Raw genomic sequence first — 104,050 nt, 5'->3', positions numbered from 1 at the left:
TTGGATAAAGACCCTTATCACTCCAGAATTTGTTTAACTTTGTCACATGACCGGGAGTTCAGATGTTAACAGCTTGCAGGTGTTTTGTCGATGTCTGTTACCCAGTCGAACAGTGTTTCCCTCTTGTTAAAATCAATGATACACCGGCAGTGATGTGAGAGCTTGCCTGCTCTATTTCTGTCCTGTCAGGCATCTATTCCAGTAAGAGGGGGAGAGAGTTGCCAGCATAGTTAGTGTGTGTGAATAGTTAGTGTGGGGGGGGGGCATGTCAGCATTGTGGACTACAGGAGGAAAAAAAAAGTGGCGTGATATGAAGCACCATGGTTTCAGAAATGATTTCCAACTGGATCTTATTTACATTTTGATTTTCTTTCTGCCACTGTTCAGAGTGAGAGGGGACCATATGAGGTCAACACAGATGGGGGTGGAAGGCACCAGTGAGGAAATGTAATTGTTATATACTGACCTCTTCTGCTTTTAAAATGCATTGCATGAGAAGCTGATCGTATCTCAGACAATGTTGGGAACAACTGGAAAATTCCAGCCCAAATGGGATCTACAGACAAACAACAATTGGGCTCAGTAACATCCCCAAAGGCACAAAATAAATGTGTGTAATATGTATTTAAAACCATATATCTGTGTCCTTAAACTAACCAGTGACTTCAATGTTTCACAATAACAGAGACATATCTGAAAAAGCTATTTTTATAACACCACAAATTTATGCATTTAAAAAGAAATGAAAACAAAACAGCAAATGAAGTGAGCACAAAAGCATTTTTGACATTCTGAATGGGATTTGCTGTTCACAATTCTCACCCCGTGCCTTCCATGCAATAATGAGCACATTATGAACAGAACTTGTTGGGAGTGAGAAAGGCTACTTTGTAAGTAATTCCATTGAGTGGGAGGGTCACACAGGGCAGTCTTGTATATATCACAGTCAAAACCATGTTTCCTTCGTCCAAGTCAACAGCGCGGATATTTTTGCTTCATTTTGCTGTTTTCACCACACAGTCACCAGTCACTCCTCGTGGGACTGAAGACAAGGTAAACAACTTGTGTATCTGAATAAAATGTCCAGAAGCCGGTCAGATTTAAATACCCTGACCTCTGCTTTAACTTTATCTGTCTGAATGCTGGACTGCAATATTTCTCTGTAACACTGATGCTTCTGTAATTGCACAGTAGACACCCATAAATAACACATTAATGATCATTAACTGAGCTTCATCTGTCATGCGGATCAACCCTCCGATCATAAAGCTGCACATCACGTGCGTGGTAGCTGTTGTTCAGATAAGCATTACCCCATTGTCCCCCTTTGGAAACGGTATCTCATCCAGTAAGATCTGCAGATAGGAAGCCTGAGCTTCAAGTTTGGCCAAAGGTACTTTGACCGTCCACACCGCTGCTTTCCCACCCGCCTCCTGCCTGCTGCGTTAGATGCCAGGAGGGATTAGGTGAGCTGAAATCCCGTGATGGTGGAGATGAGATGGCGAAAGCTACCTTTCACAGAGCAAGTGTGCAGCCCGCTGTGTGCATAAGCCATGTGAAAGCTGCTTTGTCCCCCTCTGTTTCCTTTACTCTAACCATTGGTCTGGCAGGCTCACACCTCCAGGTAGATATGGGGATACGGCAGGCAAGCAGGAAAAACTCCACCGTAGCCGCAGTGATAAGGTCACAGACTTGTTCCGTGTACACTTGCATGTAAACAGACTTTGAGAACACAGTGTAGTTTTTTTTGGTATGACGTACTGAACAGCAACAACTCTGCATATCTCTACAGTACAAGCACCTTGTAAACACAGTATGGAAAGAGGTGCTATAAAGATAAAGTGTATCCTTCTTATGAACAGTCATGTTTTATTGATGGGTGACAGACACTGAGGATGTTGTCAGAGTGTTTCTCAGTGTCTACTGCTGCCACATTCTGAACCTTTCTGTTTTATTGGGTTTGTGAAGGACAAAATCCAAAGTCATAGACGGATGTGTACAGTGTGCAGTCTTGGATTATCTTGAAGGCATAATCATGAGAAGACTCTCAAAGCCACTGCTCTGGCTTACATTACAAGCATGAGTTACACACACACACCAAGAGTCACATTTTTTTTGAATATGAATTAAAGAAAACAAGTGTAATTTGTGTAGTTTTGTTAATTTCCTTGTCTTCATTTCTTTTCTCCCTGCCGTGTCAGATATTGTAAATGTGGGATAAAAGGACAAATTACTTCTCAGAAGTAAAAAAAACAATAAAAACAAACAGTCATTTAAAACAGGAAAAGAAAAGTAAAAATGCCTTTTCATTAAAAAAAACAAGCACGTCAACACAGGTAATGTAAACACTGCATCAGTGCGAGAGGAGGGATCCTCTCTCACATGCTACTGCTCCCGTGATGTGAAAACACACTTTGCGAATTAAAAAAATTATTCATTTGTATTGCCCCGCAGGGAACACAAATTATAAATGGTTCTTCTGCATTGTCAGGAATATTCAAGGAAGTAATTGTGTAAGTAATTGAAGGTTGAGTAAAGTGCAGTTCACGAGCAGGGCGTTACTTTTGAGCTGTGGGCGGCGATGAAAACTCCAGGCATCAGCACTATGATATCAGGGGGGTGATAAAATAGGGCATGTATAAAAGAATAATGTGATTTACGGGAATGACAGAGCCTATTAATTGTCTCTTCTAAGTGTCCCTGTGAGGCAAAGGATTATACAGGAGAGGTGAGTGAATTCAGTCTTCTTCTGTCCTTAATGTAAATCTAGTGAAATGTTAGTGGAGCATTTGTTTTACATTTTATCATCTAATCATGATTAAGCTTTAACAAAATGGAATTTGTCAAAGTCTCCATGGTTTATTGATCTCTCTTGATGCCTTAATAACTAGCTCCTTTTGCCACTGTTACATGTTTCTTTGAAGAGTAAATGTTCTACAGTGCACCTGACAATTATTCACTGACAGGTTCACTGTTCTGCCCTTTCTTCCCCTCACTCTTTCTTCCATTGACTCCCTCTTTCTCCACAGCATCAAACTACACTCCCACCTGTCTCTTCTTTTCCCATCCCCGATCCAAAACGCATAGGAGCATGACGTGCGGCTGGGTGAAGTCCCTTCTGGTGAGCGTTTCTCAAAGGAAGCCCCTTGAGCCAGAGGGGGAGCAGTCCACGTTTAACCGATGCCTGACCACCCTGGACCTGGTGGCCCTCGGTGTGGGCAGCACCCTGGGGGCCGGGGTCTACGTCCTGTCTGGAGAGGTGGCCAGAGACACTGCTGGACCCAGCATCATCATCTCCTTCTTCATCGCCGCCCTGGCCTCCATATTCGCTGGGCTGTGCTATGCAGAGTTTGGGGCGCGGGTTCCCAAAACAGGCTCAGCATACCTTTACAGCTATGTGACTGTCGGAGAGCTGCTGGCTTTTATCACTGGGTGGAATCTGTTACTCTCCTACGTCATAGGCAAGTGTGCTCCACAGGATTTGTTTCATACAATATGTCAATTACAATAGATTATCGTGTCTATTATTCAGCGAGGTAGGTTTTGTCCCCTTTAAAAAGTTGCCTCCAGCTAAAAATGTATTGGAAAAAATATATGTATTTTCAATATAATCTCTGTCGTAATATTTATTTCTGGCTCAATTTTTTTGATTTCCATCCTCTGAAAAACTAATTTTCCTCTCATGGAACATGTTTGGCTCACTGAGAACACTGAAGCCTATAAATGATCAACCATCAACATGAGACGAGTGAACACTTTGACCTTTCACTTGCTCAACAAGCAGATTCTTAATGGCTCTTTTAACAGCGAAGTTTTTCGTGTTAAGAGTGTTTTTCACAAAAACTAGTTAAAGTCATTGCTCGCATGTCATTAACCCTCGTGGTTTGAAATAACAGAGCCATAAAGTGTGAAAGACGAAGGAAGAAGGAGCTATCACCACGAGTATTTTTCTGTTTATGACTTCAGTTAAATGGTGACTCTGGTAATTAATCTATTGCATCTTTTTCTCAGGGACATCTAGTGTTGCGCTGGCATGGAGTGGGACATTTGATGACCTCATAGGCGGGGTCATATCGAAATTCTTTGAAGCAAATGCGGCCATGGGCCTTCCTGGCCTTGCACCTTACCCAGATGTCTTTGCTGCTGCTCTCGTCATGCTACTGTCAGGTACAATTATGAAACCGGTGTTGTTATGGTGGCAGCAGTAATATATAATATTATAAATAACACTCACCATGTTTCCGATGAAGGTGTGCTGGCATTTGGAGTGAAAGAATCAACAACAATCAACAAGATCTTCACCGCGATCAACGTCCTGGTGCTGGTGTTTGTGGCCATCTCTGGATTCATCAAAGGGAACATCTCCAACTGGCAAATCAGTGAGGAGGCTCTTATAAACGCCACAGCAGAATTCAAGTAATGTCAAAGAGCAATGGAAGCATTTCTGTGTTTGTGTGTGTGCGGGATCGTTTCTTACATGAATACCGTAGTATTGCTCCCTCACTTTAAATAAACACAAAATAATGTTCCCTGTCCACTGCAGAAATTTGAGCTCTACTGCCAATCTGACAAGTTTGTATGGAGAGGGCGGATTTTTCCCCTACGGCATTAGTGGAACGGTGGCCGGCGCTGCAACATGTTTCTACGCTTTTGTTGGATTTGACTGCATCGCTACAACAGGTAAGATGACAACGTCTCCCTTTATCAGTGTGATTATATGTGGTTCATTTTTTACCAGTAGATGAGATCCTTTGCTAAATAAACAAGATCAAACACACATAATACTGCGTGTACGATGACAAAGCAGAAATGTGTGCCAGACTTTGAAGTGTAGCAACAGATTTCAGTATGTTTGGTGTGTTATTGCTGAAACTTTGAAGGATGTTATATGGTATGATTCCTGATTAGATTTGACAAAAGAAAAGTGGCACTGAAAACATTCCAGAGCTTTTTTTATCTGTGTCTTGTGGCCTTTATCAGTGGAAAGAGGTTGCTAACCTATTTCGGAGATGGTACAGTGGTTATCAGCAATTCTGGTTGCTTGATAACAGCTGAAGTGTCTCTGTTACAACTGAGCAAACTCCCTCTGATGAAGGTCACGAGTGCACCCTAGAATTGTGTTCATCAAACGGCCTTGAAAATGATAGTCCCTTGATTTTTTGAATAATTACAATTATTATTTTGTCATATTTGTGGGACATTACCTTTTTAATTCCATGTTACCCAAACAAGGCGGAAAATGTCACCGACTTCTTTGCTTTTCTTTATAGGTGAAGAAGTGAAGAACCCCCAGAAGTCCATCCCTCTGGGCATTGTGGCCTCGCTACTCATCTGTTTCGTGGCCTACTTTGCTGTGTCTGCTGCTCTCACCCTCATGATGCCCTACTACCTGCTCAGTGAAAAAAGCCCCCTGCCAGTGGCTTTTGACTACATCGGCTGGGGTCCTGCCAAATACGTTGTGGCTGTGGGATCGCTGTGTGCTCTATCCACCAGGTAGGAAGCCACTGGTAGTACAGGCGGGGTCATGTGATGTGACTGTCGTTGGAGGAAACAATTGATCGGCTTAAAGCGTTTAACTTTTCTTAGCCATGCCTGCAGCAAGGTAATTCTGCTACTTGACTGAAATATCGCAAACAAAACAATATTGCCATACAACTTGCAATCATGTTCCCCAGAGAATCACAATGACTTTGATGATGCCCGGACTTTTTCTTTGATAGATTGCCATGAAATGTGATACAGACATTCATGTTCCTCTCAGGATGAATTGTAGTAATTTTCCTTGAACCAAGGAGTTTGGCGATTTGTTTCCCGGCTCCCACTGTCCAGGTTTCTGCCTCGGCGCTTTACAGCAAACCATTTGTCCTAAATGCGTAGGATGCGATATATGCAGGGGTCAAATTGAATGTGCTTATCTGTACGTATACAACGATTCTAAAGAACCTTTAACACTAAACCAAGACGGTGAGCATGGTTATCATCAGCATGATTTCATTGTGAGCATGTTCAACGCACTACTGTGTCTAAGTACAACCTCACAGAGCCATAGCACTCTACTGTAATGCCCTGTATTGAAATAAAAGTGTGCTCTACAGCAAAATTAATCAGAAAATCCCCCAGCCAACCATCATCTTATGCTTATCCGGGGATGGGTCACAGGGTCAGCAGGCTTTGGGGGGTATTCATTCCAGACGTCCTTCTCCACAACACTTTCCAGCTCTTCCTGGGGAACCCTCGAGTCATTTCCAGGCCAGACGAGATATCTCACCAGCATGTTCTGGGTCTACCCCGGGGCCTCTTACCAGTTGGACGTACCCGGAAAACCTCTAAAGGGAGGCGTCCAGGAGGCATCCTGATCAGATGACGGAACAACCTCAGCTGACATATTTTCTATAGAACTGCCATCTGTGAAAGAGGAAGGGCTTCAAATGACATCTAGAAACAATGCAAAGGAACCATCACAAAGCTCAGTTTGGCATCTAGGTCCAACAAGCTTTTCTTTAAATGCAATGTCAATTAGGATGACTTTAATTAATCAGGAAAGGGCCTAAATCAACATATGATGACAAACAATTTTTCACTAAATTGGAGCAAAGCCATGCTGGCCTGTTACTAGACTAAAAGTATTTAAATGTTTGTTGACCGACACTGTTTGCGTTTGTCTCTCCAGCCTGCTGGGTTCGATGTTCCCAATGCCCCGGGTACTATTCGCCATGGCAAGAGACGGCCTGCTTTTCCAACCCCTGACCAAAGTCACCCCCAAGGGCAGTCCTGCCATAGCTACCATAGCATCTGGAACTGTGGCAGGTACAGATGTTCCAGCTGTTCATCAGCTTCTATGTACATGTGGTGAGGTTTACGGACTGAAGTAACACTGCATGCCTCTTTGTCATCTTTAGCCATCATGGCTCTGCTGTTTGACCTGGAAGCCTTGGTGGAAATGATGTCCATCGGCACTTTGTTTGCTTACACACTGGTGGCCATATGCATCTTAATACTGAGGTATATTTATTCTATCCATTTCTTCTCCCACAGTGCTTTACCTACTGAGAAAAACTATTTGTGATACAAATGTATTTTCTTTCCCAATCAAGGTACCAAGTGGGTCCATCTGAAGACACAGACCTACAGATTATAGAATCAAACACCAAGTTTGGCCTCCTGAAGCCTCCCTCAACTCCCAATGCATCCACTTCAAGAAGAGTCACAATCTTGACTATAATCTCTGGTAAGCAAGGCAAACATTACATTTTTTTTAAGCACCTTTTCTTGACCACCAATTTCTTTGCTTTGGAAAATTCCTTTTTCCCTCTGGTCCACGAACTGATGTCTCTTTTTCATCTTTTCTTTTTCTGCAGTTGCGTGTTTGGTTGCACTGTGTGTCTTCCTGACGCAAGCCTTAGATGCTCTGTCCCGTTTGGAAGCATGGAGTCTGGTGGTTGTCTGCGTCCTCGCCTTCATTGTGCTGCTAAACACTTTCCTCATCTGGAGGCACCCACAAAATACTGCCAAGGCATCTTTCATGGTGAGAGTAGTTGTGCACCTGAGCCTTCTGAGCAAGTTCTAATAGACATCAAAATCCTTTCACATCTTCTATTCTCTGTTCACAGGTGCCATTTCTCCCTGCTCTGCCGTTAGTGAGTACATTCATCAACGTCTACCTGATGGTCCAGTTAGGTGGAGAAACATGGATGCGATATGCTATTTGGATGTTAGTGGGTAAGAACATATTTCTGCTTGAAAGCTTTAGATCTTTTATTGAGTTAGCTGCTGAACTGTAATGATCCCCCTCTTCTCTCGCCAGGGTTAGTCATTTATTTTGGCTACGGTGTTCGTAACAGTGTTCAGAGGAAGCGCCTCAGGGCCAACCAGAAGAGGATCGAAACCGTCAGCGGCAAAACAGACAAGCACATCATTAAGGAAGAAAAATTCTGAGCTCAGCTGGAGAGAAATAGATTGAGATGTTACAGTCAGTAACTGCTTTAAGTTTGTAGCTACGGAGTGCAACAGGTGGTCGGTGATGAGATGCAGCAGGCAAATAGACAGATGGGCCAACTTGTTAACTTTTATTCCACCGTATGATGGAGTCTGAATTTATCTAAATATTATCTGTGCCAACATTGAACCAATGCCGGACGTATTTTTGGACCTGTATATGTTTTCTGTATCAATGTCAGAGTGTCCTGGAGCCTTTAAATCTGCTATCAAAGTAGTTTACACCTCTGTTTAAAAAGAAAAAAGGGCTAGAACTATTTTCTGTTGATGATTACTGTTTTGTTAACAAGTTTACACTTTCCATATCAATTGTAAAATATAGAAATGTATTGTAATTTTTTTACAATTCTAATTACGATTATGAATAACAAAAGAAATAGTTTTTTACGTATAGATATGTAGAAGTAGACTGTACAAAAGTACGATGTAGATACAGAAAATCTTGTGGAATGTCTTTTGCTGTTAGTGTGTTTAAAGATCTACTTTATTAATTGTTGTTTCAAAGTGTAAATATGCAAACTGTACATGTTTTCTAATTATATATTGTAAATGTATTCCTTAATTAAAAAGAAAGACATTTTCAAGAGGACTACAAACCTGAAGGTCATTTTCTGCAGGGCATGTTGATGTTCAGTTCCACTGGTAATCTTGGATAAAGAGCCAGAGGAGGCTCACTACCCAGAGTTCACTGAGAACAAAGGGACCTTTCACAGCAGCTTACCTGTGTCATGTTCAAGATTGTGGCTTAGCGAGTCCCTCAAAAGGAAAGGTTTACATTCTTCTCACTGGGCACAGCATGCTATGGATTTAATCAAATATGCAAAGCCTTGATTTCTTTTCCTGTTTAGAAACATGTCATTTTCACCAAGGATAGTTGGTAGTATAGATATATTGTAAAGTGTATTTGTATACTGTACTGTACTGTGATTTGTTTTAATCATTTAAAGACAATCAGTAAATGTTGGACAAAGGGTTTACTGGGCACCAAATGCCTGCCACAGTACTCCCTGTCTGGGCTGTGTTGATGGGCCGGACTCATGCAGCTAGCACACTTCCAGTCCAGCAGCTAAGCAAACAGGCTGTGTGATTTCACATGGAGGGGCCTCTGTCTCTGGACCGCCATTGGTCCGGACAGGCTTGAAAGCCTCCATTGAGCCAGTGAGGAGGAATTTGGGGTACTAATGCCACTCTCAGGAGGAGGACTTTCCGTGAGTCTGGTAAACAGCTGACAGCTCACTTTGCGAGCTCCGCCCTCCTCCTCTTCTCTCTGGTCTCTGCAGCACGGTGTCTGTGTTGAACTACACTAAGTAACAAGCCGCAGACCACTTTGATAGTATTCCACTGACCAATCATGCCTTTGGTGAACTTGTTTGGATCAAAGGCGAGGTGGGTGCTGAGCGCTCTCCTTATTTGTGCCGTAATCTTCGAGTTAGGTAAGTGACTTTATTCACTTGCTGAGAAAAGTCTGTGAACATGTGTTCCTCGAATCGCCAAGGAGGGCCTAATGCATGACATGACTTAGTCTAGAAGTTGGCCTGTGATAAAAAAATAATAATAATAATATGAATCCGCCATGATGCCATTACCACATTATTCTTTTTACCAAGATTCGAACTACCTATCAATCCATTCATATCATTAAACATTTACCTGCATCTATGTTTATAAACTATTGGTGCGTCGTGTGCTCTGCATATGGTGTAGCTTATTGTCAGAAAGACACCCAAGAACAGAGGACCACTCCAGGAAGGAAGCCCAAGCCCAGCAAACCCAAACTTGGGAAATCAACAAATAAAGTACCCAGAGCTGTACCAGCCAAACCCAAGCTGAAAGCCACACCCGCAGCCCCGGCACAGACTGTCCTCACACAGGTATTTAATATATATATATATGACACAATGACTTTTGATTTGTTCATGGGACCTTCATTAAACACACAGAAATGATCTGCGTGACATCATATCTGACACATATAGGTGCTAAACAGAGGGAAGTTTAAGAAGGTGGGAGAAACTTTAAGTGTGCAGACAGGAGACACCTTGGAGCTGAGGTGCAGGGGCAAACCTGTGCAGTGGAGCGTCCCAAAGTACCTGGAGGAGGATGATGATGGAAGGCTCAGGTGAGCTGAGCAGTCGATACATTTTGTGCATTATGCACCATTTAGTGTTCTAATGCTAGAATGACGTCAATATGTTTTCTGACTTCCCTGTTTCGGCTCTGCAGGATTGTCCAACACGAGCGATATGGCGTTCTGACATTAGTCAACACTACTGGTGTAGACACAGGGGAGTACACCTGTTATCCAATGTACTGTGAAGACACAGACTGCAGGAAGGAGTATGACAAAGCCACCAAAGTCTTTGTATTCTTTCCCGGTACAGTGAATACACTTTGTTGATGCTTCCATGTGCACTTCTCAGAACTGCAGGTCTCCGCTTAATTTCCTTGCCAGGTTAATCGGAAGCTTTTTTTACATTCACGTGTTATCTTACCGTCAATTTGTCATATCTTCTCACCGTAACAATCAGATCCACAAGAATTATTCGTTCCGTCGTCTGACTACTACGAGGCGATTCAGCTGAGAACCAACTGGCCGACGCTCCTCCCCTGCCAGGTGTCGTCACCTGAGGCCAAAGTGACTCTGCACCGCGAGTTTCCACCAGTGGAGGTGGCTGTGGACGGGAAGGAGATCTCGTTTAACGTCAAGAGGGGCTTCACCATTCATCGACCCCGGCCTCATCATGCCGGAGCCCTGTTCTGTGTCGCCAGTCTGGGCAACCTGAGGCAGAGCTCCACCAAGTACATGCTCATCTATGTTAACTGTGAGTTGTACTTTTTGTTCTTGACTGTTGGTCAGAAACAAACAAAACTGAAATTTCAACTGCTTTCAAGTTTTACACATCGACACTTCAACCACTTACAGAGCTTCACATTTTGAACAACCACAAAATGTCTTTTCATCAACTTCTGACAACAATTGCTTTAAGTTGTTACACTTCAGACAACATTTCCACTAAAATAATTGTTCAGTTTAAACTGTTGAACTCGCGCTAATGTCTCTCAGGTCCTTCACTTCAAACTGCTACTTCAACTCCTTTCAGTGCTTGAACGGAGTCAACTCTTTTCTGCGTTTTCATTTCAACTGGTAGTTGAACGTCACTCAGCGCTTACCTTTAAATTGTCTTTTCAACTGAATTCAGCGCTTCCATCTTAACGGCTAATTCAACTCCTTTCAGTGTTTGTATTTTGACTTCTTCAGCTATAACTTTGCCGTTTCAACATTTCAACTGCACAATTTCAGCAGCAAATTTTCTTCAGAGATACTCATTGACTGCAGTACAATAAGTAACCATGTGTATTGACACTTGTTACAGTCATTCTTATTGTTATACACATTTGTACATAAAGTAGTTATTTTAGTACTCCATATACCTATGGATTTGTTTCTAAGATTACAGGACAAAACAGGAAGAACATGCAAACTCTTACAAAGACAACTGCTGCCTACGGACACAGTTTCATTGTGCTGACTAACGCAAGTCGTTGTTAAATTATTGTTTGGTTGTCACATTACCATTAGACCCCATGGCTCCTCCTGCTCCAGTGATCCAGGCCTCATCAAGCTCGATGTCTGTGGGGGAGAATCTGCGTGTCAGCTGCTCCGTGGTGGGGGAACAGGACGTGGTCGTGGAGTTCACCTGGGAATACCCAGGACAGCAGGTCAGACACTCAGGGAGAGAGATCTATTAATGATTTAATAACATTTAAGCTGCAGACTTAATGGCATATTATGAAGGGGTCACATTTCTCCCATGCTGTACAGTATTAGTTTTTATCCAGACTAAAAGGCCCACTTGTTCTGGTTGCAGATTGGGAGGCCTCTGTACACACAGGAGAGCATCAGTCCCATCGGTGGAGGAGCGGCTCGACAGCAGTCTCAGTCTGTCCTCCAGGTGGACGAGGTGAGGGACGTGGACCAGGGAGCATACACCTGCACCGCCCAGAACCTGCAAGGAGCCAAATCAGTGTCCACCACCGTTAAAGTGGTCCCCAAAGCCAAACCGAAGAAACCGTAAACCATCAGAGAAGGTGGAGATCAGGGGAAGCATTGTGCTCTGCCACAGTATTAAACAGTATTCTAATCAGTCACATGTGAATATATAAGTACAACTAAATATCATCTCCTCCTGTCGTGACTAGTGAAAACACACTGCAGCATCACAATTATAAGAGATGTGGTTGTTTAGATGAATGTATGTAAAGTGCTGTGCATTAAGCTTGTGTGGTCAAAGTTCTCGACACATATCGCTGTCTGTCTTTTTTTCTACTTTTGTTATTGTGCATGACCTCGCCAAACATGAGGGCATAGAAAAGAAAAGGAACAGTTGTGATGATATTAGTATCATAAGATGGTTTATTTTTCATTGAGTGAGGTATTGTTTCAAGTTTGATGTTTCATTTCTGAATTTTGTGATATTAAGTGACATTTATTTCGTGATAATTATGATAATTGTTGACATTAGATTTCGATGATCATTGTAAGAGCCAGTTTGTATTCTTAACAGTTTTTTGTATTTTATGTTTGTTGCAAAAGTATGTGTGTTATGCCCTTTAGAATGTTTACCATATATTAGAGTTAATTAGTAAATTAGTAATTGCTCATGTTGTAGAATGTGCTTCAAATGTGTGTTTTTGCCCTATTAAGATAAAGGCTCCTCTATTCTGTCCTGCTATTGGATAATATTTGGTTGACTCCTTTAAGTAGGTTTTCAGTGCTAGTTAGGTTTTGATGAAGCAGGATGTGGAGCAACAATTTTTCTGACCGCAAATTAGAGATCGCAGATTATAGACTTTTTAGTTATAGCCAGCAGAAGGGCAATGATTTAGTACTCCAGTTATTGCACAAGGACTTTGTTTATTTTTTGTTTACATGGAATAAATCTACTTTTAACTACGAGCGACGAGCCTCATCCTTGGACAGCTAATAAGCTAAGTTTAGCCTGCAATAGGACATGGTGGTCTACGCGAGTCAGAACCCTTTACATCCTGCAAGAAGTGGCCAAGAAGGACGGTAAAATAAGCTGCCACTACAATCATAATTGTTTTTCATGAATTTTGACGATTACATTGACAGAGAAATGTACAGAAAAATGTAGACCTAAATAATTAATCAGCAATAATTCTTTACTCCATTTACAGTACAGCTTTTTGTAAATTGAATATCTTTGTTGCACACTGTTGGACAAAATAAATGTGATGACCCTTTTACAAAATGGCGGCCTCAAACTACTGATGATAATAACTTCATCTTTTTATGTATAAAGTCGTTCATATCACAAATGTATATCAACCAGCTCCCACCTGGGACACACAGTGGTATCGTGTATTGAAGAGTAGCCATGAGTACAACTCTGAAGTACTTGAATTTCCTCCCAGCAGATATGGGACATTATATTTTCTTATAATTTTGTAGCCTGTAGCCACCTGGTTTGTTCATCAACAAGGCAACAAACTCCACGTGTTGACACGGCTAATAGGCCTACATGCTCATGAAGAGTAACGTCTTTTTTTAGAGGAAAGTTGAACTTTTGCAGGGAATTGTGGAATGACATTTATATCAATTAGTGCCGTTTGCTGCATTTACTGTACTCATGGAGCCTCATTCTAACACGTGAGTATCGTAGCAGCGTGACTCCAGCCGGCCACAGAGAGCAAGGAGGTCTGCAGCCTGCAGACAGTGTCCATGCTGCAGGGACGACCAGGTCACACATTTCACTCTCATATTTTGGATATGTCCTAAATTGTTCACAATGATGTAATCCTCAAGAACTGCAATAACTTTCCTGTTAACTTCCCATCAAAGTTAAACCAATTTATATACATTTGAATTCTTCCTGCAGCCAGATGTAAAATCTGATGAAATTTGATTTGATAAAGTAGTCCTCTGCACTGTATCCGGTGTATTTTTCTCTTTTGAGATGATAAAAGTACAACCCAGAGTCAGAACAATTTGGAACGGTATTTTACATTCAAATTAAAACTGATAACAGGGATTTGAAAATGATCTTTGACCTGTGTTACATTGAAAACAATACTACAGCCCATTATTTCATGTTCATTGTTCAAAATAAACAACTCTTTCAATTTTGACTCTTGCAACATGAAATTCAAAAAGTATTTACCACTTTGTAATGTTGCCATTCCTTTTTGCAACTTTTCAAAGAAGTTTAGGGACTGAAGACACTCGGTGATAAAGCGTTTAAGTTAAATGTTTCTCGGATGAGTCACAAAAATCTCCATTTTCTAAAAGAAAGTTTCTTTCACTAACGGTAATGTACGATGGTAAGATGAGAACAAACTGACTCAATTTGTAAATGGTTTACAAAGAATGTGTGGAAAATGGAAATTGATCGAAATAGAAAGTCAATTTAATCACAGATTATATCCAAAAATATCAGTCTATAGTAGAGAGGTCAACAGAAGGTCAACACCAACCTGTCAAAGCACATATATTTTCACATTAATACACATGTTAACATATAACATTTGTTTGGAACATAAGTTTCTTTTTGTCTTTTATTCACATTTGGATGTGTCTCTGTGTCTTATTTGCTTCTCAGGAATGTCAGACAGACAGACACACAGACAGACAGACAGACAGACAGAGAGAGAGACAGAGAGAGAGAGAGAGAGAGACAGACAGAAGAGCGCCCTGGGTCCTCAGTGGCTGAGAGTTGAGTGTGATGCTGAACTGTGACAGTATTAAATATTGAAAGACAATTATTTACGGCAACAGCACAATCTTCTCAAGAGCCGGCGGAAGAATTCTTTCTTTCTCTTCTTTTTCTTTGTGTCGTCTTCTGACAGAGGAGGTGAAGCTGGAACAGCGGCAGAGGCTGGTTCTCTGGTGGGTTTGGGCCCATCCTTAAGGATTGGCTTTTCATTTACATCCTCCCTGTCCTGGACATCGGTACTGCAAGGAGTTTCAGAAGGGGATGTCGGAGGAGATGGTGGAGGGGACGCCTCAGCAGGGTTTGTCTCTGGACTTGAGACTGTTTGATCCAGGCTGGAGGTCAAGTTGTCCAGCACTGCAGCAATGATCGCAGGTTCCGCAGGAGGGGTCAGGGGAGCTAGAGTCACAGCAGAGCCTGGTTCTGCTGGTTCTGCTGTGTGGAAAGTATTGAGACTAAAACATAGTTGGTTTTGGTCTTTTCATTATGCTGGTTGACAGTAAGAAAAATATAATAATGTTTTTTTTTGCTGTAAACACAATTGTTTTCCCTGAAATCCCGTTTGCGTTTTCCCTAACGTTGTTTTTTCTGATTGATTTTGCTCTGATTTGTTCCAGTTGTTGTGCTTTGCACCTCAAGGCCATGTGTGTCTCCCATATTTAAATAGACAAAAGCACAAATAAACACTCGGCCATCAAAATAACATTCTTTATGTTTGTGTCATATCTACCAGAGATACAACAACGTACATTTAGAAAACATATACAACAGGCACAGTGAACTGCAACAACCACAGAATGTATTGTACAAAAAGGCACATGCTTTAGAGTCACTAATCCTCTGAGAACTTAATTTATTGACGTCATCTTTCCTACAATAAGTGCCATGTGGCTGGAACGTTGGAGTCAATGTGCTGGTCAAGAAACATGTGACCAGACGAAGGAAATGTCAGTGAAGAACATAACGTGCCACTCAGAGACTGTGTGTAGACGTCATCGAAGCCCGCCTGTTCCCCGTGTGTGTCACTGGTTTCACATTTCTCTCCGTCCACACTTACAGCTTCATCAGTGTCTATGCACACAGTCTCTGTTCGGTCAGTAACAGACCGATTGTCCTCAAGACTGAACATCTTTGTCATTGGATCTGCATGCACATCCGTTTCTTTAGGGGGTGTTTTGTTCATCCTGAATATCAGAATCTGTGTGTTTTGCGATGTCACTTTTGTGATTATCAGGTAACTGACTGGGCGTGTGGTAGTCAGTGTCAAAGTCTTTCCCATCTGTTTGATTGCGGTGAGTTTGTAAAGTGTCAGTGGAGCTGCTGGAGTCTGAGATCTGCTCCTTGGCTGTATCAAAGGACTCGGTTAAAATACTGTCACTGTAAGACTGACTGGCGATGGTTTCTGTCTCAGACCCAAAGGCATCCACAAGAGGAACATCTGCATCAAGATTATTGTGATTATCTCCAATATTAGTGTCTGTACATTCATCCTCCGTGTCTCTGTGAGTTATACCAGTTCTTGGAAGCAAGTTATCTTCATATTTTTCATTTTCAGGTGAAGTGAAAATGTTTGTCTTCAGCAAACTTTCCGTACGCTCCATATCAGCACCAGAGTCCTCGTCCCTCTCTTGGCCCGGCTCCGTGCCTGCATCCTTCATGTTCTCCTCTCCAACAGCAGCGCCTTCCTCTCCAGCCAGAACTCTCTTCAGACTCTGGGCTCTGTCTCTGTATTCTCGGCACAGCTGAGCATCGGGCATGTGGTTGCCGTGGATCTCGGCCAGCTTCATGTACACCACATACAGAGCCTCGGGGTTAGCTTGGTCCTCCAGGGCCGCTGCCAGAGCCAAATGGAAGTAGCCCACTGAGTCAAAAGAATCCTGGGGAGAGTGGACAGAGCAGAGGTCTCCTTTGAATTAAATATATATATCATCTTTTGATCTTATTTGTTGGCTGGATGTTGATTGGCGACATATTCTGTGAAAAGGATACCAGATAAAGCTAAAGGCTACTGTTGCACTGCCAGAATCTGAAGCCTCTTCTATTAAGACACTGGCTGGCTACACTTTCACTTGTAGGAACTCTAGGTTCTAAAATATTGTGTCAGCGCGTTATTATTGTGATTAAATAACTGCCTAACTTTCAGGAATGACATCAGTTTTTGACAGGTAATTTCACGATTTCCTCAAATCGTAAAAAAAAACATGTATATGTTCGCATGTCATTTTACACCAAGTCATTATAGTAAATCGGCCGCAGTTAGGTTTAGGCAATAAAACCAATTATGGTCAGGAAAATCTTCACCATTGGGCTGAAAATAAGGATGTAAAATAAGTATAAACATAAAGAAGTTAACATAAGTACGGAAAACACGTCACAAACATATCCTACGAAGCTCAAAATTACTCCGAATGATGTTTATTTATAATAATTCATATAATAGGTATTAATTATATTTATTTCAGAAACATAATGTATATATCCTGTTTGCTCATGCAAATGCAAACACAGAAATATAGTCGGCTCGTGTACCTTCAGTTTGTGTAGCGTGAGATTGCCCAGTCTGCAGTACACCTTGGTGTAGTAGCGCGCCTCCATGGGGTCCTGCAGGGCGGGCGGACAGAGGGACAGAGACTTGAGGTAGTAGTTTTCTGCCAACTCGTACTGCTGCAGGTTGTAGTAGACTGTAGCCAGCCGGTGGTAGGCTGTCCTCTCATTCACATGCACACCTGAGGAAAAACAACAACGGTCCGTGTTAACAAAGTAGTTCTACTTTAAAGGTGATCATGAGGCACAGGTTCTTGGCCACGCTTGACCTCTGTCTACCTGCTTTGCCGGCGATCTGAACAGCCAGTGTTGCGTACTGCAGAGCCTCCTCCTGCTCTCCCTGGTTCATCAACAGCTCTGTCAGTTTACTCAACAAACGGAACTCTGAATGGATGTCCTGGATGCTCCGTGCAAACGGCAGACTGCCATCCTGCAAAACAAAACACGGAGAATTTTTCGTAAAAATGAGATCAGCGGTTCTACTGATTTAAAAGAAAAACATTTAATGGAATCAAAATAAAACGTGTCAGAGTGTATCATGGGAAATGCTGCACCATGACATTGCAGCTTTGTTTTGCATCCTCTTACCCTGTAGAAAGGCAATGAAGCCATTCGGTTCCTGCAGCCTTTAAAGTAGACGTCTCCTGCCTCCTCGTAGATGCTCAACGCAAAGTGATGATCATTCATCCGCAGGGCCGTCTTCACTGCTGCCTATTTATCAAATCATATTGTCGATCAATATTGATGAAACATTAGCGTGTCAAACTAAACTATGATTGTCAGGGACGTGTTGCGTTTACATGCAACAGTGACTGAAAAATGCTCACCTGCAGGTACATGTCAGCTAGTTCGTCCTCCTGGATGAGGTAATAGATGCGTCCCACCTGCAGCCAGGTCTCTGACTCTTCCTCTCTCTTGCCCAAATCAATAGAAATCCTCAGGCTCTGCTTGGTGTAGTCCAGAGATTTACGAGATGATCTGCAATCCAGAATTGAGACTGTTTTGGTCTGAAACCCCAAAGACGTTGTGGAAGAGATGGATAGAGAATAAGAGCAAGTGGGAGGGAGAGGCAGAAACTCACCTTTCGGTGTTGAGCGAGAGGTAGAGGCTGCTGAGGATTTCCAGATACTCTCCCTCCAGTCTCTTGTCCTTCAGCTCTCTGCATACCGACACACAGTGCTCATAGTAGACGATACTCTGGCCGTACAGCAGCATGTCAGAATACACACGACTCAGCACCTTGGCCACCACCATCCGACCTTTAAGTACAGCAGGTATGTTAGCTGTTGCTGCTGACACGAAATACACTGTGATACGTATGTGACACTGAATAAGAACTATGTATAGTTTGACCTTTATTGTACACTTGGCACAGATGATATTATGAGCAAACTTTAGATAATCACAGATACATTTCTATGTTTTGAAACAGTTACACAATGTGTCCACTAGGGGCACTGAAAAGTTTAGTTTTCAACAGTAACATGTCTCTTTCGCACCGCATGTAAAGGCATCCACCAATCAAGTTGTGTGGAACATACATCTCCAAGTGTACACTAAAGTGTACGACAACATCTCTCCTCAGACTGAACCAAGGCGGCAAACTTTTATTACACCTTTAAACCTAAACAAAGGAAACGTACACCAGATTCACTAATTCTGTTCTTACCTTTCACAATAAAACGCCCAACGTTTGGCAAGAAAATAGGGCCAACTATTCCTTTTATATGTTAACTTGTACTCACTGTGTAAGTTTCTGGCATGTAGTGCAATTAGTAGCCCCATTTCATAACAGGCCCTGCTGTCCTGACTCTTCCTCCTGTCTTTGTAGCTCCGCCCCAGCCAAAGGTAGGTCTGAACATGCTCCTCGTCGACAGGGCTTTCCCAAAGCTCCAGAAAAAGATGCAGGGATCTGGGAACGCAATCAGCAGCACGATAAATAACTCTTAGTAAACTCTTTCTACATTCGCTGAGTTCCCTGTGGGGAAACGACAACACTGATGTCTGACCTGACCAAGAAGCGTTCTGCCACCAAAGGCGCCCCCACATCCAGTGCCAGGCAGCCCAAGTTGGCCAGTGCCAGGGCCTGGTTCCTCTGGTTTCCACTTTCCCTTGAGATCACCAAGGCGGAGTGGAGATGCCAGCCTGCCTCTGGGATGCGACCCTGCCGCCTCAGACAGAGAGCCAAGAGGTTGTGGATCACCCCTCGCTGCGTGGGACTGTCTGTGCCCTGGAGAGATTACACGTGATATTCATACAGAGCAGGAGGTAAACTGACATTTCAAACCAAGCGCTTCTACAACATCTATCCGGGTGAATGGTGTTGTTTGCTGTACCTGGAGTGATGTGAGCAGAGGCTGCAGGACACTCTGGGCCCTCTCAGCCTGGCCCGTCAACACCAGCAGCCACCCGAGCAGCACAGAGGCCTCGAAGCCCTCCTCCTCACTGATGTGGCCTCCTGTCTCCACAGCTTGTTGAGCACAGAGCACCGCCTTATCTAGAGCGTTGTACTGCAGGTAGACAGTGGCCAAGCCCTGACACAGGTCCCTCTGGGTCTTCATGTCCTCCCCTTGCTCTGCTGTAATCAGGGCCTGCTGAAGGTAAATCACAATCTGGGCAGGGAGCAGAGAGGTTCCTTCCTTCCAGCATGTGTTCAGGCGAACAGAGTTCCTGATAAACAACTCAATCTTCTGGAAAGAGTCGGGGAGGGAGTGGTCCTGTCTTGAGTCCAGGCTCAGAGAGGCCAGCGCTAAGTAAGGCATGTATTTACGATGATAGAGCCAGCTCAAGAGCCAGTTGAGGTCCAAAGGAACTATGGGACGCCCCTCGGAGGCAGAGAGCGTCACAGAGAGGAACTGGAGTCGCTCAACAAAGGGGAGGGCGTCATCGGGCTTCCTGCGAAGCAGGAAAAGGCTGGAGACGAGGTAGCAGACGCGAGCCTCCAGATGTTTGTCCCCCATCACCACTGATCTCCTCAGGAGCAGCTGCAGCAGCTCAACCTCGTCCTTGGAGGTGAAGGTGTGGCAGGGGAGACAGAGGAGCAGGGCGCAGGCCTTCTCCAGAGTCTGGGGCAGCTTGTCCGTCATACGCTGCTTCAGGTAGACGGCGGTGAGGTTTGTGTAGAGAGCGACAAGGAGCGGCGTGTCAGAGAAACTGTCCACACGCACACTGAGAGCCTCCTCAAAGTACACACGAGCCTGAGGAAATATATATGAACATACAGATGATGATGTTCTGTATACTGTGGGTCTCTTTAAAGAAGAACAAAGCATATTGATATGTCCACAACACACATATCAGTGCTAGAAAAGAAGCGCAAACCTGGGAGAACTTTATCTTCCGGGCACAGAGTCTTCCCAGGAGGAAGCACGCCCGTCGCCGTGCCCAGTCCAAGCCCATCCTCTTGGCGCTCTCCCTGACACTCTCTAGGTGCCCCAATAGCTCGTCCTCGGTCTTACCACTGAAGGTCACCCACAGGAAGGAATACTGCAGGTCGTACAGCGGCAGGAAGTCCTCCTATACAAATAAACAAGAGAATTAAGAGGAGCTGGCCGTTGATTGTCTGTATGTGTTTGGTAAAAAGAGGTAACAGGACAGCCAAGTGGAAATAATGAAAACGCTGTCAAATGAATTCACATATGACTGTGCACACAGGTACATTGTTGATATATTTACTTCGGACTAATCGACCTCATCATGCAATAATGCATTTTCTTTTGCATTTTTCAAGTTGCGACTGTTTTATAGACCTGAAAATGTGAACCTACATTTCTTGGCATTTGCTTTTATTAGCTGCCACAGACATAACATAGAAAACAAGACAGAAACAAGAACGCCTGCTATCTGTTACTTTGCTTCTGTGCTTGGCCCTGTAATAAATGAATCAGTGAATAAACTGGGACTCTGCAGACCTGGAAGTGTTCATGGTTGAGCAGGGTCAGTGTGGGGTCACTGAACTCGGAGTCCTCCCCCTCCCAGCTGTTCTCCTCCAGGAAGAGAGGTGGGTCTTCCTGGAACTCGTCCATCTCCCTGAATGTGTCGTCCAGAGGGAAGGACAGGCGCTCTCCCTCGCGTGGCAGAGCATTGTGGGACTGATAGAAAGACAGGCGAGGGGAGGACTGGTAGGGGGGAGTCCCTGCACTTTTCTCTGACATGACGCTCTGACGGGTGCTTGCAGGAACCTTGTGATCTGGGAAGAGGACAAGTACTGATATAAGTTATATAATATATGAGTTGTGTTAATGCATTGAGCGTATGAACAGCTGATTTCCACTATAAACTGTAAAGCGTTACCATGTTTTGGCCGGTTTCTGATATACAGGAAGTCTGTCTCATCCAGTCTGTCTGAAACAAGGTAAATCAATACAAGCGTCAATTTTCCAGATGGGGATAGAGATGGAAACATCTTAACAAGACCTATATTTCAGTTATGGCACCACCCCTTGAATTTCCCCCACCCAACAAAAAGGACACTGGATCAGCCCAGTGGTTCCTTTACCTAGCCTGTACACAGAGCTGATGTCAGACGAGAAGAGTCTCTCCAGCAGGCCGCTGTCACTTGGCTCAGAGCTACAGGGGTTGACCTGAGCGAGGCTGGCCCTCTCCTCCGCAGTCAGAAAGACTAACCGTCTGTCTCTGTGCGTGGGGAACAAAGGCAGCATTATCACTTCTGCTGTCCGCGTGGCCTCCTCACCCCATCCCAACCCCACCAGACTGCAGATACACTAAACAGGATTTCAAAGAAAGATTAGCTCAAGACTATAAACAAGAGATAAAGTGCTTGAAATGATGCACAACATCATCCGACCAGTAAGTTCAAGCCAAGCCAAGCATTATACAACTAGAAAGAATGGATCTTCTTACAGGGGTATGGTGTCCAGAGGCTTGATATGGGCCTTGTGCACGAAACCAGTGTGACCCGTGGAAGAGTGCGTTGCTATGAACACATCCAGGCCTCGGACTAGTAGACCCTGGATCTCCACGATGTCACCTTGACTCAGCTGAAGCTCCTCCGGGCCCACTGGACTGTAGTCGACCACTGCTACACAGGAACCGGTCACTGAGGTATTTGATCAGGAGAACAGGGTAAGGACGAGCAGCAGACTTCAGAGGTTTTGAGGTCAATATGTAAGAACAGTGTCTGACCATGAGTATGATGATACTGTACATCTTTATACTCATATTTATTTTTTATATTGTGCCAAAGAATTGACAGGATATAAAACAATAAAGTTTGAATGCTTTTCTCAAGTGCGTATAGGTTGGAGCTACTATATGCATAAACATATTAGTATTGATCCACTGTGGCTGTGCACTGCTGTGTATTCTGGTAAACAGGAAGTGGGTTTGATATTATCCTCTGTCTTCATAAACAGTAAAATTGTTGACTTCACAAACACAATATAAAACTGAAACGTATGTATACTGAACAAATATATATTGCAACTCTGTTATTTTTGCTCCCGTTTCTCCCAAAATACTTTTTCTATGCACACAAAAGTTTTATTTCTCTCAAACTTGTTTAAATCGGTGTTATTGACCACTATTAATCCCTCCACCTGACAGGTGTGGGACACCAAGATGCTGATTAAGGTGTAACCTGCCATGCCAAATGGCACACTCCTTCAAAACTGTGACATCTTGTGGCATTTCGCTGAGTGTTAAAACTGCAACGTTGTGTGAGTGGTCTTTTAATGTGACACGCCCATTGCACACCTGTGTGATAATCATGCTGTTTAATCAGCATCTTGATGTCCCACACCTGTCAGGTGAAGGGAGTAGAAGTGCTCACTAATACAGATTTTACCACATTTGTGAACAAAATTTTAGCTAAAATAAGTCTGTTGTGAGCACAGAACAAAGTCTAACATCTTTTGTTTCAACTCCTGAAAAATAGGAGCAAAAACAAAAATGTTTTTTAAATGACACTACACATTCAGACTGGCCACAATGTATTTCCTGACCGCTACTTGATTTCATACAATAGAAATCCAGGAATTAAACTACTTAAGCTGACCTCAGCATTCAACAAAATACATATGTGTCATCAGACTGTGTGCAGACACACAAAAAGCGTCCATGAGTGGGCCTGACTTTGGATAAGTAGTGAAATTTCTGAAAAAAAAAAACAATCCCTGCTACAAATACCACTGGCCACTTGGGGGTGTCTCTCTATAAAGTGCTTTATGACCAACGTGTTCCCAAACCGTTGCCTGTTTACACAGCAGACATTAAGCAACGTTTGCATTCATTTGGTGTCACGTTTGTGTCCACCTGATACATTTAAGTCCAATATTGACTCCCCGTTTAGCACTGATTTGGTCTCCAGAAACTCCTGAGGGAAATATCTGACTCCAAATGCTCCACTATGTCCACCAGCTGGTCTCTAACTTTGTCTGTCTGCTGTTTGGTGCTGGAGTACAGGAGAGGTTTCAAGAGCTTTTTCATTGCAGTATCTTCACCTGAGTTCAGTATACTGTATGTGAGTGTAACACTGTGTGTCGTATGTTTTATGTGTGAACTTGTGTAATCTTTTTACCGATAGCATGTTCAAATGGTTCCTTTTCTGCTGGCAAGCATCCAGCATTGCCCGGGTAGTTCCTCAGAAACCACCTGACCAAACAGGAAGTATAGTTTAACTCATGTCCAACATCTGCGTAGCTGCTTTGCTCATTCAGCCAAAAGCTGATTACACTTTCGCTGACACTGTAAATGTAGGCATTTGTAACAGCCCTCGCTCAGTTTGAGGAACAGGGGCTGACTCACTGATAGAAGGGGTACGGCAGCGGTTGCATGGCGTTGACTGGCACCAGGCCGTGGTTTCCTGTGGAGAGCATGGTTCCCTCCCACATGCTGTCCTGCCCCGTGTCCTTCACCATCAGCAAATCATTCTTTTTGAACGACAGCTGGTCTTCGTCGTCCTCGTGCTGATCACTTCTTGTGAACAGCGCCTTGGCGAAGAAGGAGCCTGCGAAAGAGAAAGAGAACAAAAGCGTTTTTGAATCCAGACACGTGACTCTTCGTGTTGATCAAAGTTACCACACATAAGTTAAGAAATCAGCAAAAGTGCTACAGCTTATACAGGGCGCCCTCATTCAGTCACTGGCAAATGATGGATGTTTTATATCCTCCCCCTATTAAGTTAATGTAATTCTCACCACTATTTGCCAGCACTGCAGTTTTATTGTACATTTCCGTGAAGCTTTTTGCCTGGGGGGAAATGTTCAAGAGAAAGTTTGTGTCGACCAGACCGCAGGAAATCAATATACATTCTTGTAGGGGAGCAGTATAATGGTGATGCTGTAGCACAACACTGACTCAGTTTATAATGCGTAAAAGATATTTAGCAAATTGCAAAATTTCACTGACATTAGCTCTACAAAGTGAGGCACATAAAGAGGCCGTCGCTGTAATTTGTCCAAAGTCATGTGTGGCAGTGTACTGTATTTCTGAGGCTTTCATTGTGTTAATTGGGGTCAGTGAAAATGGATTTAAAGTAATGGGATCAAATAAAGTTGGTTATTAAATAAGTAGAGTGACAAGATTCAAGAGGCTTCTGACAAAAAACACTTCAAATACTCTGAGAGTTTTCACAGAGAGAATTTAGATGCGGTTCAGTTTAGAGTCTGGAGGAAAGCACAAGTTAAACTACCGAAGTGTACGTTTTAGCAAACACATTCATGAACCACATTTTATTCCCCACTTTTCACTCTCTTAACAGTTGCTTTAATAATAAAACTGTTCATAAAACGCTGACTGAGCTTCCATAAAGTGCTAAAGCACCTCATTACTCACCCTCCTGGAGTAACAGTCCCAGGTAGAGAGTGGCCAGTCGTTCCTCGTCCACAGAAACATTGATCTGCAGGTCGCTGAGCAGCTCTGGGTCCAGCCAGAAGGACTGATCGCAGAGGAAGTTCTCCAAGCAGCGAGCCACGTAACCTGGGACACAGCACATGCAGCTCAGATACAAATACTACTGATGCTATTTATGCTGCTATCACTGCATGCTCACCAACAATACCTTTTGATGATAGTAAGCACAATAAATGCATAATTAGGGGGAAAAAAATATGTAAAGCAAAGGTGCATTTGTGTGTTTGTGAAGCGCCTGAAAACTGTGTTTCAAATTCTATGTTTTTCTCTTTAACATCAGTTAGTTAAAGGCTCAAAAACTCAACCTGTCGGCTTCTTTTTTGACTATGTGGGTGTGGTTTGTTCAGATGTGAGTGACTGTAGTCTAGCAACATACAGAAACAATGCCACGAAAGTCATCGGATTCTGACTCAAACGTTTGCCAAATCCTGATTGGTGCCAAGACTGCGTCACCTTTTTCTGACCAAACACAAATAACGTCGGGAGAAAAATGATGTGTTGATGTCGGACCTGGTTGAGAAAACAGGGCCTTTGAGATGTCAAATGGTCATAGCGGCTTACCTAATGCCAGGTAAGTAGAAAACTTCCAGATTTCCTCCACGGTCTTGAACGTGAGTACGAAGCTATCCTTCTCAGCGTGGACCGACACCAGACGTGCGGACAGGTCCTGCAGAAACAAAGTCTCATGTTTCAATAACAACAATCCATTTCTATCAAGTGAACAAAACATGAACGGCACGATGTATCGTGTTGCATTGTATGGACTCTGATCATATCGAAGGTCTGAGTAGCACATTAAGGCCTAGGAGATGTCTGCATATTCAGGTCTAACTGTCACTCACTTTAAAGAGCTGGATGACGTCCTGGCTGTTGCTCTCCACCACTCGGAGTCGGGTGCGCAGGGCCTCCTGGAGGGCCCGGTCAGGATCCTCGCTGGAGCGCCTCCGCCCGGTGAACAGCAGCTCAATTTCTAGGCAAAAGACAAGCGGAGTGCTGTGATCAATCACTTCTAGATTAGAACGTTTCTGCTTGTGGAATAATATTGAATACAAGCAATTGCCATTGCAAATAGGCGTAGAAGAAAAATGTGCACAGAGAACGAGAGATTTATGATCTGCCAGAATTAAAGGAAGAAACAACTAATGTCTTTATAATGATATTTCCAATTTATCACACTCGCACAAATACGTTGGTGCATTTTTCCGCCTGAAGTCACAGAGCAAAAGGGAAAACATCTAGGGAGAGGCAAAACTTTCAAGAGTTCATTAAAGATTTTCTACAAGAGCTCGTATTCCAGCGTGATGCTCTGCGAGTTATTCACCGGGGGGAATAACAAAGCTATTAGGCCTCTTACTGGACTCTCAGTGTGGCCATTTAAATCCATTTGAGAGGAAGAACCTGGGGGAGATGGAGCTAAACTGCTGAGTGAGTAAAACATTAGTAGGGAAATAGGCCTCATCAGTATGCATACATATAACGAATGGGAAATGCCTCCGTGTATAACATGTAACCAGTTTAGACTGGCTAATGCAAAAGGTAGATTTTAAGTCGAAACATACTACGAATCATTAAAGGTACCTGAGGAGAATTTCTCTCCCAGTGACATAGTACTTCCTCTTAAGGCCTCTTTCTTCTTCCAGTAGCTGTCAGGCTCCACCCCTCCTTCACCTGACTCCACCACTGGACCGTCGTCCTCCTCGACTGCACCTGAAAGAGGAAACAAAGTCAGGATGACAAGCTGCTGGGTCCTGGGTCAGTTCCGCCAGTGTGTCCTGAACAGCATGTTATTTTTAGGGTTTTTGTGTGATAAAGACAGGTGTTTAGTAGATAGAAACAATTTCATCAAATGGGCTGTTCAGAGTAAACTGCAATTACAAATGCAAGCCCCAGACTGTCACGGAGATTTAACTGGAAATGTTACCAGATGACACAAGATGGCAATCATTTAAGAAAACACAGCAGTATGTAGTCATATGCTACATTAAGTTGAAGCCACGAATTAGAGCAGCGGTTCCTAAGCTGGTAGAGGATATTGTCTTTTAAACGTTTATTTTTGTAGTTAATTTGTGTACCACTTTCATACACAACTGCAACTGAAAGTGTTTTACATTATACATTAAAATGAAAAGAAAAGAACTGAATGATAAACATTAAAATGCTAATAGCAGCCTTTTAAACGTAATGAAGAGAGACACAGGATACGGGATAGGAGGGCAAGATGTTGCATGGTAAGTATTTAAGGTTCAGCCAAAGGCCGTGCAGAACATAAAAGTTTTTAATGTGGATTTAACGGTGGTCAAAGTTGGTGCAAGTCAAATATCCTCTAGGTGTTTGCTCCAGCTCTGTGGTGCACAGTAACTAAATCACGCCTCTCCATGTTGAGTTTGAACCGTTAGCATCCTGATGACCTGAGAGGCCGCATGGGTTCATGTGGTAAAAGGCAGTCAGAGATATATTTTAATTGTACAGTGATACAACTAAACTGTCTATTTAGATTGATTTTGTCAAGTTAGCATTCATACTACAGTATGGTACTTAAGCTTTTAACATTACCAAACTGTAAGGTAAGAATCACAGACTGTAGTGTAGGCAGTGAGTTATCTTTATCTCAACACATTGACAGGATCTGAATATAACTGCTGGCTGTTGCAGTATAGTGGTGACGGGCTTTCCCTAGTCTGTTCCATTGTGCGGGGAGGATGTCCCAAACACTTCCTCTGTGTTTGTGAGCACACAGGCAGCGGCGCCGAATCAAATGAGCCTCACGTTCTTGCTTGATCTCCAAACTAATGGAGGAATGAGATGTCCAGTACGCAATAGTCTACCTTGAGTCATGATGTCATTTCCTGAGAAGTGTTCACTTGCTCCCCCAAGAGTATATGGCGGTTCCCTCCAAAGAGCATCCAGTTCAGCAGGAGAGATGTCTGTAAATAGGAAAACGAATCAGTTCATGAAAAAACTCATTTAGTCCCCTTGCTGCTCCCTTTAATCAATTACTAAAGATTGAAGATTGATGCCATTCTCAGGTCTGTATGGTAAATATGTAGCTGGCGTCAGCAGCTGGTTACCTTAGCTTAGCATAAAGACTGGAAATTGTGGGAAACAGCTAGCCTAGCTCTGTCCAAACGGAAAGAAAACAACAAGCCTACCAGCACAACCTCTTAGGCTCACAACTGAACACCTTATACTATGGAAACCAAAGTGTAAAAACTACAATTCGCCATTTTCCAGTTATGTGCAGGACTATTTGTTGGCTGGCAGCAGTAACCTGCTGGAGGAGACTCCAGCAGGCTACTGCTCCTGGCCAAGAAAGACACAAGTGAGTAGCCGTAAAACAGAGATTGTAATTTTTATACTTTTTTCTTTTGTATTGATTAAACTAACAAAATAGCTGAGGTGGAGGTGCTTGTGTTGATATTGGAAATGACAACTTCATGCCTTTGGTTAGTGTGAGGGGTTGTCGGGGGGGGGGGGGGGGGGGGGGGGGGGGTTTAATGACGCACAGACAAACACTCAGGAAAACCTCCAGGCTCACACAGCTGACTCCTCCGCTTTAATGCATGGTCACATTGTTTTCAGACATACAGTCACACACCATTTGAAATAAAGAAGGAACATACTGTTAACTAAAGGGTAGCAACAACAAAAAAAAGTGATCATTTCGATTGAAATGCCACTTTTCTTCTGTTTCCACATGCTTTGTCAGTGCAAGAACACAGCAGAACAGCATTATCTTGACGCACAGCATTCACAACAAGACAATGGGGCCATAACTTAGCAACATGACATTAGGCCGAAGAGGACAACAGCCTATTCTTTTCCGTCCCACAACACAGAGCACAGTTAGCACCAGCAGGGCTGCTTGAGTCGAACACGAGCACGGTCATGCTGCTACAGTACAGTTAACACACCATGCCCCCTTTTTTTTTTTTTTTTTTTTACCTTCTTGGCTAAGTGTGTTACCCATGTTGTGTACAGAGCTATGCTCCTGTCTATCTGAAAGCAGCGGTCCGTCTCATGACGGCACAGTAGCTGCGCAGAGAGCGTGCCGGGACAGACCTGTGAAGGAGGAGAGGCAGACTTTGAGGAACGGTCCACAGCAGCAGGAGTTGAGCAGCGGTCTGCAGCAACAAGACGCCATCTGGCCCAGGAGCCGGCAGCTCCCAGAGATCAATGCCATCAGTTTGCGCACCCCCCTCACCCTCACCAGCCTCTTTAACAACAACTCTCTTCCTCTCTGTTGGACAAGCCCTGTTTCCCTTCCTATTTCTGTATTTGCCTTTCCTGTCCTGTTCACTCCGTCTCCTCCACCAGTTAGTGTTTACTGGATGTGTCCCCTCTGTCCCACTGCAAGTCTAATCTCTTCTTCTCCTCTATCTGTCTGGGTCCGCTTTCTTTTTGTTATCCCTCTGTCTCTTGCTGTCTCCATCTCCCTCCTCCCACTAGCCTCCCTCTCTCTCTCTCTCTCTCTCTCTCTCTCTATCTCTCTCTCTCTCTCTCTCTCTCTCTCTCTCCAGTAGCTGCCCAGTCAAGTCAGTGAATGCACAAAGCACTCATTGCGATTGGCATCAGTGTGTGTGTGTGTGCGCGTGTGTTTTTGGGGGGGGTGGGAGGGGGACAGGCCTCAGAGAGAGCTTCCCTGTGTGTTCCCTGTGTGTGTCACTGAAACTATGCACAGAATGTGTGTCAGAGACAATGTGTGTGTGTCTTTGGTGTGTGTCGCTGAGAGAACGTATTGCTGAGCCACTGTAAGGCAATGCCACACAGGGACAGGCTGCAAGGTCACAGCGAGGGGAGGCAGGGGGGGTGGTGGGTTGGGGGAGTGAGAGCAGCCTGGTGGCATGGATCGAGGATCAGTTCATCCACATCTCACAGTTCAACACGACTCTCTGCCATCGGACGGGTGGCAGACAGGAGTGCAGCGGGCAGAGGGATGTGTACGCTATGAAGATCAGAATCATTGACCTCATGTGACCTTTCACCATATAAGAAGGAAATAGAGGCTTCCTTTAGAGTACCATTATTATGTTCTCTGCAGCACACAGAGTGTAGACGGGGGCCTCTTGTTTGGTGGAGGTAAACTAGGTAATTGGCCAGTAATGATCCGGCCCAATGTGTTCACCCAGGCGGTATATGTAACGCCCCGATAGTGCAAGATTTTAAAGCTGTGTCGGGTGTGGTGTTCCTTTTCAGGGTGTGTCGTAATGATAAGTACAACAACCTATAGCAGCAAATTGGAAAACCAAACTCCTTTTTATTTGGAGATGAAGATGCAAAGAATCAGTTTAAAGAAATATCTGCATTAAAAACAAGAGGATAGCTTTAATATCAGTCAAACAGCTTCAATGATGTACTGGGAATGCCATGAACTCACTGATGACAAGAGAAAGTAAGTACAATACTAAATGATTCAAATTACACTCGAACACAATGCCTTTAATGTGGACATATTTCAGGATATAATAATGAATTAGAAATACAACTAAATATTTACAAACTGCCCATATACAGAAACATGAATGCACAATAAAAATGTAGCATATAACTTAGCTTTCACATAGGCAGGACTAGTTAGCATAAAAGCTAATTTCAATATCGATGTTAATAAAAATGTTATTAGTGATTGGCATCTACAACTACAACATACATTTTAATCTAAAACACACAAAGAATATATAAAAGTAGCTATTTACACTCTACACAAAGGCTACCAAAGGTGAAAAGAGAAAACGAGCTGCTAAAGGGACAGAAACTAAAGGGACAGAAAGACAGAAACTAAAGGGACTAACTACGGCAAGAATGGAGGGTTAAATAGAAAAGCACAAATGCAATAACATATTACACCACTAGGTGTCTCTACAGCAACACAACAACTGTGGGGGCTGACAGTACTTTTGAATGGCTCCTGGCTCTCAATGGTGAGCTGACTACTGAACAACCTTCATAGAGATACTCCAGTGATTCATCATTGCACTTTGGAGGGGGGCTTGTGTAAAACAAATTAAAGAAAGAATAGACAAAATTGAAGAGGCAGTGTCCTGAACTCTAAGCACCTTATATGAGTCACACCCCCAAAACTCTGGATACCTACATTTCCCATAATGCAACTAGGTATCATCTTTCATGAGGCCCTCCCTGCCTAATAAATGCCCACATCTTTCAAACTCCACACCTTGCCTATAACCTCAAATGCTACCATTTTCAAAACGCGAGCCAACCAGACTTTTGTCATGCTTAACCAACAAAGGATCGCTAAAAGATACATCTTTGAAACTTCTCTAAAAAAATTGATGCTGTGGTGATGGAGACATTTAGTGTTACATTAGTGAGATAGGCCTGTGCTCTGTGCATGTGTGCATGTGCTCTTGTGTGAGTTTAGTCATTGCATGTAATCCATAATCAAGGAAAACAAATGTGTAAAGTTTCTTCCTCCTTTGTGACCTAATCATTCCGCTGCTTGACATGCCGGAGACAAAGAGGCTGATATCCTTGTCCGAGACCGGTCTCTTCATCTTGTTTACGTGTCGGCTGGCTGGTCATGATTGAATCTGTGCGTGTGCATCTTGTGAAGCAGAAGGCTGTAAACAGGCCCAATGCGTGTCGGGGCATATCCTGACACTGTTTAGACTCTGCTTGTTTCGCATAGAGCAACAGATTCTGTCTAATCTAATAAACGCAGACTGCTCAAGGCCGACATGTGCGGTCACATGCCAGGTCTTTGTTTGCACCAAATGCTGCAAAAGGGGCACAAGTTGTCCCCAGTGACATCCACTTTAAAACATACAGAGACTGTCAGTAAAAACAATGCGATGCTGTACACCATGAGTGTCAATTCCCCTCTTTTACCGAACACCTGTTGATCTAGCTATTGTTTCCTGTCAGCTGGGAGGCCAAAAGCCTTCCCCCGGTGTGACTCTATGACTGCACACTGTGTGGACAGCGTTACTCAAGTGTCATACGAGCAGTATACGTCTGATTAAAGCTACAAACACAGTATTCACTGCCTGCAATGACAGGGGCTGCCGAGTCCAATGGCCGCATACCATGAATGACCTTATAGTCTCCACGCAGTCTGAAAACACATCAAAAGCCTGGCCTGCGATAGTGACACTCAGCAGTCCGTGACAATAGCATTCGACCTAATAAGAAACACATGGTGTCAGCAGCGTCTAGCTGTGTTCAAACACAGGACCAAAAAAAAGGGGGGGGGGGGGGATGTTTGAGGTGTTAGTGACTGTGTATGTGTACAATCGGGGTTTGTAGATTCGGAAAATGTAGTACAGGAGTTAGCGGAGAGTAATATGAGACAGGGGTTATGGAGTCTAAGTATAGACTAACCCCCTGTTCGCTCACTCACATGCCTGTGTGTCTAGGACAGATCTCCCTGCAGGGAGATTCCCACACTGTTGCATAGCGGCACTTGAACAAACACTGAAACAAACATTAAGGAAGTCCAATCATAGTGTAATTAATGGAATGAAGACATAGTACAACTTGGATGCTCATGTATCAGTCCATCAGAAGAGTTTGTTAAACATTCATTATCAAGCACCTAGTAAACAGAAGAAGGAATTGCAATCACTGGATGACAGCTATATTGTCCAGCCGATACCTGACTGACAGAAACTTGGTACGAGTGCAAAGTGCAGCAATGTTAAACCTGCTAAACGGAAGAGACAGTTTTCCACACAGAAAGACATATGCAAAGTAGAAAAAAACCCAACTCTCACCTCTGTGCTGCTGCCAGCTCTCCCCTCTCATTTCATTCCTCATGTGCGTTGCAGAATGTGTGTGTCTCTATGTGTCCGTGTGTGTGTGCCGTCTCACCATTGGACTGGTGAGTTGCGTCTCATGACAGCTGCCGAGACTGCTGTCATTCTCCGCCGTCAGCCCGAATGCACAGGAGAGGAAAAACGGGGAAAAGGAAGCGTGTAAGTCAGTGAGAGTGTGTGAGCCTATGTGTGCGTTTGTGCCCAGACGGCATGTCAGTGACTGAGGAAGTTTTGCTGTTAACTCCTCCCATGATTTCTGTGGGACAACAAGGACACAGCCTCCCCCTTCTCTCCCCCCCTCTCTCTCTCTCTCTCTCTCTCTCTCTCACCCCATACACACACACACACACACACACACACACACTCTCAGTCAAAGTTTGGAAAGCCTAAAAGGAGACTCAACCAGTGAAAAGAGGTCAAGTTAAAATTGCATTTGAATCATCCTAAAGGTTATTGAACACTGGCTATTATGTGACTCCACTTCCCATTTAGAGTCTATTTCCTCATTCCGCAACACCAGTCGCACCAGTTTGACTCGACGGCGCACACATACATCCAGATTACCGTCAAGAACAATCAGCTGATTTGCACAATTGCTGCTGTATCCACACCTCACCTTCATTCCAGAGGTGCTTCACAGTCCTGCTCCTCGAGACACACACACAGTGCCAGCATTCCACTGAGTGTACTGTAATGCCTGGAAATGTCAAGTATTCACCAGTGACCTCTCCCAACTTCTACTGATTATATTATTTTCACTTTCTGGGTCACGTCAAACCCTATCTGTGTTTGGGAAGATATGATCCCCAGGCTGGCATTGCTGTGGTTTCTTCTGGGTTTTTCTGCCTGCTTAGTTAAATATAAACTGATTGTGTATCCCCCAACCCCCAGTGTACCATGACAAAGTCACCCTGAACACAGAATATCAGCCCCGCACTGCCCATGTGATCATGCAATTGGCTATGCAAGGCTGCAGGACACAGACCATTTACTCTGCTCCTTTTGCGAATGGTGTGTGTGTGTGTGTGTGTGTGTGTGTGTGTGTGTGTGTGTGTGTGCGTGAGAGAGAGAGAGAGTCAGAGAAAAAGAGGGAATATGGGTGTATTGACTATCAACTTACGGGAATGGGTACAGATATCAGCGAAGCGGAAGCAATACATGTGTTTGTGTGTGTGTGTGTGTGTGTGTGTGCGTGTGTGTGTGTGTGTGTGTGTGTGTGTGCGCGCGTGCATGAACTTTTCCCCGGCCATGTGGTTGGACAAAGGGCAAGGATTGAGAGGGTTTGTGAAGAATGCAGCATAGTGCTGATCAGTACTGATAGTGGACACATGGCCTGTGCGAGACAAACAAAAGACATGTTACCTCCAATAGAAAAACACTGAGTGGATGATTAGTCAATGCAATGTGGCAATACACTAGGCCTGCAACAAAACATGATCGCAGTCATGTGTTAAGCAGCTCATAAAGAGAATAATGTCTGATCAGTGGAAACCGTTTCCATCAGAAGGCGCAGAGTGATGTCAACCGCGCGCAGGTTTGTTCCAGTAATAACACACATCGGGAGATGTTTGCCTTTGCCGTCGATCAGGGGGCGCCGGCGCCTTTGCGGACGGCGACAACCACCGCGTTGAACTGGCGGCCTCCTGCCCCGCTTGCCTTCAGTGCACAGGAAGGCCAGCTTCCTGTTTTTCGGCCCCATCAGTTTGGAGGACAAAAGCAACACACAACGCGGGACTGACACAGGAGCACAATAAGCTCCACACGTCAGGCCCTCAGGGCACCCACCTACATAGTGTCACACCCACACACACATACACACACACCCTGATAAAGATGGCTCATTTAAGTAAATCATTATCCATATTGATCACAATCAGCTTTGACTAATGTCACAATGTGTCGTGTTGTAGTCGATTTACCATCTAAGCAACATTTATAATTCATTACATGAATATAAAATCTGCCACATGCAGCCTTAGGTTTGCTGGACAGTGAATGGATGGAAGAACAAATAGGTTACGCCGTACAAAGCTTCGCGCACCCTATAATGAAGGAATTTGTCTTTCAGTGAAATCCACACGTTAGCTTTACAAAGCACTCTGTTGGAATAGAGTGAGTGAGTTAAGCAGATTAAAGGGACAAAGAGAGAACATCTTGTACAACCATTGAGCTCCAGAACCAAAGTGGTTAGAGAGGGCAGCAGAGAGAGAGAGAGAGAGAGAGAGAGAGAGAGAGAGAGAGAGAGAGAGAGAGAGAGAGAGAGAGGCGCCTCTCACATCCCCCTATTGTCCAATTTCCTCAAGGATTCAGACCCACGGCTTCCTCAGGACACGGGACAAGGCAGTTTATGGTATATATAAAACCATAAACTGCCTTCTGTTTACTTGCTGTTTAGTCTGTAGTCTTAAAGTCTTTAAATGTGTCGGGTCTTTGACTTTTGTTGCATTTGGCCAAATTCAATTGCCTTTAAACATGATCTGACTTGACCAATGTCTGTTTGGGAAGCAGCGGATGGGTGTTTCACCTTTAGATGGAGATCTTTCCGCATTGATACCACTGAGCCTATTGAATGCCGACACACCACTGAGTCAGAATGCACAACAGTTCTGCTATCAACAACATGACATGCAAGTCAAAGTCCTACTGTGTTGCATAACTCTAAAGGTCATTCAATGTAAGGTAGTGACTGAGATTCTACAACCAAACACAGCAGAGTAAATCTGTCAACAGCTTGGCAATTAACCTCTACTACTCGACAGCAGCTCCGGTTTAGATAATCCAATTAACAAATTTGCTTACGTCGACTTTCCAGGAGAGGGCGGTGTCACAACAGTTTTAGCAACAAGCCCAGCCTGGCACTGATCAAAACACCAACAAGTCTCCTTTTCATGAAGGCTCTCGACAATCTTTAAATCACTTTGTTTCATGCAGTCTGCGCGGTTCTTTAGACATGCTGCTCATGTGATCCTTAGGTTTATTGTTCTGACCAGAATCAAATGACACTGGTTCAACAAATGATTCAATTAATTTAAAACGCTTCAGACATTGAGCATCTCTAACTCACCTCGTGTGAAAAATTAATTAAGACTGAGAATAATGACTTTGTGACGCTTAACACTTCTTGCAGTGTGATGTGGGCGATAGGGTCCCCAAAGCGTTCACATGCAGCCCAGAGTGACGTCGTTTAACGCAGATTATTGAGAGAGCAGTCAAGTCACCAATAGATAGGCAGAGTAATACCGGAAATAAGGCTACTTTGCTTTCATAATAAAACCATAAAAAAATACTTATTGTGACATCCAGTAGGCTGCTAATTGCCGCTGTTATTAAATGTCCCAGTTTATGAGCTACGAGAAAGATTTAAGTACAGCCTATTTGGTTTAGCATATAGAAGGAAATCATATTATTGTTGACATTGTATTTTATTTTACACTTTCAGTCCCTTAATAACAATGTATACTGATCATTGGTAAAGCATTCAAACGAATGTCATCTCTTCGAATCTACTAAATTTGAAAGGGGTGTTTGAAGAGGTTTATTTAAGGATTTTTTAAAAACCCTTTTTTACCCTGAAAACAGCAGAAATGAATAATTACCGATGACCAGATATTTTAACCAAAAGTACTCAATTCTATGCTTACGAGAATTAGTTTTTTTGGTGATTCATATATTTTTTCGAAATAGATTACATCAAAAGAATGTGTAAAATATAGAAAAGGTCATTTAAAATCCAATCTGATAATAGTAAAGGTCTTCTAAAATGATGTGTTGTGGGAATGTTTCCAACTTTTCAGAATTATGGACAAGTAAAGGCACATATAAGAATCAACACCTAAAAATTGAAGGGTATTTTATGTGATTAGCGTTGTTGTAACGCTTAGCCTTAGACAGAAAAAGGTCAGGGCTGCCTTTGTTCATTTTATTTTGAAAGTGAAGGCCGGAACAGGTCTGCCGCGGCTGCGCGGACGCTATGTGAGAGGCGCGCGGTGACAGCAGCAGCACACGGTCAGGGAGAGCGCGGCGGAGCGAGATTCAGCCACGAGCGAACATGTGAAGGTGGAATCCGACTGAGCAGCATTGTTTCTGTGGAGGAAATAAAAAAAAACAACACAGCCGACTTTCCCACGCAGCAAGAACAGGAGCGCTATTTTTGGATTTTGTCATTACTGGAAATACCCTTTATTTTTATTTTCTTTCTGGCTCTGTCCACCTTGTCAGAAATTAGACTGGAAGCGGTGTTGCGCAGAGTGAGGAGCATCATTTACGTTCACTAGATGTTCAATTTGTTTACATTGCATAATTTGGAGGGAGTGAACTGCCCCGTGAAGATTTCCTCTCGCTTTATGGGATTATTCTCGACGGAGACGCTTTGTTTGAAATAAGAACAACAGTGGGCATCATGAGTTCCAGTGGTAAGTCCATTCCTGCGCGCTTTATCTCGCCACTTATAGCGCGAGGACGGTACCTCTATGTGAGCGCAGAACTACCGTTGAACAATGGGAGTCTAGAGATGGAAGATAAAGTGCCAACTGAAGTCGGGTTCAAATCAAAGCTCAACCAATTCCACAAATGTCTTTGTAATTTTAATTATAGAATTTATGTGACACATATCTCTGCGTATAATGTGTACAAATTCCCTATCAAAGACTGGAAGCAGGTTTAGAGAGGACAGGAGAGCTAAGTATATCTGGAGGTCAAAGGAGAATATTTCCAGAGTTCATCCATAGAGGAGCATTTTTGGGATTCTTCATCCACATAACAGCTGTTGCTTGGTCCCTCCCAATGTCTGCTCCCCTCCTCTGTCACTCCTCTTTCGTCTTCTTCTCTCCTTCCTGGTCCTCTTAGCCACCACCACCAGCACTACCTCTGACCTCTCATGGGAGACCTCCCAGTCTTTCAGCTGTTGCCTCTTTGTAAAAAAAAAAAAAAAAAAAGCCCACCTGTCCTCTTGCAGGAGCAGGAAACCCTCGAGCTGGAGGTTTCTGACCTGACCGCTGTCGGTCTCATGAAGTTTAGTTCACTGTGATGCAGCACATTACAAATGAGTCTGACAGCCCGAGGGGCTTCTGTCATACTTACCATGGTCCGGCCCGGGGGCCTGCTATGATGCTAAGCTGACCTTGCATCAGCTGACTGTGACCCTGATCCTCTGTCAGCTGAATCAGGGCTTTTTCCCCTGTAGGGCTGGCTGGTCAGCTGTGTGAGCATGTGCACGCCCGTATGCGTGCCTCCACTTTGTTGTGCACAAAGTTACCGCCGCCTGATTCACAACGATTGGGGCTCCGAGGGAAGACTTTTAAAGAAATGTCCCTTAGCTGTCAGTGAGGCCACTTGAAGTCAACGGACACCGTGGGTGCCCCGTGAAGTGATGGTGGTGTCATGTGCACCCTGTCCTCCCTGTCCTCCCTGTCCCTGTCCTCTGTGTCTACAGAAAGGAACCGGGTATTACTGCATCATGTCATTGTGTGGCACTACATTATTCATCCAGTGATCTTAACACCCTCTGGTACCGAGGCTGCCAGGTCCCCGTGCCCCGCATGCCGGGAGTGGTGTCGCAAGCTCCGCGCTCCCCGAGAAAATGTGTAGAATTCTTTTGTTAAGCTTCGAAATGCTTTTTCTCAGCTGACACCGAGGAGGAGGAGGAGGAGGAGGAGGGGGAGGAGGGCGTGCAACGCAGCGTGTGGAGAGCTGTCACAAGCTCTTGTGGTTCAAAAGCATGCGCTTTAACAGGAGACGCACACACAAACCTGTGGTTATGCCGTTTGACTGTGAGTACGCGTGTCAGCACCGTCACCCCCCCCCCCCCCCTTCCAGTCAGTCAAACATATGCTCCCCTCTGACTCCAGGCACACTTATTAAGGGTTGGACATGAATGGGCCTGTTAGGCAGTGCTGTGTGCACTGTTTTCTCCGCTGCATGTGATAACCCAGAGGCCAACAACACACACACACACACACACACACAGTAATTACACACAGCTCCGGCTGTCTGTCTTCATCTTCTGGGCCTTCTATCTTTCATGGTCACCGGGTTTTGTGTGTGTCTGGTCAGACTCCTATTTTCTGCCTGGCTGGCTTTCGAGGCAGGTCAGTTTCATGTGGAAGGAACTTTGGTTCCATTTAAGAGATATACTTCATGATTACTAGGCAATACTCCCGCAGAGTAAAGATGTACAGTGTGTGTGTGTGTTTCAGGGGAGCGATAAAACACATGTTGATCAATACACTCATCATTGAGCCCGGGGACCTGAGGGGATCTGCAGAGCCATACATCACAGGCAGCACCTCTCTCCTTCCCTCTCCTTCTCTCTGTATAGCAGAGAGTTCTCAGGCAGCAGACAAAATACATCCCAAACTTCAAAAAGTGTGTTTTTCTGCGATGAAACCTTTATGCTGCCTTCATGGCCAGGACCCTCTTGTAAAAGAGATTTAAAATCTCAATGGGATTATCCTGGTTAAAAAAAAGAAAAGAAAAAAGAGAAGAAAATAAAGAAATGGATTGGCTGTAAATTTGGTACAAGAATTGAATGGTTACCAGACAAAGAATCCTGACGAGCGTCACTATGATTCTCCAATACTGACCAAATCCCTGCTAAACTAATGACTGAATCATCCGCCGACCACAGACTGTGAAGTTTGATGAAATCCAGCGCTTTCCAGATACCTTGTCATGAATCAAAGCGTTGGCCAAAGGGAAATATCGGTTTTATGATGGTAAAATGTCAGCGAGTTCATAAAATCATAAGAAATGGTCCTCTGGGAACCGTTCATATCCATGTTAAACTTGGTCTGTACCAAAGTGTGTGAATGGACACACTGATCCAATGACCCACTGACAGACAGTGTCCTCCTGAGACCCCACTTCTAGAAGGGAAAAGATAAATAAATGTATCGATACACAGGACAGTACGAGATTAAATGAAGAGGAATGAGTCAGAACAAGGGTAGGCAGGGAACGGAGCCACATCATACATGATTCCTGATTCCTGCTCTTCGGCCTCATCTGGTGAGCAGTCCTAACCAGAGCAAAACCCCGTTTATCACTCCTCCTGCCAAACGCCAGTTTAATCTGTGTAGAACAGTTAAAACCCTTGTGGAAAGGACATTGGAGACTGCAGCGCATGGAAACATTCTGTTGCCATTTAATCTTTAGACTACAAAGCTATTTTTTTAATTTAATTTGAATGACTGGAATAAAAAAGAAGACTCATTCAGCTCAAGGCTACACTACTGTGGCTTGAGTGTGTTGCTGCCTCAAGGTTTCTGTCTCCATGACCTTGGCCTCTGCTGGGATTGAGTGATCATTCAGACTGTCAGTAGCAGTCTGACCCCTCTCTCTCTCTCTCTCTCTCTCTCTCTCTCTCTCTCTCTCTCTCTCACTCTCTCTCTCTCCATGGATTGACCGTGTGTTTGCGATACCACTGGACGCTATCGTTGCTCTGATGAATGCTCCTCCCGCCAAGGTCCTGACAGAGACGAAGGGTGATAAAGACAGTGGATGGTCGGTGTCGTTGAGACACCTGATCATTGGCTGCATTCGATTACAAACAGGGAAGGCATGGTTTTGCTTTGTCCTGACAATATTAAGTATAGAATGCTGATTATGTTTCCCTAAAATACAAAGAACATATTGGTGTCTTAGCTCGACACACCTTGAACCAACTACGACTTGTGAAGGTTCGCTCAGTACGCTTACAAAGAACCACTGAATAGAACACAACTTGCTACAAACCATGAGTGCAGTGAGCTTGGACTGCAACCAACGATGATTTTCATTATCAATTAATCGCTTGGTCTATAAAATCTCAGAAAAAATACAATCACCAAATTCCTCACAATTACAAATTGCCCCAAATGTGACATCTTCAAATGCCTTTTTTTTTTGTTGTCAAACCAACATTTGGAGATATTCAGTTTACCGTCCTCGCAAAAAGTCACATCTTTGTAATAGTCTTATCAATATCCAGCCTTTGCAGCTGAATTACTATACGTTAGATTGTAGACATTAGCTCGTGAACATTTAAGCTACAGGTAGGCATATCACTCATTAACATATAAGTGGCTTAGTGTGGTTGACTAAGATGTGTTTTAAACCTGACCGGTCTGTTTACACTAGTTATTGTTGCCCCTGATTCGCTGTTACAACTGACACACATGGGTATGTTACTAACTACAAAGTAAGTTATAAAAAGCAAAACAACACATTTCTCCTTTAATGATTCATCTTGAATCTACATCGTCTTTGTATTGCTCCTCTTTGATTCTTCGCCACGCTCTTCTTCGCTCCACTCACTCGTCACCACTGATCTCCCCGCATCCCTTGTGACTGAGCTCCCAGCGTGTGCTTCCCCCGGGGCTGTCAGGTCAGGGGCAGAAAATAGCAGCATCCTCCCCGTCCCTGGGGATGCTGTCGGCCTCCCTGACCCTGGCCCTGTTCCCATCACCTGTCTGCCGTATCGGCTGTTTTCTCCCGGGGCGCTCGCCACTGATTCGGAGTGAGTGGATTACACCTGTAGTCCTGTGGCTATCATTAGAAGAATGACTCAACGCCTCAGCATGGGTGAGGATGAAGGGTTGTTTGAGAGCTCTGTAATGGGTTAAGACGGGGCGAGGATGGCTGTGTTCAATGAGAATGAACGCAATGACACAATTAGAGTTACGAAACGCGTCGGCTCCTGAGCTTTTTGTGTACCTGGATTCTCGGCGTGGGTGGGGCTTTTTTTTTTTTGGCATGCACGTTCAACTAGCTCAATAAGCATCTCATTTATTAAAACATACTTGTTGATAATTTGCAGCAATTTGCCGCGCCTCTGCCTGTTTAATTTAGGCATGTGTTGATAATCTTCATTGAGCATCTTGCTCAGTTTTTACAGTATGTTGTGTCTTTTATACAGCTTTGGGCTGCGAAAAACAGAGGAGGTTACACTCTGCCAGAGGTTTGTTCTGGCCGTGTTTCAGAAGGTCAGCATTGCAAATGAATGTCCTGTGTGTTTCCAGTAGCTGTTGGCACAGGCTTACATGTACCGCCATTAGTTCTCATTGTCTTTCATTCACACCTGATGGGATCAGTGTTGCTCATTTGGTTTTGTGCCTGGTCTCTCTCTCTCACACACACACACACACATTAGACACTTATCAGGCAGGGTAGTGGGTCCCAGTGGTGCTGCCAGCATTGTGAGGGAAACAATGAACTAACAGAGACTTGAGTGTGGGAGATCGGGAGTGGGAATTAATCATGATTGCATATTTCCAGTGCCCACACAGGGAAATAAACTGCATGCCTTCATTCTGTCTTGCACCCATGGATGTCTGCATCTCCTCACACGTACTGTAGCCCACACTATGCATACACCGCTGTCAAACTTGGAGCGTGCGAAGGGTGCTCAGGCTATGAAGCGTGCAAGACTGTTCGACTTTTTAAGTGCTGCGAGTCTTTCGGGATACGTCCAGTGAGATGGAATCAGACAGTTCTGTCACGCCAGCCCATATGCTGATGCTGCTCTGACTGAAGCGGCAAAGTCCTTCAGTCAGCTACTCAGGTAGACAGTAGGGCCAGCTGGTTACCCTGCCATTATACCCCTCACACGGAGAATAGGACCACTCAAATGCTCCTTCAGGAAGATGGAGCAAAATAAGAGACTGTGAACCCAGCTGTTCTGGCACAGTCTTGGTATTGGGAGGCTGGTTGTCTCTGCTTGTGGATGTTTGTATAGCCCAAAGGAGAGGATGGACCTTTAAAGAGCCTCTAATAGCCTAAATGGTCTTAGATAAATTAATTTTCCTCACTCATTTAAGTTTCAATTAATCTGTAATTTTGACCTTTTTGCTTGTGAGAGCATTTATTCCATTACTGTTATGGCTGTATGTGAGAACTTGCTTTCCTAACAATGTGAAATAGCTGTCGGGCTGGCAGGAGTCTAACATGTAAGCTAATACTTAATGAGTTAAGGAGATCCATCCGCTTTCTAACCTGATGCAGCAGTGCGTGTGTGTGTGTATGTGCATGTTTGTGTGTGCATGTGTGTGTCAGCCCGTATGAGTGTGAGAGAAATAGAGACAGTGGGAGAGAAAGCCTGGAGCTTACCCAGCTTACATAGGTGTCAGACCTCACTTCTTCAGAACAAGTGTTGACAGAGCTACACGCTGATCTTATTATGTGAAATGCGCACAGTACAGTCTGTAGTGTAGGATAATCACCACAGCCCCAGTTCTAGTGATGGCTTGCAGCATTGTGGTGAAGAAACCTTTGTTGAAAAAATCCATTATGATTTAGAATTATTACTATGTTATTGTATTAATTAAAGTGTACATTTGTTGTGGCTGCAGACACCAAAATGTTGATTGTTGTTTTCTATGTGATTGACAATGCCATTGTCTAATTTCATTAGTGGCAATAAGCTACATTGGTTTCAGGCTACATGAAAAAACAATTATATTTCCATTCTAGACCAGTAACTGTGAGATGAAACTATTTCTGTCCAATCATAGCTTAGCAACGGTAATGAGACACGGCAAGCCTTGTATTTCTCTGCATGTTGAAGCGGTGTACATGGGGCTCTAGTAAGCAATACTCCATGTAGAGAGTTTGGGTTTTTTGTCGTCTTTTTTTTGGAAACCCCAAAAATACAAGAGCAAAAGTGTAAGGAATGGATAAGAGTGTGTTTGTCTGCTCTAACGCAAGCTGCAAACGTTAGCATGTCCAGCTAACAAGCCTATACTACCTACAGTAGTAACACAGCATTAGCCTAGTAAATCTACATTACCTAGTAAGTAGCTTGATTTATTGGATTAGCGCACAAGCAATCCCAGCGAAACTCTGTATCTGAAATAGATTTACTCAAACAAACTTGGTTATTCCTCATCCTAATAGCCATGAAATATACAGACAGACCTTACATTTTATCTTATGATACTTAAATACAAGAACAATACTGTGACATTTTGACGGGGACAGGTTATCTTTAGAAAGCTCTTTCATATTCACCTCATGAAGGTAACGTTAGCTTTATTAGCTCAGCTAGCTAGCTTTTATGTTGATAAAGTCTTCCACCGACAGTTGGCAAATTTGACTGGTTGCTGGTTAGAAATGGTAAGCTTGCTTTTGTCTACCACTGTCAGAAAGAACCTATTGCTTTGATTTCAAGCGGTAATCTACCACCATTAGCATTGTTAACTGTGCTTTGCAACATGAGAAAGCTTGACAGGCGTAGCACTATGGGTGGCTTGGCAAACAAGTCAATTCATCTTGCAAAATAGTTTGTCAAACACATAAATAGAATAATAAATGTGTGTTTTTTTTTTTGTCTTCTGCAGCTTATCACCAAGGCTCTGCGGCAAGTGAACGAAGTTCTGGCCTAATCCGGTGCCAGCGATGTCGGGAAGTATGCAAAGGAGAGGTGGTACGAGTACAAGAAACCCACTTCCACGTGAAGTGTTTCACCTGCACCGGTAAGACATGGGAACCTGATCCAGAACAACACAACACAGCAAGTGGTAGAGTAGACAAACAGCTGTAGTGATCACAGAAACCGTTGTTGTCTTACAAAGTCTCAAGGCTTGGGTGGTGCCGGTCCTACATGTTGTCAAAGTTAAATAAGAGGGGACTCAGATACTGGTAGTACACTAGAAACAAAGACATCTATCTTGTGTCACTTCCTTACCTTCCATACCCACACCCACACACACACACACATTGACAAATATACACTCACTCCTCGTCCATCTCCTAGTGGGCATGCTGAGTGCGAGTAGTAGTAGTAGCCCATGGTGGGAATTGGATCAGATCAGAAGTGCCTTGCAGGGGACTTAGTCCCCTGCTAAGGAAGCTATTGCGCTGCCAACATGGAGAAGATTTCCTATAGAGGAACACGTGTTTCTATTTTGTAATGTATTAAAACTAAATATATATATACATCTGTTTAAATTAATAGTTTGATATTTTGGAAAATACACGCCCAGCCAAGAAATTGCTTTAAATTATTGCTTTAAGAAGCTTTTAGGTAATATAGTAGAAATACTTTTTAAAATCCCTATTTTTTTCACATGTCGTCAACTGTGCAGGCAAAACATTTTGATGCTGCAAGCAGTTGGCATGACTGCAACTGACATTTAGGAAACTGTTGATCAGATGAATGGGGTGATTCTTTTTCTTTGGCTCAGCAAGATTGCAAAAAAACACTTCTCTAAGGGGGTTTATGACAGTCAAGTATTTTGTGCATGTGCAAATTTGAAATCAGAGAACCGAGGAATTGTATTTGTCATGCTGCTGTACAGCCTGCAGCAAGTGTACTCAGTTGTATGTTAATAACATTTCTAACGCAGTAAAGCCAGTCATGGTTACGTTCAGTCATTTGCAGATGCATTTTAAACAAACAAGCAGATAGATTGTCATCTAATCTATCATTTTTGCATCGTCTGGCATAATTAACACCTGACACAAATATCTCCTCACTTTGTTCACCACCTTATGTTGACATTATACCACACTGGCTTAGTTGAATAGGGCCGAAGCATTCTAGTTCTCTGATTTAAGTAAAACTTTGCAGTACGATAAATGTGTAAGTATGTTGTGAGAAAGGCATCAGTATACGACTGGACCACAACTAAAAATAGACCAGATCTATATCTACGATTTATTTGACTAAATTTCAATAACAAGCAGGCTTAACATTTTGAATTCTAAAGCTTGAATCTTTTATTTTGATCGAATTGTCACTGACAATGCAAAATAATTGCAATACTTTACCTCAAGAGGCACCATTTCTAATGTATCTTGTCCTATTCCATATTCAGATAAATCTGTTTGAGAAATGTATTTCTACAGATGTATTCCCCATATATTACCATTTGTACGGTAGATCTTTTGAGGCATTTTCTGTGTCACCTTTTCAGAGACTTCCTTTTTATTTTTAGACTGTTTAAAACACTTAATGTGTTTTCACCCATACACATTTCATTCAAATGTCTATCTTAACAAATCATTCAATCCCATTTTCATAGCTACAAAAGTGAAATGAAATATGTCCACAAGACCGGCAGTTTTTCTCACTTTTCAGCTGTTGTTGAAGAAGCTGAGTAAGTTTGGTTTATTACTATATGAGCTGCACTACACTGTTGTTACAGTAGATGAACTCACTGCAGGCTGTTCATTGGACGGCTGTTGTTCCATGTTCGCTATGTGTAGCCATCACACACACACACACACACACACACACACAGAAAAAAAAAACACATGAGTGGGAACTATACACCATACAGTGCACACATACACACTCAACAATACGTGTGCACATCCATACATGCACGCTCGTGGTGGTTGTGAGGGGTTGCTGTGGTAACGGTGTGTGAAGGGGCACCCGGGCCCTGGTTGGTGGATATTCTCAGCATCTCTATGGTGCTATCAACCAATCACAAGGCTTCACTCTGTGCCCCAGAGAACAAGGGGGGTGAACACAGGAAGCGAGCAGAAAAAAAAGAGAGAGAGAGAAAGAGGGGGGATGGGGGTGCTGTTTGTGTCACCTAAACATTACATCATCACTTGAGTGTCTGATTCGCTTCTTCCTTTTCATTCCCCTCTCACACGCAGCAGCGGTACAGTAATGGAAAACTGTCATTGATGAGCATCATGTTAAATGCACACACCAGAAGGCCCTCCCCTCTCATGTTCCAGAGAGCTCTCCACATCCCATGAGGCAATGGGGCACTATTGTGCGCCCAGACTCCGCCACATCCCCTGTCTATAATATGCTCTCCTGTATGGGCCTCTGCGGAGCCAGCAGTTTTCTAAAGCTGTTATTGTTCCGTGTCTGACCCCACTCACACACAAACATGTTGCATGTTCTTTTGAACTTCATGAACTCAATCCATTCCCTATTGTTTGTGCTTCTGCTCTCTGCTTGCCATTAGTTCCGCTGTCTATTTTCTGAGGCCGAATGAGTGTGAACGCGGGAGCGGGATTTCTATATTGTCTTCCATCTCCCAGTTGCCTTTTCTCTCAGTTTTTCTCCCTCTGTTTCTCTTGCTTTCTCCCTGTCTTTCCTGATGACAGTCACCCAAGCATGAAATCAATTTCTCATCTTGGGATAGGATGACATTGGCATGCTGGGCATAGCGATTTGGAGGCTAATGGCTAAACTGTATTAGACCATTGCGCTGGAGTGACAATCCGATGTCAGCTGCCAATTGCCTGATCTGTCGGACGTGTTCATGAACTCTGTGACTGGGGTGTGTTTCAACGTTTTGATTTCATTCTTTCCTCGGCATTTTTTTCCCCCAGAGAAGATTGTGTACTTAGGTTACACTGGAAAACCATGACCAAAAAAAAACGTAGTTATTTCCTGCTTCTTCCCTTCTTTTCTGAATACATCACAAACAGTCAAACACACTCGCCGTTACTTTGTGAGCACACACATCCGTCCATCCCGTGTATCATTTTATCCCCCCCCCCCCCCCCACACACACACACGTCATCAAGCCACATTACCTTCCTTATGACACATCATCATGATTCCTCACTCATGCATTAGTCAGAAGAAGAACAGATCACTAATCATGTGCGTTCAACCTCTCATATGAAGCCATTATACAGCAGTTGATTATAGCACGAAGGAGCAGCCACGCAATCAGCTCAAGAAAAAAAGTCTGTGGAAAATGCTGAAGACAGAAGCCAGCTCACAGATTGATGCATCAACTCCAGACATCGAGAAGGCGGTTTATGTGTGTGTGTGTGTGTGTGTGTGTGTGTGTGTGTGTGTGTGTGTGTGGCACTTCTCGGTGTAGCAGCGGGCTGTACAGTATGGATAATGTGGTGTTGCATTACAGGCAGACGGGCTGACTCGTGCATACTGGCCTAATGACATAGTGACCACATTTATCCTGCCTCTGAAGCATAATCGGCACTCTTGGATTCCAACAGTAACAACGGGGCCTGTCAGTGGCCACGGGCGCAAAGCTAACACACACATAAATCACACACGCGAAGGCAAGATGTGCGCGTGTTTTTTCTTGTGTGCTGCCAACTCACATGCTAACAGACAACACAGAAGCACAGAAACAAATATACAACTATGGACAGAGACAGACGCAAACACAGACACATTCGCACGTAAACCTGGGCTGATCCCAGTAGTGCTTTATTTTCAGAGACAAAACAGATTGTTCTCATAAAACAGCGCCAAAGGGAAAAAAAGATTTGCACAGACAGGTCAGATAAATACTTGACTGTTTTGCTAATGCTCCATTTCTAGCTGGTATTCTCACCAGGGCTCTCGTGAAATTGCAGCATCTGTGTCTTTTTTTCTCTGCAGACCTTTTTTTTTTTTCCAGTCAGTTCAGCTTCGGATGCCATTAGCCCCCATCACTCAACCTGCGTGTTGATAACGTCGACCTACTGTACTGTACCTCCGTTCTGTTCTCTGAAGGCTGAGATGGAGAGATAGCACAGCGGAGGGCGAGGAGGGAGAGGAAAAGACAAATAGCAAAGAGAAATAGAAAGAGAGGTTATAGATAAAGAGACACACAGAACAGGAAGAAAAAAAAAAAAAGTGGGGGTTTACAGGGAAGGGGAGCTTCCTGTAGCTATAGCAACCGCTGGCACGCTGGTCCAATCACCACGCCAATGCCTGGTTGCTAGGGAGAGATTCCGGCGGAGAGAGTCGGGGCTCGCGGCAGGCAGCGGCGCTTTTTCCCGTACGACTCTCCAGGATCCGGGATAGATGACGGGGATTATTCCTACGCTTGTCTCTCTCAAGCGTTACCGTCCCGAGGGGGTTTTAACACACCGCCGCCTATTGTCTTTAAGTGTCTGGCTCAGTGAAGGTGGGATTTCTGAACGATAAAGAGGATCATCAAGCGACAAAACCCTGCTGTGTTGGACAAACACATACACACACTAAACCAGTACATATGTACACAGAGCTGGAAACGTAGAGCATTTTTATTGCTTATCACAAGGCCCCATCTCTCACGGCAGGTCGGTTATCCCTGTGCTTGTGTGTGTGAGAGATGTCATTCACGCCTATTTTCCCCTCCGCTGAGTGTCCTATCAGCCTTCAGAGGGTTAAAAGCTGAAGGCCTCGGCAATGAGGCTGGTCTGCTGGTATGAAGGGACTCCACTGAGCAACCATCTGTCTCCATCAACTAGGAAAACCCTGTCACTCATGCACAATTTCTTTCTGCTTTGGCCTTAAGCTACCTCCCTCTCTCTCTCTCTCTCTCTCTCTCTCTCTCTCTCTCTCTCTCTCCTCTCGCCCTCCTCTACGACCACATCTCCATCTGTTTTCTGTTACCGGTTTTCTTTTTTATAGCCACGCTAGCGGCATGGCTCCAGGGAGAGCAACGTCAGTCTGCCAGTCTGCCACTTTGGTCCAGCTTGAGATATCTCAGCAACTGTTGGATGGATTGCCATTAAATTGTGTAGAGACACTCATGGTCCCCAGAGGATGACTCCCGCTGACTTTGGTGATAGCCTCACTTTTCCTCTAGCGCCATCATGAGGTTGACATTTTCGGTTATGAGTTAAATATCCTAAAAGTGAGGTGGGCTGCCATGAAATCTGGTCCAGACACTCAAGGTCCCCGGAGGATCCTTTCCTTTAGCGCCACAAGCAGCTATACGTTTTCACTTATTCAGTCAAATATAAACTTGATGGATTGACACATTCTTTTGTATGGACTTTCATTGTTCCCAGATGATGAATCCTAATGACTTTAGTGGTCCCTGACTTTTTTCCTAGTATCAGCAAGTTGACATTTGGCACGGAGTGAAATGTCTTAACTATTTTATGGCTTGTCATGAAATTTTGTACAGACATTCATGTGCCCCAGAGGATGAATTATAATAACTTTGGACATCTGCTAGCATGCTCATATGAAATAGTGACATGGTAAACATACCTTCTAAACTTCAGGATGTTAACATGATCGTTGTGGGCATTGCGCTGAAAGCCCCATGCCAGAGCGCAGCCTCACAAAGCTGCCAGTGTGCTTGTAGACTTTTGTTTCCCTCCTCTTCCTGTCTGTCCGATCTCCTCCTCTCACACCCTGTGACTTGGCACAACTTGAGAAAAACGCGTTATTTACTCTTGAAGTGTTTCCTCCTGTCAGAAGGGCTCAGATCCAGGGGACGGAGGGAGGGCAGTGGAGCCCGGGGCCCACGTTGGTAGCACAGATGTGGGGGTGAATAGGTGAGTACCTCCCCTGCTGAAACGTGTCACTGCCCCACTGCATACATGCCTCTCTGCTTCACTGTGGTTGGCCCGATTATTTTGAAGGAAAATTGTGCATAATTGTTGCCAAAAAACAATTAGATTGTGCAGCGGGTCTGCTTTGAAGTACTGTACAAAGCATGTCCATTTACTTAATAGCACATTATGAAGACCTAACAGTAGCATAATGAGCTCAGGGAAGAGTCACAGTGAGATAATGTGGGGGGAGTGGGGAATGAAGGGAGACTCTGTGAAAGAAAGGGAAGGTTGCATGTAGGTGCAGTTCTGTAGCGAGGAAAGAGGGTGCAAATTGAGATAAAGTGGAGACCTTGTGCTCAGAGCCACAAAGCTCTGGAAGCCGTCTTTAAACAGAAAGACAGAGAAAGAGGAGGGGAGGAGGCAGGGCTGTCAGCACTATTTTGGGGTTCCGGCCCAGGCCGACTTTGAGAAGGGAATTTTAATTGCGTCTGTTGGCTGGAGATAAATACCCAATCACGCGGACCCCCTGTGGGTGCCTAATCAGCGCGGTTCTAATGACCACAGCTGCAGACACCGGCCTACATGCTAACCTCTAATCACTAGACTTATGATCTAGATGCTACCTTCCCGCCTTGCCAAAAAAGAGAAATATGGAGAGAAGCAGCGTCTTTTAGTTTTCCTCATTAGAGCGCCATTCGGGGGAAAGATCATAAAATGGGCAACTAGATGAAATTAAGTCTTTGATGTCATCTTGCAAAGCTGATTATGTTTGGCTTAGGAAGCTGTTTGATGAGAAACCTGACTCTCCATCAAATAATACAAAGTTTATTTACTCATATAAACAAATTATTTTATTAACTTGGGAATTCTACTTGATTATGATTTTCCACTCAAACTGTGCGCGCTTTCCCACGAGCAGTACCAGTATAAATTACCCGAAGGCCATTCGTAGGATGGTGAGACAGACCAGGGTGGTTCTGTGTCGGCTGTGTCGGTTGCGGTCTGTTATTTTTATGGGTTGGTGTCCACACCATGTGGAGCTGGTTGTGCGGCTGTAACCAAAAGCCTTTCTTCTCGGAGCCAAGCTAAGCCACGTCTCTGCGGCAGCAGAGACAACCAAGCTGGCAAATATACAACAAGTTTGAAACTTCTGCTTAATGGTTACGGATAAAATGAGAGAGCTTGAAAAGTAAAGGGACTGCCTGCAAGAGGGCCGTCAACATGGAGGCTCTAATCGGGAGGTTATCGAGGTGCCCGTAGACAGGTTAAAATGCAAGAAAAACACCCCTGCATTGAGATCATGCTTTCTTCAGCTAATCCGATGGATTTTTAATATTCTCAACCCACAAAGGAACACTTGGAGACACATGGTTTTGTTTGGACAGTCCCCTGAAATGTACTGTAGATAGAAGTGTGTGTTTTACATCTATGAATATCTTGTTGTATTTAAAGATGGTCTTATTATTTACATATGGTGCCTTTAATCATTTAGTTTTTGTCAATTTTAGGGGAAAACTTGTTTATAATGTGTCAATTAAATATTTTTCGCCACCACGGGAGGTTTCAAACTGATTTAAGGGTTATCATCCATGAAAACGTTTGGCATTCACAGCCACCAGTTCAACCACATCAAAACCAAATGTGCCACCACCGGCGCCACATCATTCAGACTCAGGGACCTAGCTGTCTCTAGGGCAACTGTGGAAGGTTTACGTCTCCTATGGCAACTGAGGAAGGGGGACGTCCTTTGTGAGGCATCCAGCCAATCGTCCAGTCAGAAGAAAACAACATGATTAGCCAGAACAGGTGAACCGTCCAATCCAGTCGGAGCAGATCCCGTCTGCCGGCTCAGGCGTCCATATGCTAATTAAGTGCATTAGGCTAATTGAGCCAATTCCAGTCGTTTGAAAATCAATCCGGGTGCAGATTGAAAAGCAAATCATTCCGAAAGAGTGCCAGAGGGAGAAAAAAAAAAGAGAAAATTGTGGCACTCAATATAACTACAATTTCGTTTTAGAAGATTAAAAACATTTTTATGAAATGAATGCAGTGGACCATTTCGAGACACAACGATATGTCTTCCATGACGAAGAGTTTAGTAGATGTGGAAATATTCCCCCCCCCCCCCCCCCCATTCCCCCTTTTCCATGAAGGCATCAGATAGCCTGTGATTTGGGTTTCTGGTAAGAGCCTCAGCAAGTCTGGTTTAAAATGCAGCAGCGACACTTTATGAAGGCCTGTGCCATTGTTCAGTGGTTCTGGAAATGTGGTTTGCACATGCAAAACACACACACACACACACACACACACGTTTTTAGAAACTGGCTATTCTAAGTCTTAGCTCTGGTCTGCCTCATGCATCCCCTTCATTCTTGCCATCCCTCCCTTCCTCTGCACTTCTGCAGCCGCCTTGCCTTCATGCCAGTGACCTGTCGCAATGATAAAGATCCATCATCATATCTCGCCAATACACACTGTCCCATTTCATCATCCTATCACGGCGTACGCACAGTGCCATCTCATCGGGGATGGATTTATGTGTTTCCATCCTCCTGTGGGAGCCGAGATTGTTTTGTTTTTAAGTGAGGGCCCATTGATCTTTTATTACACCATTAAGTCAATACGCTCCACTCATAAACAGCTTGAGATTAAATGAGCCCCTTTGAAGGGTTTATGTGCACGTGTGTGTGTGTGTGTGTCCGTCTGTGTCTGTGTGTCTGAGCCTGCCAGCACACACTGACAACTGGTGGCTATATGGAGCCCAGTTTAGCCCGTAGCAGCAACTCTAGTCTCTATGGCATGGCTAGGATTAGGCCGTTTATTAGCCACATTGTTGTTGGTATTCAAGGCGCTTCATTCCGCCACAAGCAGAGTGATGCTTCGTTGAGTTCACAACGGTAACTGCTGTATGTACTGTGGCACAGTCCACCTTCACTCACTGGCATTGTGGTGCCAGCGGTTTTTCAGCATCGTCTGCTGGACCTAATGTTGTGACATCATGATTTGCAGTTTTTCCACATGGATTCATTTTCCAGTTTTTCATGCTGTGATAATGGTCAGTGGTTTGGCTTTTGTGTAGAAATATTAGATGACTTCATGGGTAATGAATGGGATTTCTTAAAAAAAATGAAATAAATAGCCCAGTACAGTCAGATAGAGTACACATTTCAGGAAATAATTTGATTAAAGCATTTGAGATATTTTGAAACGTTTTGGTCAAATACAAAAAAACCTCCTTCAGGTCCTCTATAGTTTTGGTGATAAACGTGCTCCACTGCTGGAGCACGTTTATCGCTGCTATCGCGCTAGTCGAGACGATGTTCAGGTTTCTTCGTCTGTTTTAAGGTCATGACCCGTCTCCCGTGAGCTGCCGACTTATCAGGAGGATCTGAGGGTTTCTTCACTTAGAATCTGTTCTTTGTGTCTGAGAAAGTCCACTCATCTAGAAATCATTCAGGTGAGGTGTTTAGTACAGTATTGCATTTGACCTCCTTCTTTTTGTTCTCTTGATGCAAGTTTAAGGTCATTTTCACAAATACAATTTTTGAAAATGGTGATTTTTTATATAGTTTTACGTGTGGAAATCTGGGTTTGTTTAACACAGCATATGACCTTGATCAGGGCCATGTCTGTCAGGTCATAGTATTTCTTTCCAGCTGGAGGTTACAATAACTGGCAACTCTTCCTGTTGGTGAACCGCACAGACTGGGAGAAACCAGAGACGAGCAACCACAGCCACTGATCCGTGAAAACACCTCTTAGATATAGTATTACACCCGCTGGAATTTACTCTCAGTTACATGGCAGCTTACATTGTCCGCTTAGGATGCACAATATAGAAACACAGATACACAAACTGAGCACTCACCTTGTGCACACACAGCAAATGATTCTGATGCCTTCCCCCATTGGAATTCAATGAGCCTGCAGTGGAGGTTCTGGTGATGCTAGGCACTTGCGGCCTGTTGTTTTGTCTCCGTCTTCACATTGTTTAGCACAAAATGACTTTTCCGCTGATTATATCATTATATTCCCATCAGAGCAAATTGGCTCACCACTGTCTGGAGCGGAATAACTTCCACGAGCAGTCATGTGTGAAGACAAACACACACACACACACACACACCACAAACGAGCACAGATGCTCACACAAACAGGTAGAAAGGAGGGCGCTCAGAGTTAACAAATCTCAGAGAAGAAACATAGACAAATAGCCCTTGTTGTCATTTGATGTTAAGAGCACACAACATCCGCACGTTACTGGATATTCTATAGTGCTTTGAGTGTGTTGATCTTTCCCCTTCTCTCCACAGTGTGTAACTGTGATCTGGCACGATCCGGCTTCTTCCAGAAGAAGGGCGAGTACATCTGCACGGCGGACTATCAGCGTCTGTACGGTACACGCTGCGACCGCTGCGACAGCTTCATCACGGGAGAGGTGGTCTCCGCTCTGGGACGCACGTACCACCCCAAGTGCTTTGTCTGCAGTGTCTGCAGGTACATGCACATACACCCACGCGCTGTATATACGCGGTTACAGTTGTACTTAGTGCAGCAACATTATTGCTTTGGAGTCGTCTTTCTGGCAAAAGTACGCCCAATATTCACTCTACTTTTAGCTTCGTTTTGGTCTCCACCAACTTCTAATGAAACATATTTGTCTCTTTAGCAGCTGAATGTTCCACTATGTTTAGCAGCTATTTGTTAACTTAGTCTGTTTGCATTTTGGTGCCTGGCAGTTAGTATAATCAGAACTTTATGCTTAAAACAGAGAGTGAGCCAAACAGTAAAATTACTGACCGTACATCCAAAATAATGAGCTGGAAAATGCTTTAAAAACGACCTCTACTGAGCTGAGAGGAAGTGCAGTGGAGTGATAATTCTCTGTTTGTTTTGTTACGACAGGCAACACATTATACACAGTCATTGCATCCATCAATATTATATAATTATTCATTTTAATAGCTTTAGGACGCAGGGTTATAAAAACAAACATCTGGTTTTTTCATCCATTAACAGACACAGTGATCATTTTCAAAAGAATGATTACATCACAATATGGATTGATGGCACTCCATCCCTGCAACATGGGACAATTGACAATGTACACACTTACCCATGTTACTTAAGCATAACACTCTACATTGCATTGTATACTGTACACATTACTTACTCACATCTCTGATTCATTTGTGAAAGCAGCCTATAGAAGACAGAGAACAGCAGATGAATTATGGAGCTACTGAATAGGAAAATAGTGTTTTCTGCCTTATGACCATGCAATCCTTCCACAACTAATGCTACACGAGTTGCATCTTTCGCAGTAAGAGATGATAAGGTGACTCATTTCTTTACAGGGGCTTTGATAATGCCACTCAGCTCATGATTCAGTCTTATCTCGGCTCCTGAATGTCAATAAATGTCTGATTGGAAAGCTCAAGCGGTCTGGCGTTTTGCTTAGTCGAGACACGATTCCAAAAAGAGAGCTGACCCGGTGTTTCACGCTGTTAGCTGAAGTAAAAGTAGGCCATCTCTCATCTGACCTCCATCAGTGGTTGTGTTAAGCTCCTCCTGAACAAAGTAACTTTCCTTTTTTTTATTATTTCACCATTTCACTCTCCTGACTCTTGCTCCTTCATGCCCCATTCTTAAAAAGAGTCTGTTCTCATGGTTTGTTGTGCTCTAGTTTGCTTTGTTACAAGGCCTACATAAGAGTGATCTTCCTTTACCTCCCTCCAGTAGAGTAGTGTTTGCCAGTTGTTTGTGTATCTGCTTGACATTGGCTGATAAACAAGCGGTCATGCCCAGCAGCCCTGGGCAAAAAAAACAAAACACTGAGCTGACACCAACTGGCCGGAGACAGTCAGTGGAGCAGTCCTGCCAGTGACGGGGGTATCTGTGTGTGTGATTGTGTGTGTGTGTGTGTGCGAGGAGTAAACTGGAAGAGACAGCGAGAAGCCGAAGGGTGAATCTCTTCTTTCCTGCTCCGTCTGCCCTCTGTCACATTGCTCACAATTCTTTCTTGTACCCCCCCCCCCCCCCCCCCCCCCCCCCTTCACATCCTGTCGTCCTGCGTCCTCCACCCCCTCTTCTGTCTTCTCCTCATCCTCATCAATACCGTCGTCATCTTCCTGCTCTAAATCACCGTCCTTATCCCATCGTCTTCCTTTATGTCGTCATCATCACCCCTCTCTTTTCTCTTTTGTCGTCCCCCGGCCTCGGCCCTAACAAAGGCAGACTGCAAGTTTCCCCGTTCCGTGCTGATCTTTTTTAATAAAGCGGCGGTGATCAAAGCCAGAGTGCATATTGCTGAAGCCAGAAATAGCTTTACTTCTGTGGCCAGTTTAGGAAAAAAGAAAGAAAAAAAAACATGCATTAAATATGTAAACAGAGTACATTTTTAAAGCGATGAGAAAGGCTGACAAGGCAAGAGTGTCTTGGGGGAGCGAGAGCAACACACAGGTAAAGACAAGGTCAACTGCAGAGTAACACACTCTTCTGCACAATCGCAGCATTTCTTTGGCTATAGACTGGGATATCTGAGGGTGGGTGCTCGCACATGCACGATTCAGCCTGTCATGTTTAAACGTGGATACAGACACACACCTCGAAAACAGGCTTCCTGTGTAAAATACAGACTTCTGCGTTTTGCTCCCGTCAGTTCAATTAAAAAATTAAAAAAATTGTCTGGGTTTACGAACAGATGGTTTACCTCGGCATCAACTGGAGGGTGAAATTAAAATGAACCCGAAGTGAACTATACCCTTCATCAGTTTTCATCGACTTGTATCCCTTTAAGTATTTACCAGGGCCTTTGTTGTGTAATTCGGGGGATGAAACGTCTCTGCTGGCTCATCTGTTCTGCTCACGTGTCCGTCCTTTCTCTTTTATGTATGGATGTTGGCCTGCTTTGAATAATATAAAAGCACAAAGGAGTAAACCTTGAATACTGTACATGTCAGTCCCCCCCTCCCTCACACACACACACACACACACACACACACACACACAAACATATTTAGACAGCCACAATTGTAAAATAGCTCCCTAGAAACACACTTTGTGGGGCTCACAACCTCAACAGCGGCGTGTACATGTTGCGCACAAGCCTTTACACATGCTTGCCTCTGGACATCTCTAAGTGCGTACATGGATGTACTACGCTCGTGTGTGCAGACTCTGAGCTCCGCTGGAGACTCCAGCCTCCCTCTGGGTCCTGGCCCCGGCTCCAGGCTTCGGCGGGGGAGTAAAAGGATTACTGCCGTCTATGTCTTTTTAAACAGCCTTCCCTAAGCCTTTTAGCCCCCCCATTCATTCTCCACATCCTCCCCAGTCATAAAGAAATCAATCTGTCTCCACAAAATAAATGCCACTGAGGAGGAAAGAGAGACAAAACGGCGCATCACGATGCTGTAAATTAAATTTCACAGCCGCTGTTCTGCTGTCGTGGATATACCCCGCTTGTTTGCTCGTGCGTGTATTCACTCTTCCTAATCTTCAGAAACTGTGGAAACTGTGACCTGGTGGAACCAGCTGTGTCGGGAGGGAGTGAGGGCAGAGCGAACTGGGCGGACAATTTGAGAGGGAAAGAGGCGGTTGAGATCAGTATGCACTCTGCACAGTCCCCCTAATAAGGTTTCATTCTCACTGACGGAGCCAGTTTCCCCCTTTTAGAAGCCCGTGGCAGCGTCACATTATCGCCTCTTTAATCACAGAGCAGCCAGGTACTCACGCAACAATCAACGTCCTATTAACCCGTCGCCTCAACTGTTTGGAAATGTATTTTCAGGTTCATAGAGGATGTCGGACTGTATTTAGCTTGTGTCAGCAGGATTACGGCCTGTCTGTCACCCAATCATGTTTCTTGCCAACACCCATTTGTTATTTCCCCTGCGTGCACTCGGGGTGTAATGTAAAACACACAGAATCACTGCAGGCATTTTTTTTTGTATCTCCTATTGTGTATGCTTGTTTTCTAATTCTCTCGCTCTCTCTTTCCATTATCTTGTCCTCTTCAGTAAACCCTTCCCCATCGGAGACAGAGTGACGTTCAGCGGAAAGGACTGCGTGTGCCAGCAGTGCTCCCGCACGCTCGTCAAGCCAAATGAACCGATCAAGATCCACGGGCCCAGCCGTAAGTCCAGCGGCCGCCTCGCTCTGTCCCTTCTGTTTAGGGGCCACCAGGCGCTACAGCGAGCCGAGTCTAATGCGATGTGTCCACGAGGCCCATTTAGCTCATTTAGCTAATCAAGTGTCTGTCAAATCAGTGGTCCGACCTGTCGCGCTCATCCGCCAGCTGAGAATTATGCCACGCAAACAGACACATCATTCAGTCATTACTGTCAACACTGAACATGCAGAGAATAGAGGATTTTATGTTGGTCACTGTACACCTGGCACACATTCCTACATAATTCCTACATATATTATTATATTATATTATTATTACATAAATAATATAGGGTATATACGTATATAATGTGTGTTGTCAGACAGGTGTATGTGGGAAGAGTGCCCGCCGCTAACCCTTTCAGAATAAAGCAGGCGAACGATAAATTAGGATGCCACATCAGAGCAAGAGTGATTGATAGTGAATCATTTGTTAAGTGTGGCACACAGACAGCAGGCTGCCGCTCACTGGCTGTGCAGCAATAACAGATGGTGGAGCGGCAGTGAATAACTGTCCTCCCTAGATCTCTCCATTCAGGAGAATGAAATCCAAACGGCTCCCCAGGTACGTGTTCATCACTCCGTCTTATGAGGAGGCAGTGTATGAGACGGGACACAGAGTGCAGACACTAAATGTAACGCACTGTCTTTTACAGCCTGTTTCTCTATCATTTAAGAATGCAAATATATGCTCCGTGTGCAACCATTTAGCCAGGACAAAATGATTATTTTAGGAGAAAAGGGTCAGAAAGCAACATTGACGCTGGTTCCAGGCATGGGGGGGGGGTGTTCGATGATAAGTTTACATACATTGTTCAACTATAACTGACCACACGATCAAATGTTACGGACTTTATGGCCGACTGATAAATCCGCAGCCTCTGAGAACTGCCGCGTCAGGGCGCGGTGCTGTTATGCGCGGCCGTTCACTGTGTTTAACTTCATTAAATCACCTGAAAAACGACTCCAGGCTGCTACAGTATAACCATACAGGCCTCCACTCACGTCATACTGGTCGGTTATAACTCAATATTCTGCTTTTTTTATGATGGAAATGTTGGGTTACCAGGACTCATCGCCTCAGTTCCAACTGTACTTTTAAGCAAAAGTAGCATTTTAGCCTTGAAACACATTGCAGTGCAAATGCTGTTGTGTCACATTAATTACTTAACTATGTGAACATGTATAAAGTGAGATATATTAGATAATTATTGCTAAAATAGTGTTGATCAGTTTCACCAACTACCTGATGAAAAAGAAAACTCCACCCGTCTTTGTGTGCAGATTTGTGCCGACAGCTGTTTCAGAGCCATTAGACCAGTGATGTGAATGAGAGAGTCAGAGTCAGAGTCAGAGACCGTTTTCTTTTTTCCATCACTTAGTGTGAATTTCTACGTCTATAACAATTTCATGTCACAAGCTCTGGTATCTATATTTTTAGAAATTCGATACCAATTTAATTCGTTGGCTATAGAAAGGAAACTGTACCGTGACTCAGAGGAACATCAGCTGTGCTCGGTCACTGTCTGGATTCCGGCCCTGTATAGACTCAGCACTATCGCCACCAAGTGACAGTTGAGATTTATTTGGACTGCAGAAACCCAACTCAATACACTGCAGTCTCTTTGACTGCGAAGCACAGTTTGCCTTGGCCGACAGGGCAGAGTGGAGCGGTCCCCTGTGACTCCATGCGTCTCTCAGGGGGCAGTAGACCAGGTCAGAAAAGGTTAACCCTCGGACAAACGTCTTCCAAATGGAAACAAATGGAGCTTTTTTTTTAGCTTTTTGTCCCTCTGCAGCCATCTATCATTTATAGTCTCTGCGCTGTCCTGCTTCTCTCTTGCCCTGGTAGTAGTGGTCAATAACACTTGCTGTGGCGTCCTAACTGGAATTATTACAGTCTGCTTGTATACAGCGTGCTGGTTTTGGCGTGAGAGAGAGAAACATACAAGAGTCTCATACATGTCTCATGTGAGAGGGGGGTTTTATGCACCTGTTTTGGCCCTGAGGCTATTTCAGTGATTCTTGCTTCCTGCCGGCATTTAATCATGTTTAACAGTGCTTACAGTTGAGAGAACAAGCCTCACAGCTCTGCAATATCCCGCATTAGTACGGCTATTGATTAAGAAGGTGGCTGTGCCAAATGGGTAGAAAACTACACTCACGAGCACAGTGGGTGTTTAAAGATGCACAATTAAACCCTGACTCACTTTGTCTCTTCCTTTAATTCTCTCCTCTCTCCACTTCTTTTCTCCCGTCTGCATCCTTCCTCCTTCCCCCTTCCCCCTCCTCCTTTCTCTCCTCTCTCGCCGCTATCCTTCCTCAGACTGTGCTGGGTGTAGAGCCGAGATCAAGCAGGGTCAGTCCCTCCTGGCTTTGGAGAAGCAGTGGCACGTCAGCTGCTTCAGATGTCGGACCTGCAACATGGTCCTCACGGGAGAGTACATCAGCAAGTGAGTGTGTGGAAAGAAACCTCAACGTTTCAGAGTATGCGATTCTCATGTCTCGCTCAGATGAGACGTACAAGTGGCCACACTGGATTCCTTTTTATATCCAGTTGCTCTCCAGCTCTCAAGGCTACGCTGTGCATTTAACACGCTACTTTAACACGTTGCAGGGATGGAGTGCCATACTGTGAGGCGGATTACCACGCCCAGTACGGGGTGAAATGTGAGACCTGCACCAGATACATCAGTGGAAGGGTTCTGGAGGTGAGAACGGGACCAGGTTTCAACGCGAGACGTCGCTAACAGAGATTTCCAGCCGGGCAGAATACTGCAGTGACACAGAAATCCAAAATTGGGAGTGCAATCAGCGTTATCGGAGTTGAGCAGTTGCGTTTTATCCTCGTCTCCGTTTAAGCCCCGCTGAGCTTTAGGGAGTGAGCGACTTAAGATTGGCGGGTGATAAAAAAATGTTGTGCTGCTCTACTCAACCAAAACAACTTCAGCTGCAAGTGCCCGGTCAAACGTTAGTGCACATCCACGTTCTCACATTTACTTTTGGAAGCCTACCTGCGCTAACAGGAGGCAAAAAGCTAGATTGAATCATAACTTCGTCTCAGGGGTTGAGAGAGAAAGAAGAGTTATAAAAAGATCAGAGGGTAAAGAGCGAAGGGAAAAGAGAGAAGGAAGAAAGACCCAGACGGCAAATTTGGCAGTGATAGAAATGTGTGCTTTGCGTGCTCTTACGCTGAAGCACTTTTAAAAAGAGATGGAGGAGTGGAGTCAACAGTGGCGAGAGGAGAGCAGAGGAGAAGGAGCTGAGGCGGACAGAGGTGAAGGGAAAATAATGAAAGTGATCATGTGCACATGCTAATTAAATGTTTTGGAGTCTCCGGAGGGTGGCTCTTGTCTGTCGGGACCTAAGGAAAGGGAACAGAACTTTGTCGGACACATGCACAGACACACACACACACACACACACACACACACACACACACACACACACACACACAGGGCCTTGTTGTCCCTGTGCTCCTTTGCTTGTCAGTTTGGCTGGTGTAAAGTGTTTTGTTCCTGACTGTCAGCCTCTCTGGGTTATTTATAGATATGGGGACATGTCAGCCTTTATCTTTGAGTCTCTCTCTCTCTCCCTCTCTCTCTCTCTCTCTCTCTCTCTCTCGCTCTCTCTCTTCTTTCTGTGTGTCTCTCTCTCGCTCTCTGATCATTTATGTGTGCTTGCACATTTGTTCCTTTCTCCTGTCAAATTTTAAATTTCATAATGATTTGCTTCTTTAAGGACTGATTTGACTAAGATTCCAAGAAATACCTCCCCAAACATACAGTTGTCATTTAGGATATGTATAACAGATGCTTTCCATCTGGGTGTCTGTCAATGTGGCCCCTGATTTTAATTTTCTTTTAGTTTTTGTAAAGAAATGTTAGTTAAAGGGGAAAAAAAGTAAACAAAAAGAAAGAGGAAAATTGAGGGTGTATCAACCTGTTATATTTCCAAAAAATGGAGGACTCTTGCTAAACAACGTATATCGGCGCAAGCTGTGCAAGCAACGAAACATGTTTTTGAATTAAAATGAATTAAATCAAAAGCTTGTCTCTGAATCCAACTGAAAGAAAAGCCAGAAAGTAGCACCATGGTTTTTGTTGTAAAAAAAAAAAGTCAACACATTTTAATTATAGTTATTGTCTAGTTTGTTTCTCAAATACCAATAAATGATCTACTGACCTGTAAGTAAAATAACATTTCATTATAATGTTGGTGGAGTCTTCTCTCCTTCATTGAAAACCCAGACTGATCTGTGTTGATGATCAGGCTTGTTCCACAAAGCCCCTCTTCAGTCCAACTTCCCAGAGCCAGTGGTTGTTAGTTTTAATGAACAGTTTAGAATGGATGGAGAAGGGGAGAATTAAAGACAGGAAGTGGAAGAAAGAGGAACATAAAACCTCCTTTCTTTGGTTTCACTTCTCTCCGTTTCCTTCCTTCCTCTGTGTTTCAGCTTGCCAATAAATATAGCAGCCTATAAATGCCACCGGAGAGAATGGGGGCCTCATTAGAAATGGAAACAGCAGTTTCTGAACTGATACCGTACGACCAGAGACGGTAAGCGCCCCGTTGCTCGGAAAGCTCGGGGCCTAAATGCTGCATCGTCTCCTGGCTTTCCTTTCAGAGTAACCTGAGACAGACAAGGAGAGCAGGGATCGGTTCAAATGCCTCTTAGATACAATCAGTTTAATAAAAAGGGGAGAACGGCCAATGCAGCAGAAAATGACATAATACCCCACCACACACACACACACTCAAACACACACACGCTAGGCGTGTTCAGGTGAAACAGTTCAGGTCTCCTCGACACCGGCCACATGTCAGTGGTGCTTCTATAAATAGAAATTCTCTTAATGGCGTGTCAGAGGGGACGGGACGGGGCCACACCTCAGCCGCCGGCCCACATGGAGACACATTTGGGGAACATCAGGGGACCGTGAACTGGACTGCATTAATGGACGGAGCCGGCACGGTGACATCGCACTGCATCATTTCATTTGTCCATTTCGCCTGTTCGGATGTTTTCCCCCGGGACGCTTTGTACGTCCAAGGACATGTATCCCACTCTTGTGTCCTTCACTTACATGGCCACCTACTTCCCTCTGTCTCTCTATCTCGCGCACACACACGCACACTCCAACACCTCATGTGACTTACCTACAGGGATCTTTGCTCTAATTATGATATGGAGGATAACGGGTGGTGGATATCATGGGATATCTGTAGGCTGATGATGAACTACAGGCCATGCAACAATGTCTCAGCACATTATGATGGTGGTGAATTGGTGGTCAGGTGATGTTCAGGAGAAAAAATATGGAGATAATCATTTGTAGATTAGACCCTCACTCTGGGAAACTCTTTATGATCATTTATGTTCAGTCACACCTCTTCTGCTTCTTCCCTTCTCTTCCTCTCCTCCTCACAGGCGGGAGGGAAGCACTACCATCCGACCTGCGCTCGATGCTCCCGCTGTAACACGATGTTCAAAGAGGGAGAGGAAATGTACCTGACAGGTGAAACTCGACACCGACACATTGCGCGCACGCACACACACACACAGAGCACTTGCCCATGTAGACGGTCGCGTGGAATGTGCGAGCACCCAGCGCCAACCTGTCTCCTCTTCTTCCCTCGCTCTTCTTCAGGATGTGAGGTGTGGCACCCATTATGCAAGCAGGCAGCGAGGGCAGAGAAGAGACTCAGGGTGAGAGAGAGTTTGAAATGAAAATGGAAAGATAAAAGGAAAAATGTCATTTCCTCACCCTCTCCTTTTTTTTTCTTTGTCTGTTTGTACCTCACAGCATAGACGTCTGTCGGAGGCCTCCATCTCTCCACCGGGCTCCTCCATAGGCTCTCCCAGTAGGGTTATATGCGTAAGTAGACTATAACTTTGAAGCTTTAAGTCATTTTCAGCTGCCAACGCCCCCGAGCTTACCCTAAAAGCACAATTTCCACACCAGAAATACAAGCACTATACCCACAGGCTTGAATGGTAAGGCGTCAGCCTGAGAGGCTGCTCACTCCCTTGGCCTGTTCGCTTGTCTGTGTCCTCGTGATGTGGCAGGAGTTACAAAGTGAGGAAATGATCTCGGTAGTTTAAAACGAAAATGAATTTAGATCAAAACGAAAAAATGTTAACCTTGTGGCTACGGGGACGGCCGTGTCAGGCGATCCGCCACTTTGGTCCAGAATCAAAATTCTCAACAGCTATTTGATGGATGGCATAAAATGTTCCCCAGGCATTCATGGTCCCCAGAGGATGAATCCTTGAGTTTTCAATAAGCGCCACCAGCAGGTCAGAGTTATCAAACATCAAGTGAAATATATTAACAAGATGGATTGGGGCAAAACATTCATGGGCCCAAGGTAATGTATCCTACCACCTTTCGTGATCCCCTGACCTTTCTGTAGAGCCTCCAGGAGGTTGACAGTTATTCGATAAATGGCCATGTAACTTTACCTCACAGTACCGCTGTACCTACTGTACATACCTCACAGAGCCACTCGCATTAATGTGCGAGTCACCAAATCAGTCCTCTACATTGTATCTAGAGAGAGAGGCGAGTTGGTGAACCTACCAGGTTTATGTGAAGGTTGTCACTCTGTGCTTTGCAGAGTTGAACCAGTTCCATTTCAAAAACGAGCCTTCAGCCATATGTCCAACGGTGTCCAACTGTGCTGCTTGGCAGTCTGCTGAGTGCTGCTGCACGTCGGCAGTATTTGCATGTCAAGGGATGTCTGCATGCAAGCAAGAGTCACCGCTCTCTGCTCAGCCCTGCCCCAAACTGCACTCGTCTCACAATCAATGACCTTTCTGTTTAAGGTGATGGATGAGGGAGAAGTGCAGTGTAAGCACGCTTGTCGCCCATATACTGTCTCCGCTCTCTCTTTCTTACACACGCTGAGCACCTGAAGGTCAACAACTTACACCGCTGTCACGTTCTGCAGTGTACATGTGTACTTTTGATGAGCACGCACACACATGTATGTGCATGCGCAAGCTTGCGTGTGCTTCATCAGCTGTTTTTCACCTCTGCATGATCGGCTCACCGGTGCCTCACTGGTGCAGTTTCCATTCTACTGTGTCTACTGTGCATTGTCCATGTGGTTGATGTTGGGTCTTGTTGCTGTTGTCTCTGTCTTTGGTGGGTGTATGTGTGTGTGTCCTCTCTCCAGGCCAGAGTGAAGACTCAGTTCCTAGATTATAAGGACCTAGCTGCCCTGCCAAAGGTCAAGGCCATATACGAGGTCCAACAGCCAGACCTCATATCCTCCTCATACCAGCCGTACCACAGATACACCTCTGATGACAGGCTAGAAACTTACAGCTATGGGGAGGTACTACTGCCACACACTCCAGGCCAAACTTAGCTTTGGTCTCATCGTCGGTCTGTATTCAGGAGAAACACTTTGTTTGGTTTTTAAATTGAGTTTTACTGATAAGATGTGTTGTTGTTTTTTAAATGATTAAATGGATTTTGTGTGATTCAGAAATTGGAAAGTAGATTTTTTTATTTATTTCTTATTTCCTTTTACATAAAGATAAGAAATATTTTTGGACCAAACTTATTTTTTAAATCCTGGGAACTTTCAGTGAAAAGTAGCAGATTGGTTTATTTTACAACCTACAAACAGTCGTATCAGTTTCTGCTAAATGTCTTTTCACAAAGGAATAGTTTGACATTTTGGGAAATACACTCAGTTAGATGAGAAAACAGGTAATTAGCTAAGATTAGCATAACGCCTAGAAACAGTGAGAGACAGCTAGCCTGGCTCTGTCCAAAGTTTAATAAATCTACCTAACAGCACCACTAAAGCTCACGAACCAAGCCAAACCAAGAATTAGTTCAAACCAACCACAGCTTGACATTTTTACATCTCGGCTTGTGTATGAATAAAACAAGAGAGATATGAATAGTTAATTAGAGTGGTATCCATCTTCTCATCTAACTTCGCAGGAATACCAATATGCTCAGATCCCCAAAATGTCAAACTGTTCCTTTAACTGACATTTAATTACATTAAATAAACATGATGTGGCTTATAGTCATCACTTTGTCCCATGCAGAAAACTCCACCAGTCACCCATGTGGGATCAAACAAAGCATACAGATTGAATTTGTGGTCCTGTAAATACATGATATAAGATATATTGTTTTGGTTTCAGCACGTTGCTACATTATAAATGCTCACTCTTCTCTCTCCACTGATTCTCCAGTCACTCGGGACACTCTCTCCCTATTCTCAGGTAAGCATTCTTTCTATCAGAGCACATGAGACGAGTTTAAACGAGTGAACTGTTCTCATCTTGACCTGTCGGTAAGTTCTTTGTCTCCTCGTTGCCCCCTTGCTCTTTTTTTTTCACCTCTACCTCGTCTCCTCTCTCTCTCTTGTCAGGACTACGACAGCCTGGATATAAAGCAGAGGCGGTGCTCCAGTCCAGGTTATATTGACTCGCCGACGTACAGTCGTCAAGGCATGTCACCCATCATGCCTCGCTCTCCGCAGCACTATGCCTACCCTGGTGAGTCAGATGGTATTCACTCCCAGTTGTCTGCTGTTGTTTCATATCAGCATGCTGATTTTTTTTGTCATGAAGTCAATCATGCAGAACTTAATGAACTTCGTTTTGGGAATGATTCTACTAAAGTTGACTCGTTTAAAGGAGTAGTTTGCTCTCTTGCTCATGTTGAGGTATGAGGATCGATGCCGCTCTTATGTGTGTCGGTTCAGTGTGTAGATACAGCCAACGGTCAGTTAGCTTAGCTTAGCTTTGCATCAAGAGTGGAGCTTCGGTGAGTTACTGCTTTTGGCCAATAATTCATCCCCCTCAAAGCACCTTATAAAACGGTAAATTACCGTTTTTACGCTTCGGTTTTTTAACGAATTGTGGAAAGGTTAGCCATTTCCCAGTTTCCAGTCTTGATGCTAAGTTAAGCTAAGTGACTTCTGGTAAACTTCGCATTCAGCGGACAGACATGAGTGTCTTCTCATCTAACTCTCAGCAAGGAATTATGAATTGAATTATTCCTTTAAGAGAGATCAAATTGTCTGTCATTTCCATTTGTATGTCATCACCACTCTTATATATTAACAAATAAGCCAACATGGAATTTCTGTGGTGACAAAAGATAAACAGATTCGCAAGCCTTCGGGCAGAATCTCTTTCACTGCACTCCAAAATAGTTGTTTGACTATCTCATATGCTGCAGTTGCTCCTTGGCTGTCATTTCATTCGACTCTTACGCCTGTGCATTGACACTGTAATTACTGTCACAGGAAGACAAGTCAATAACCTCTGTCATTACACAAGTGGAATAGTTATCCAGTGTCCCTTTGTAATTTGAATGAACGCTGTTTGGTTTTCATCTGCATGGATGAGACTTGCGTTGAGGCCGTCCTTCATTCTCATGTTTCCTTTGCTGTGATTGGCTGTGGCTGGCTGCAGGCTCTGAGAGTGGCAGGAGTTCACCTTATTACGGTCAAGAGGAGCGGTCAAGCACACCCACCACAAACCAGCCCCCTAAACATTTTCATGTACCAGGTAGGATTCCCCATCTCCTCATCGCACTACTCACAATCTCATAGATGTTTTTACCCCGCGGGGAAGATTTCATCAGCCGTCATTCACTGGTGCAAATCCTTCATTTTAAGTTCGGGAACCAGAGTTTGTGGAAAATGTGACCAAGTCGTATTTTGAACCAATTTTTAACCACCATCCCCTCGTACCTCCACCTCGTCCCCCTTCCGATCACCCCGACAGAAGCTCACATCCTCGCCTCCTTCACTCCTCCACGTTTCACCTCTCCATCTCCTCTTTCTCTCCTCAGCCACAGGGGACCCCAACATCTACAAGAAGCCTCCCATCTATACGAGAACGGGTACAGTGCAGCTAGCCACGCCTTAGCCTGCCTGTCCTCCTGTCAGTTTAGTTGTGCTGTGTTTGAGTACTCGGTGTAGATGTTTTTACTGACCTATTGATGTTATTAATGAGTGATTAATATTGATGCTCCGGTCGTCGTCGAGAATGAAGCCACCAATAACCCAAAAGATTGACTCTGCGCTTTAAAATGCACAAAGGAAATAGAGTTTGACTTGTATTGCTCTTTTCAAAATTGAAGATAAAGATCAATTAGACGCATTGCATTTATAGTTGGCTGAATGCAGAAGAGCAACGCTTTACTGTGCATGCCACTAACACGTGCCTGCTCCTGCGTGCAGCTCCCGCAGCACGACAGGTTCTTGTCTGCGCATGGGGCTGGAAGAGACCCTGAATGAAGTGAAGGTTGCTCAGGCGTGACAAGTGTTGAGTACATGGGACTCTGAGGACACACAAGTCACCAGAATAGAACGGAACAATGGAACCAAGCACAGTGGGGGGAAAACAAAAAACGTATTATAACTGGAATTTATATTTGTGTGGAGACTCAGTATCGCCTAGTTAACCAGTGGTCAGTGTGTGATTTAAGGAAGGTTTGCTGTAAACTGTAACGGTTTGCATGCAGGGAGAAGCTGCTTTTTGGAGGAAAACACAGCGAGTATGTGAGAGGGAAGTCTTATTTCTTAGTTGTGTGGATCTATGTTGTCAAGTAACTCAAGATGCAATTTTTTCGCCTTTATTACAAGTCATTAAACTGAAAAGCTCTTCCGCCATCCTTGACACATCACGACCATCACAAGACTTAAGACCTCTTCTTGATAGAGGATAGTTTATCGTCGTCGTCCTGCATGGTCTTCTGTACTGTCTGTGGTGGTGTTCGTGGGGTAGTTAGCAAACTGTGTCGACCTGTGTATAGACACTTTCACCCCTCTATGTTTCTCAGTTATAATTAGTACATCGCAGGCCATGATGTTCCCACAACACATGTTTGCCTACGAAGAAAAAAGAAAACGGCAATTTAAAAAAACCTTTAAGCTTGTTAGAATACAGAGAATCTGCACAGACTGCAGTCGCATTGATCCTTCTCATACTTTATGTCGTCCTTAACAGCTATTGATTCTTATTCTCTCTTGTTTCAGCACTTAACAGGATTGTTACACGTGATGTTGCTGTGTCCATTAAAGGCCTGTTATGTACTACTCAGTTAACCAGTTTGCTACCTATATAAAAAAGAAAAGATCAGATCCCTGTTTGTCGGCCTTTTCCCTGTTCTCCGAATTGCTAGCAAAGCTCTCACACTGTCACTTCTCCGATGGGGACGCTCCAATAATGTGTCCCTTTTCCTTTCACCTCTTTTTTTTATTGCATCCAATCGCTTTTATTCACTTCCCTCCACCCTCTGCTTCACTTTCTCCGGTGACCTTGCCACTGTAAGTACCTCTCTCCTCTCGCTGTTTCACTCGCAGTCGGTAGATAGATAGATATTGCATATGTCTGTCGTGTGTGTGTGTGTGTGGGTCTGTTTCTCTCTTTCTGTATTTGTCCTCCCAAGTCAATTCTGTACAGCCATACTTCCTCTGACAGAAGGTCCAATCTGTGTGTGTGTGTGTGTGTGTGTGTGTGTGTGTGTGTGTGTGTGTCGTCAAGCTGAAACTGTGTGTGTCCCAAAGATGAGAATGTCTGCCATCGGTGTCACGCATCATGTGTATAGGAATTCAATGGATCATGGATCTGGGCCGGCATGGCTAATGGCAAACTGAGTGAAGAGCGATCTATCTGACATTGCACCGCATGTCACATGCATTGACTCCCATTGACTGCGCTTTAGTGCAGAGTGGCATCAATATCATCGCCTCACGCCACTCATGGAACGGCTGTGTGCCGCGGGCTGAGATGTAACTGAGCTCTCTTGAATGCTGGTGATTTTTCATGCTGTTGGCTGAGATATGGATCTCCTCTGACAGGAACGCAGGATATAATGACTGTGAATATGAAGCGTAAATGTACCCTGGCTGTAAATCGTTGTGATATTCATGTACACGTTTCCCTCCTTAAAGGGATGGTTTAACATTTTGGGGGAATAGTTTATTCACATTCTCTCATGTCTGTATTCAATTTGAAGCCGGAGCCAGGAGACGGTTAACTCAGCTGAGCTTAGCATTAAAAAGTCATAGACATATTTCCCGAAATGTCAAACTATTTCTTTGACATAATTACCACTTACTGTGGTTCGGTCTGGGTTTTTTTTCTCCCCTAACCTATCCGTTTCTTCACAGACAATCATGTGGACGCAGCCACCAAAAGCAGGACCAGCGAGGACATCCTCAGATCCTCCAGACTGTCCACCTACTCCCCTGAGCCATACACCCAGTCAGAGTCTGACTACTACCCTTACGCCAGCTCCCCCAGGGGTACGAAACAGGGTCATTTCACTGAGTTTAGACTGGCAAGCTGCGTAGTAAGCTGCATTATTTAGATTTTCCGCTGGACCAAACACAGACATAGAAGTACAGTTCCTTTTGTAACTGTGTTGTCGTATTTATTCACTCACCCACCGTGTTCCACGATGAGCTCTACGGTGTGGGGTAAGGGGAATCTCTTTTATCTGTTTTGTCTTCTCAGCCTACCGGGTGCCGAAAAGACGCTTCTCGACGGGAGGAGATGAAGAGAGTTGGAGTCACAGTCTTCAAAGAGTAAGAGCTTCGTTATTTTCTTTCTCTCTTTCTTCGACATTTGGTTGAAGAAAAGTCACCTCCTTAAGAAACACCCATGAATACTGCACTTCTCATGGTATGGTGCCTGTTAACCGTCCTCCTGTTATTCGTTTGCTTCTCTCTCCATCTTGCATTCACTGTACACTAAATTAGCAGTTTTCTCTTACGCCTCTTTCCTCTTTTTTTTCTTCTTCTCCCTCTTCTGACTCTTTCGTCGCTCCCCCTCAGATCGGGAGTGGCATCGGGAGGTTGATCCTAAAGGAGGAGATGAAAGCCAGATCTGGTTCCTATGACAACGACCCCTGGGGCAGTGCGAGGAATTCTCGTAGTGGGAGCAAGGAAACACTCAACACTACAGGCTACGGCACCACGGCGTACAACAACACTGTCAACGGATGTAAGGATCCACCCTGCCCACCCCCCCCCCCCCCCCCCTCTCTCGCTATGCATCCCCCTCTTTGTCTCTTCTTCTTTCTGTTCCTGCAAGTTCATGCCCGTGCTGCCATGTCTTTGTACCTCCCTGTGTGGTCATACGTGCTACTGCCGCGACAGCTTTTTATGAGCCTCAATATCTGCTGTCATCAGGGTTTGGAGTGACGGCAGTGAGGTTGTGGCTGCAGGTCAGAGAGGGTCACGGCTGCTGCAGGCATTATAGAGATGGAAAGATAGCTGAACAGCTGCTGCTGCTGCTGCTGCTGCTGGCCTACCACAGGTTCAGCAGATGTGGCCTGTCATTGTTGTGGGGATATCTGATCGCACTGAGTCTGAACATTTCAAGCTATACCGAGACCAGGTGTGCCAGATGTGATGATCTGAAGCTACCAGAAGAGTTCGTGTTTGGAAGGACCGAGCTTTACTGGTCGCGCAGCGTATTGGGACGCTCAGACACCAGTCTGTCTCCATCACCTCCCTAATGGATCCTCTCCTTCTTTTCAGTTCCTTGCTCTGTCTCTGCCTTGCTTGTCTCTTCTCCTCTCTCTCTCTCTCTCTCTATCATCAGCATAGCTCTCCATCCCTCTTGTCTATCCATCCATCTATCTGTGAGTCTATCTCAGCCTCCCGCTCTCACAGCTGGTGTCCCATATCCTGGTTTATTTATGAGCAGTAAAATCTCTCATTAAAGCTGTTTCTCAGATGGGAGGGGACACAACTGAACGGGACTCTGTTGGCTCCGGTTGAAAGACAACAAAAGGCTTGTAACCATACAAGCTGTGTTTTGCGATTAGACGGTGGAGCGTGCAGTGTGTCTTTGTGCTCGTATGTTGTTTTTACATTTTTTGTTTACCCCCCTTCTTCTTGTAACCAGTCCTGCCTGGCCTATTTCTGCCTTATTGCCCCTTTGATGTTTTGTGTTCCTTCCGAGGCTTGATGGGTACCCAACTTGCTCCTTTTTTGCTTCCTGTTATAACTCTAACTAGACAGATAGCTGTCAAATCTCTACAGCAATTTCCCCTGAATATTTTTGAGGAGTATGATCAACATTTAGAGCGGGGCAGATTACAATTGCTGCAGCATTTGTGTTTTCGTGCAATAAGTGAGATGTCATGTAATTATGTGATCTCTTTATTTCTCAGCTCCAAGATCTCAGTACAGCGCTGATAGTGGTGAGTTTGCCCATAATATTTCATAATTGTTCCAAAATGATGTCGGCTCAATGCAGACCACCTCAGTTCTGGGTTTTTAAAGGGGTATTTAAACAGTAGCTGTTTTTACCTGTAGATTTTGAATTAAGATGTGCATTGGATCACAAATGAGGTGCTTGCGCTGCATTCACTGACCTTACATCAACAAAGCTCCAGTATTATGTGCACACATCTGGAACTGTAGGATTTGTTGTGTTAGTCGGGAGCGCCCTCTTCTGGCACTGACCTGGCACTGATTTCCAAAGTTCCAAATGACATGAAAATAACAGGAAGTTGAAGAAACTGTTGGCTTGACTGAGGTAATATTTTACTACTGCTTTTTTTATTTTAGATTTTGTTTGCAAGTCCGCCTCGCTACCAGGATACGGACGCAACGGCATCCAGAGGGTGAGGCCACAGTAAACAAGACACAACACCGTGATTAGCTGTATTGATTATATAGGCTTGATGGGTCTGACATCTTTAATGCACCATCTGTCTTGCTAGGGGCTGTTGTTATTCCCTTATCTTATTGCATATGTTTACATATCTCAGGCTAAAACTATGCCAGTATGTCTATATGTTTAAGTCGCTGTTCCTCTCTACACCTGCAGCCTCAGAGTGCTGATTGCTACCAGTACCAGTACGACAGTAGCAGCGAGGTCAATTGGGGAAGCAGAGGTAATTTAATATGGATTTAAAACACCTACCACTTATTAGAGTGAAGCAATTAATTTAATGGGTTTTTCTTTCTACTGTACTGACTTAATTTTATTTCTTCCCTCCCAGCAGAATACAAGGTAAGGTTTTAAATGAATCACTTGAATAATTCATTCCATGTGGGTTGTTGAATATTCCCAGTGTTGTTGTAACTAAGTGTCCAAAGTTTGACGCCACACGCCGCCCCTTCTTCTCTGCAGATTTACCCCTATGAGGCGCTCATTGTCACCACTAGGGGCCGCAACAGGCTGCCCAAAGATGCAGACAGAGCCAGACTGGAGGTGAGTTATGAATGGGCCCTCAGGCTAACTGTGCTGGGAATAAGTTGCCCCTGGTCTAGTTAAAAACAAGCGGTGTAGCCAGGATTGTAAAAATACAAAGGCTATGCCCGCAGCAGAAGAGACTCTAAACTCTGTCAAATATTCTGAGTTTTTAAAACAATATATTCATTGAAATGTTCACTTATTATTTACTTAATACTATGTAATAGGAATGTGTTATTTGGGTACAGGTATAAAGTGATAACTGTGTGTCGTCTCTATATCTTTGTGTTCTCAGCGTCACTTGTCCCCAGAGGAGTTCCTGCAAGTGTTTGGCATGACTGTGGAGGATTTTGACCGGCTGGCTCTGTGGAAGAGGAACGAGCTCAAGAAACAGGCCCGACTGTTTTAGCAACTCACGGACGTCCGTTGAACACTGCCATGACCAGAGCGAGAGACTTCGCGGACTGTCGGAGGTGAAGAAAGAGATATCAAGACTTCTGCTCAGTTTCACTGCCATCGCTGAGAACCTGTTCCAGATCTCCTCGTATGACCAACCAAATTCTGGTCCCGCCAGAGATACAGAGGGGAGGCCACAGAGACATTATGCACAGATGGATTGATCAACTGTTACATGGCTGTCAGTGCAACTGTGGCAGTTTGCTGGAGTGGTGTGTAAGCAATAGAGAGTGTAGTACATTAGTGATGTGCTTTTATTAAGCCTGAAGGACAGGGGGAAGGCATCACTGTGCCGCCGCTATAAGGCCACATGTGTGGGATGTCCGTGACCAGAGCCGCAGTACTAAAACATAAAGAGGAGAATTTCGGCTTTGCCTTATTTGTTATGCTCTCTTAGTTATGAGTGTGCAGCACCAGCAATCTTATTGAGTAGAATGTAGATACTGTATATCGTTTATGACACTTTATCAGTGCGAATGATTAGATGAGAAGAAGGAGTGAGTGAGCATACAGCATCACTTTGCTTTGGTTTATAAGGATGCATTTTGTTTACCTGTTCCCTGTTTTGGCTCTGTCACCTGGAATACTGTGTCCCTCTGGTTTACACTCATATACAATGAAACATGTAACAGTCGGAGGTGGGCACAACCTTCTTTTTTTTTTTCAATTGTATGCGTGACCCGCGTTGATTTGTGTGCAAATTACAACCAAAGTGAGAATGCAGATATACAGGTTAGCAGATCACTTCCATGTAATGTTCCGGTTAAATAGTTAAAGGTCACCAATAGATGCAGTTCACTGTGCAGCTGTATCGTTACCTAAAATAATGTGGAATTCAGTAGATTAAATAGATAAAGGAAACACAGATTCAGTCCTCCTGCTCCATGTTTTCCAGCTCATTGCAATAGAATGATGACTACATGTTTTGGGATGAGCACTAGTCATCCGTACATTTACACTCACAATTATTGATACTCTTTTAGAATGATAATCCAATAATTTTGTAGCGACAGAGATTATATTCACTCACAATGAAACACTCTGCAAGGTATTTCACATACTGACAAAGATCCAGGGTTGTTGAAGACTTTACTTCCTTTGAATACTGTTAATTTTGTCACTAAAAATTAAACTTGAAACAAATTCAGTCTCTTTCTTTTATTATTTGGAGTTAGGAACCATCCACTTGTAACTCTTTTTTAAAAGAGTTACAAGACGTATTCGCTATGATGTATGTTTTTATGTTTGTAACCTATAAATTAAGCTAACTACATAATGCATGTCAATTAGTGAGCTTTATGAACGCTTCTAGGCGTATATTTCGTTTTGTTTGGACAGATTCTTGTCTCATTGTTTCCAGTATTTCTTTAAGCTCACCGGCTAACCTGGCTACAGCTTGCTAATTTGCAAATGTACTGTACAGATTTGTATTACGCTTCCCAACGACATGAAAGCGAATAAGCGTACTCCTAATTAACCTAAGGAACCATTTCACCTGTTTAGCTCTGAGCTGTACAAGGCAGCTCACTGCACCATGCGGGCGCTCGGACCCAGCGGAGAAACCGCCTCTGGGTTCCCGACCAGCGGATCGGTAGAGTACCGACTGTATCTGTCAGCGGTGGCTCCACACGCCTTCACACACTCACTCACACACACACACACACACACTCATTCACTCCCTCATGGGCCCGCATTCAATTTCATCAACTCACTCTTAACATGGACAGCGTCAGAAGAGGAATAGAAACAAACGGCACCAAATGTAAGTGTACTTCCTCGAAGTGATGAATACTTTTGAGTGAGTGTTTTGCGTTACTTTGTGCGGTTTGCAAAGGTGAATTTCACACGTGCATGTTTGTGTTATGTCTTAATTGGTCATTGTTTTGCGGCTATCAAAACGGTATGGTAGTCCAACACACCTACCACCTCTGTATGTTTCCTTCTTCCTCACACCTATGACTGCTGCACCCTCACTGAGGCTCCATAACACTTGAGACACATGAGACAATTGCTGGAAAAATGTTCATCTACTCGTTACATTTTTATTTAAACAGCTGCACCATTTGCACTGAATATGTTCTCATAGTGCATTTCTATTCTTTCTGTGTGACTCTTGGAATCATCAATCAGTTTGTCTGAGACGTCCCCCCCCCACCCACCCCCCTGTTATACATCTAACACACAATGGTGGTGCACGTTAAACATATAAATAACGTTGCTTTGTTCTGCTTGGAGAGGCAGAGAACCAAGTGTTCATCCAAAGTTTGATTGTTGATGTAGAAAGTGAAGCTCACTCATCCCGAGTCAAGTCAAATATCTGGCTGTGGAGATGAGAGAGATGTGGAGATGAGGTGGTCATGACTGTCATTGTTTGATATTGGACACCGCCAGCAGGGAATTCTCCATAGAAATCTCTGCTTTTGTGTTGAGTAGCAAGAAATACTACATGTGTTTCCGCCCCATGTGTGTTTTTCTTCTTCTGGGAGGGGTGCAGTTGCCCCCCCCCCCCCCCCCCCCCCCCCCTGCACAGTACAACATTTTTCCACATTGTAACTAAAAGCAAACACACTTGCCCCCCTTGTGTTCTGTGCTGTGACGTTAGAAGTAACAGCATTACCAGGGTGACCCAACCCAGCATTTCACATATGAAGTTATGATTTCAGTTCATAGTTGCTTTCAGTTTGTTTGACGTGTTTTTCACAATTCAGCTGGTGTTGCCGTATCACGTTACCGCTTTTAGAGCTGTAGAGGCTTGAGAGTGCTTTTCACAGACTTGTTGACAGCCGCCAGGCAGGTAAACATGTGAGAGTGATTATAACGTCCAACTTAATGCACATATTTAGCCAACTAACTGGAGGTGAAAGGAAATGGGACAAACCGCATACATGGTGCTTTATTATTTTTCTTTCCAGTACCTTTTACCAGGCTCTTTGCCTTCAAGAATTTTTTTGTTTTTTTTTCAGTTGCATATATGCACTTCTGCCTTTCCTGCCCATGATTTACTAATTTGCCGTCCGTCCTCGCCTTGTCAGTGTATGTGGATTGTGTGGATGTTACTAGTGTGTTTGGTAAGTCGCTGTGCAAAGTATAGTATTTTTAGATCTTGTCCAGGTTGGGAGAACTCCTTGTGTGTGTGTGTCTGTGTTTGTGTGTGTGTGTGTCTCAACACACAGTATACAAACACACAGGAATTTTGCTCGACTGACTTCCAATGTGAGCTTTGTGTTTGTGTAAGCGCCACAGGAGAAAGCACACGGTGACGGCTGGTGATCCCTGGGGACCACACTGCTGTTTACATGAATCCCCTGATTGGCTGCTGCTAAATCACTTTTCCTTGAATTGTCCTAAATAAGGCTACAAGTGTTAAAATTCTTCCAATTGATTGATTAGTCTATAAATGTGTATAAATGAGTCAGTTGACCCGCTGTTGGTGTAAAAACATCGATTAGTGCAGCTTTTAATTCATCGCTTTTGTTTTAGTTCCTTTTTGTTTTTCAATCCTTCAAAGCCTGCTGTGCGGAGTTACATAAATTCAGAACTCAAGCTCGGTGAGATTGATGAGAGGCAGGTATGAGCTTGAATAGTTTGGAGCTTCTATCCCAGCCAGCTGCAGCAGCAGTGCAATAAAAGTTTTGTTTCCACGGCCGCCTCAGCGGAACACCGGGTGGGTGTGAGAGGGGAGAGGCCGTCCCCACAGAGATGCATTGCGGTGGCGGCGGGATCGTCTGTGATTTAGCCCGGCAGTCCGGATGAATCGTCTCTATTGTCGGGTTGTTTCGGAGCATGTGGAAGAACTTGTGGACAGAACCGCGATCTGCCGTGTGGCCCCCGCAACGATGGATGTAAATGTAACACTGCTCACTCGAGCACAGGTCTGATGCACGTGCATGAAATCCCTAGACTCCAAATATGTCATTCCGCTAATGAGATGGTTTGCTACGCATATTCACATTCCACTCAGAAATCTATGAAAAGAGAACCTGTGTGTACAAATCTTAGTCCTCGAGCTCGTGGACGTTGTGGAGAACGCGTTTGAGAGTAAACAGGGATTCGAATTGTTACGAGTTGAATTAAAACATGGTGTCAGTGGTTCCAGGTTAGCAGGGTCAAAGGGGCACAACTTAAAATGCAGTCTGCTGTCGTCATCGAGCCGGGGGTCGGCGACCTCACTGTGTGTGCATTTGTGTTACTCATTACTGTGCATGCTGGGATCTGCATTTCCACAGAGCGAGAGCAGAGTCTGTGGAAGTAACTTGACTCTCAAGTTTGTATCTTTCTTAAAAGACTACTTCAGTGTTTTACAACCTGGGTCTTAACTGTGGTCTAGCAAATGTAACTAAACTAGAACGCTATCAAATGCTCAGTTGGAAACCTCTTTCTGATGGAGACCAAGCAAACCGTAGCCTTCACAACAACAGAAGCACAGCCTGTAGTCCAGCATCGCTACTTTTAGTTAATCACAGATTGTTTGGGCATCGACTTTCAATCTTCAACTTCATTTAAATATCCAAAATGACATCTTTTGATTGGACTTTTCAATAGCTGTCTGTGGCCCCACTAGACTGTTGTAATGCTGTTTCCAGTGGAGCTCCTGTCTACTCTCCCTGCAGCGCTTGGTAAATGCTGCGTTATTCCAACCAATTGAAGCACCAGCTATAATAATAATAATAATAATAATAATGAGATATCAGGAGAGGGAATCTCCCTTTCCGTGTACGCTTTTAATTATACATGTAAGGTTCATAAATTCCCCTGTTTTGTTTGCCCTATCAGACTTTATCAAGAGTTTTTAGCCATACATTTAGTGTGCAGACATGTCGACGCTCATACATACATTATATTGCATGGAGTGTGATGTGCCCCATCAAGCATGAGCTGTAAATCATGGATGATTTTGGACCAGCCCTATAAGAAGTGGAATTCCCCTCTTTCACCCTTGGGTGATGAGGAGATCACTATGATTCATATGTCTGAGAGATGTGCAGAGTATATATATGTGTGTGTGTGTGTGTGTGTGTGTGTGTGTGTGCATAAGTGCATTGTGCATAGGCAGTGGTCATTCTCTGCACAGCTGTTTGTAAAGGGTTTCCATGGAGATATGCTGCACAACATTACAGCAGTGTGTGACACTCAGAAATATGGTGTTTCCTCTGCTGCACAGGGTGAAAAGTGACTCTGCATACAGGTACAAGCAAGATATACTCACAGGGAGAGACTTAATTAGCATAAGAGTTACCTTACCGGTTGTCAGTTAGGTTTACTAAATGTTACTTGACATCAGCCATAATATGATTCATAAACATGTATATAATTGGAATTTGTTGGCCTTAGGGTGCATCCAGCTCAGCAGTTCTAACAGTACAGATAGCGCTGAGAGTGAGGCGAAGGGACTCCGGGATGCGCTAGCTAGCTAATTCTTGTCTCGTGTTAAACAATGAGTTCCTCTAATTCAGTGCCTTATATCACTGTTTTCCAATGCTGCCATATTTTTCAGGACCCGCATGAGCGCGGTTTGCATGAGCGCGGTTTGCATGGGAATACGGATGCCGGCGCTGCGTTGAAGCTTTTGTCAAACAGAAGTGAAGGTGATTTCATCGACAGTGGGATGGAACATGATAAGACGCCCCCCTGTCGCCGGGGTTTGCCCTGGCTGAACTCAACCGAAGCTCTGTTCTCCAGAAGTAAAAAAAAACTAGAAATCCATCGAAAGTTTTTTTTCTGAATTCTGAGATAATAATCGCTTAAATTCAGAATAACGGGGCAGATGTTTTCTCTGGTGAATGCATTCCGTTTTTTAAATAAAATTCAGTCAAGAAAACACAGTGTGTCCTAGTTTTCTGGTGAACAACTGAAGGCACTGCACTCCAGTCAAAATCCCATTAACACGACAAATTCCAAATCTAGACAAAGCAGCTCCTTTTCCCCTTTTTGTGTAAGTATGTGTGTGTGTGTGTGTGTGTGTGTGTGTGTGTGTGTGTGTGTGTGTGTGTGTGTGTGTGTGTGTGTGTGTGTGTGTGTGTGTGTGTGTGTGTGTGTGTGTGCGCGCGCATTACCCTTGTCTGTGCAGCATCTGTAAAGCAGTGCTTCCACTTGCCGAATAGTATCTTTCTCAGTGTGTGAATACTTTTGTGTGAGGCAGACATAGCAGTGTGGTGATCTCATAGGACTCAGGGCAGATCTGGGATCTGAATAATACTGACTGCACTGTAGGGCCTTTGTTTGGCAGCAGGCTGAGTCAAGCCCTCTGTGCCATCTCAGACCTGAATAAATCAGAGAGCACAAGATGGAAAGAGGGGGAAGGAGGCTGAGCAGACGGACATCCCCTACAGCATGGTCAGCTCTGTGACCTTTGACCTGAGTCAATATTGAGAAACACCCATGATGCAACTGTTACCACCTGGCCAGTGCTACTATTAAATGACTTCTAACCAACTGTCCACTTTCTATACCTGCATTTTTCCTGTTCATAGTCACTGGGGAGATTAACCTATCCCATAATGCATTGGGAAAAGACAGGGAAATCCCCTTCTGTCTATAACAAAGCATATTTGATGATGCAATAGATACTGTCACACGACGACTAGCAATGTGTCAGGACATTATGAGCTAAAGAAGATTCCTCAACGCTTGTGTTTCTTCATGTCACACGATACGCAATGGAATTATTTCTGTGGTTCGTGATGCCCCACCTCTGTCAGATTCATTGATCTGATCCCAGTTTAAAGCCTTCTAAAACAATGCAAAAGCACAGTGAATACACGTAGTGGATGTTGGATGGGAAAACGCAGTGTTGCTTCACTAACCTGACCTGTAACTCGGGGCCCTTGACTCTCTCACTGCTCTCCCCATTGTGTGTCTGAACATCAAAAGCTTCTGTGCTCCACTGATGCCCTTCAAAGCCAAGTTAATGCTTAAACAGGTGAGTGGGAGTGCACAAACCCCATAATTCTCCCCCTCCATCACCATGGAGACGCCCCAGCCGCTTAAGAGGCCTAATGACTTTGAGGACATTTCTCTCTCTGCGCTCATTAGAGCGGCCTAATTGGAACGAGTGAGGATGCACGTTGAAGCTCGAAATGTGTTGTGGACATTGGATACGAACACAAACCCCCATTTAAATGATCACTGATTCACTTTAGGGAGACTTAAACAAGGTGTCAGGCTGGAAGTGATTGTGCTGTGGAATGCCGGCTCCAAATGCTTTAGGTTTTTGCCCAATTTAAGATTATGAAGTGTTGTTTTTAAGTAAGCAGTCAGCTTACTCGAGTCAGTCTGTAAGTCAATGTACCAGCCAATTCTTTCTGAAGTAAAACAAACAAGCTAGGACAGACTACTGCCTAGCGTGTCAACAAAGAAATTCAAAGCGCCTATTCCCCTGGACTGTTTCCATCTCTAGTGTATTTATTGTATTTGTGCGTACACTAGTGTATCGTGGGGTGTGGGATGGGCTTCCTGCTGTGTTTTATGATAACCTGCAGCATCTTCCCGTGCGCCATAAAAACAGCGGGGAGAACATGTTTTCTCTCCCCGTAATTTGTACACCTTTTACGACTCCTCCGAACCAAATAAGTTTTTCCACATGCTCGCCTTGACTTCAGCTGGTTCTGCATCGTGGGTTTGGTATGTTTGTCATTGTGCGTTTGTCTAAAATGTCCACCCACATGATAAATGTGCATGGCAAAGCCATGAGAAAGGAATGCTCCCTCTCTAAGGGGGCTACCTGCAGCAGCTAAATAAAGGTTTGTAGTAATGGCACATTCAAAAGGCTCCATTATATTGTCATCCCTTTGAAACGCAGTTGTAGAAGCGGGGCCCGTTCAATTCTATCTGGCCTCGGATCTAGACGGAGCATTGAGAGTGGGGTCACCAGAGACGGTACAGTAAAAGTGGGAGCGGGTCAGCTGACGGGAAGAGGAAACAGAAGGCCGGAGGTGATAAGTGATGTCATCAGGGAAGGGAGGAAGTGCATCTCTATAGGGAGCATATGGGGCATCCCCATGCAGCTGGTCAGCCCATTAATTGACGTAGGACAGGAAGAGTGTTTTGTTGGCATCATGCGGAAGAAGATCCGAATCGCTCTCTAGGGGTCTTCAATAAAACTTGCCAGCAAACGGTCGCCTAATTACACATCCAGCAGATCCAGAACAACGTTTGCATTCATTTGGAGCGGTCCACGTGACGATGGCGACTTCAAGAAATCTGCGCCATTCAGAAATATGACCTCAGATTTGAACCAGGCTGCGCTCATCCACCCCAAAATCCTACTCGAAATGCCGAATGCACCGGCCAAACGGTAGCAAAAAGACAGCCAGGTCACATCTTACTGATTTATTTTCCGATAAACTGATACAGTCTCTGTTTACCTGTCGTGCGCTCCGGTGAGATCAGCTTGAAAATGCCCAGGCTTGTTTTTTTGAGCTGGGGAGAGGAGAAGCGTCAGACTTTGGAAATGCCTGGAATCTGAGGTAGTAGCTGTGTGAGCAGATTTCTTCGTGATGGGGCACAGGCCCGCGAGAGACGACACTGTTGGCACAGCTCGTAATGTAATTAAAAACCTCAAGCACATCTGGTCATCTGGCTTACCTCATGTTAACATGTGATGTCTACACACACCTCAGTGATTTATATAGAGCTTATGAGCGCGATAAGACAGATGTGACATCCATTTTTTTTTTTTCATCTGTCTTAATGTTATGTTTCAGATGCACGTCCCAGCTTTGATGAGTTGGATGGTGGTATTTAGATAACCCTCGCATGCCATGAAGATAGCATTCGAACTGTGCCGTCTCTTAACTTAAAAGCCTTTGTGACTCACTTAACATGAGATAAGATTCTGCTCTTTCACACACGCACATTAAAAAAAAAAAAAGGTTTTCATTTCCTTTCAAAAGTTGCTGTGTCATATTGTTCTGCTTGTCTTAAGAAAGAATCCCACACTATATGCGTGTGTGTGTGTGTGTGGACACCCCAAAGTCCTCAACCTGCAGGTCTCTTTCATGTCGGATCAGGTTGGGAAATGGCTGTATATCCAACATGTCCAAAGACAATAAGGAAGGGGAGACTTCCAAGAAAAGCCCAGCGGTTTTCATTAGATACTGATCTCTTGTGGAGTCGCAGATGGTACGGTTGTTTTGAGTTCCTCACAGCAGCTTTGTCTAGCAAGAGTTACCCCACTTTCTGCTTTTAACTATGTTTTGTGTTGTTGGACTTGATTAGCGCCACTCACTGTAAATCTGTAAAAAAAAAACACATCTATTTTCTAGAGTAATAGTCCATCGTGTTTTAGCCGTTACCGGAATACGTCTGCCCTGAACGCATCACACATGAGAGCGGTTGTACCCAGTCATCAGGTGAAGAAATAGGGATGTTTCTTACAACATGGTGCGCTTTCCCAGTCCCTCCTCTGGCATCCGTGGTCTGCTAGTGTGAGTTCACAGCTTTACTAAAGAGGTCAGAGGTCACATTTCAGTCACAGTGAGGATTGGTTTGTCAGCCCATAACCAAGTCGAGCACGGTGTGTCTGTGGCATTTGTCACAGTAAGAGAGGATTTTGGGAAAAGTTGGGAAACACTAGAAATGCCTCAGGGAATGTGCATCAAGATGGTCGGGGGACTTCCTGTCTGCACTTTTAGGCAATTACTTCTCCATTTATCTACACGGACATCTTTGGAATTTTGTTTTGAAATCCTCTGTATATGTGCAGCGTATGACTCGTTCATCAGTCATTGTCTAGAGGTATTTCTGCAGTGTCCCTCATCGAGATCACCGTTAACTCTGTTGGTATCTTTTTTTCTACACATTTTTGACGGTTTTGTGGCAGTGGGGTCTCTAACCTGAGCAACTTTTGGCCAGTGAACCAAATGCATCTGTTGCATCAAGTATCAAACACTTTAAGTACCAAAACTGAAAATGAATCTCATAGTCATATTTGTCTCCTTGTTTTATTTTCCTTTGATCTGATTTCAATCAAAATCTTGCTAGTTGGACAATTTTTTAAGTTCTTCGCTTGTGTTCTGACAACATTTATCATTTATCGTTTGCTTCTCGGGTCAAATTGAATAAAAAAAAGGTTGTGGAAATACGTTTATGTGTTTATCTATAAAAAAAGTTTTGAAAAAATGTATTGTTTTGTGAATAAGTACAGTAATTAGTATTAGTACGTCATAGAGTAGATTGATACCATTGTATGACGTTAGTTTAGCTTAGCATAACTAGCATTACCACGTCATATCCCTGCTTCCAGTCTTTGCGCTAAGCTAAGCTAACCATTTTCCTGTTGACCATAATGATGTGAGAGCGGCTCTGATCTTCTCGCCAATCGCTCGGCAAGAAAAGTGAATAAGCATATTTCCCAAAATTCATTTTAACTAAAGAGTGTTCAATAGGCGAGAGCAAAACGGGGTCCAACTGGGATTCAAAACAAAGGGTGGTCTTATATTTTTACATTTTCTGTATTCATCTGACACAGTGATGGTTGTGCACCAGGCAGCCCTGCAGCCAGCTGACACTGTTTTCATTCTACAGCTGACATACAGTGAAAGCCTGCACTCAGAGACTCAGCAGTGTGTTTTGTCTGTGCGTGTGCGGTCCTGCGTTGCCGTGCGTACGCTTGTGTACCTGTCTGCGTGCGCTCATGGGTTTGTTTGTGCAGCGTTAGTGCCCCGTGCGATCCAAAGGCAGCGTGTCGCATCGTGTTGGGGCACATGAGTCCGCCTCGAGGCAACAAGTCATCCGAAAAGTCTCGGCTTGCCTCACCTCCAATCCAAAGCCTTGACTCAATCTCCCATTTTCCCGCTATCTTCATCAGAAAGCAACCCTGTTAAAGATGCTCTGATGTAAAGTAGAGGTACAATGCCTCGCTGTGTCTGGCATGTCGGCAGGTTCACTGGCATCATCTGGATGGCAGCCTTTATGTGCAACTAGTTAAAGGTTGATAATGTATTGTGGGAAAGAATGTGAAAGAATAAAGAATGTGGGTTAGCCATTAGTCGACATGTGTGTGTTTACACAGCCAGCCTAGTTCCCAGGTGCTACACGATCCCCAGGATTACAGCGGAGGGGGCTTTACACACACACACACACACACACACACACACACACACACACACACACACACACACACACACACACACACACACACCCCACCCCCCAAAAAAAGACAAGAGAGGAGGGGAGGCCGAGTGGGAGGGAGGTTTAGGGAGATAACAGATCAGAGGGAGGAAGGGAGAGGTAAAAGAAGTGTGAATTCAGCAGTGGGCAGACTATAGCTCACCTCCAACACAAAGACTTCACAGGACCAAGCCCACGGAGAGGCTCCGACTCGGGAATATCTCCGGCACTATCTGCCCGTGTCTGAATGAGCCGGTTTGTCTCCTTCGTAACCTTGGAAGATGGTGGGACTCTCATCCACCGCTGTCGAGGGTAAGCGTTGAGGGGAAGCCTTTGTAGCTTGTCAGGATATTACCTCAGCAGGTATCTTTAGGCAAAAAGGAGGTGCGAGGATTTGCAAAAGATTTGTAAATATACGGACCAATGTGAGGACACGTGCGCGTGTTGGAGGTGTTTTAAACATCAGACTGAACGCCAGACATCAGGTGATGTTCGCTTCGTGCCTGAAGCATCGTGCCAGCTTGCTGGAATTCCAAAGGCAGCAATGTTGAATTGTTGAGAAAGCAGCAGTCTGCCACCCAGACTCAATAGTGAAACTTTGCATTTTTCTAAGCCACTTGAGACTCTTAAGCTGGAATGTCTGCCTGCAACAATATTGTGAAACAGAGTTGCTGCCGAATGAGTGGATTTTGTCTCATTTTTAGGTTATGTGTGTGTGTGTGTGTGTGTGTGTGTGTGTGTGTGTGTGTGTGTGTGTGTGTGTGTGTGTGTGTGTGTGTTTGTGCGATGTGAGGCAAGATAAGTAAGCTCAGCATGAAGAAAGCCTTTGGCATTAAAAGGAGGGAGGAGAACAAACCTGTGCACCCGATCGAGGTCACATCATTCTTTATATCAGGGTTTGTTGGACGTGTTGGCACAGGTGCTCCACTTGCTGACATTACTCACCCCAACCCCCTCCCCTTCTCCCTCCCCTCTCTCTCTCTCCCTCAATCAGATTGTACAGAAGTTTTGCTCACGAAAGCCTCTTTTAAAGGTCTGAGTCCGCACTGGCAAACAAACTTCTGTCTCGGCCTCGCTACTATTTGCACGCTGACACAAAGACATTTTTTCTGCAGAGTCTTGCACTATTAACAAGGTGAGGAATGTGCCTGGTGTTTAACGGCAATTGTCAGACAAGTGTGAGGAGGTAAATGTTTGAGCTTTGAATGGCCCGCCGCATTCCTGCATGGTGCACTAAATGCACCCATCTTTTGTTGACTTACATTTTCTCTGATGGATGAAAAAGTAAAGTAATCCAATTCCAATTTCACCCAGAGCATAAACCCGTTTTCATGTAGCGTTACTATCTTATTCAAGCTTGTGTGTAGTTTCCCTCAGGTGCTTGGCTCGCAATCTGTTTTATCTGACTTCTAAAGACATCAAAGACACACACACACACACACACACACACACAGAGAGTTGCTGCAGAGATTTAAAGGGTCACGTGCTGTTTTAGATGAGCGAGAACTCTTTTGAGTAGTGTGGTGTCAATTACCAAGGCAAGGCTGAGGATTTAAGGGTGGTCTTACGGGCCTCGCATGCCAAACACTCTGCAGTAATTCCTCTTTGCTCATTCTGGCACAAGCGGAATAACGCTGTAGTCGTTATAATAAGCGTTATAATAAGCTTTTCTTAGAGCGCTAAGTCCAAGTGATACGGTGAAATGGCTTCATGAGCGTTGCGATCTGCTTCACGCCAACTCCTTGAAAGCAACACCTCGATTTCTGAGTTAGATTTGATTTAATGCTGACCGGTGTGAATTTCAGCTTTCTCCCTGCCGTCGATGAGTCATGCTGTGGATAAGGTTCGGTCTCCCACTAGGTCAGGGGAAGCCCAGCGGTGCGCTGCAGCCAGATTCTAAACAGCTGGAACCTCTGGCGGAGAGACAACACTCGCTGGGCCAAAACATCCCACTCTGATGAGTTTCCTCCCCGTCCCCGACGCCCACTTCCTCATTTCCCTTGGGTAAATCGGAGCTTAATGTGGAGACATTCCAGGTCCCTGCGCCAATTAATTCCTCATGCCCACTTCTCAGAGCGCGAGCGGCCTTTTTGTAACAATAGAAGGAAACCGCACTAGCGAAGCGGCGGTGGAGCGGACGCAGGCGAACACACACACCGAGTGTAGCTCTATTTACTCTTGACTGTAACCTTGGCAGAGCATTGCGGAGCCCATAGGAAGACCCACCTCAGGAAAGTATGTCTGTCTTTAGGGATGGGAGCAGTCTGAAAATGTAGAACGAAACCCCCGGTTACAAACGCATACATCTTCCAGATTATCAAGACCTCTGCCTGTCAGTGGTGATTACATACAAGCTCGCTGTGTCAGAGTGATGCATCTAAGATTCCAGCGTTCTGCCTCAACTCATCCGGGTGCTGCTCAAACTGGCACATTCACACAACGGGCTGGCATGTTGTCAGGTGCACCAAAAGTTCACCTTTACACGCCCCACTAAATACACATCATACAAGTGTGTCTGTGTGTGTGTATGTGTGTATTTTGTGTTTGTTTACTTGTCGCCATATGACCGCCCGCCGAACAAAAAACTTTTCTGGCTCAGCAGCTGTCCTGTGGATGACCCGAGCAAGATGCACGGTTCAGCAGGTCTAATGCGACTGGACTGTGAAAATGGGGTGGGGGTTGGGGTGGGGTGAGAGAAAGAGATGGAGGGGATGGGAAGAGTGTGTGTGTGTGTGTGTGTGTGTGTGTGTGGTGGGGGGGGGACTCAGCCAGTTGTCAGGTTTTTTTTGCTTGGGATTTTCAGGATTATAGGGGAAGAGAAGTGTGCTCTAGGATACGACAATGCAGAGGGAAAGAATAGAGAAGAAGCTATGAAAACGGTAGAAAGAAGGGAGAATCAATTTTGACTGCTCATTTGTTTGTGTCTGGCAGAGAGTCCGATAAAGGAGGAATCCAAACACTCACACTCACACACACACCACACACATCAGCAGCAGGTTGCAGACCTGTTCCCAGGACATCCAGCAGCCAGGGGAGTGAGAGGGTTTATTTAACTTCTGTTCTGAAAACAGGGAGTGGACCAGATCAACATGCGATGTGGAGGATCATATATTCCGATATGCCGAGTTCTCAAAGTGTTACAGAACCTGGAGATCCCCCCCGGGAAGAATGCGTATTGCAGGAGGTCTGCCTGCCTGAGTCAGCTTGGGCTTTTGTGAGGCCTGGACTTTAAATCTCTCCAGTGTTGGATAAAGATCAGGTGCTCTGGGCTCTGTAAAGCGGTGCTTTGGTTATTCTTGTCAGAATCTCACATTTCTGCCAACATCTGTACGGTCTTGGCAGCGCGCTTAATTTACCTTCTTAGCATTGAGAGCGACAGTTGATTGAAGTTTGGGTTCGTGCCAAATCGTGCCTGAGCCAGCAGCATTTCAGAGCTGCTGCTGAAAGACAACACTGGGTTTTCTTTGCTCCTTGTGCGGGATATTGTTATTCTGTGTACGATTTGTTATTTTGGGAAGCTTCATTTCCATTTTCTGGGTTAATGAGCAATTAGCAAACATGTTTCCTGTCACACCAGCCTTTTGCTCTTGTTTAGTCTGGCTTGTAACTGAGCGAGGAGGAGAGGAGGGAGACTGTGTGATAAGGTGGCAGATTGACAAACTGACAGAAAATGAAAGAAAGAGACGGAGAAAGAGGCTCTATAACATACACCCCTTTGGTTTATTTAGACTTGTCCGTCTGACCTCTGCCCTCGACTGATAAACTGAAGCCGTGCAACCCCCCCCCCCCCCCCTGCTGACCTTTGCCCCGCTCTGTGCAGCGATGGAGGTGTTGGTGAGTGAGCTGGGCGTCCTGCTGCAGATGCTGGACCAGGAGAGCCTCAGCTCCTCCACGCAGGAGAAGAAGACCTCCGTGTGGAACCTCCTGCAGCAGATACAGCCATCAGGTCAGTGATGAAGAGGAAAGACTGATGAAGGGACTGTCTGTCGGTGTCTTTCTGTGTTTTTCATTCTCTTGATTTGTCCGGGTTTTATGTAGACTCTCCGAGGGGTTTTACACATGATATAAATGTGCAATGCACTCGACATCTGAAAATCTCTCTTTCCTTTCCTCCAGTTTCAGGAACAGACTACATCTACATGAACTCAGCAGTGTACAGAAATGGCACCAGCTTCGTAGAGTCCCTCTTCGAGACATTTGGTGAGTTTGAGCTCCAACGCGTAGCTGTAAAATGTTCAGCGCTCCTATATAAATAAGCTACAAATATCATGTTCTCTTTGTATATAAGTCTCAGTTGTTGTCTCTTATAGATTGCCAGCTTGGAGACCTAAAGGATGTTACAGATGATCTGAAAGAAGACAAGAACACGCAGACGGACACTTTAAATCAGGCAAGTTGCCGAGATGTAGTCCGTTCCAGAAAGATCAGTTACATTTGACACAGTGTGTGTGTGTGTGTGTGTGTGTGGGATGTATGCTGTTTGCCGTCCGTCTTTTCAGCTCTCACCATCCGAATCCAACTTTGCACAAGACTAATACACATCTTAATGACTTGTGTGGAGAAAGCAAAGAGAAAACAGAGATTGTGTTCCATGTTGTGGGGGTTTCCCACGCACACATGCTCATCAGTCGGCAAGCTGTTGGAAGAGTTAAGATAGAGGGGCCCGCCCAGAGCCCATGTGTCTAATTTATGGATATCATTTTGAGGGTTTTACTCTGTATCTCTTTGATGATGTAGTTCATAGGCTGTGGGGGAAACAATTCTATTTCATGGTTATGAGGGGAATTTGAGAGCTGTGTTTTGTGTGTTTCTCTTAGCAGAACTGTGCAGGCTCGCCAGCCCCGCGCTCAGCGAACTTTCCTCCCCCTCTGCCCACAACACCTCCTCCCGAGGATTATTATGAGGAGGCAGTGCCCCTCAGTCCTGGCAAGTTGCCCGAGTACATCATCACACGAGGTCAGCATCTTCCCGCCCCTGCTGAACTCGGGGTCCTTAGTGTAACGTAGCTGTAAAAAAAAAAAAAAAACTCCATGTCTGTAATTACGAAGCACAAGTTGAATTAAAGTGCACGATGGAACATAAGGAGTAATTAGGGATTTTTTTTTTTTCTCTTTCATTTTCAGTCAGGCCTAGCCCTCCCAACTCTATAGAGGATGGGTATGAAGACGCTGAAAACAACTACCCCACTACCTGCATAAACACGCACCGCAAGAACTCATGTGAGTTGAGAACAATGTCACCCCCTAAAATTAATAATATTACAGAATAAAACCTGCCTTTTTTTTTTTTTTTACAACAAATAACGCACTTTGTCTTCTCTGTTGTTGCCCCTAGCAGACAACGACTCCGATGCTCTGAGCAGTTCCTACGAGTCCTACGAGGAGGACGAGGAGGAGAGGAGCCCCGGCGTCGGACTCACTCATCAGTGGCCCTCGGATGAGAGCTCCATGCCTCCTGCCAGGGACTGTCGCATCTGCGCCTTCCTGCTGCGGAAGAAACGTTTCGGCCAGTGGGCGAAACAGCTCACCGTCATACGGGAGAACAGACTACAGGTGGGAGGCTGTACATTCGATTGAAATCCTCGGGAAAGCAGGAATCATGCATTTCTTCTTCTCTTCTTTAACGTAGAGTATCCTATGTGTCCTCCTTTCTGCAGTGCTATAAGAGCTCTAAGGACACAAACCCCTATGTGGACCTGCTCCTGCCCCAATGCGCCGTGGTCTACGCACCCAAAGACAGCAAGAGGAAGCACCATGAACTCCGTTTCACCTTACCCAATGGAGATGCACTGGTGCTGGCTGTGCAAAGCAAGGAGCAGGCCCACAGATGGCTCAGGGTGAGCTACACTCTGAAATGACATGTTTGCATGCAGGGACACAGACACAGCCATCAATCTTGTCGACAGTCGCCGGAAGCAGTTTTTTGACGTTGTGGACACTCACAAAAACCTCAAAAGAAAGCGTACTGTCTAGAGTGACACATGTAAACTACCCTCCCACACACAGGTTGTTAGAGAGGTGAGCGGTCAGAGCGCCGGGCCTGAGGAATCTGCATCTCCCATCATTCCAAGAAAAACTGAACTTGACAAGGTAAGTGCAGGAGGAGAGGATGTTTGCGTTGGAACGCTCCTGTCGTTTTTTGTTTTTTTTTATCCCCGAGACATAATTCATCTTTGTAGCTGAGGTGATGAAAAGTCGGCGGCATGCACCAATTGTGTTGTCACCATCAATTTTTCCTAAACAATTGCTTGGGGCGAGACACAGTAAACAGTGATACCTGTGTTTGGCTTGCGGAACAAAGGGGACATATGCCGTGTAATTGGGTGTTAAGGCAGCAATGATAGGGGTGGTGGTGAGTCAGTGTTGGAGCAGGCACATCCTTTCTTTAAAGCTTACCAACCTGTCAGAACATAAAGTGCAAAAGGCCCTTTCATGAATGAAAGCACAGGATGAAGAGAAAGGAGCCGTTATAGAGTTGTTAGGAGAAAAAGGCAAGAGGATAAGTCTGTTTGTCTAATTACACCTTGATGTGAAAGCAGATACATGTAAGCTTGATAACAAATTCTCTCTATTGTAGTCATTTAGCTTTTAATTAAGACATGTTTGCTGTGGTTTGATCCTGGCAGACAGACAGATCCCGTGTGGGGACTTAGACTCCACTGTTGAAAGTCTAAACCTGTGTTTGTGTGCTTCTTCCTCAGAGGCTGTCTGCAGAGAGGAACACATCAGACTCGGACAGTGTGGGTGTGTCGACTGTAGAGAACTGCCGAGAGAATGGTGAGACAGGAAACGGCCTCAAATCAACACAGCAGCCTGTTAAAAAAAGATATACTGTAACTTTAGCTTTTTTTTCCCCCATTTGCTATCCATCTCAAGTTATCAGAAAATAACTTTGTCCAGTTGTCATCACGTAACTTACTTACTAATTACAGTTCCCACATGCCAAAGATACATCGGGACAAAAAGCAACTGTTTAATCTTTTCATTTTTGATGCAGGCAAGGTGAAGCGAGGGGCTTTCGCTGCGGGCCGCAAAATCACGCGTATCATCAGCTTCTCCAAGAAGAAGCCCCCTCGGCCAGGAGATCCCCGGACCTCCTACACCGACCCTCGACGAGGTCAGACCCCAACTCACTGACGCTCTTTAGATCTCCTTAGGTCCCCAGACCTCTTAAATCTCATTCTTCGCTCATTTTTTCCCCTCCTCACCGTGCAGGCTACGTGTCGGTGCTGGTGAATCAGGTGTGGCGGGAGCAGTGGTGCTGTGTGTGCAAAGGCTCCCTGCACTTCTACAACGACAAAGGAGACGCTCGGACCTTCCTGCCTTCACTTCCTCTCCACGGCTGCGAGGTGGTCCCGGGGCTGGGACCCAAACATCCCTTTGCCTTCCGAATCCTACGGAACTGCGCGGCGGTGGCTGCTCTGGAGGTGAAATACCGAGCATTTGTCGATTAGTTAAAGCTGCACTAATCATTGTTTTTATTTTGACAAGAGGTCAAATGACTTGGGGGTCGCTTTTAGTGACGAACCCACAGAGACTTACCGCTGCACCCTGCAGTTTGTCTCAACTTTACAGACAATTTTAGTGTGGAAACTCAAATCTCATGTGTCCCTTCTCTTTTTAGGCGAGCAGCTCTGAGGAACTCGGGAGGTGGCTCGGCGTCCTCTTGGCAGAGACGGGCTCCGCGACAGATCCAGAGTCACTGCACTACGACTACGTTGACGTGGAAACCATCGCTAACATCCGCAACGCTGCACGGCATTCCTTCCTGTGAGTGAGACACAAGGGGGAGGGGGGGGAATCGGAATACTTAGACGAGGTCAAAGCAAGGCTACTGACCAATGCCATGATGTTTAGTTCCCGTGCAGATTTCATTTCTCCTTCTTCTCTGGTCCTAGGTGGGCCACATCCTCCAGCAGCACCTACACAGACTCCAGGACATATGATGAGGTCCCTAATGAGGACATGCAGGTGGGACGCATGTGCTCACTCACGTGTTTTTAAAAAAAATTCAGTTAAACCTTATGACTTATGCCTTACGTTGATGCGACAAGATTAGAAGCTGCATGTCTGTGTGTGTGTGTGCAGCTGTTGGGGACTGTCACCGTCTGCAAATGACACTCCATTTCAGTCACCCGAACAGACAGACAGTGCTCTGTTACATGCCCATCAATGACGGCTTTTTGTAGGCCAGAGAAAAAGCAGTGTGTGGGCATGGGAGAGAAAAAAAAAAGAGCCTGATCAGACTGGTGACAGGAAGGCAAGAGGTCATGGCAGTTTTACAGCCTGTAAACTCCTTTCTTAACCCCACTGACATGCACTTAAACACATGCCTCTCACCACCTAGAGCCACAAACATCTCACACCTCAGACGTCTCAAACCAATACATTTGAAGATAAGTCTATTGCTTAGCCTAATATACAAACTTTTCTTCTTCTTCCGTCGTCATCCTTCTCTTTGCATCCTCCCACATCTGGCATGTCCCCTCTAACCCCTCTCTACTCCACCCAGTCAGGGGAGGACCGCAGGCAGCAGTCTGGGAATCAAGGGAAACGGCGCTCAAGTTTCTCCAGCAGCGACTCTGACCGAACCAAGCCTTTGGTCTCCCTCAAACGAACGGGCTCCAGTAAGTATGTTTAGTCGGTCCACCAAAGTAACATTAGAGTTCCTCCCGTGATGCTGAGCCTAATCTCATGAAATATACTGATAGATTGATTGACATTTTTATTCATGCAGTGGAAACTGAGTGATGGCAGGGGCAAGGTTATCAAGTAGAACAGTCACAATGAACTGGTGGTTCAATGATGGCGAGAAACTGTGGGAAACATATTTTATGCCAAGCACAAAGGTATTCTAAATGTTATTGCATTTGTAAGGAGCAGAGAACTAAAAGCCTCTTTCCGCTGGGATGGTCTTCATTCTACGGATTTCTAAAAGCAGCATGTGGGGTAACAATAACTGATGCTTCAGAAGGTTATTGACATAGTTCTGCATTTTAGAATTAGTGCTCTATAAATGAAAAAGGAGACAGTGTTTCTCATTTCTATGGGTTAGAGATGCTGACTCAAGTGAGGTCACTTGAGTCAGCAGTGGAACATATTTCTGGGTGCGGCGTTAGAAAGAAGTGATTTTTGCCAGAAATCTGTAGCCCGCTCCTCATCTCTGCTCGAGCATTACACACCCACATCTCCAACAGTTACATGAACAGTCATGCCCAGGTGAATAATATAGTGTGTGAAGAAAAAAGAACCAAAAAGTGATCTTTGTAGAACCCCTTCGATAATGGTGAGGAACGTTGATTGCACACCGTCAGCCAAAACACACTGAGCCAATAGCTGTGAGGCACTTCAATGACCCGCACTGTGTCAAAGGCAAAGGAATCACATGTACATTTTTATCTTAAATATTCACAATATCATGCACAACCAACCAGTCTCTCTCAAGAATACAATTTATAACAATAAGGGGGGCAGCCTGCTGCCCTTTCGAGGGAAATAAGAATAATACAGATGGCACCTCTTAATATAGTTGTGTGTCACACAGGAGTTAGATTGCAAAGCTCTACTCCTGCTGTAGCTCACACTCGTCATACAATCCTTTCAGTGGTGCACCAATTCACAAACAGTCATAAACTTTGAGCTTTTATCCGGCTCAATACTTCCCTTTTTCCCCTCTTCTCCCTTTCCGTCCATAATCTCTTCACTCGCCTCTCCCCCATTTGCCCCGTTGTGTCAGTTGGCCCCCCCCAAAAAAAAAGATGAGATGAGCGTCCTGAGTTTCGGAACGTGATATCGGCGTGGTCGGCTGTCTCAGTGCTCCTCTCTCGGTGCCGTTTCACAGGCCTTCGCTGTGACGTTCTGACACATCAAAGAGCCAGCGCTCTCCATGGCTGAAAGCTTCAGGATGTAACCTGAGATTTATTGGACACTCACATTAGATCCGCTTTTCTTGCCTCCTGACCTCTCCCTCTGCAGGAGTATGTGTCTGTGTCTGTGTGTGTGTGTCTGTGTGTGTGTGTGTTTTATTTGTTATTCATGCATCGTATCTGTGTTTCCTCCCATAATTCTTTGTCTGAATTATGAAAGATAGGTTTGAAATTGTGCGCTACGCTTTCATGTAAGGGGTGGAAGTGGCATCACGCTCCTCAAGCGAGGAGTGTGACATTAATTAAGGACAGACGGAAAGACGGCCGTGAGATGTTTTGTCTCCTTCCCATAACCCCTGCTCACCTTTGCTCCCTTCTGACATCTCTACCCAGACGCCAACCAATATGGAAGGTATGGGAAAACGCGAGCGGAAGAGGATGCCAAGCGCTACTTGCAGGAGAAAGAGGAGCTGGAAAGAGAGAGGGATGGGATACGGAATGCACTCGTGACCCTGCGGAAGGAGAAGAGAGAGCTGAAGGAGGAGCTGAAGACGGCCTCCGGTAAGGAGACACAAAGCCAAACGGACGGACGGCAATATCCGGCAAAATAAACAGCATAGCTAGAACACACTACTGTATGTACCTTGGTTAACGATCATGTTGATTAACTTCCTAAGCAAAAGTATGAGTTAGAAAATCACATTTTGCCAGCTTGATGGTTGAGTATTTGTCTGCAGCTTGTGTGCACGTCCTGTATTCCTGCTCTGTGTCTGACCCTGCACTCTGACCTCCATTATTAGAGGGCCGTGTGAGAAGACAACATCCCTACAGGCATAAATAAAACGTCTAATTGCTTTTATTATTAAAACCAAAAAACGTGGTTCTGAAAATTCCTTCTAAATAGGATTTATTTCCTTCAGTGTCACATAGTGTGCTGCCAGAAGTGGTGGAAGAGTAAAAGTAGCACACCAGATTGTAAACACAAGTAAAAGTACAAAAGTAGAAGCAGAAAAATGAATGGCAAGTGCTCTTTAGGCGTCACAATGTAGCATGTAGCATATTACTGGATTGTCTTTCGCTACATTCGTGTAGTTTAATCTATAACAATATATCACAATTTACAAACTCATCACAGGTTTTTTATGTTCAGTTTTCATTTGAGTAAGTAGCATCTATAGCTGTAGCAGAGTAAAAAGTACAATAGTCTCTTTCTACAATAGTAGTTTCTGAAATAGTCATGTAAAAGTACTCCAAATCTGTACTAGAAGAACTTGAAAACACAAAATCTACCTTTCAGTTCCTCGTGTGTCTCATTGTGTTGTGTGTGTGTGTGTGTGTGTGTGTGTGTGTGTGTGTGTGTGTGTGTGTGTGTGTGTGTCGCTTGTGTTTCTGTGGAGCAGAGAGGAGGACGTTCTCCCTGAACAAGCGCGTGTCCCAGCTGGAGGAGGCCTGTCGAGCTAAAGAGGCGGAGAGGGTGGACCTGGAGCCCCGGCTGTCTCAGGTCCAAGAAAACCTCAAGAAGAGTCTGGCCGGCGGAGCGCTGGGCGCACCTGTTGATGCTAAACCCCCAGTCAAGGTGCGTTTGTTGCTCTATGCGGAGACACGCACTTCTTTATCTTTCCATGCACACCTGCCCTCATACACGTTGGCTGTTTTTTCTTTTTGTGTAGGCCTCCGGCAAAAAGACGCAGAATATCTACAGTGATTCTTTGCCAGTGAACTGCGCAGCCGAGATGCGTCGGAGACCTCTTTCTGTTTACGCTTCTTCAGGAACTGTCATGCAGAAGGCAAAGGTAACGCTCACGGACACTTCCTGAACAATCCCTCAGCCCGTCATTACGGACAGATCTCTCTCTCTCGGGCTTCCCAGGGGGGTGGATAGGATCACAGCGGAAATGATCACATCATCTAATGGGGTTTTCACAGTTCACACGCAAAATGGACATTCACAATTAAGTGCCTGGTACGTGTGAGCGTATGTTGGGTGATTATGATCAAATGGGATTCTGTCACGACACACGGATGTTTGGGATCATTTTCAGCCATAACCTAAATAGTGTATCGTTTATTTCTGTTTTATTTTTTTCTAAAAACAATTTATTAGAAACACATTGGATCACTGATAGCTGTATAGTCTAACTTATTGCTCCAGTTATGTATTATTGCCAAGTCTCATAAATATTTATATATAATGTTTTTTATGTATGTTTGCGTGCACATTTCTTTATTACATTGCAGTGGCATAACTCAAATTGTTTTATTCATTCCTATTCGGGTTTTTTTGTGCAGCTTATTACTCATCACTGCAATCATTTAAAATGAATTTCTTGGAACGATGACCTTATTTCCACCGTGTTACTAAATCACCTATATATGTTCCATCCTTCACAGGAATGGGAGTCAAAGAAAGAGACCTAAGAGCCGCATCATGGAGAGGACTGGAGAGAGAATAAATGGATTTCTTTGTGACGTTCAGTCCCTACCAAGGATAACGTCACATCCCAGAGCACAGAAAGACTGTAATGAAAGATATCAGCCACTAGGTGGAGGTACATCTCACTGAATATTTACTCTTCTGTCTTCCTAAAAGGACTTCTCCAAATGTGAGAACAAGGGACTTCTCACTGTCTGTGCAGCCAAGTACTTCCATTGTATCTGCCGACACGTATTCAAATGTGGCAAACAGGAAAGAGCAAAGAGTTTGTGCAAGTGGAAAGGCAACAAGGGATTGCGTTCTCATCCGGTGTTGCATACGGTGAAATGTTTAATTGTTAAGGTGCTATTTGAGAAATGTGATGTTTTAGCGAAATAAGTGGATGGAGGTAGTTTAAGCCACAATGTGCCTTCCATATAGTATGTTTTTTTCTGCCTTGTACAGAGACTACTGTTACTATGTTTTATACTTTTATACGTTTGTTTCTCTTCATCATCATTAGTCATACCTGTGGTATTCAGTTATGTGCCATGGAGTGTGATATCATTTGTTTTTCTGACAGCACTTATGAGCTTCTCCTCTCAGGTTGAAGCCGTGCTGCACCGCAAAAAATCATCTGCTGCGTAATCCTACATCCACTTGACTGTTTTTTGTCACACATTCAAAACAACTTAAATACTCTGAGTGGGGGAAAACCCCTCACCGTCATTTTATCAACTCTTCTGCCGAACCTGTGGTTGACTTGTGCACTTTACTGTTCTCCTACCCGGATAAGGGAATAATAAATGTGTCTTATTCTCACACAGGTGATCTTTAATCAATTGTTACAGCACAGACCTATACTTTGCATTCTCCGTCACGGACTTATTACTTTTAATTTCACGTGGTATGCTGTGAAGTAAATATACAGTATATGGTTTCATACAAACAATGTATGACAGCCAAAACAAAGAAGAAGAAAGACTCACATCTACAGCAGTCACTTAATAAAGGCAATTCAATGCAGTTCAGGCAGCCTATTGTTTACAACTAACTCGTCCTCATTTGTTCTGTGGAATTGTAATTAAATAGACGGATACAGGCTTTGTATCGTCACTTCTACATGTTAAAATGTTAGAAGCCACCCATTCATATAATTATAGGTTTCAATACGGAGTGTGCTACAAAGAAGACTTTCTGGTTCCTAACTCAACTGCTTTTCATCACTTTGTCGCCCTGTCTGTGGGACAAAGAGGTTTTATTCATCTGATACAAAAAAAGCTTGTATGATCAGCTTAAATCCAGGCAGTGGCGCCTGGTATCGGGGTCTCAAATGAGGAGGTGTAGCTGCTTTCAGGAAGTGAACTCAGAAACCGGCGCTCAGAGAAAGAGATAGTAAAGCCAGTACAGGATATTGACAAAGAGAAAGGCCGTGGGGAAAACTTTGCGAGCGCGGCGGTCAATGTCGTGCGGGTTTTCCACGACGAACACGGACACCACCCGACACAACGCGCCCTTCACCGAAGACGGGCTGCAGCCCTGTCCCGGCGCCTTCTCGTTGGCTCCAGCAATGTTCCTCGTGTCACTGTTGGCCGACTGCTCCGCGGGCTCCTCCGCGGTGGAGCCGATCACCACGGACTGGTTCGGGTGGGTGGACCTGACGATGTGGAAGGAGCCGTTGCCGTTGGATTCATTGAACTCCCTCTGAAGCTCCTGGTAGACGGGACAGATCACAATGTTTTTTTTTTTTTATGATCTATTATTTATTATCTTTTGAATGAGTTCCCTTCGTATTTGAATGTTAACATTTGCCTCACCCTGTGTAGGTCCTCGATGGTGTGGTGCTTCATGGTGTAGAAGTGGGCGCAGGCGTACTCCACCAGTGCGCCAAAGATGAAGGTGAAGCAGATTCCCAGGTAGACGTCGATGGCCTTGATGAAGCAGTTGGCGTTGGGCAGGGAAGTGCGGGCGCCCATCATCAGCGTGGTCATTGTCAGGACTGTTGTCACTCCTGGAAAATACATCATCACAGTGTTGTTTTCATAATGCACGGTGGTGGATGAACCTCTAATCCATGTATTGGTATCGTGATTGTTTTTTTCCTTTGCTTTTGCTGTTGCTCTTTTATATGAGGGTCAAATTGTGTTGAATATTGATATCTATATTCTCATAGATGCAGGACAGCTGACTCCTTCATTTAATAATCTGTAAACACAACACTGTTTGTATTGTATCTGCTTTGTGCACATCTGCCTGACCATGTTATGTCTGTGCATCAGTATGTTACGGAGTCATCCATAAGGTCATCCAGCAAATCAATACTTCATTTTCTTTACGATAATAATTCAAATGGCTGCACTTAGATGTACCCACGTTATGACACTTTGCATTGCATTGCAGTGAGAGGTCTGGTACTGACCGATGCAGGTCCTAGCTGGAACCGAGGACTGGCTGATCCAGAAAGAGACCCAGGAGAGAACCACCAGCAGGACGGAGGGAACGTACGTCTCCAAGATGAAGAACAGCACGTTCCTACGCAGTGCGAAATGCAACACCAGCTTGGGGTATTGTCCTGCGTGAAGAGACGAGATTTTGAAGGTGATGTATCAGATGTGTTCTCTTGTTTTATAAGCTCTGTGTGTCAGGGGGGATTCTGGGAGTTGAAAGTGTCCTACCTGTCTCGTACACGGCCTCTGACACCGATGTGTAGTAGCTCTCCACGCTGTACTGAGCCAGCCGCAGGATGTCAAGACCCTTCACTGAATCATTCCCTCGGGTCCAGTAGAACACCACATCCTGCAGGTTGTAGCCCCCTGACCACACACACACACACACACACACACGCACACACAAGTTAAGGCCTGCTGACCTGCTAATGTCAACATTGTCTCTTCAGTTTGATACTCACTACACTGATGATGATGAAAATGGTGATGAGTAGGATGACATGATGGTGATGAATGTCCACACTTGATGGCGCTCACAGGTACTCACAGCTCTCCAGCTGCAGGGTGCACACCTGTCTGTCCATGGGGTACTTGGTCAGGTCCATGTTGCAGGCAATCGTAGCCGTGATGCTGTTGTGTAATCACAGCAAGATCGAAAAAAACAACAACAACACTGTTACTCCGTTCATGTACGACCGGGCTGTTAATAACTAGAGAACTAGTCTCCCCACCGGGCAAATATCAGCAGATCAAAGACCATTAATATGATGCTGACTTGTTGCAGTTCAATGAAAGTGGGGATATATTACTCACTTAGTGTTCTAACCCAAAACATGATAAATACATTTGAAAACAAGTAACATAGCAGCTTTTTGATTGACAAACACGTAGAACTTGGATCTTCCTTTTTATAAAATCAGACTGCTCCTATGATTCAAAATAATATTAAATTGGGAACATCCTGCACAACACTGCCCTTTCTGTCCTCAATAAAGCGTCCCAGTTCTGCATCAGTGCGACATGACGGATCAGACTGTGGCCGTGGGTCACTCCCTAACACAGTCTGAACAGTTTTGAAGGCCATGAAAAATACATAAATTCAGTGGCATTCCCTCAAGTTATATGACTGAGTCATGACACATAAGTGCCTTTTTTTTTCTTTTTTCAGTACAACCCAAGGCGAATTCATGCTTGATTACCACGACAATCATGAAAACAGCTTGGTATTTAAAGAAAAACCTCAGTAGATTTTCCTTCCCCTCCTTCCTCCCTTTCACCCTTTTTTTTTTTTTCCTGTTCGAGCTTTTATCAAATATCAGTAAATGGGAAATCAATATACGTCAACCTGTACCGTAGGGCATAGAGAACGGTTCCGTTGCTGAAAATGCGTATGAGGCGGTTTTCCACCGTGACGTCGTGCAGGAAGGAGCGCTTGGAGTCGGGGATGAAGGTGTCGGGGATCCACAGCAGTGACACGAGGCGGCCGTCCACGCTGACGCTCTCGTTTCCGGGGAACACGAGCCTCGAGTCCCGCCAGCGCTGACGGAGGAAGATGGTTGCGGTGTAGTCCTGAAAAGTAAAGATGTAAAGAAGATTTTCAAGAATTTTCAAGAATTTTTCAATTCATTCATTTCTTCAGCGCACACTCAGTCACCCACTGACACAAAACAAGAGGTTGTGTACCATATTGATTTCAGAGATGGCATCGATGCTGGCGATGTCGAGACTCATTCCAATTTCCACAGGGCCCTCTATCAAAGACAGAGAGGGAGGTTTGGAAAGGAGTCTGTTTTCAGTTAGGGACGCACACACACACACACACAACACATTTGCATCGACTCAAACTCGATGAAACACTCACTCAAGCTCATTCCTACCATTGAAATTGGGTCTGAGGTAGCGGTTGTATCCTTTCATCAGCTTCTGAATCGTTGGCTGCAGCTGAGAGTCATTCCATTCTCCCCAGTGGTTGTTAGAATACGTACAACCACTGAGGGAAAAAACAAAGAGAGAGACGGAGAGGGAACCATAAAAGTTGGAGTAGAACACGAGCTGAGGAAGTGCATTTCAAATCGATGAAAATATCAACGTGTTTTTAAACCCTTTTTTCTTTTTCTCACCCCTGTGTGGCGGTCAGGCAGAGGGTCAGCAGCACGTGCAGCGGGACGGACATCGTGGATCGGCGGGGCAGAGGTCAGAGGTCAGCAGCTGTGCTCGGGGGAGACGTGACAAACGGAAAAGGTGAAGAACCCATAAAGAACCTGTCACATCACAGGGGATGGCACCGTTTCACCATGAGGTGGCAGCACCTCACCGAGCGTGATCCCAAACACTTGGGGGGGGGGGGGGGGGGGGGGACGTAGCAGCACAGCAGACGTTCACTCTCACCCTTTAATGTTATAAAACTGTCCCTCCTCCCGGCCCTCACACTTGCGGAAACGTGTATCGATCTCCCCCTCCCCGTTATATGCATTCATTAGTAGCTGCTTAAAAATACAGAAAGAGATGGAGGGCAGTATCTAGATAAGACATGCGTGCGCCTACCTACCTGTTACCATGCTTGTAAGTGTGTGTTATAGTCTGTCACCTGCTGATTAATGTGGCTGCGACCTCATGATTTATTCACAAAGCCCCCCCCCCCCCCCCCTCCCCCTCCCCCCTCTTATAACTAATCCAGTCTCAACTCATCAAGGATTCCCCATTATCTAGTCGTTACTCCTCTTACAGATAAATCTCACCGTCAGCAATAGACTTTAGCCCTGATTACGTCTTACTTTCATTGGATAATCAAAATCTCTCATTCGTCTTCAGCCGTTCCCATTACATCCACACGTTCCCCAGAACCTCAGCAGAGGATTTCCACTAAAAATGCAATGTATTATTAACACGGCGCTGCCAGTATGAGTGATGCTGCGGCGCTTGCTTGTCGAACCGCCATAATGAAAGTTAAAGAGCCATAGAATGTCATTAGGGTTGTTTTTCTACGCATGCCAGTTGTTGATTAATTCATGCCACCACATTTGTTGACGATTATTTGTGTTGGTTCATGGCTGCCCGCTCCCTTCTCTCATTACTCCTTCAGTTCACACTTCCCATCAACTCTTTCCCTTAAGCCATGCATCAACTAACTAGCGATTCATATATTGAGTCATAATATATTTCCTTTCTTTACCTTCGCAAAGAAATAGTTTGCATTTTGTCTTTTTATACAATACATTTTTGTTGATGACACCCACAATGTTCTCATTCTTAGGTTTGGTCTCTTTCTCCTACCTGTTTCCTCGGGTCACTCCACTTCTCTTTGTTTCCTCCCCCACTCTTGTCTTCCGCTGCCCCAAGTGTTGCGAGTGGCTGAGATTTCCCTCCTTCTTCGGTTATCAGTGATTTAAATCCCGGCGTTTCTTCGATCTGAAAGACGAACCTCAGTTGCCTCAATCATTTGGTCCTGGTGTGTGTATGTGTGTGTGTGTGTGTGTGTGTGTGTGTGTGTGGGCTAGTGCTGATTGTTTTGTTGTTTGTGCATCTGTCTCTCTGCACAGCTGTATTCATCCCCCCACATGAGCGTCTGTGCACCCCCTCCCTCCCTATCTCTCTCTCTCTCTCTCGCTCTCCATTCATGCCACTCACCCTCTCATTTCTGCTGCATCTCTCTCTTCTTTTTTCACTGCCCCCCACCTCCCCACACACACACACACACACACACACACACACACATACACACACACACACATATACTGTACGCACACACATTACCATCCAGAGTGATCCGCCATATCACTTATTTTTCTCTCCCTCATTTCGTCTTTTTTTAATTCTTTTGGGCCCTTAATCTCTATCTACCTCCCTCCAATTTATACTGACACCGCACCTCCTTCTGGGCTTCAAAGCTCTCCTCTGTCTCATTCCCTCGTGCCCTCTCCCTCCTCACCTCCAACTCCGTTCCCTTGCATCAGTGTCATCATCCGAGTAGGTTTCCTCTCAGCTCCGTCTCCAAAATACCCACGTATTGTGTGATATGAAGAGATCGTTAAAGACTACTTTTCCATGTTTGCCTCTCATTAAACCTTATTGGAAATGGTATCCATGTCTTGTCTCACTCCTTAAACCCTCTTTACGATATCTGCTGCTGTGCACATCGGTTGATGTTTCTGGAAGTAATAACCAGGAGCAGAATCCCTTTGTGAAATTTGTAATTAGGGTGGTGATGGTGATGACTTATCCACACACACAGCAGTCAGCCAAAGCACCCTTTTGTGCTAAACGGTTAATCTCTCAGCTCCAGCATCGGCGA

The 104,050-nt window shown here is 44.6% G+C and overlaps 6 protein-coding genes across 9 annotated transcripts; 4 read left to right on the top strand and 2 right to left on the bottom strand.

Annotated features, from left to right (window-relative positions):
- Window positions 1–2,678: 2,678 nt before the first annotated feature.
- Window positions 2,679–8,579, top strand: LOC306701734 (cationic amino acid transporter 2). The gene is made up of 12 exons (XM_079167123.1): window positions 2,679–2,728; window positions 3,030–3,461; window positions 4,012–4,167; window positions 4,251–4,416; window positions 4,544–4,680; window positions 5,271–5,493; window positions 6,671–6,807; window positions 6,900–7,002; window positions 7,095–7,228; window positions 7,359–7,525; window positions 7,611–7,719; window positions 7,805–8,579. The coding sequence occupies exons 2-12, from the start codon at window positions 3,092–3,094 to the stop codon at window positions 7,933–7,935; spliced, it is 1,833 nt and encodes a 610-aa protein (XP_079023249.1). The 5' UTR covers window positions 2,679–2,728; window positions 3,030–3,091; the 3' UTR covers window positions 7,936–8,579.
- Window positions 8,580–9,346: 767 nt separating this feature from the next.
- On the top strand, window positions 9,347–12,071 carry LOC306701844 (platelet-derived growth factor receptor-like protein; the record flags this gene model as incomplete). The annotated part of the gene is made up of 7 exons (XM_079167264.1): window positions 9,347–9,428; window positions 9,700–9,866; window positions 9,972–10,114; window positions 10,219–10,370; window positions 10,524–10,817; window positions 11,576–11,715; window positions 11,865–12,071. The coding sequence occupies 7 exons, from the start codon at window positions 9,347–9,349 to the stop codon at window positions 12,069–12,071; spliced, it is 1,185 nt and encodes a 394-aa protein (XP_079023390.1).
- Window positions 12,072–15,418: 3,347 nt separating this feature from the next.
- Window positions 15,419–33,068, bottom strand: sh3tc2 (SH3 domain and tetratricopeptide repeats 2). Its single transcript, XM_079167628.1, is given in 23 exon segments — window positions 15,419–15,892; window positions 15,894–16,603; window positions 17,256–17,452; window positions 17,550–17,700; window positions 17,859–17,981; window positions 18,098–18,248; window positions 18,352–18,529; window positions 19,016–19,182; window positions 19,280–19,500; window positions 19,607–20,467; window positions 20,592–20,786; window positions 21,182–21,459; window positions 21,564–21,614; window positions 21,769–21,905; window positions 22,134–22,329; window positions 23,809–23,882; window positions 24,036–24,237; window positions 25,065–25,208; window positions 25,704–25,809; window positions 25,985–26,112; window positions 26,721–26,849; window positions 27,968–28,066; window positions 32,873–33,068. Coding segments are annotated over 23 exon segments (4,836 nt in total). The 5' UTR covers window positions 32,916–33,068; the 3' UTR covers window positions 15,419–15,597.
- Window positions 33,069–37,002: 3,934 nt separating this feature from the next.
- Window positions 37,003–75,023, top strand: ablim3 (actin binding LIM protein family, member 3). The gene is made up of 23 exons (XM_079167449.1): window positions 37,003–37,326; window positions 44,227–44,361; window positions 54,409–54,592; window positions 58,114–58,229; window positions 60,591–60,717; window positions 60,882–60,975; window positions 63,696–63,783; window positions 63,916–63,974; window positions 64,072–64,143; window positions 65,447–65,608; window positions 66,489–66,518; window positions 66,668–66,794; window positions 67,719–67,814; window positions 68,101–68,151; window positions 70,427–70,561; window positions 70,773–70,843; window positions 71,093–71,261; window positions 72,439–72,468; window positions 72,839–72,894; window positions 73,101–73,167; window positions 73,276–73,286; window positions 73,407–73,487; window positions 73,765–75,023. The coding sequence occupies exons 1-23, from the start codon at window positions 37,314–37,316 to the stop codon at window positions 73,876–73,878; spliced, it is 2,088 nt and encodes a 695-aa protein (XP_079023575.1). The 5' UTR covers window positions 37,003–37,313; the 3' UTR covers window positions 73,879–75,023.
- Window positions 75,024–75,570: 547 nt separating this feature from the next.
- Window positions 75,571–98,134, top strand: afap1l1a (actin filament associated protein 1-like 1a). Of its 4 annotated transcripts, none has more exons than XM_079167017.1 (19): window positions 75,571–75,687; window positions 88,855–88,980; window positions 89,151–89,234; window positions 89,345–89,424; window positions 89,852–89,990; window positions 90,158–90,253; window positions 90,372–90,586; window positions 90,691–90,870; window positions 91,040–91,123; window positions 91,735–91,810; window positions 92,031–92,150; window positions 92,249–92,460; window positions 92,658–92,803; window positions 92,932–93,004; window positions 93,546–93,660; window positions 95,293–95,460; window positions 96,300–96,475; window positions 96,570–96,692; window positions 97,291–98,134. In XM_079167017.1, the coding sequence occupies exons 1-19, from the start codon at window positions 75,645–75,647 to the stop codon at window positions 97,315–97,317; spliced, it is 2,283 nt and encodes a 760-aa protein (XP_079023143.1). In that variant the 5' UTR covers window positions 75,571–75,644; the 3' UTR covers window positions 97,318–98,134. The 4 variants fall into 4 exon arrangements, with proteins under 4 accessions (XP_079023143.1, XP_079023142.1, XP_079023145.1 ...); XM_079167016.1 differs by having other exon boundaries at window positions 90,369–90,586; XM_079167019.1 differs by lacking the exon at window positions 75,571–75,687 and adding an exon at window positions 85,227–85,346.
- Window positions 98,135–98,692: 558 nt separating this feature from the next.
- Window positions 98,693–101,932, bottom strand: gabrp (gamma-aminobutyric acid type A receptor subunit pi; the record flags this gene model as incomplete). The annotated part of the gene is made up of 9 exons (XM_079167742.1): window positions 98,693–99,025; window positions 99,130–99,323; window positions 99,732–99,884; window positions 99,988–100,125; window positions 100,307–100,389; window positions 101,111–101,328; window positions 101,443–101,510; window positions 101,637–101,749; window positions 101,880–101,932. The coding sequence occupies 9 exons, from the start codon at window positions 101,930–101,932 to the stop codon at window positions 98,693–98,695; spliced, it is 1,353 nt and encodes a 450-aa protein (XP_079023868.1).
- Between the last annotated feature and the right edge of the window lie 2,118 nt (window positions 101,933–104,050).

This window comes from Pholis gunnellus (genome assembly GCF_910591455.1).
Source record: "Pholis gunnellus genome assembly, chromosome: 10".
NCBI lineage: Eukaryota > Metazoa > Chordata > Actinopteri > Perciformes > Pholidae > Pholis > Pholis gunnellus.
This window is presented reverse-complemented; position numbering and strand designations above follow the sequence as displayed.

What these genes read in the sequence shown, in the direction of transcription:
- LOC306701734 (XM_079167123.1), top strand. Translation starts at nt 3,092, where the DNA reads ATGACGTGCGGCTGGGTGAAGTCCCTTCTGGTGAGCGTTTCTCAAAGG. An exon ending in GTTACTCTCCTACGTCATAG is followed by an intron (nt 3,462 to 4,011) that starts GCAAGTGTGCTC and finishes TCTTTTTCTCAG; the next exon opens with GGACATCTAGTGTTGCGCTG. An exon ending in TGCTATTTGGATGTTAGTGG is followed by an intron (nt 7,720 to 7,804) that starts GTAAGAACATAT and finishes TTCTCTCGCCAG; the next exon opens with GGTTAGTCATTTATTTTGGC.
- ablim3 (XM_079167449.1), top strand. An exon ending in CAAGATCCACGGGCCCAGCC is followed by an intron (nt 58,230 to 60,590) that starts GTAAGTCCAGCG and finishes ATCCTTCCTCAG; the next exon opens with ACTGTGCTGGGTGTAGAGCC. An exon ending in CAGACAGAGCCAGACTGGAG is followed by an intron (nt 73,488 to 73,764) that starts GTGAGTTATGAA and finishes TTGTGTTCTCAG; the next exon opens with CGTCACTTGTCCCCAGAGGA.
- afap1l1a (XM_079167016.1), top strand. Translation starts at nt 75,645, where the DNA reads ATGGACAGCGTCAGAAGAGGAATAGAAACAAACGGCACCAAAT. An exon ending in CGAGTACATCATCACACGAG is followed by an intron (nt 89,991 to 90,157) that starts GTCAGCATCTTC and finishes TTTCATTTTCAG; the next exon opens with TCAGGCCTAGCCCTCCCAAC. An exon ending in TCCCTAATGAGGACATGCAG is followed by an intron (nt 93,005 to 93,545) that starts GTGGGACGCATG and finishes TACTCCACCCAG; the next exon opens with TCAGGGGAGGACCGCAGGCA.